This window comes from Mytilus galloprovincialis, chromosome 5 (genome assembly GCF_965363235.1).
Source record: "Mytilus galloprovincialis chromosome 5, xbMytGall1.hap1.1, whole genome shotgun sequence".
NCBI classification, from domain to species: domain Eukaryota; kingdom Metazoa; phylum Mollusca; class Bivalvia; order Mytilida; family Mytilidae; genus Mytilus; species Mytilus galloprovincialis.
The window spans coordinates 85,890,571-86,034,749 of record NC_134842.1 but is presented as its reverse complement, the minus strand read 5'-3'; the positions used below and the strand labels follow the sequence as shown (position 1 = coordinate 86,034,749).

Genomic DNA, 144,179 nt, shown 5'->3' with positions numbered 1-144,179 from the left:
ATCCCCGTGACACCCCCTCCCTTCCCCCCAAAACAAATATGATTAAATCATTTGGAATATAAGCAGTTGTAGATTCATAAATGTCCATAAATGAGGACATTGACTGCCTAAGAGGGCGCCGCTCAAATATGTTACAGCGATTCTCTAAATAATAATCAATATTTGTTTCCACAAGAAGGGGGAGGGGGCGTCCCCCACGACATCCACCTTTGAAAGAGAGATAAAAGTATTTCAATATGCATATTTTGGGGTCGTCATAGTTATACTTTCATATCCACAATTTTAAAGATGTGACAATTTTTACATGTTTTTAAATTCCGCTTTACAGGAATTAAAATAAACGGATGTGTCTCATTATTTATTTTACAAATACACATATAGTGCTTTAACCAGATCAATGACCATAATCAGACCCTTCATTGATTAGTTTATTTCAAAACACCTATATATATAGATAGACTGGTCTATTATGAGCAAACGGGTTAAACTCCGCCTAGTCAAGTTAAATAAATCAAGTAACAGCATTAGGTACCAGGAATTACACATCATTACTCTAAATAAACATTACAAATGATTGTCAAGTGTTCATTTGTTTTCGTGGAAGACTTACTTATTGTTAAAACAAATAACAGGAAACTGGAAATATTTTTCATTTGTTATAGTTTTGATATTATATTGAGATGTGAAGCTTCAGAAAAAAATGTCTTGCACGGAAACGTATGAAATGGAGAATTCATCGGATGAACTTAGAGAGGAAACAGGAAATGACAATAAAATCAGGCTTTGGGGAAAGCAATGGTTCAAAACTGTTCTTTTCACACTTGCAATGTCACTTTTGTCTGCAGTTTTTCTTTTGACTGTAATTCATTTTGCGACGGGTGGTAAGTTAAAATATACATCTTTTTAATCCTATTACATGCTTCTGCATACATTTAAGAAGCAACAATAATTATAATTTTCCGCGTTTCGAAGTATAGAGGAAAATGATTGTACTAACGGTTCTTTCAATATATGTATGGACACGTGATATTAATTGTAGTATCACGTGAATGGTCATTTTTCGCAGGTTAATTTCCCTATTAGACCATTATCTCGCCAACTTCGAACTGGTCAAGTTCAGATTTAATGTTGGTTCATTATTGTTTGATTTGATTTGATTTTTTCTTGTTTTTGTACTATATATTGATATTTTTATTTGCTATTTCACATTTTGATGATATTTTGTTTATGTAAACATAAGCTTACTTTTAGTAATGTCCAAATTCACCTCTCGAGACGATCTTCCGAGCATTAGGGTCTGGACACAGGTTTCCATATCGACTAAGGTAACTTGGTTGTTGGTTTTTCCTGGCCGGCGGGTTTGTTTATGACGGAGTCAATGTTTTCATTTCGTATTGAAAGCATTGTTTATATGTATTTAGATATTATTGTGTATAAAATATGATGTTTGTTATGATATATATTGCAATGTTTATTTTTGTATTCCTCTGTCCGAATTAATCTTGAACTTATTTGTACTGTATTTCAATCATGTAATGTTGTCATTTTAGTGGTATATTTACAAATGCCATAAAAGCGCGAGTTTTGGTTTGCCATAAAACCATGTTCAACCCACTATTTTTTCTTACGATGCCCTGTGCCAAGTCAGGTAAATGGCAGTTGTTATCTCATATTTCGTTACTATATGTGTGTTGTATTGTCGCACCTTTTTTATGTAACAGAAACGCATATACTGCTTTTGCAATTGATATAAAACCTATCATATGAGTGTTATATATTATCAATCAAATTAGTTTAGCTTAACTGAAATCATAATCATCAGCGTGTAAAAACGTTGCCGTATTCTTTGTGTCCATATGATAATTCAGTAAAACTTCAGAAACACAACCAAAGACGTACGATATGACAACGTGACTTTCAATGTGAGATTGTTACAGTATAACTTGAAGTTGAAGTCAAATTGAAAGGGCATTTAATATCTATAAGTATTGAAATTTGCTGTTATTTTTTAGGAAAGAGTTTGGACTCACGTTGAAGAACCTTCAATTGTTCTATAAACAATTGTATTCATTAAGTACACAAAGAACTAATAACTATCGATTCACCATATGAATCCCTTTGGAAAGCAGCATTTAAACTTTTCTCCGATCTCGATTCTCTTTAGGGGACAAAAAGTATTTCATTTTCCAGACATATCTGATATTTTTTATTGTTTTGTCAGAAATCGGGTCGTTGCTTCTCCAGCTTGAATTGTTTTATATTTTGTCACGACCAATCTTAAATAGCTGGTTATAAATATTTGCTTTGTCCAGTATTGAAGGCCGTCCGGTGACCTTTAGTTGCTTAGAAGTCCGATTTATTTAAAACATGACGCCATACTAATGAAATCAACAAATATGTAGGTTCTTCCATTTCGTTTAACATCTAAACTCTGATAATAGTTCATTAAAATAAAATTTGAATACGTTGTGACTTTGTTTCTATTCTATTGCATTATTAACACATTTACTGATTTCAAGTCGTTGATATTTAAATTTATATAATATTGCGTTTCTACTTTTTTGCAGTAACATATTTTTTACTGGTTTCATATAATTTTTTTTTTATTTTAGTCCAACTACAGCAGCAGTTTGATTCACAGGGTACAAAGTTGGCAGTTCTACTAACACAGATTAAATGCAATACAAAACTGCGTAAATATTAACGAGTCATCACATGTTATAAGTATGCTTCTTTTGACTTAATGACTCGTTCTACACAAATTGACTCTGACGTCTATGTTGCTTAACTTAGTTTATAATTAGTATATCTCGGACGAAGGAGGATTAAACTTTTAAAAACGAATACTCGACCTATAAGATTAGTTAGGAATAAAACATTCTTATGGAAATATTTTGACGTTGCTGTTTTAAACATAAATGGGGGAAAAGGATTTTCAGCTATCTGTATATATACCTTTTTGGACAAACATTCTAATTTCATAGACAAGTAAATGAAATTTATCAAAGTCAACAACACTTCATAAAGTTCTCTTAAAAAAAACTGGTCTTGTTAAAGTTAACGGAGACGGTTTAGTCCATGTTTATGTTCTAAAACATTTCTGGTAATAGAGTATAAAGTAATTCACTTGTATACTCTTTATCAAAGCGTGTTGTCTCTGTATTTAATGGAATTCCTGCTTGTTTATTTGGCATTGTCATCGTCGTGTGATTAGTCATTTAATCCTTTGAACAGTTCCTATCCTGTTCCGGGGTCAGTTCGAACAAAAAATGTGGTTTGCGACAATCCATAGTTGTTTTCTTTATACCGCAACTCTTTAAACTTTGCAACTTCTTCGAAATGACACAGTTTGGGTAGAAAAATTATTAACTTTGCGTTAATAGGGTATTAAACAAAAACGCAGTATTCACATCACAAACAATGCTGTAAACGGTAAGGCCAAACTGTATACGATCAATGCATATGTACGGCGACATTGCCTTAGTGGTCTTATGTTATTATGCTACTATCAAGTGTGGGGTGACGAATGTTTGATCCTCGGCTAGGCATGCGATATTTGGTCATTTAGCACAAAAGGATCGTTTAAGGGTTGGATATTTCTTCTTATGACCTTTTACTTTTTGATTTACATATTCAGTATTCTAACATCATGTTTGATTCTCTCAACGAAAGAACACCTAATTTTAGATATAAAATGACAAGCTAAATGTATCTTAACATATTTACTATGCTTTCATATTATAGTAAGCAAAGAAAATATAAGTTGTGAAGACGGATGGGAGCTTTATAAAAAGCATTGTTATAAATTTGTGGAAGAAACAGAAACACGCGAAAAGGCTCAGGTAATTTGACTGTTATCATTGATAGATGCACAGGAGATGAACAACACTTTTTAAGTAGCAAAAATTAGTTAATGCAATTGTTCGTCTTGATATAAATTTAAGGCCTTTTAACATTGGATCCGTCAAGCAGAATTTTTTTTCCGGTATTTTAACAATAGAAATATAAAAATAATCATTATATTACTATTGTTTTTATACAATTTAGTCAGGTTGAATAAATATCTTTTCATGTTGCCTGTGGATAGAATTAGTTAAACAAAAGGATGTGTCAAATAAATATATAAACATTCCAAAGAGGACATTCAAAACGTATAAGTCGAATACAAACTTGCAACAGTTACATAATGCCAAAAACGAAAACGATTTTAATACAAACAGGTTCACAAATACTAAATAGAAAACTAGAAATTGAGCAAAGTATCCCGCTCAAACCTGTGGATTGTTGCAGGTTATCCTAATTAATAGAAGATTCTTGTCCATATATTCTATCTTTCAAGTTGGTAATGATAAGAACACATTTCTATAATGTCTCCTTCTGTGATATCTATCCGATGACCATTACATTAATAATAAAACTATTATAACCCTGGATTTTGATTTTTAAATTTTTGGTGTTTTAACGCAATTTTTTCAGCATTTTTCAGCAACACAATTAGACTATTTCATGGTGCACGAGCAGGGTTCGAACTCACAACCTCAGTGTTGACTTGGTAGTGATTACAGTAAATTTATAGTTCATGTAACACATGTTTATAGGAACTTATGTTTTGTTAAAGACAACATATAAAATCGTGTGTGATTGACAACTATCAACCCTACCAAAAAATGACATGGTTGTCAGAATCAATGGGTTGCGGTTTCAGTCACATATAACACATATCGTTTGTATGAATTTTAATTGGATAACGTGATCAATTTTCATTGCATCGATGCCATAAAAACTTACGCATAAGTGCTAACACGATGCGAGAAAACTCAATTTGCGACCATCAAATCACTAAGTTTAAAGTTATCTCCTAATTCTTGTCCTAGGAACATAAATTACTGTCTTACACTTTTTGTGCTTTCGTGTGTGTTTTTGACATGTCTTTTAAGGCCAGTGATTATTATTTAAGTATACATGTTGTTTTCAACAGGAAAAATGCAGCGAGGAATGTGCTTGTCTGGTAAAAATTGAGGATGCAGATGAAAATTCATTCATCTATTCCGCTGGAGGTAACTGTTTTATTCATTATTTTTTAATCATAAATAATTAATGATTTATCGAAATTAACAAATGTTCTTGTTGTTTACTTTTTATTTAGTGTTTTGTATACTGTTATTAGTTTTTTTCGTCGTTACGACTTACAAGTTTAAATTCTCCCTTTGTGAAACAGAGTTGTAAAGACAACTTTGCTTCGTTGTTTCTGAGTCCTAATTATTTATTTCAAGTGTATTATATTGTTATTTGAACACATTGTTGAAATTAAATATCCTTTATGGTCTTTCCACATTTTTTTGCTATGTTAGTTATTTTGTGAAATGATTCTCGAATTGTCATTCACCATGCTCATTTTTACATTGTATATGTTAAATGTGTTGATACAGATTGTTTACTTAACAAAAACGAAAAGCGTCATGCTATAGTTAAGTTTTTGAGAGCAATGTTTCAGAGCGTTTAGCGTGGTTTTTACCATACCACAGTTCCATCTTTGGAACAGAACAAAAAACTCCTTGCCAAAAAAAACTTTTTTCAAAGCTCAAGATGATTAACATTATAATTTTAATTGATAACCTTTAAGATTTAGAGTAAGTTACGGTTTATTCCGGGCTCTTTCTCTTGAAGCAAATACGTAGATTTGAAGAAAAAAAAACAGGAATAATAAATTAGACGTCACAAAATATAATCATAGGAATCGACTTAGTATACTTGGCTGTTTCAGTTAAAACACCATTCTATATACAAATTTAAAAAAGTGGTGTTTTTGCCAATAACACAATTATCTATCCGGAGACCAAATGACCTAAATAATATCAGGTATTGGTCACCGTACATGCTTCAATAATGTGTGCATCCCACTTGCATGCATTGCTATCAAATGGTGGAAGACCATCTGTTTACAAACAAATGCATACCAAGAGATTACTGATGCCCTACTGTCATTTTATACGTGTGTAGCAGAATTACCTATCAATGTTAAAATACAAATGTACAAGTACCACTCACCATCCCAAGACACTGTCCTTGAGAAAATTTGATTACTATCATAATTGAAAGAGTAAATCGTAATTGTATGCCGGCTGACCATAACCTACGTTTTGCTTTCATACTTTTTCTTTTGCTGTTTTATATAGGTTTGCCAGATACACGAGTAATTGGAAAATGTAAGCATAATTTAACTGTTTTATGTCGCCTATGTCCATAATGGCCTTTTAATATAGATTTAACATGTATTTACTAGCATTATGTCCTTGAAAAAGGATTGCTACTTACAATGCGTATATTTAATAAAGGGTTCTTTGTAGAAAGTTAAAATTATCGGTTAGAAAATTTAATGGATACCCTCATGCTTTTGTTTACCGTTCCTTCATATAAATAAAGGCAACAGTAGTATACCGATGTTCAAACTCATAAATCCATGGACAAAAAACAAAATCGGGGTAACAAACTAAAACTGAGGGAAGCGCATTAAATATAAGAGGAGAACAACGACCCAACACTACAATGTAACACAAACAGAAACGCACCAAGCAACAGACAAAATCCCACGAGAATAACAAATATAACATCAAAACCAAATACATGAATTTGGGATAGACAAGTACCGTGACACGTCTTATCGCAATGTGAATTTACACTCATAAATAAGAGAAAACAAACGACGCAACGTTAAAATGTAACACATACAGAAACGAACTATAATATAACAATGGCCATATTCCTGACTTGGTACAGGACATTTTTAAAGAAAAAAATGGCGGGTTGAACCTGGTTTTGTGGCATGCCAAACCTCCCCTTTTATAACCATGTGAAATATAACATTAAGATGACAACTCAACACTACAGGACTACAATATAAATAAATTGGAGAATACAATTGACAAAGAAACACACGAACAACAGCCAACAAAAGGCAACAAGTTGAAAATTTTAATACGCCAGAAGTGCATTTTATCCACACAAGATCTACTAGTGATGCCCAGATACAAAAGTTTGAAAGCCGATTTGTCGCAGATGACTAAGATATAGTTCACTGGTTGTAAATGTAGTCCACATTATTCTGTATTCTGACATCTCCAGATTTTTTCTAAGCTTACGGAACGCGATTGTTAGCAATGGTTAACAATTATGAAATTGCCAAAGCAGGAAGTTAATAGTTATCAAAGGTACCAGGATTATAATTCAATACGCCAGACACAAGACTCATCAGTGACGCTTAGATTAAAATGGTTATAAAGCCAAACAAGTACAAATTGAAGAGCATTGAGGACCCAAAATTCCAAAACGTTGTGCAAAATACGGCTAAGATAATCTATTCCTGGGATAAGAAAATCCTTAGTTTTTCGAAAATTTCAAAGTTTTGTAATAGGAAATTAAAAAAAAAAACGACCATATAATTGATATTCATGTCAACACCGAAGTGCTGACTACTGGGCTGGTGATACCCTCCGGGACGAAACGTCCACCAGCAGTGGCATCGACCTAAGACCGTTTCGGACCTTTTGAGTTGTAGCCCCTTTTTTATATAATAAGGTTCAAATTGATCAATACTAAGTATTCATTAAGTGTTATGTGGACTATAATTATGCCTTTTACAAAGGTGTTGTCTCCTTTCAATCTTCGTGTACAAATGTTTTTTAATATTTAATATTAAATATATTAAATAAAGGTTGATCGAAAATATAGAAGTGTTGTATGTCTTCAGAAACAACATGTTTCTATTTTTGTGTTAAAGACCGTGTGCATCAATGTATACTTATATGTACGGGAATAATATTTGACGTGTGTAAATAAAGAATTTTTTCTGCTCTTTTGAAACTTTGCAAAATTATTTTAATTTGAAGTCAATCAGTAAATGATCGAATATTTCCTCATACGACAGGCGACTTCGTTACACTAAAGTAATTGAAATACGTGTATCGCAATTTTAAATATGAAAATAGTCAACTTACAATCTGCTGCCCAGCCTTCCCTTTATTTGTCATCAACGGTAACAAAGTTAGAATTTAAATTTATTTTTTCCATTCATTCATTTTATTTTTTTTATCTTTTTCTATGTCCCCAACTTTGTTAGAAAAGAAGTTTAATCGTCTTTATGATTTCTGACATGTAAGCTGATTGAAAAATAAATGTGATACGAGTAAAGCTGACATGAACGTTTTGAGTTGATGATGTACTAGTATTGCATTGCCATTGATGTTCACATGTACTTCACATCTCATTTTTATTCATAAAAATAAGTAATATATACGTTTAATATAACGATACTTTCAAAGCTAATATAATATTTGATCCTACAAATTTTTTTCCGGCCAGTGCACGAAGTCTACTGGACCAGTGGAATTCGTATTAAAAAAAATAACTGGTTGTGGACCGCTGATGGAAAGCTCGTTACCTATGACAACTTCAATTCGATAGAACCAAATAATATAAATGGCATTGAAAATTGCATCAGCATGAGCAATGATGGAACATGGAATGACTATAGGTGTAATGGAACTTTATACTACATTTGTGAAAAACAGGCTTGAAAATAAAATAAGGAAAGACTGACATTGGATTGGAACATTTCTTACTTACATTTTGCAGAAACTGTTGAAAAAATACCTCCAATAAAATATGTATTTATCATTAATTGTTTTGGCTTTTAACTAGATGTCAGTAACTGCGAGTACTCTCAAATCGTACTTTCTTGTTAATTTGACCTTCTGGTACTATTTGTAATGCTTTTTTAATGTTAACTTGTCACTTCTTCGTACTATGAACATCAAAATAATGTCCTTTCTCCTGTCATACTGTATAAACATCACACTTCCGGCACCTGTACATGAAGAACACGAAGTTTTATCGAGCACCAATTTTATAGTTTAAATGTTGATATTCATCCCACATGTACCAAGTTATAGAATATTTTAATTGATATACAAGAAATTTCTTGACGTTCCTAAACGGAAGGTTATACAGACAAAAAGAAGTATGCTTAACAACAAAATTATTTTCATTTACCTGGGTATAATTTTGATATTACAAATGGCGTAATTGTTTTCAAAATTGATGTTTTTCTGAAACTGTTTAGCATTTCACAGCGGTATAATACTCTAACTTTAATTATTCATCCCTTATTTTTATTAACTTTGTATATACATTGTATCATCAATCAAGTTTATTCGTTCAGTGTAAGTTCATTTGTGTGACTACGTCTATTGATTAAGTTAAGGTAGCACAATACAAAGATTGTATAACTCCAACTCCTAAGTTTTAAAATGCTGTAACGTTCTAAATAATGCTTGAAATTTATAAAAGTGGTCGTTTTGGTTAACTAACAGATTACTCTTTCAAATTAATGCAATGTTAGTATTATGCAACAATTATGTAACCAATTATAATGTTAACTGTGTCTAAAATATTTTTCACCAAATTTCCACTTTCAAATGAAATTAGCTTCTGCACAGGTATCCCTAGAGGGTTGATTTTATTATATGTTGTTCCTATGGCCATTATCTACATAAGGGTGTCTCAGATTTCAGATAGAATGTATAAAACAAATTTTACACCTAATTAAACATTATCTTCTTTTATTTGGTTATGGTGTTTACACTAATTACAGATTTATGAGAGAATGGAATACCATAGAGACAATCTGAGACACCCTTTTGAAGCCCATGATGTGTTGATTAAGATTTCGTTAAAATTTTCTGTATAGTTAAAGAAATGATAGAGCTAAATTCATTCAAGTGAACTTACCCAGATTTTGCCACTAATTACATAATAATTGATTACATAATGATTGCATAATAAAAAAAATTGAATTCATTTAAAAGATTAATCTTTTATCTATCTATATATACCTCTTTTATTATTTTCTATGCATTCATAAGTAAGTTACAGCATTTCAAAGGTTAGTGATTGGAAGTAAAAAAATCTTTGTATTGTGCTACCTTAAGCCATTCCAATTAGTTGTTATAGTGTGTCTTTCTATGTTGTGATGTTACACTATTGTTTCAGATAAGGGTTAAAGTTTGGTACAATTAAAACGTTTTAAACCCGCTGCAATTGTTTGCACCTGTCCTAAGTTGGGAATCTGATGTTCAGTAGTTGTCGTTTTTTGGTGTGGTTCATAAGTGTTTCTTGTTCTCGTTTTTATATATAGATTAGACCGTTGGTTTTCCCGTTTGAATGTATTTACACTAGTAATTGTTTTGGGCCCTTTATAGCTTGCTGTTCGGTGTGAACCAAGGCTCCGTGTTGAAGACCGTACCTTGACCTAGAATGGTTTACTTTTAAAAATTATGACTTGGATGTCGAGTTGTCTCATTGGCACTGTACCACATCTTCCTTTATCTATTGAAATATTTGTGTTAATTTCTCTAAATAAGTTTTGATTCAATATTGCTACAATATTCAATATTTCTACAGAATATATAACCTTACCATAGGAACACAGTGTAATCGTATGAAAAAACATAAATATTTACATTCTCTATCTACATACAAAAGTGCGTTGGTTATCTACTTAAACAATACAACAATACATTGTCAAGATTCAATACACCTGTATGCATAAAAATATTAAGTAAAAATATCCATCTAGTTCACCGTAGGACAAGAAGAAAAATCTGTTCATTCGGAACACATCTTAACTTAGTAGCTTTATGCATACGGACCAAGAGCGTTGTCTATTTACTTAAACAATGCAACAATACGTTTTCTAGCTAAACTAGATCGTTGTCTACCTAGGATTAATACCACCAAATCATAGTACGTCACATTCGGTTGCATACGAAAACAAAGGCTGAAAACACTTTTACCTTGAATTTGACAGTTGTAGGAAATTAATTTCACATTTCATTGCAGTAGAGTAAAAAATATCTGAGTCATAAACATTTGTCTTGGGTGTTTCAAAACATTATTCTTTTTATAAAGTATTCCTATGTCAGTCGTTATACTGGTCCTCGTATAATTGTTTCTTTTGTTTAAGCGTACAGCGAGCTTGAGTAACATTCTCACATGACATCGATGCGTACAAATGTATTGATACATTCCGCACAGACAAATGGAAACCCCATTTTAGATACGATTTTTCTGTCTAACATAAAAACCAGGTATTACCTCATTTTTTTACCTGGATAAATAAAGGCAACAGTAGTATGCCGCTGTTGAAAAAGTAAGTCACAACCCTTAGGCTTACTTCGACCTATGCTGTTGTCTTTATTTTGTATACACATAAGGAGGCACGTACATCAAAGTAAAACAACAAATGTACTGGAAGGTCATTCTAAATATATCAACTATTTATTGACCCTCTTCTGAATTAATGAAGACCAGAAATGATAATGATATGACTTTCTTGCCGTCGATCCAGCCATATCTACATAACAATGGTAGGTCAAAGGAATTTTTTGTTAATGCAAAAAAAAAAAAAAAAAAATAGTGCCTAGATCTTTTGCAAACAAAAAAGCATTGGGTAATGACAACTGAACATATAAGGATAAGGAAGCTAAACTATATGCAATTAAAGGAATAAAGAAAGTAAATGCATTTAGACCTATGATTTTTTAAGTGAGGTTTAAATTTAATTTTCTTTTTTAAACCGTTTTTTTTCTAAAGTGAATATTTTCGAAGGGTTAAATATTTCGCAGTGGTGTCTTGACATGGCTTTGTTTGGACTTGATTGTTTGCTTTTTGGCCTTGAATGTTTGTCCCTAATATTTTATTAACTGTGCATTTGCATTCAGATATCGCAGATTAAATTTATTCGTTTATAATGTATTATTGTACGTTTTTTTATTGAGTTAAGCCTACCAATTGATATTTTATCGTGTGTTTTTCTATGTTGTGATGTTATGCTATTGTTTCAGAAAAAGGGACAAGGTTTGGATCCATTAAAACGTTTAATCCCGCTGTAAATGTTTGCACCTGTCATAAGTCAGGAATCTGATGTACAGTAGTTGTCGTTTGTTTATTTAATTTATATGTGTTTCTCGTTTCTCGTTTTATTTTTATTTTATACAGATTAGACCGTTGGTTTTCCCGTTTGAATGGTTTTACACTAGTAATTTTGGGGCCCTTTATAGCTTGTTGTTCGGTGTGAGCCAAGGCTTCGTGTTGAAGGCCGTACATTTACTTTTTTAAAATTGTTATTTGGATGGAGAGTTGTCTCATTGGCACTCACACCACATCTTCCTATATCTATTTAAGAATTTGTGTCATATGTTCGGACTACTTGGTGTTTTTACTACCATACAAGGTAAAATATATTGCCCCATAACACCCAATTATATTGTCATATAACACTTTAAGGCTTTTTCGAGCTTATAGTATCAATTTTACCTTCTTGATTTAATTAATTTCCCCTCATTATATCCTTAAAACAAATCTGTGTAAAAATTGGAAACATTCATTAATGCGAACTGCTGGCAACATAGTCCAGTGGATATATGAACAATTGATCACTTAATGGTAAAAGCGAAGTTAAAGATTAAGGGAATTAAAAGAACTGGAAAATTTTCAATTATGGACCGAAAAGACGGACAATTCTAGGTAAACTAGTTAACAATGAGATTAGCTTCCGAGAATGAGTTCCGGTACTTTGGGTTATATAACAACATTGTTAACTAGTGACAAGTGTTTCGCACTTTTATCAATCACTTTCCAATCACATTTTGATATACTGGTCAACAAAAACGGAAATGTGTTTATCTTGTGTTCCGTCTTTCTTAAAACCTTAAGTTTCTCTGTTTTTGTTTTATAAAGATATACAGATTGTAAAAATCCAGTTAATCTAACAAAAAAAATCAAAAAAATCCAGTCTTCCCTTCATTTTTAATTAATAATGGAATGTCAAACCCAATGTTTTAATAACGTGTCTTTCATTTTTTGTTTGAGATTACAGTTAAGTTACAAACATAATCTGGTACAGAAAGTGTATGTGATATTTACAAATCACATGTTACAAAATGTATCAAGTAAGCTTGTCGTACTCACTTTTCGATAATCTGCTATTTTTGTTATTATGTATTTTGAATTACCGCAAACGGAATATTGGATCATGACAATCTGTCTATTTCAAATATACGGACAAAAATATTTAATTACATTACACGTTATATTGTCATACAAATTTAAGCATCATGACCAAATTAATACAAAATATACATGTACTATTCATAGAGAGGTATTCTTTTTACCAGTAAAAATATAGTCCGGAAAACTGACAGACAACCAGAAATTTGAACCTTTTACACAAGCTTCAAATTCTACATTATCTTAGTTGTCTTAAATATTACATATCTACCTACAGGAAAAGATTATCATAATCGGTATTTGGAAAAAACTTTCGGATTTTTGTTGTACTCAATGCTCTTTCAAATTATTAATTGATTTTACCTTTCAATATTTTTATTCTAGAGACACCGATGAGAATCGTGAGACTTTTGTAGACGACGCGGGCGTCTGACGAACACAATTATCCTGTTACATATATATTATATATTTTGATGATATTTCCGCTCAGAATAATATTAACTATTCTACACCAGGAATAGACTACCTTGGCTGTATTTGGCAAAATTTTCAAAAATGTGGGTTTTCAACATGCTCAATGCTCTTCAACTTCGTACACTCTTTTTATTAAAGTATCACTGCTGAGTCTCAAGAAGTGTAGACGAAACGCAAAATTTTAATGTCAGGAGTATATTTTTATAGGCTGGTCCTGTGTCGAGTTTATAATAATAATAATAAAGACGAAGAAGTTAGTAGTATATGTTTATGTTAAAGTGAGCCATCATGGCCAACGAGTTATGTAACAAGAGGCAATGCAGTCATAAAAAGAAAAACACTATAACCGGAACTTTTGAGGAGAGGAAAGGGGAATATGGGACGCTCAAAAACAATTTTAACAAAAACACGAAGTTCATAGTTCATAAACACTAGTACAAGTGAATTCAGTATACACATGACTGCATCGCAATGAAAATTGATAGGAATGAAATGTATCACGATTGGGATTAAAGCGTGAGATATACCATGTATATCGAGATGTTTCGATTTCATTTTGATTGGACACAAACCTTTTTTATTTTCCTTGTAAAACAAATTATTTTCTTTGTCCTGAAATTTGTAATCAAACAATTTATCTACAATTAAACTATGCCGCCAAATAAAAAAAAGATGAACATTGTCGGGCCTGACTAAAAAAAGTAACTAATCAGCAACATCTTGTTAATATCATTATTCTGGAAAGTAACACGAATCAACATTTGGATCACATCCTTCGTACAATTTCATACCAGGATTGTCTAAATCACCATTATTTTTGTGATTCTTAGTATCAGGCTGATCAGATGGAGGACCTATATTTTTTACACATGCACATCGCGCATGAGTCTCGCCTGGTCTAAAATACTGTCTTGGAACACCGACCCATTCTCTTTGAATTCCTCCACTGAAAAAAATAAAATATCGATATTAAATATCTGAACAAGACAACGGTATACGTACAATTTGCTACATTCAAAGCACACAAAAGATTATTCCTTTGTCTTTTCTTACTTTGAATTCAATTGAAAATCAATGCCATGCATGTAATAAAATGCTTCGCTGAGCGCAGCCTGCTACGTCCGCAGAGGTAGAACCATGAACAGTTCGGCCACGTTTGGACACAATATTCAAGCTTGATACTGTCTGAATTTGAATTGTGATCAAATTTTTGACATAATATAGGTTTTTGACACAAAACAAAATGGGGTCAAAGATCTTGCAAATCTATAGCGCAATACTGTACAAATGAAGATTTCTCCTTGAAACTTTTAAAACATTTAAAATTTTAAAAATTTTGAAGAAAAATAAATTAGCTCTTTAAAAAAATTGGAGCAATTACACCCAAACTTAAATACTATCGGTCAGCTTACGGCTTCAACAACGAGCAAAACCCATACCACATATATATATTCAGTTTGTTTTCGACTTATGCGTTCTAATTAATCTTTCGTATATTTTGCCTTTCTCTTTTGAATGAAGTTTAAACCCTCAAATAGTTTATTGTAAATACAAACCTGAAATTAGAACACCACAATGTCTTCCCTTGGCCTGCTTTAAACTGAGAATTACATGGCGGGAACATTACAATGTCTGCCTTTTTCTCATCCTCTGCTTTGTTGGCAAAAACCAGCTTCCTATCAAATTCTAACTTCACTTCTGAAGGGTTACCATGCTCGTCAAAATAACTTCCAAGTAGATAGCCTTGAAATAAAAGATTTAACCTAGATAATTTACGACTTCAAAATTTACCTTGAATTATAAGGTTTTACGACTAAGGAGCACAAAAAGGCCAAACCAAAGCCGAAAATCGTTAATACAGATGATATATAATGACCATGAAATAAAACAGTAATGAAATAGGCCCAAGTTTGACTGTCAAAAAAATAATTATAAGGTGAGAAGTAGTCTCAGCATCGGTCATGTAGACGTCAGCAACTATAGGTCCCCGTAGGGCCTTCAACAACGAGCAAAATCCATGTCACTTGGCAAGCTATACATAATGAATATTTCTGTGAAATTAGTAATCTAATCAGGTATAAAATTGAGAATGGAAATGGGGAATGTGTCAAAGAGACAACAACCCGACCAAATAAAAAACAACAGCAGAGGGTCACCAACAGGTCTTCAATGTAGCGAGAAATTCCCGCACCCGGAGGCGTCCTTCAGCTGGCCCCTAAACAAATATATACTAGTCCAGTGATAATGAACGCCATACTAATTTCCAAATTGTACACAAGAAACTAAAATTAAAATAATACAAGACTAACAAAGGCCAGAGGCTCCTGACTTGGGACAGGCGCAAAAATGCGGCGGGGTTAAACATGTTTGTGAGATCTCAACCCTCCCCCTATACCTCTAACCAATGTAGTAAAGTAAACGCATAACAATACGCACATTAAAATTCAGTTCAAGAGAAATCCGAGTCTGATGTCAGAAGATGTAACCAAAGAAAATAAACAAAATGACAATAATACATAAATAACAACAGACTACTAGCAGTTAACTGACATGCCAGCTCAAGACTTCAATTAAACTGACTGAAAGATTATGATTTCATCATATGAACATCAGGCACAATCCTTCCCGTTAGGGGTTTAGTATCATACCATCATAACATATATGAGAAGAACATAACCCGTGTCATGCCAACAACTGTTTTGCATTCATCCGTATGCTTGCTAACTACAAGTTTGGCATCAACATCTTTCAAAGAAGAAGGGTGTTGTAGAATTAATATAAGCAGAAATGGTAGTCCTTGTATTTTGTATGAGAAAGTCCAAAAGTTCACAATTCTTGCCATAAAGAAGAATTTGAACATGATCAGTGTAATTTTGTCTCACTGTTTTCAATGAGAAACGGATTCGTAAAATTAAACAAGCAGAAACGTGTATGTTTATACTTTCGTATGGAAAACCCCCAAATGCGTAAGATGAGAAAAATATGTGCCTTAGAAGAACCAGTGCATGTTTGGATGAATTCTATATCAAATCGGTTAAAAGAGTTGTGAATTAACAAGATGAGATAAAGACGACACGGGCGAACGACAGAAGTAATTGCTTTGTTTCGCTGCACCTGTTGATACAGATTAACGGTATTTTCCAACAAATCAATTATTTTTTTTTTTCAAAATGTCTCCAACACAATCTAATTTAAAGAAAATCGACCCTACTATATGATTTTTTATGTTGTTTCTTTCATTTCAAAACATGGCAAATAGATGGAAACCAAAATTAAAGAATGTCAATGTTAAACTCTTTCGTCTGGAGGTACAGAACCAACTTTTTACTACCAACTCTAAGTGTTCTTTATTGGAAACCCATACTGTTTCATTAAGATCGAGTGGCATAAATGGGGCAAAACTATGGCATGGAGATTCCATTGAAAAAAGTAATAATTAACATTGCCATCTGTTCTTGTACATATTGTCGTTTTCAATTCGATTCTATCTCTAATACTGTTTACGGAAAAATGCAAATAAAAGAAATTGCTTCAAGGGGATATAACTCTCAAAGGGGATGAATTCTTTGCAGCCTCATATGTTAATGCATCATGATGAGATGTACCTTTTGTCCAAATAAGGTCATGATATCTTTAAAAACAACGAAGGGGGCCATGTTGAAAATAACCAATAAAAGGCAGATAACTTCTAGAGGGGATGATGAAATCCTTAACAGGGTCATTTGGTATTACTTCATGATGAGGTCTAGCGATGGTCGATATTTGGTCTTCATAACTTCAACAGAAACAAGAGGCGGGCATGTAAAAATAATGTTGGAAGACAAAAAAGGAAAAGAAAAAAACATCAGAAAAACAATAAGGTCCTTCCTCACGTAGATGAAAGACCTTAATTATTTCAAGGTGGAGCAATATGCATGTCTAGCTTGAAATATAAACATCGATTTCAGGCGGTAAATGTCTGTTATGTAAATGTCACTAAAAAAACCGATGTATTTATCTGTGCATTTCACTTTTTATTCCATCTCAAACCTTAACCTTAGAACAGCCTGGCATGACAAGGACAATCTACAGTTAGTATAGATTGTTCCTGTTTGGAAGTAAGGTTTCAGAAAGCTTGAGCCGGGCTATTCAGAAAAAAAATCATCTGTATATTATCTTATATCATGAATATAAACCATTGTCATTAAAATATGATCTTTATTCATATCATATATACCTTTAAATGTATAGTCCTTCATGTAAAACTGTAACCAATGATTGACGCTGTGTATTTGACTTAATGTGAAGCCGCTTATATCCTCTATCAAACCTTTGTCGTTGAATTCACCTGTCACGTATCCTCGGGTTCCATCTCTACCTAAAACATATATTTTACACAAAACGTGAGAAGAATTTGAAAAATAATATTTTTCAAAACTTTTATAACTTTTAGCGTACAACGATGTGAATTAAGAAATAATTCCTTCATGTCATAATCTATTTGCTCTTTTTAACTAAGGAAGGCAAATTTTTTTTTTATCGATATCTTAAACTGAGCGTTAGCCAGGTGTAAAATATGTGATGAATAGAGATCTTCATATTAATCCAAATTCAACTTAACTAAAACAATCAATTTGAGATGAACATAATTAGTACAAATGATTGATATAAGGATCTGGAAACAAGGCCTTGCATAATTTATATAAAAGCGGCTCCTAAATTTTCTGCTACTGTCTCATCGTTTTTTTCGTTTTGGAAGAAGATTATATCATTGTGAAAAGCTCATAAAATTCTACAGATACATTGTTAATTTGGTCAACTTCACTACTTATTTTTTGATGCATTTAAAAGACTACTATTTTTTAATCAACTCTTCGGCAAAATTGTGTAACATGTGTAAATGCAATGCGTGTCAGTGCTACAGTGTATAAAAGTAAATTTCACCCTGAAATGTTACATTCTGCACAAACGCCAGGTCATTCGTTCTGCTCTGAAGTCCCCCCCTTTTTTTCCGTATGATTACTGTTACAATAGGGAACCTAGCCGGTATAGAAGCTTGGACCACTTTGGAAGTTCTTCAGTTACCTCGACTGGCTTGTATTTGAAAAAGGAATACTCGATGTTTGCATAGTAATCATGTTACATGTATATGATACAGTGTATAAACATGTATTGTGTTTGTGTTCGTGGTCTTTAGTCTGCCAAGAAGCAGAATACCATTCTATATTTTACATTTTGATTGAACCTATAGTGTTTTGCATCACAAATGTGATGCTGTAAAGAGATCTTGGTGATTGTATGCATGCCCACCCTCCCCCACCCCAGTATCGTCTTATAAAAAATGCCTGGGATTCGAAATTTTAGGGTGGTTATTCAAATTAAATGGGAGCATATACATGATATAAATGTGTTCATCAGAACCATAATAAGTCATGTAAGTATACAAAGAACGATAATTCTTTATGTAAATTTTACCTGTATGAAAACTATCTAGTTTTATATAAAATTAGTACATTTGTAAAAACGTCAGAAAATCATAATCCATGACACATACACTTTAATATATCATATTAACTTTGAAACTGCATGATTAGTCATGTAAAAGATTGAAGTAATACAAAATGTAAAAAGAAAGTAAAAAAAAATATTGTTGCTTTTAAAACAGGATATGGGTTTGAAACCTTTAAATACAATTATAACAATATCAGCAGGAAACCAAAGTGATGTAATTTAAAAAAAATATAATTATTTTTGTTTCTCTTTTGAAAATAAATCAGTGTTTTAAATATGCATACCAGCGAAGAATTCGTAGCCTCCACCTGGCCCATAATGTTTCTTTCCTTTAGTAACATCAAATACATGTCCCAGTACAGCGAGATACACAGGTGATCCATTTTCTCCTTTGTATTTACTCAATTCCTCTTTTGTATACACTTTTCCCGATTTCATCCGTTTGACATCCGAAATACTTATAACACTGTTCCTTATGGAATCGGGAATAACATCTATAATCTTCTGACGATATGGTTTGAAGATATCAACTGTAAAAATTACTGCAAACACTGCTACAAGGATTGCTACTAATGTAAACAAACGTATAACCAGACCCATCCTGGTTCAATAATTAGAACATGTACAATTGTTCTTTTACACCTGTATGGATTCTTTATGATGTTGACGGAATGCACGCACTAATGGGATTTTGGACTATAGTATTTAAAGATCTCAAGATCAGCTCTGTATGACAGATGTTTCAAGAAGAATTTTTCTCACAAGTTAAGTCTAGTCAGTGGGCGCTGCCATGTTGTAAGAAAGTAAACGTTAAATCTAATACGGAGAATAAGCTACATTCCGTGCATTTTTCAACAACATTATTCGTCTCTTCATATTCTTCTTTATATGACTTATATGAACACAGAAAAACATCAACCGGTTGATGATTACTTTCTAGTGCATGCCTGGTTTAACATTATTGTTAATAATAAAAACATATTTATCGGCTTTTAAGTCTTCTTTCTTGTAATGGTGGCCACCGAAAAAATGATAGGAGTTTATAAAGTAAACGGTTGTGTTGAACTTTATCTGCAAAGGATTTTTCGAAAAATTGACTTTCGAGATTTGGTTTTTTAAGTCTAACTGGGAATATAATTTGAAACAGCTTTTATATAGAACAATTTGAGAGATATATGCAGAAAAAATAAAAGACTTAAAGTTTTGATATAAGGGGAGGACAATTCAGACAACCATTGGATGTTCAGTAGTTGTCGTTTGTTGCTGTTGTTCATATATGGGCGTTTTTCAATAAAAACGTACTTTCTTGTCCTAGCCACTTTAAAAAAAATGTGTTTGATCTTTGCAAGTACTTTTTGTGCAGTCAGTACATTGAATTAGATATAACATTTTTAAGCAAAGAAACAGTTTATTTTTTAGAGGGATTGATAAGATATTGATTCCTGAATGGTCCAAAACAACCAAAATGGCATGTCCCTAGACCGCCTGTTCAACATTCATACTCTCAAATATCGTAAAAAAAATTAAAAATAAATATTAATTTTACATAATATAAGTTCTTTAATAATTCAAAAGTATGTTTAGAGCCAACATATTTTTAATAAACAGCTTTTAACATAGGATTTTTTATTTTAGAAGGTGTGTCCCTAACACAATGTCCACTACGTAACGAAGTCATTAAAACTTGCTTATAAACAGTTTTATAAAATCAATGTAATTTTTTGTTTGCAAGAGATATAAACATTAGGGTCTTACAAAAGAAGTGTTGCTTTTATAACGGCAATTAAACTGTTGGTAAGAAAAATTGAGCACATCAAATGGACCAGAGTGATGCCGTATTTTTTTAAATGTCCACTACGAAACGGGTCAAATCTCCTTCAGTAACTGGTTTTAAAATTATGAAAAAAATATCAGTGTACAGCTTAATAACGCTTTGATGAATACAGTCAGTCTTGTTACTATTGCAATATTGGGGTTGTGAGGAAAAAATTAAACATGTGAATACGTCCCCTACGAAACGGTCCCCTACGAAACAAGTTTGGGAGAAAAACGTTTCGTAGTGGACATTATCACTACCGTGCAGTCTTTTTTACTCTTTTTTCAATTATATTCGTGCAAAGCAAATAACAAAGGTTAGTTTCATGTAAGTTTTATTATGTTTTTATTAACATAGAATAGGGTTGATGTCAACTACGAAACTTTTTGTCCACTACGAAACGGTTTTGTCAACTACGAAACGCATCAAAATGTCCACTACGTAACATGAGTTGTACCTTCATATGTGAAGTACTGTCTAATCTTTATCGATAAAAAATGGTTCTCCAATTCAGAAAAAAATTACATTTTTCTAGTATATAAAGTAAACAAACTGGAATGTCTATAGGAAACTTTTAAAATTGCAAAAAAATGTGTGTTTAGAAGCAGTTTCGTAGGGGACAAAAGTCCCCTACGAAACAGTACACAAATTATGAAATAATATCATTTTAAAGAGTATTTAAGATTGCACTTTTTGTTTACAAACAGGTCTATAATAGAGGTATTCAAAATAACTCTTGAAAATAAATTTTAGACTAGTTGATTTTCCATTTTTTTTAGGTCTGAAAGGAACGCTTTTATTGAAAAACGCCCATATACGTGTTTCTCGTTTTTTATATAGATAAGACCGTTGGTTTTCCTGTTTGAATGGTTTTACACTAGTCATTTTTTGGGGCCCTTTATAGCTTGCTGTTCGATGTGAACCAAGACTCCCTACTCTGATCTATAATGGTTTTTCTTTCACAAATTGTAGATTGGATGGAGTATTGTCTTATTTGGCACTCGTACCACATCTTCTTATATCTAATAAAGATTATTATTTCTATTTCGACACAAACAAGCAACAGTTTTACCCAAAACTCTTGATATTTTAGTGCGTATGTTGTTTTTGTAACATAATAAAAGGAAAATATGTAATACAAATTTTAGTTGTAACGAAAAATATATATAATAACACATGATTGGTATTCAAATAAAATATAATCCCATTAACACCGAAATTAAAATTTTGAATATGATCTTCGTTTTTTTTTTTTTTTTTTTTTTTTTTTTTTGCACGGTTTGTATGTTTTGTTTTATCTATTTCGTTTTATTTCACCCGTTACTGAAAGTTGGACTGTTATTTACTACTACCGCGACTATAAAACAACATTCAATAAATACTGAGCAGTTTTATATGATCTCCGGAATAGATCCAAGGGACCAGTAGACACCCCAATATGTTTTAAATTCATTCTCAAGATTTGTGACTGTCCGGTTTTTTTTTATGAGACTTTAATTTCGATCCTCCAATTTTGTAAGTCTGACAAAGATTAAGAAAATTGTTAATATAAAATTTGTAGGTTAAAAAGGTTAAAATTCAGTTTTATAGGAAAATTAAACAGTTTGACAAATTAAATCCAAAGTTACATGATTCAATTATTATTAGTATCCTTTAACATAGAAAAGAATGTATCGAAAAGAATGTTCTTTATAAACGGAATCTTAAGAACAATTAAAAAAAACTAGCGACAATAATAACGTTGTCACTAATTGGTTACTTGGTAACTATTATCTCATGTATCATCTTGTTTTATATCAGCATGCACAACCGCACTGGCTCTGTTTTCTTTATCTGGTGGCTCCGTTTTCTTTATGTGGTAAGCTCCTTATTGACCAAACGTTCTAAGGGGAAATCCATTAACAGGCAAAGAGCTTTATATAACCACAAAACGCTAAAAGAGCAGTCTTACTGCGTCGGGTCAAATTATACAGTATCTAAAATGCGAAATAACAACTTCCATTTAACAAATTACTTTATTCATAAATGTAAAGTTTCTATCATAATGTATCATTTCAAATGAGCAATTATTAAAATTATAAAAATGTGTGTGTTTATTTGTTTAATGTAAGCATTTAAAGGCAACTGTACTACCTTAACAATGAAAAACCCATACCGTGTGGTCGGCTAGAAAGGGCCGCGGCCAACATGAAAAACCCATACCGTGTGGTCGGCTAAAAAGGGCCGCCCAACATGAAAAACCCATACCGTGTGGTCGGCTAAAAAGGGTCGCCCAAACATGAAAAATATGAAACCATTCAAATGAGAAAACTATAAATGTGTCGGTTTCTGTTTCTTTTATTGTGTTCATGGTTTTTCCCACTCTCAGAGGCGGATTTAGGGGGGCAGGGGGCCCGCCCCCCCCCTTTTTGGGAAAAAAAATTGGTTGCTTACATAGGGAATCACTGAAGCGTGACTGGAGCGGGCCCCCTCTTAGGTCAGTCATTGGGCCCCCACTTATGAAAATTTCTGGATCCGCCACTGACTCTGTCATTCGTCTATATATATATTATATAACACTGCTGGTGATCCGATGGATACATCTGTTGTAGAGTTGTCACTGGCTCAGACGTACGCGTACTTATAAATATAATTTTTCTGTGACTGTATCTTACATTAATTTGTAGGATCCTTTACTATAGATAATTTAGCTGATCTGTGAAAATAACAACTCCATGCCTTATATATCATGTACTGTAGTACGACGCTAGATTAAAACTGACGTGGAAAGGTAACACCCTGCCACCGAAAACTTCATTTTAATGAAGCCCAGGTGGTTGTGTGGTCTAGCGGGACGGCTACATTGCAGGCGATTTGATGTCACGATATCTTAGTAGCATGGGTTCGAATCCCAGCGAGGGAAGAACAAAAAATTTGCGAAAGCAAATTTACAGATCTAACATTGTTGGGTTGATGTTAAGACGAGTTGTATATAAAAAAGATAACATCAGTCCAAGATGATATCCTGTTTATTATTTTAATATAAGTTTTAATCTAGCGTAAGAAAATATATATATGATTTGTATGCGATTGTTATAAAAATAAAACCTAGTCAGTTAGCATTGCCAATGAATAAATGTTAACGCAAAGTTTTGAATAATACACAATTCTTATTAAGATCTTGAAATACTAGTAATCCCATGTCAATGTTATAGCAGAGATTTCTGATGATTTATAATTTTCAATAAACACACGTTTTTAACAGATCTAAAGCACACGTTGTATTTGTGTATGTGTCATTGTCTGGTTCTTTTTCTTTTTTGTTCATGGTTTTGTCTGTCCGTCGCCTATGATTTTGATTGCACTTGTCAGAAAAATAAAATTACTAGTCATTGATGGTCACTGAATAAAATGTAAATGCAAAGTTTTGAATAATACGCAATTCGTATTACGATCTAAATAGTAATCCCATTACAATATTATGGCTGCGATTTTTGGTGATTTATAATTTTCCATAAACAAACGTATTAAACAGATCTAAATCAAACTCAGATGAAACGAGCCAGCACAAAACGTATTTTATCTTAATACCTTTTCCTTTATTTCACACAATAGCACTTCTGTCTTTGCTATCAAAAACTTAAAAAATCTTAACCAACCTCTTGCTTTTCTTTCAATTTTTCACCCAAACACGTTTTATTTAATAAATTGTTTTAAATTGTCTTAAATCAGAGTTTATATAATTAATTGAATTTAAATCATTGAATGCTATCAGTTTTACGTTATCAGACTTAGTATCAATCCTAAAGATTTCAATTTAATCCAAATACAAGCACTTGACGAATTGTTCCCCTTATCAAAACAGTTACACAATCTATTATAGCATTCTTCTGTTGTCAGTATAGAAGTCCTTTATAACTTTCTTCATTTAGAGGGTCTAAAGGGAGTTATTCAAAACATTTTATAAAATAGGACTGAGTTATTCATTCAGTCCCAAATGGGTGGTGTGTAAGACCGTACATAGTTCGGTGTGAGCCAAGGCTCCGTGTTGAAGGCCGTACCTTGACCTATGGTTTACTTTTACAAATTGTTACTTGGATGGAGCACATCTTCCTATATCTATAGATGTGTTTTGCAAAACACATCGAGTTAAAATGTCTAAAATATTAAACGTTTGCAAGTTAATCTACTATCGAGCATTAGGCAAACAAAATTACGTGTATTCAGAGTTCAATGCATCTTCGCTAGCCAAGGGTTACGATCCACTCCCGTTCTCTTCACGTGACGAGAACGGGAGTGGATCGTAACCCTTGGCTAGCGAAGATGAGTTCAATGCAGAAAAAACCCACGAAAGAACCATTGAATACTCGCCTAAAACTGCCTGCAATGAACGATCGATTTAACGCCCCCCCCCCCCCTTCCCCCAGAAAAAAACCCAAACAACAGCATACATAAAAACAAAACAATCATGAAGGTCAATGGTGCTCTAATAAAGAATTGGTGTGAATTATCAAATTACGAGTTAATTACTGAATGTGACTTAATACTTCTATATATACATGTATATGTATGAAAGACAGGGAAAAATTGGGTACTCGTTATAATTTAATCCAAATTATATATAAATGAATACCTGTAAAGTGAAGTGCTAGTGAAGGTGAATAGTTGAAGCTGTTATAGCATTATCCTGAAATTATTTCTTATGAAAGTCAACAACGTAGTTTTAATTGACTATTTAGTATATAAATATAGAAAAAGTAAACAATGAAAACCATTCTCTAGACAAAATAGTTTCTTCGCACTTTTATCAATCCAGTTGAAATCGCATGGAGATATATATGAGTTTTGCAGCTCATCGTGCAGTCCAAATGACCCTAATTCAAACAACTATGGACCAACGTACGACCTTCAACAATGAACAAAATCCTAAGCGTTTAGTTAGGTATGAAAGTAATCGACATGAAAATATGTGAAACAACTCAAACGAGAAAACCAACGCCCTAGTGTTTTACAAAACCGTGAGTACAAGCGCAATATAACAAACAGCAACCGATGACATACACTGAATTACAAGCTTCAACAACTCTCTCTCTCTAGAAATAGAATAGCTGTATTCCAGCACGACACAATTTTTTAAGAACTAACTGTAAATATTAGTGGGAAATAGCTTGGCCCTCTGGATCGGCATGAAGCATACAAAACAAACATAAAGTAACATTAAAAGACACACAGTACCCTTTCAGGATCGAGTACTCACAGCTTGTGAAAGCAAGTTCAGAGAAAATTAAAACTAACTAATTAAATCATGTTCCTCAAATCCAAAGTATCAGTCAGTACACAGTCTGAGAAAAGCATGGCATTGTGCAGTGGCAAAATAAAAGTACAAAGAATCAACAAGATGTAGGACCATAAATTCTAGAAACTGTATAGCAAAATATACAAATAACTATGTTTTACTTCATCAAACACAATATCAAGGTCAGTACCGATAAACACAATATCAAGGTCAGTACCGACAAACACAATATCAAGGTCAGTACCGACAAACACAATATCAAGGCCAGTACCGACACACACAATATCAAGGTCAGTATACCGACTAACACAATATCAAGGTCAGTACCGACAAACACAATATCAAGGTCAGTACCGACAAACACAATATCAAAAGATCCTAGGTATACACCCTGTTTAAGCAGACGGTAGACATTATTTGATTTCTATGTTCCACAGTTAAAATATTCTAAATAAGTGAGTGCTTAAATTGTTGCCAGGTTATACCATAACCTTTACTGAACAGTTTTCAAAAGTGAACGGATTGAACTCTGATAGTCTGATTGTATCTGGATATATAAGGAAACTTTTAGAATTATCAATTTTGATTATTTTTGTTTTAAAAAAGATACAGGAGAAAGTTTCCAAACATCCGCATTATATGAGATCTATGTTTTACAAGTTTACTATTGGAAATTGTGTCAAGTTAAATATTCATTGAAACTATGATAATAAATGGTAACAGTTGAATATTAAGAATGAGTATCCAGACTGGAAATATCACTACCCGTTGTAATAAAAATCTTTAATTTCGATATTTTAACTTCTAGAGCCTTAAGTACGAATCCATATAAACAACGAGATCTATTCTAACCTTTTTGACCATGATAATTCATTTAAAAGTTAAATAGTTTAATCAATAATAAATAAAAATGTTACACAGAAGTTCGATAAGTTGACAGTATCATTGACATTATAATAATTTAATTATTGCACATTTATTTTATTTAAATGTCCTACTTCTTCGAACGAGAAAGTGAAAGATAGAATAACAAGATTCGCTATTTCTTATTTAGTATAATAATATATCTACATGTATACGTATTTAAAATGGATGATAATTGTTGGATTAAGAACAAAATCGATGATGTGTTTTATCTACGTTGCTAAGTAATAGCATTTTTATTCTTAAAAAGATATTTTTGCACATCGCTGAAATACTGCGATGGGATCGAAGTTCAGCTAAATCTACACCAAAGAAACGAATACTTAGTACTTGTTTATTAATATACAAAAGTGTCGTTGTTAATTTTTGTATTTTTAAAATGAGGACAGAGGCTTTTAAAAGTGTTGCGATAAATATTTAACAATACTGTTGTTGTGGTCATTGGAATGTTCCATATTTATATAAAACTGGTCAACGAGATAGGACTACAGGTACACCAAACTTATTAAAACACGAGAAGTGACAAGAGAACTGATAATAGAACCACGACTGACTTTTGTCAAGACAAAAATGTTATCAAATATTAAAGGAAAACATGCAATACCTTTGTTGATTTGAGTAAACAATTGGGCATTGTTTATCGTTAAGTATCCTTATACGTAGCCAATTTTGGTAATCATAGATTAAATTTAACACGCGAGATGAGATGTAGTGCGTTCAGATTGACATTACTGGTATCCTGCTCAGCATGGATTCCAGGTTATGATGTAAAAGCCAACATGACTTGACGTGGAATCAGTGTAAATAAAAAGAGATATAAAAGATTATCTACTTTGCCCGTGGAATACACAAATTTATTTTAAATTGACTGGCTCTGGAATTTTTGCGATTTGGTTTATCCTTTATAGTGTCAATGGAATGTAATAGAGAAGTAGAGAGAAGTTAGATTATCTTATGTTAACCATTTAAAACAAGTTGTTTGCAATTGAAGTTACCGTAGCAGACGTTTTTACAAATATTGCAATTGAAACAAAAGTCTCGGTTATCTTGTGAATACTTGTGAAAATATTTTGCTAGAGGGAAATACCGCTGATTTATAAAGGTTTATGCCTTTATTTAGAACCATCACGAAAAAATCATTGTGGCACTGATTTCACATTTTAGTGGATATTAGCAATGAACTTATCGCTTAAAAACTTATATTATGTTTTGTGTCTCATATCCATTACACGTGGATTTAAAATAGGATTTCTTATTCCCAAAAATTCGACAAATATCAGTCTTCCAAGCTTTAAAACTTCAGGAAAAGCTTTCTTGTTAGCTGTATCTCAAACCAGTGCGAGCTATGAATGGCGAGACAGTCGATGTAATGATGCCGAGGCACTGAATCAGTTCATCAATCTCAATACAAGTCATGTGGACATTATTGTGGGACCCGTATGTCAAGACGGTAAGTACATATTAGTAGTGAATTCAGGGGGGGGGGGCAGGGTCCGAGGGTTGAACCCCCCCCTTTTTTTTTTTAGAACAATGCATTTTGATGAGACATATATCATATATATCATATAGTTGAAATCCCCCTTATCCTGGGTTGGTAACCCCTTTTTAAAAATGACTGGATCCGTCCCTGCATATTACAGGAATATCGTTTGTGGGGGTGTTGGGGATGGGGAGTGGCAATATTCTAAGGTGGAGGAGACAGGCTTATGCAAGTAAACAACTGTAGTAATCATTGGGGCTTTGATATATTACATTTTTCTAATGTTTATAATTATGCAATGCAAATATCGGTTTCATAAGGAACCATGTAATGTAATTCATTTTTTACAAATAAATCCAATTGCGATCATTCACAACGGATGATGAGACAAAATATATGTTATGATCTTGTACATATTTTGATGTCGAAAGCCCAAACAACTTTTACACCATTTAACTGAGAGAGAAAAAAAATCCAAGTGCACAGTACTAGTTGGAACACTTGTCTCTATAATACATTTTGTTTTAACAGTTATGGTAGCTAAATTCAGTTAATGATTGACCAACTTTTTGACAAAATAATTGGTTAATCGGTTGTTATTTTCAATTACAGTGACAAATATTTCAAACATAATCAGGACGATTACAATTGAACAATAAGATAAACAGGGATCGAATTAACTAAAAGTGAGTTAAATGAGAAAGAAATGTAAAAATGTAAAAAAATGAATTGCCACTGGAAAGAGACGATATTTTGGATGCGGTAATAATTTTGCATTTCTTAAGCATAGTTTATTTTATAACAAACTTTAAAACTCCGATCAGATTACATAGTTGATATATTTTCGTCATATATATTTTTTTTTTGTATTTTAGCGATCACTTTTGTGGAAAAAATGGCTACTCTGTGGAACATCCCATTTTTAACATGGACCCCAACAGATGAAGCTCTTCATACAACATCCAAGACATCGTTAATCAGTACTTTTGGTACTTATCAGGACCTAACCAAAGTACTGGTCACTGTTCTAAAGTACCATCGGTGGAACAATATAGGTCAGTTAATAAAATAAGCAAAACAACTTAGAAATCAAAGAAAACACTTTAGGATTGACTACAGTGCTTGTCACTTAAAATTTCACCTTAGTACATCCTTAAATTGTTCTAAACAGATTATAAATCATTAATTTACTTCCTTAATTACAGACAATCATGGTCAAATGTATTTGAACGGGCGTTGGTTCTGGCGTAGAAATTCATTGTGTTTTCACCGACAAAGCGCATTTTTTTATAATGTTATTTAATATTGGCTTATTTAATTGTTGTCTTCTATTCTTAAAGGAATCGTCATTACATTAACGTAGGGCGCGCAGCGCCAATGGACTAAAAAATGAACGGCGATGTTAACGATACTTATAAAGAAGGATATTGTCCATAATTTGTGCTTAATATTTTCTGACAGATAAGTTTAGAGTTCAAATTCGGAAGTTGTTGGTCGTTAAAACTTTCTAAAATTTCCATTTACTTTCTGTTTCTAAAACGTGTAAAAAAAACAACAACTTAGTGAAGGAGTCTATATATAATCTAAGCAATTCAGTTGAATTATTACTTTAATCCGTAAATAAACTCATCACATATACCAGGACTAAATTTAGTAAACGCCATACGCGCGTTTCGTCTACAAAAGACTCATCAGTGACGCTCGAATCCAAAAAGTTAAAAAGGCCAAATAAAGTACGAAGTTGAAGAGCATTGAGAACCAAAATTCCTAAAAGTTGTGCCAAATACAGCTAAGGTAAATCTATGCCTGAGTTAGAAAAGCCTTAGTATTTCAAAAGATTCAAAATTTATAAACAGTAAAGGACTAGGGGCTATAAGGGCCATTTTTGGCCCCACCCCCAAATTTCATTTAATTTGTCATGTTGTAAGTCTATACCATAGACCTTCTGAAAATAATCGAATTTTGGGTCTAGTTCGTTTATTCTGTTGCCTAGCAACCACTAAAATGGCGGGGTTAAATTCATCAAATATGATTATTATACAGCTTTAATATATCTTTATTTGAAATTGAACCTGTTTGGCATGTAGTGAACTTTACACTTGTACACTATTTTTAAAATATAACATAATTAATTGCACATTTTTGCCAAATTCACTGTTGTTTCTCCCTAGCAACATATCTGTGCCCATGACAACCGCGATTTGTTTTCTATTTACAAGATTTAATTTTAAATATATTGAAACAGAAAGGCAATTTAAGATGTAAATTGTAAAAAGAAACGAACTCCAGGGTAAATATTAAGGGGGAAAGCAATATTGAAACAGGAACAAACAAAACAAAACGCCGGGTATTGCTGATATATACAGATTGTGCATCTGATGCTGGGTTGGGTCTCACTTATCAGCGACAAGAAGAATGATATAAAGGCAAGACACATTTAGCGCTAAGAAATCTTAATATTGATTATCTTAAATAAATAGATACAGACACATTCCAAAGTCAGTGTATTTCCATGGCAGTAGTTATGTTTCCGGAAGGGATTGGGGTTGAAGGGGGGCACTTCTATTTACACCTTTTTAAGCTTGAATAAGTGAAAAGTTAAGAAAACTATCAGATATATATGATATAACTTTTTTTCCTACGCAATTTAGGAAAAGGTATATATTTTTAAAATGTAAAACTGGGTAAGGTGACAAAACAGCTGCAGCCCCTATCAATTAAGTATTGAAGTAATTCCCCCCCCCCTTCTAGACTTATGTAAAGGATCGTTAAGGTTGACTTTTCGAAATTCATCTTATTTCTATTATCTTTTTCAGTTGTCCAGACTTATAACCGTATCATTCTATATAATTACAAAACTAGAACATGCTACTATATCAAATAAATCTGTATTCTTAGATTTTTTCTATATTCATTATATATATATATATATATATATATATATATATATATATATATATATATATATATATATATATATATATCATTTGTTTTTTTGTAGTTTTTGTCAATGTGGCTAGTTTACTTTTCGCCTTTACTAATCTTAGTGTCGTATGACTTGGTCTTTGATCATCATGACAATATTCATTATATATTCGTCAAAATTATTGAAAACAAGAATGTGTCTTTAGTACATGGATGCCCAAATTGCAAGACTAACAATGGCCAGGAAATCCTAGGTTAGGACAGGCCCAAAAAATCGGCAGATTTAAACATGTTATTTTTGCTATCTCAAACCCCCTCTCCGTTTACCTCTAGGCAAAGTAGAAAAAAATCAAACACACAATACACACATTAAAATTTACTTCAAAAAAAGTCTGAGTCTGATGTCAGATTCAACTACCTTGACCAAACACTTAAACCTGAAGCGAGACACAAGGACAATCGGATGAACAGACTGACATACGCACGGACGAACAGACTGACATACGCACGGACGAACAGACTGACATACGCACGGACGAACAGACGCATAGACCAGAAAACATAATGCCCACAAATGGGGCTTAACAACAAAGCCGGGTCACATTTTAAAATGTACACTTCATTTTTACGCATGATTATAAAACTATTCAAAACATAACCTTTAAAAAGGCAACAGACATGTAGTATGCTTACAGACTTCAGGCTCTTGTTTCTATGCATGGAAAGGTCAATTATTCATATATATAATCCCCAAGGGTGACTGGGGTATAGAAATATGGTCACTTGGTCTTCTCCCAACCGGCAGTAACACACTTGCCGAAGTGGGGCGTCCGCTTGGCTGTGCGGGATGTTTCAAGTTCACAGTCACGTCCGGTCAGAAGGGGGACGTTAAATTCGATGCCTCGTGTAAAGAGAGGGCCACGCTCTTTGCGCGTTTAGAACCCTTGCAACAACTCTCTGAGGGTCCGTAGGTGGCCTGTTGCAAGGCAAAATTTCTGTCCCTATCCAATATGCCCTCTTTTTCCGGTGGCAGTCCAAATTTCTCCGACCTTCATCCCAGGTGACCTCTATTGTATCAACCTACCTATTGCATTTATTGTGAACTTGTTCTCGTACTGAATATGCATGAAATATTTGCCACTGGACGTTAAGCAACCAACAATCAATCAATCAATCCATATATATTTTATATATACATTTGCAAATTTACAGATCTTACATTGTTGGGTTGATGTTTAGACGAGTTGTAAATACATAATGTACATAGCCATGTATCACCATCACTGCTGGTGATGCAATGGATAAATCTGTTGTAGAGTTGTCACAGGCTCGGGCGTACTTATATAATTATATATTTCTACATGTTTATACGGATATATGGATAGTCTACCTTATGCTGTTTCCATTTTTTACCATCAAATTTTTAAGATCTCTATGCACATTCCCCACAAAGACACATCCAATTGGAATATAGGTAGGATCATTTTCGAAATAAATCTCGTGTTTCTCGCCAATTATGGAAATTTAAGTAAAATACACCCCCTCCCTTTTTTTCGTTACATAAATCATGGATCTGACCCTAATACCAGAGAGAGAAGATTGCCCCATTCAAACAACAAATTTGAATTTATAATTAGCAAAAACATCAGAAATGTACAGATTTTGTTATGTTGAAGGTCTATCTAAAATTTCATAATATAAAAAAATGTCCTCAAAGTTAACGTTGTTATTGACTGCCTTACACATGAAGGTCATTGCTGTCGGATTTTTTTAAAGAAACTTAACTAGATATACTTAAGAAAATATATAATTAGGAATACACTTTACATTCATAAACAAAAAAAATAAGTTTCTATAGGCATAAGAATGTATAAACTAAACTTTGTCAGATGAACTGGTCCAATTTGGACGGCAAATTTTAGCTTTTTATTGCTCCGCTTGGCTATAAAAAATATAAAATAAACTATCGCACCAACCTTGCACCAAAAAGATTTTTTATGCGAAGTTTGATATGTATGAACTTGTAAAAATGTTAAAATTTCTAATTGGTGCAAGCATGGTGCGGTGGTCAAAATTTAGAAAAACCATAAAATTTTCGGTATTTTTGCTTATTTTCCCAATAATGACGTCATTTACACCTACCATTGTGACGTCATTGAACCTTTTTTAGTTAAGTAAAAACATTTTTTTTAAATCCTTTACTCATATTCTAATAATTTATGGAGAAAAATCTGCTCTGTTAGAATTTTTATTATCTTGTAAATATGGGGCCATTTTAGGCCATTAAAGCCCCTACTCCAAATTTATAAATATAACCATATCAATGACTATTCATGTCAGCACAAAAAGTGCTGACTGCTGGGCTTGTGATACCCTCGGGGAAATAAATCTAATGATTTTATCATTTATTGACAATATTTTCAATATTCCTTTTTTTATTATCTGTCCTTGCCAAGGAGATGTATAATTACAATGACACTAATCATGTCATTCAATCATAGTTTATTGTTACTCTTTAAAATTGCTAGTTGTTGGTTTTGTAAAGTTTCTCAATTTTATTGTCACATAATCTTAATTCTTTGTTATATCATTATATTTCTTAATATAGTTTACTTTAAAATAAGTCTTTAACCCGTGGAATCAATCTTTTGATCCGACACCATCCGTTTTTTGAGAGTGACTATTAAAATCTATACTGAAACTCCTTGTTTTTAATCGCCCTACCAGTCTTATCTGTACGTTAGTTCCGCCAGTGGGTTCGTTTTATACAGGTAGGTAACCAGTCATCGGTGGGGTTTTAATTCAACTAAGGAAAAAAAAAAGATTTTCCAAAATAAATCTTGTAAGAACTATGTAAGCAAATACTATAGCAAAAACCAATGTCAGCTGCTGGTCTCATCCGACATCTATAGTTTAAAGCCAATAACAACTAATAAAAAATACCATGCATTTAATATAAAAAAGATGTGATATGATTGCATGCCAATGAGAGACCAAATGACACAGATATTTAAAACAACAATAGGTCACTGTATTGTCTTCAACAACGAGCAAAGGCCATACCGGTACCGCATAAATATTAAGACTATTTTTGGGGCAGCAGTCCTTTTGCGTCAATTACTGTTATTCAAAGGTATTATTTGCGCCAATTTGTTTTCTTCAAATGTATATCAATTGCGCCAATATTCGGAACTCATTTGCGCCAATTTACCTTTACACATATTCTGCATAGTACAACATGTTACTGATTAATCAGTATATTTCTTATTTTTGGCTTTAAAGTATCAATGTGCGGGGCTATTTCAAGAGGAGAATATCTTGAAATGCTCATGTACAGAGAGAAAAGAAAACTTGGTATTGTTTTACACTATCAGTTGGGGCCTTTACAGCTGACTTTGAGGTATGGGCTTAGCTAATAATAATAGCTAGATAATAAAACATTTTCCGTGTAAACTACCGCTCCCAAGCCCGGCAAAAGTAGGAGTGAAGCCATTTTCTTTCAAATGATGCAATCGTTCGTTTTATTTTTGGCGCAAATGATACTATGTAATTTTAAAACAGGTGGCGCAAACGTCGCTTTGAAGAAAAAGTTGTGGAGCAAAGGACATATATTTTGGCGCAAACGGATGTCTTCAACTTTTTTTTTTAAATAATTGGCGCAATTGTATACTTTAATTTTGGCGCTTAAGACTGTCAATATTTTTAAAAGTAGAGGCGTAAATATAACATTGAGGCAAATGAGTTGTAGCGATAAATGACGTATTTTCTGTGGCGCAAACGGATTCTTCCAGAAATATAAGACTCACTGATGTAGTCATAAAACGTGGATTTTTAAATATATACATTATTGAAAAATGGGATATCAGCTCTTGGAATGGACCTCTGAAACACCTGTGATTATCATAAGTGAATATCGTGTTTCGGTGTTGTATTTTTTTTTTACATTTTCAGTATGTTAAAATTTGATAATATATTTTAAAGTTTGTGTTTGATAAAAATAGGACTATTCTAAATTTTATTTCTAACCTTAGGTTCAAAATTTTAAAAGTTGGAGGTCTTCCAAAAAACTACACTGCTTATCCCCAACATTTATCAATTTCAGTCATTTAAAAATTAAACACTGTCAATCAAACATGGCTATGACTTTGAAACTGATCAGTATGAAATTGATTAGGTGATAAAATGTAAATATACAGTATGTCACAATTGTTTTGATATTGATAATGAAAATCAAACATTTCTTGTCTTTTTCAAGTATCTTTGTGAATCCGCTGATAGTAAGACGTAAGGGTAACCAGAGAAGAATAAATTAGTTACCAAGTTTATGGAGTACGGATAGTTAGATTATAATATAACTTTCTTGACGCATTAAATCTGTGTGTATTTCTTTGGTAGAAGACATTTCTTTTGAAAGTTCTTTAATAGTTTTGTTTTAATAAATGTATATCAGCTATAGGAGAAGTGAGAGGGGGCACCAATGTGATAGCAAGCCAGTGACACAAATGAGCAAATGAATTTTAGGTGACAATATGCATGAAGTCTCAAAAATAGACAAATGTCAAGCTCCGTCTTTATGTTCTATGCAATGTGGCTAGCTCTTTGCTTAGTCTTAAAAAAAAGTTATGAATAAATTAAAAAGAAATTTTTAACATAAAATTCATCAACATAAAATTATAAACAAAAACAAAACAATAAGCATTGAGATATCAGACTGTTAATGGATTTTTTTTAATGTTTAATTAATTGTTAAAATCTTGTAATAAGCGGCGAAAGTTGTACCCTTTTCCGCAGTTGAACTCAAGCCTGTTAACCTTATAGGTGTCTATATAATATTTTTAACAGCAGTCAGTGTTAATCCATCAACTATTCTTTTCATATTTTTCTGTATACAGCCCAACAATTTTTAAAATAGATTTTTACTTTTTGTAGGAATCATAAGTAGCTCCGATGAGATTAGACAAACTTTCTCCAGAGTGATGAATTCAACCTTTCCAAGGTCCAGTATTAACATTAGACGTGAAAAAGTTATTTCAAGTTTCACAAGAGGAGAAATTGAGAGTGCCATCTACGACTTAAAAAGCCACATAAGAGGTATAACCAGAGACATGCATATAATAAATTTATAGTCTGACTCTCAGACTCCAAGACCACGGGGGGGGGGGGGGGGGGGGGGGGTAACTTCGATATTTTCTTGGTAGGGGTGTGCCATTTTTGCCTCAAAAAACGTACCCATTTTAATATAACATTCACTGAAATTCAGTACCTATAGTTATATAAATATTTAAGAAAGAATGAACTATACTTATATACAATATTTAAAATATGAGCCATGCTTATATAAGCACTAACTCACCGGGGTTCATTTGGGAACTTATTTGAAAGCACTTTGTTTTGAAAGGTGAACTTTCAAATGAATTGATTTAATTTAATATAATAATTGACCATTAATAATGTATGATTCTCAATAGCATATTTATATATGATATGTAGATCATACCCCGAATCAATATATAGTTATCAAACGTAAATGCATTTTAATATAGGATGTCATTAAAAAGGAGGGTCATTTTTGTATAAAATCTCGCAAAATTATGACCCATACTTTTGGCACATCCCCGTATACCCAATAATAGGAAGTTGACCCCCCGTGTCCAAGACACACCCACCGGCATGGATAAAATTCCGGATTTGTTTCACCGTTCTGATTTTGCATTTATAAAAGATATTTCCGGTTTGTATGTTTCGTGTTAGAATATTAAAGTATGCTGATTTGATAAAATCAATACAATATTATGTATGCAGTGGCATAGGAGAGGACTTAAAAGTAGTTGGTGGTCACTTCTGACAGTGAGTGACAAGCAACACACAAAAATGCGTATAGATCTACATCTTATTTATTTATACTAGTAGTTGATTTCCAGTACAGGAAGCCTAAAGTTCTCTTCACTCCGGGCAGGGACTTTCTATACTATAAAAAATATAGTATAGAAATTCCCTGCTCCGGGTCTTCACTAGAGGAACACTGGGAACATAATACTTCAATGGTGTCTTGCAGTCAGTATAGGATCTAGAGTTAGTCATTTGTCGTCTTTCATTTTTATTTTCCATTAGTTTTAAATAAACAAAATAAAATTTTGTCTGAGAAAGGAGGTGGGGGCCAAAACTTGCCCCCTGGCTACTACACTGCCCCTTTTACACTTTTAATATTTTAACTTTATTAAAGCAAAATAAGAGGGCCAAAGGCATGACAATTTACATGTTATAACAGCAATATATAATGATGACATTAAAATTTAAATAAAAAATAAAAATAAACTAAAACATTAAGCATTGATTAAATCAGAAATTATCAAAGGTATGATGGCAACTTTAAATTAACTGCATGTGATGAAAAATACTTGATTAAAGTATGACAAATCAGTGGCGTAGCCAGGGTTAAACTGATTTGGATGCAAAACGGTTGTGAGCGGAGTGAGGGGAAACATTTTTGGGACCATTCTATACAGAAAATTATTTTTCAGAAGATTTTCCCTGTATACATTTGTACTTCACTAGAATCAGTCACTGGCTAGATTTTTGTTTAATTTCAAAATACCCACCGATATATATTTCAAAAACAATTCTATTTTGTCTCGAAACTACCATCATTTAATTCAGAAATATTTGATGAGAGTTTCACAACGAATCTTATATTTGACATCTCAAAAATGGACCCATTACAGCGGCACTTGTGTATATGGAACTTCGAAATATAGGAACTAAAGTGAACCCACTTTCCCTGACTTTGATCTAACCCATGGGTTGTTTGATTACTTGTCTTAACGCATTACAGGGGACATGAAAATACAAATATTGGGCATCTGTCCTGTCTTGTTAACGCTGTAATGTGTGTACAATTCTTGCAAGATTTTTGTGAAACTTATATCAGCAATGACTTTGACACTAACGAAAATAAGTCCTGATCAAATATTTTTAACCAAATATGCCCTGTGGAAACATAAATAATAATAGAAGTCCTATTCCGTTTGCTAGATGAAGCTTTTTCTCTTGAGCATGTTGAGATATTAAAAAAAAATGTAAAGAAAAAAGTGCTTTTTTAGTTATTGCCATTGCATCTTGGATAGATAAAATATGTGCAATGCAGGGACATTGGAACTCTGTTATTTTATTGAAAATAAACTTAGATATTTGAACATTTATAGAAAGGGGTATTTATAAGCCAAGGAATTATAACACTCCATTACAGTAAATACTAGTAGAGTTTTTATCACGTCGTCTTTTATGTCACAGGAAACGATATCAGGATATGATGGTTTATTAGTAAGGTTACTATGTCATCGCTTTGCTTGGCTTAATTTTAGACCAAACAAGTCTGCAGGTCTGCGTATCAACATCCTCTGTGCCTGCCGCAGCCTACTGCACACTACATTGTAGACTTTTACGAAAAGTCGAAAGCACTTTTCTGCAATGTATCCATCTTGTTTACATAAACTAAACCATCCTAAAACCATGCATAATGCTTCGGAATTGATTGGACGCCATTCTCATATCCTCACCCTTTGGGGGAGATACCTCCGTGTGTATCTGCTGTGAACATATGCAATCATATAATTAATTATTTATTTTATTTTTTTTTGGTCAAAATGATGTAGATGCTTGAGCGTCTGAACATACATGCAAGCTACACCACTGCAAATTTATGTTATGTAAAATATAATTCTGTTTCTTATTATTATTTTTCAGTTTTTGTTCTATCCTTTCCTGAAAAGTACATAGATGATTTTATGAAAGTGGCCTTTGATAAAGGACTGACCAGTAGTGGACAGTACATATTTATCCATCTGACCTTTGGAGCAGGACTAAACCATACCAGCACCCAGGATGATATATTTAGCTCGTTGTTAGAAGTTGGCCCTGTGTCAACAACATATTCAAAGTTTGAGAATGACTGTAAAAATTTCCTGAAACCAGCAAATCTGTCTGTACCTCTGAATAACCAGGTAAAAGATTATTCCTGTTAATGTTTATTATTTATGATAGTGGAGGGGCATTATGTTTTCTTGCCTGTGCGTCAATTTTTCTGTCTGTTGATTCGTATGTCTGTCTGTTTTGCTTCAGCTTCAAGTTTTTGACCAAGGTAGTTTTGGATAAAATTGAAGTCCAATCAACTTGAAATTAAGTACACATGTTCCATATGATATGATCTTTCTAATTTTATAGCAAAATTAAAGTTTTAACCCCAAAGTCACAGTCCACTAAACATAGAAAATGAGTGTGCTACCAGGGCATCCGTGTACCAAGGACACATTCTTATTATTTAATAAATTAACGCCCTAAAAAAAATACAGAAAATAAATTACCTAAAATTAGAAATCCACTAAATTATTTGCTATACCTGTTTTATAATATTTTTTTTTATTTACTGGTATCTATATATATAGTTTTTAGATATACCTAACAATTTAAGGAACAAATGTTTTAACATGATATAGTCTTAAGATAACCTTTAGAAAAAAAGTTGTGCTGTCACAATAGTTTTTTAAGTGCTAAACAAATATTACAATTATGTGGTCCTACTAATTCAATAAGGTGTTGTTTTTTTTGTTTTTTTTTTCAATTTCATATAATACCTGTTTCCTCTTGCAAACTTTAAATGACTTGATGTCTTTTCTTTGTTGTATTTTACAGATAGATGATTTTTCTGCGTATCTATATGATGCCATTGATATGTTTAGCCATCACAATCCAGTCACCATTAGTAAAAACTATTCAGGTACCTATAACTTGTATGAACATTATGCTTTTTGTTGTACTGCATTTTGAGTTTGAACTTTCTAGCATAGTAGGTACAGGGGCGGATCCAGCCATTTTAAAAAAGGGGGAGGGGGTGTTCCTAACCCAGGACAAATGGGGGGGGGGGATGTTCCAACTACATGTCCCAATTCAAATGCATTTAAAGTCCAAATAAATAAAAGGGGGGGGGGGGTTCCAACCCCTGGATCCGCCACTGAGATATAACTTTCAATCTTATTGAAAGGCATAAACATGTGAGATTTAGGGTCTGGCTTAAGGCAGGGGTGTCATTCAATTCTGTATTGTTTAATCATTTAAGCCATTTTTGTGTATTCTATATCTGTTTGCATCATTTTCTGCATTATTGGGCAATAGGCTTAAAATGTTGTATGCCTGTCACATGTTTCTTCTACAAAAGACACACCAACCAGTGACACTTGAATCAAAATAAAAAAAAGTTCAATAAAAAATTGAAGAGCAAATGAAGAGCCAAAATTCCAATGGTTTTGCCAAATACAGTGAAACCTGGCTAAACTGAATCCTGCATAAACCAAACATGTTCTTAAGCACAGTCTTATCAAATTGTATGCATTGTGATCCTGATAAAACTGCACATCGGCCAAAACTGAAAAAAATCTTAAGTCCTGTAGAGGTTCAGTTTAAAAAGGTTTCACTGTACAACTATTGTAGGTAATCTATTCCTCAGATAGAAGAACTCCTGATTGTCTCTCTCTTAGATTAAATGCAGACAAGACAAGCAGATAGACCATTGGCAACCTTCATTGTCAAATATTTTACTCATCCATACTGAGTACCATAGTATTTTCATCTTTATTTCAGGTTATTCTGGCTTCATAGAGAGAATTGTTGATAACAAAGCCATTAGAAAGTATCATGTGACACATTTTCAACATGGTAGTCATCAGATTGTGGCCAATATAACTAACCTGACAGATTATCGTGAGACTATTGCCGTAGTCTGGACTGGTGGACAGAGACCCTCAGATACACCACATTGTGGATTTTCTGGAGGTCACTGCACGAAGGAAAGTATGTATTGCATACATATATGTTACAGAAAATATGACCCTATTCAAATGAGAAAAACTAATGGTCTAATTTATAACAAAACAAATTACCAAAGAACAATTATGACATACATGAACCAACAACAACCACATGTTTTGCTTTCAAAGTTTACTATCATTTGAAAGAATTTACACTTTCATTAATTTGCTTGTTCATTGATTGGTTCATTCCTTTGTTCCTCCTTTATTTGTTAGTTCATTCACCATTTGACGCACTGTCAGAAAAAGACTTAAGCCTACAGTGACTATTCAGCACATATCAATGCATGCAACCCCACCACATTTTCTAGTACAAATGTTATGTATACTGTTTACTCATGCTAATTGGAGTTTTCACACAATTCAACACACATGTTAAACATGCATACATGTAGCTATGAGATATATAACTTTTCCCCTGTTTTCAAGTAAGCACATTTAATTTTGTAGGCCTTATAATAAGTATAAGAAGATGTTGTAAAAGTGCCAATGAAACAACTCTCCATCCAAGTCACAATTTATAAAAGTAAACCATTATAGGTCAAAGTATGGTCTTCAACATGGAGCCTAAATGGCTCGATCACACCAAAGAGCAAGCTATAAAGAGCCCCAAAATTGACAAGTGTAAAACCATTCCAGTAGGAAAACAAATGGTCTCATCTATATATAGAAAAACGAGAAACAATAATTATGAACCACATCAACAAAAGACAACCGCTGAACATCAGGTATAACTCACATCAAATTTACAGTTCTTTTTATTCCAAGGAAACTTCAAGTTAGTTGGCTTGCAACATATTATCAGTTACGGAACCAGAAATTTTCATAAGTTGGGGCCCACTGAGAGGGGATCCAGCTCCCGTCACGCTCTAGTGATTCTATATACAACTAACCAAAAATTTTCCCAAAAAAAGGGGGGGGGGGTCAGGTCCCCTTCGACCTCCCTCTAAATCCACCTCTGATTATTGTCACAATATCTTTGCCCTATTTAGAATAACCTATTAACCCAGTGGCCTATTTATTTCAGAAGATGACAAGTCAGCAGTAATAGCTGGTTCCTGTGTTGGTGTAATATTAGTCCTTACGATATGTATCACAGTTATCATATTATATAGGTATAGTCAAACATTTCTGATACTAATAATAATCATTGAGATATTCCATGTTTTTAACTGTAAGCATATATAATAGCATTTAGTTAAATTGACACTTTTTGTGAATCATGTACCGGTACTACATGGATGATCATTTTGATTATTGGGATACTTGTGAATTATTTAAATCAGAAACATATTTAATACAATATGTCTCAGAATCTGGTTTAACGAAGTGACTGTAAGCTTGTGTGCAGACTCTGATAAAAATCCAAAATCAAATATTTTTTATAATGCAATTTTTCCTCAATCTACAAAATTGGAGTCGAAAGTAACTACAATTTAAAAAAACTTGCAGTTGAAGGAAAAAAGGAGTTAATGAAAGATCATGTTTTTGAATATTTGTAGAAAACTTCGCTTTGAGAAAGAACTGATGGGAATGTTATGGAAAGTAAATCAAAATGAAATCAAACTTAGAAAGAAAAATGGAACAGCGACTGTAGTCCCTGCACAGGTCAAAGGTCAAATTCATCCAAAGAAAAAACTTGTTAGAATGGTAATTATAGTTTAAAGCTTCTTGACAAATGATAGTTACTTTTGGAATAATTGCTTCATTTAAATGAAATCGGAGATGACTTTTTTTTTAAATGACTTTTCTTGTCTCACAATTCTCAGAATATTTAAACTTTTTTATAATGTTGAAAAATCTCACTCCTAAATGAAACCACAGTTTGTACAATAAGATTTGAACTACATCTTTCTCATACCTGCCAACATTTCAAAATGCTCATGTTTTTTTTTTATATGCAAGATGGTGTTGGCAGTCCCCAAAAATGTCGAAAGGGGGGCTTCAAATTCATTTTAACATTGTTCATTTGCTTCTTCAAACTTTTACAATCCTATACCCCTGGTAAAATTGATTGTTTTGTTTTAAATTGTGGACAAAATTGCTCTTTCAAAATTTCCATAAGGGAGACTATATGGGGAAATCCTCCTAAAACAGTTGGCAGGTATGCTTCCTTTTACAAACATTTCTGGAATTGCTGACTAAAATATTCATTACAGAAAATAAAAAAAATGTATATTAAAGACCAAAGAACAAGTATTTAGTGTGGAGTTATATTTATACACTCAAAAGAAGCATCATGAACTCACAACATTTTTGTGCACATAAGATTATTGCAAACCTTTTATTATGTTTAATAGGAAACCAGAAATACTTTGGGCTTTGGATCGTCTGTGAGTTTAGACAGAAATTTACTGTATACACCTATTGGTAACTACAAGGTGAGTCAAGTTGAATGCATAAATTCAGAATTTGTTTATGATTGTGAAAATTGCAATTGGATAGGTTTCCCCAAAATAAACATTGCTTATTAAGTTTTGATAGCAGTATCTGTAGGCACCATTGAGATAGAGCTTCAGAATTAAAATAAAAAGGAGGAGGAGGTAACAAGGAGATATTAGGAAAGAAATTTGTAGAATGATCTATGCTTTAAGCATATTCATTTGTATTTCTATTAAGAGAGTGGGCTGTGACTGTGCCCCTAAATCAATCTCTGCTATTTCCTGAAAGCAATAAATATATATATATATATTCTCAACCTGTTGTCCATTGTTCAACATTCATGGTAGTAATTGCATGCTAAAGTTTCTGAATTATCAGTAATCAAGTAAAGATTGAAAAAATCTAAAGGAATATAATTTGTGATCATTGAAGGTTGTATGGTAATCTTTCATTGAAACTTGTATGGTAATTTTTCATTGAAGGTTGTATGGTAATCTGTCATTGAAGGTTGTATGGTAATCATCCATTGAAGGTTGTATGGTAATCATTCATTGAAGGTTGTATGGTAATCTTTCATTGAAGCTTGTATGGTAATTTTTCATTGAAGGTTGTATGGTAATCTGTCATTGAAGCTTGTATGGTAATTTTTCATTGAAGGTTGTATGGTAATCTGTCATTGAAGGTTGTATGGTAATCTGTCTTTGAAGGATGTATGGTAATCTGTCATTGAAGGTTGTATGGTAATCATTCATTGAAGGTTGTATGGTAATCTGTCATTGAAGGTTGTATGGTAATCTGTCATTGAAGGTTGTATGGTAATCTGTCATTGAAGGTTGTATGGTAATCATTCATTGAAGGTTGTATGGTAATCATTCATTGAAGGTTGTATGGTAATCTTTCATTGAAGGTTGTATGGTAATCTTTCATTGAAGGTTGTATGGTAATCTTTCATTGAAGGTTGTATGGTAAACTTTCATTGAAGGTTGTATGGTAAACTTTCATTGAAGGTTGTATGGTAATCTTTCATTGAAGGTTGTATGGTAAACTTTCATTGAAGGTTGTATGGTAATCTTTCATTGAAGGTTGTATGGTAATCTGTCATTGAAGGTTGTATGGTAAACTTTCATTGAAGGTTGTATGGTAATCTGTCATGTTAATTATAGTAAATTTGTGTTATTTGTTAGTTGTCCTACAGATTTGTTGGTAGATGTATGTAGATATTAATTTTCATACATACTCGTTCTTTGGACTCTGGTGGATATAATTGTAGTTTTCTAATATATCCTACAGCTCCTTACTTAAATAAGAGTTATAATACTTGCTTTTTTTTGGTGTTTTTTTAAATGATGACTGTGCATGTCATTAGAAAAATAATCATTTTAATGTATCTATCGCTGTGCAAAGGAGCTTTAAGGAAATTCTGTTCTCTAAATTTCATTTTGGGTGGCATCACTTTCACTATCGTAGAGTGATAAACTTAAATGAAAAAAAGAGATTAGTTTGCTGTTTCAACACTCTTTTTTAAAATTCACCTCAACCTTATGTCATGAAACCTATAAACAATACACCAAACTAGTTCAATTTTGATTATAACGGTGGCACTTTCATATTTCTGGAGTTATATGTTTGTGGTAACAGGGCATTGTTTCCTCTAAATACACTTTCTTGTTAAAAAAAGTTGATTACCTGAATTGTATTACCAAAAATTTCATGACAAGTAGATATAAATTACATTAAAATAAATATAAACTGAACTTTTTATTCCCCATACAGGGAACAGTTGTTGCAGTAAAGAGTATACAGAGAAGATCTATAAGACTGACTAGAGAAGTTCTCAGAGATTTAAAAACTGTAAGTTTACATACATACAATTCTGAACCTTAAACTTTCCTTTCTTTTTGATAATTACTGTAAGATGTGTAAAAAAGATTTTTCAAAGACAAATCTAGGAAGTACAAAACACTACATTTATACATCATATCACAAATATTTCCTCTCTTCCTTTAGAAGTGTAGATGCATGGAATGTTTTTACATTTAATTTCTGGAAATGTTTTTTAATACTTTCTAGATATGTGTGCTTTAATATTTTTTATACAGTAAAGATTCAGCTATTTTCATGAAGACAAACATCAACCAAATTTTATGTTTTCATTATTGAAATTTTATTTTTCAGTTAAGAGAATTACAACATGACAATTTGAACCCTTTCGTAGGAGCAAGTTTAGAGCCCAACAATAGTTATATACTTACAAGATACTGTGCTAAAGGAAGTCTACAGGTACAAATTATTCTTTATGGAATACACATAACACACATAATTTTATGCAGTTAATACTCGGTTTTGATCCACTTAAAATTCATGACAATATTAGCATATATAATTATGTAACTATGGATGGTAGGTTTTTGATTTTATCTGAATTCATGCAATTCTTCAAAAGCAAACAGCAGTCTGGTATAAGTGAAGAATTTTGGAATCATATAATAGAGTTTATGGGTTACCATTTCTTCCATAATGTGTCCAATGAATCCTCATAGAAAGAGGATATTACCTTATTTAAGGTTGAAGAGGGGCGTAAAGGGGGTATCTGCATGGAAGAACATGAAATAAAATTGCCTTTTCACGATGAACGAATAATAAAAAAAATCTTGCACTTTGATCTTTTTAACCGACTTCACGAAACACAGTGAATAACGAACCTTTATACGGCTGCACGTAAAATAAAAGATGCAAATCACGTTGCACGAAAATAACCCTTTACCACCCTCTACAATTGTTCAGTATGAGATAGGTTTAAAACCAGAGTCAAGTTCAATATCATTGATAAGTTGATGTCCAACAATAAGACATTTATAAGTATAGAAAAGATTAAAAATGTATTATCACTGTTAGAATATAATTTATTTTTTTGTTTTACAGGATATTTTGGAAAATGATGACATAAAGTTGGATTGGATGTTCAAGATGTCATTTGCAATAGATTTAGCTAAGGTTTGTGTCTTAAATTGAGATATTCCATTATCTCCACTTTTTTGAAAATCTTTGGTTTGTCAGTATTGATTGCATATGGAAAGGAATGCACTTCTGTTAAAATTTTATGAGTGTTATTATTTAAGAAAGATACCTAAAACCATTTATCAAAATTAAACAATTTATATTTTATTCATGGCTTGCTAAAATAAAAAAATCTTCTCTCCCCTATACATACATTTCTAGAACAGACCTTTAATTTTTACACATCAATCAGATACATGACTACACTATCAAAAAACTTAGTTGTTTAAAAATGCATTACAACTTCAAAAGTGCAAAATTGTAACTTTCAAGAAGCAAAAAGTGGTGCTATGTACTCTAAAATTTAAGGCATATATGATATATATATACTTTGTATATATATCAATTGATAAAAGATTTCTTTAGATTTATAATTATTTAAAATTTGCAAACCTTTATTGAAATATTTCAATTTAGTTTTTGAATTTAATTTAATTTGTATCATTGTTTACTCACAGGGAATGGAATTTTTACACAAAAGTCATTTACGTTCTCATGGCAACTTGAAATCCAGTAACTGCGTTATTGATAGTAGATGGGTGCTGAAAATAACTGATTATGGTGCAATAACCTCTCAGCCTGAGGAACCAAGTGCAGAGTTAGGGGAACATGAATTCTATAACAGTAAGATTTAACAGAAATCATAGAAACAATTTGGTTTCATTTTATGTTTTTGATTATTAAAAGAAAAAAAGGATTATTTCAGGACTTTATTGACTTTGATATCATATAAATTCCAAAATTGTTGTAATGTTTAAATTATTGTTCAATTTTATAGGCGGATCCAGGCCCCCCCCCCCCCTTTTGTGAGAAAAATTTGGTTGATTATATAGGGAATTACTAAAGTGTGAATGGAGGGGCCTGACTGGAGCGGGCCCCCCTTAAGTCAGTCGGTGCCCCCCCTTATGAAAAGTTCTGGATCTGCCACTGAATTTTCAATGCAATGGGTATTACAAGAGTTAAAAATCACAGTTTAAATACTGATAGAATTTTTTGTATGCAGGATTTTCTGACATATTGCAATAAAAAATCTCACATTTTCTTCAAAATAGCAAATTAAAGTAAATGCCATCAAAAATAGTCTTCTAAAAAAATTGTTTATTTGTTTTATCATTTTTAAAATAGCAGATATTGAAATTAGAAGGATAAAGTTTTACAATTGCAACAAACTTGCTGTAATGCATAGTAATGATTATTGAAATTGAAAAAAAAAATTAGTATTAAAAATAAAAAAAAAAAACAACTTGTAATTACTGTATTTTTTGTTTACTTTCCTAGGAATGTTATGGACAGCACCAGAACTGTTAAGGCAACACAAACAAGACACTAAAGGGACACAGAAAGGAGATGTATACAGCTTTGGAATTATTATTCAAGAAATATTGCTAAGGTGTACCCCATATTATTTCAATAATGTCAGCTCATCTAAAGGTAAGGGAGATAATTAACTCACATGTTTGAAAAAGTAATGAATTATCTCCCATGACAAGGGATTGTTATCTGATACATTTGAATGGATATCATGATAATCATTTCCTTCTGAAAAAGTTTGCTTAATGTAGTTGTCATCAGTTAAAACTTAAAACACAAAAATATATAACTGGATGAATAAGTTAAATTGAGAATGGAAATGGGGAATGTGTCAAAGAGACAACAACCCGCCCAAATAAAAAACAACAGCAGAGGGTCACCAACAGGTCTTCAATGTAGCGAGAAATTCCCGCACCCGGAGGCGTCCTTCAGCTGGCCCCTAAACAAATATATACTAGTCCAGTGATAATGAACGCCATACTAATTTCCAAATTGTACACAAGAAACTAAAATTAAAATAATACAAGACTAACAAAGGCCAGAGGCTCCTGACTTGGGACAGGCGCAAAAATGCGGCGGGGTTAAACATGTTTGTGAGATCTCAACCCTCCCCCTATACCTCTAACCAATGTAGTAAAGTAAACGCATAACAATACGCACATTAAAATTCAGTTCAAGAGAAATCCGAGTCTGATGTCAGAAGATGTAACCAAAGAAAATAAACAAAATGACAATAATACATAAATAACAACCGACTACTAGCAGTTAACTGACATGTGTATATATAGATATTCTACTTTCATAAAATTACTTTGTCACTACAGGAATTTAAATAATTTTGGAAACTATAGATTAACTCTCAGCTCTCAGTATTTTTGATAAAGGGATTGGAAAAAGTTTGTTGTGTCAAGTTTTTCCACTGTTTATATACAAATGTAATTTGATTTCTTAAATGTATGTTGTATATAGAATATACCTTATTGCTTTTTGTACACACTTAAATTACTCCTCCAGGACAACACAATTCAAGTTTCCAGTAAAATATCTGACGCCACAATACAAAAGCGATTGTTGTAAGACGTCAATACTTCAACCCGTGCCAGTTCTTGGGTCAACCAGCACAGAATTTCAAAAAGCAATAAGGTGTATAAGCTGAAATCACGTTTTAAATGATTTTACAGAGATAATAAATCGTGTGAGGAAAGGTGAGGATCCTCCATATCGTCCCCTGATACCAGATAATAGTAACATCCCAGACAAAGCCTACAATCTGATGACAAGTTGTTGGAATGAGAATCCTGACTTCAGACCAGACTTCAGTAATATCAGAAAGAAACTCATAGATCTCAATGGTGGCAAGTAAGATGATTTGAATTTGATTTTTTGTGTTTTAACGCCACTTTTAAGCAATGATTTTGGGTTATTTTTTGGTGGCCAATTTGTATAGGTTGAGGAAGCCAGAGTGCCCTGAGAAAACTACCAACCTATGATAGGAAAACTGACAATTCTATCGTTAAAAAGCTTGTATAGTCAGCAGTTTTATTCACCAAAATTAAACCTGCCAGACAGGGATGCGAACTATAGAATACAATAAGCAAGAAATAAGAGAAAAAAATCTATTTTGCAAGGTGGTTTGTTAACTTTCCACCATATTTATTATTGCTATTGTAGAGGGCAGTCTTATCATTTTTCAATCTAATAATTTTACCCAATCCATATTAATAAGTTATTTTTATTCAATATCAAATAATACTGATAAATTTAAAAATTAAACCCTTCATTTCAAATGCATTGCTTTAAATAAACTGGTATCTGCTTAAATGAAACGGTACAAAAATAGAAAGACAACCATAAACCAGCTTCGATGTGTAAACTACTAAATGTAATCAGTTATTATTCGTTCCATTTTGAAGTTTCATACTGACAAATCTGTTTTGTATTAGCTTAAGACCATTCAAACATTAAATTATATGATAGTGAAAATCTTGCATTTTAGTGGATATTTGAATTTGTTGTTTTTGTAATCTCTGCATACAAAACCTTTTAAAAGTTTATAATACATTGAACATTTGAATTTGTGGTACACTTGTATCCATGAAACCATGAAAATTGGTATCCAACGAATAATACTGAATCCACACTATATTCATTTCTCTTTTTATATTTAAGGGGGTTCGCGGGTCTAAATCATTTATATAGGATTTCTCTATATTTTTCTATAAATGAACTTTATCTTATAGTTAATAGAAAAATAAAATAAAAAAGTGGGGTCACCGTTCATTTGCGCGCACAATTTGCCTTCGAAAGAAGCATACATTTTTGTAAAGTTGCTTTTTTTCTGTTGAAGTAATAGGAGAAATAAAGGTAAATATCGAAATAAAAAAAGAAATTTATTACAGAAATTGCTCAAATTTTACAATAATTTACTTTAAGTACAGCTTATATGGAAATTATATTAAAAAAGATAGGTCACCGATGAGTTGAAAAAGATATTTCAATTTTAAAGCCAAAAAATGGCATTTTTCCACCAAAGGGAGATAATTTGGAACTTTTTCAATGATGTATACATTTTAAAAGTCATCTGGGGCCAACACAAATTGATTGTTTTGAAAGATTTTTGTACCATGTGATAGAGGAACAATTACAAAAGGAAATAAATAAAATTTGTAATGAAAAACAAATGTTTGATTTTTATCTGAAATTTTTATACCCTCGAGCCTCCTTAATGCATACCTTTAATACAATTGTCCTCAATCCTACAAAATTGATACCTATGAATGAAAACAAATTAGTCAACAGAAATATTTTTCTCCTAGGAAAACTAATATCATGGACAATATGATACACATGTTAGAAGCCTATAGTAACAACTTGGAGGCATTGGTGTCAGAAAGAACAGAAGAACTGGCCAGAGAGAAACAGAAAACGGATGTATTATTGTATCAAATGTTACCGCCGTGAGTTGAACTAAATATAGAAATTACCAATTTACACAATTTACAATTCTAAACCAGTTGTTTGTTTATTAAATATGAGAAGAAAAAAATCATGTTAGAACTTGTTATACAAGAGATCAATTTTAAATGCCATTACTATTTTTTTACATTCAGAAGACATTCACCTACCGTATGACTTCATATATGATGTAAAAAAGAGAAAAGTTCAGCCATCAAAAACATCACTCAGACCGAAAGAAAATCAGTTATCCTCAAAACACCTACATAACATAAATATTGAACGACACAAATCACTTCAAAAACCAGGGGTGAATTCATATGCTTCACTATAGGCACCTGCCATATTACTCCTCACTTGAAACATAGTGATATTGTCACCGGGTATGTGTCAATTGCTTCCTTCACTATAGGCACCTGCCATATTACTCCTTACTTGAAACATAGTGATATTGTCACCGGGTACGTGTCAATTGCTTCCTTCACTATAGGCACCTGCCATATTACTCCTTGCTTGAAACATAGTGATATTGTCACCTGGTACGTGTCGATTGGTTCGTGTTGCAATCCAGGAAAACAGGAGTCTGATTGTATAACTGATAAGTTCCTGGTTCGATTTCTGTCTGGGATGAAAATTTCAGGGACTGAATTTTCGGCGCTCCCTTGACACCATTTGCGAGTATGGTCTTGAGGTAATGATGATAGTCCGTCGGAAGGGGACGATAAATGGCTGACCCATGTTAAGAGAGAGCCATATCTCTTGCACGTTAAAGACACCCTTGTAGATTTCGAAAAAGAGCAGGCTAATGCCGCTACAAGGCAGCACTCGCACCCGCAAAGTGGAAAGGGATTAATATAAGTTGCAAAACTTGTTTCCCAATCCACTATAATTAAATATGTTTAAACTAACTGATAAATTGTATACCATATTGTGGATAATAGCGTTTTAAGAATTATATTCTATTTATAACTTGAGTTATGTCAGCTAATTCATCCTTTAATGTCAATTTCTTATAGGTCTGTTGCTGAGCAGCTGAAGAGAGGGGAGTCTGTTTTACCAGAAACGTATGAAGAAGTGTCTATATTCTTCTCTGACATAGTGGGGTTCACCACCATCTCAAGTACTAGTGAACCATTAGAGGTATGTATTAATTGGGACTATCTGAAAAATTGTTCTCAAGGAGGATATAAGATTTAACTATTTTTCCGCACAATACATGTCAATATGATGTTTTACAATTGAAACAATGCAAAATCAAAGAGATATTTAGAGAAGCAGAAGTTACTTAATGGGATATTCGAATTAATGAGTCAAATAATAAACTTATGAATTTGGATATATACTGATGGGAGTAGTGGTAGATAAGGTTCAATATTTTGTGAGACCTACAATGAAACGATGCAAAACCTGAGATTAAAACACAGAAATTGCCTCACTTTTAAGTTTATTTATATTCTGTCAGTGGAAGGATTCAAGTCCTGTTTTTATTACATTTCTCAAAAAAACTTTTCAAATACTTTATATTAGTAATTGCAATGCTTTAGATATAGGGTTGTTTTATTTTATCTACTCCATGCAACTGATTTGTGCAGCTTATTAACATATAAAAACTCTGACATTATCAATCAGGGGCGGATGCAGGAATTTTCGAAAGGGGGGGGTGCTAACCCAGGGCACCCAGGGCAAAGGGGGGGTGCAAAACATATGTCCCGATACAAATGCATTGATCGGCAAAAATAAAGGGGGGGTGCGCACCCCCGGAACCCCCCCCCTGGATCCGCCACTGTCAATTGTAATACATCTATATCTTTTGTAGGTAGTTGACCTTTTGAATGACCTGTATACAACCTTTGATGAGATTATAGCCAAACATGATGTCTACAAGGTATTGTATACACCCTTACTATCGTGGATTCTTTTATTTTTATTAGATTGAAATTTTGTAGAATAAGTTGCAATTTCAAGGGTTTTTAATATATCATGGTCTTTTCAATTGCTTCTGTCAAAGTAACTAAAGAAAGAGGTGCTGTTGGGTAACATATCAATGAGACAGCAGACCAACAACACACTAAAACAGAAAGGCACATAGAGGTCGTCATATGGTGTTATTTAACATTTGATGATTGTTATACTACTGTCAAGCTGTAAATCACTTTGTCAAAGTCAAAATGTCAATGAATTTAATAGAGACCTGAGCAAAGACCTGCAATCAACACCCAAGTTTTCCATAGAACAAACATATTAATAAACCATATATTTATTGTTAATTTCAGAAATTGTGGTGATGTTTTAATTTATTCCGACTAGATAGGTTTTGCAAAATTCTAAACGTTTCATTTTCAATTTTAACAGCATTATTTTGTATGCAGTATTTTCTGAAATCGCATATATTAATTTCACATTTTTCACATTTTTCAACAATTGCTATAATAAGTGCAATTAAACCACTGACAATGTTACTAATTTCAGACCAACAATTATGGGGTTCAGTTAAACCTGTTCTTAAGTACTGAAACCTCTCTTTATCTATCTTAACAAAGCGTATTTATTTAACAACAGGTGGAGACTATTGGAGATGCATACATGGTAGCCAGTGGCCTACCTAGAAGAAATGGGAAAAGACATTCAGGAGAAATAGCCAACATGGCATTAGATCTCCTCAGTGGAATTACAAACTTTAGTATTCGCCACATTCCAAATGATAAGTTACAATTACGTATTGGTCTCCACATGGGACCGTGTGCTGCAGGAGTTGTGGGCCTTACTATGCCTCGTTACTGCTTGTTTGGTGACACTGTCAACATGGCTTCGAGAATGGAATCTACAGGGAAAGCATTACATATTCATACAAGTGCTGCCATGAATACAGCTTTAGAGGAACTGAAATGGGGTTTTATGATGATGGAGAGAGGTATCATTGAAGTTAAGGTTGGTTTCTAGCTTCTTTCTCTGTAGATATTAGGGCTATTTCATTAATAATGTATGTGGGAAGGTAGGAAGGGAAGTTTAATTATTGAATGTGGATTATGTATCTTTTTTTAGTATGTGTCTTTACTCTTTAACCATTATGCAAAATTATCTAAAAAACTGGTTCTTTGTTGGAGGGATATTTTTGAAAGTACGTTCCTACCCTCCCACATACATTTCAATGGAATAGCCCTTAGGAAAACAAAATGTGTTAGAGTTGCATTGGATTCTATGAATTTGAATGAGCACGATTATAGAAATATTTGAATGTAAAAACTTAGAATGTGTAATCTGCCTAATGTTTTAAATATTAACATACATGCATATGAAAAAAAATTGAATCAGAATGTACAAAATAAAAATTTGTCATCTGTGTAATGTTTTAAATAATCTACATGCTTGCCTACAAAAGCCATAAACATTTAAAAGAAGTGCTGTAAAACTGTCTGGACATTGTTAGCCATGGCTGCTATTACATGTACACTAGCTACCACGCTAATCGGCAAGTTGTTAACTCTTTCCTGCATAATGACGCCTTTTGACACCACCCCCTTTACTCCATAATGACCCCTTTTGACACCACCCCCTTTACTCCATAATGATGCCTTTTGACGCCTGTGTAGTACTTTAGTTGAAACACTGACTAAGAAATGTTTGCATCAGACTTAATAAAATTTGTATCTAATATAAAAAGGAAATTCATGAGAATAACTGACTGGAATTTCATTGATGAACTATTTGTTTTCGCAATGCATTAATACATTAAACCTGATGATTTTTATTTATTGAAAATATCCTTTGCGAATCAAGTATGAAAAAAAAAATCAATGGAGGAATGGGTTAAGGGTATAAGTTTTCATAAACAAATACGCTACAAACAGAAAACTTGCACAAAGTGAATTTTATTTGGGCAGAGACACTATAATTGTTTGATTAATTAGTGGTTTTTAGCCCAACTACTCACTCCCTTTGCTTTATCATGGTAATAAGGTAATTAAATGAGGAACCACAAGTTTCCAGAGAGAAAAAAAAAAACACTAACATTTTGCTAACACTGAGAAGAAAATGCATTTTATAACTTGTATTATTTTCTATCTCCAGGGTAAAGGTTTACAGAAAACTTATTGGTTGATAGGAAAGACTGGGTATAACAAACCTGTACCAAAGACCATTAGAAGGTGAGTACATAGCAGGGGGTCTGGAAGGCATTAACCATATAGAGGGGGTCTACCAAATAATAACTTTCAACTAAATTTATAGAGAAAATTGACCCAAACATTAAAGAATAAGGAGCTTTGAAATATAACAAATAGAGAAGAATGGGCAAAAGAGATATAAAGAATTGGGGGGAAATTAAAAAAAGATTGATATTCAGAAATGAAGACTTCCTTATAGAGACTCTTGTTGAACATTTGTTTTGAAATTATAGTTTAAACACTGAAAATAATATAAGAATGTATAGTCGCCGTCACATAAAATTGGCACCATGTTTTTTGTCAAAATTTCCTTAAATAGTGACCGCGTTTACTAAAGATCATGTTTTTCAATTAGCAGAATCAAATATCATTCCAAAAATCAACTACTGTCCAACCTTTTATTGTGTTTGCACTGTATAATCCTAACCTTCACATAATCCAAGATTGATTTGTATGGTGGAATCCGACATTGTTATTACCGGAAGTGTTGCCGTGGAGTTCCACGTGCTCTCCATTTTCTTGTGTCTCTCGGAGCTTTTCGTCATCTTTACGTAAAAAGCGCGGGAAATTGTATCATCAATAACAATGATATTACCAGAGAGTAACGAATGTTATGGAATAAGGGACCCTCATAGAAACCAAGATGGCGGTTATACAATGTAAATAATCTTGAAAAATGTGAAGGTCAGGATTATACAGTACAAACACAATAAAAGGTAGGACAGTAGTGGATATTTGGACAGGATTTTACTTCCGCTAAAAGAAAAACACCATCTTGAGTAAACGCGGCTGATATTTAAAAAAATTTTAACAAAAAACATGGTGCCAATTTTACGTGACGGCGACTATAGAAGATATATGTTTTGTGGAGCATTTTGTATAATTTCATGAGTTGTTCTACAGACCAGTTCATTTGTGACTTGTATTTTCAGATTGCAAGCAAAGTACAAGAAAGCACTAGCTGAAGGTCGTCCTGCCTCCCCTACAGAATCACATATCTCAGCAGGGGACCAGAGTGATAGCATGTACGGCAGTGCTTTCCGTAAAACATCTCTAGCCGTACGCTTCATCAGGGCCCTTTCTACTGAAAGTATTCCAGGTGAATCAAGGTCAATGTCAGAGTTAACTGTGAGAGACCTTAATTTGTCATGTGACAGTATGGAGGATCCAACTAGTCCTGACCGTTTAAGTCCAGTTCTGTGGAAACCATTAAAAAGAGTGAAGAAAGACAATGAAAAGTCCTCTAAATCAGAGAAAATAGAAAATGGTGCTAAAAATGGAAGTGATGGTGATTCACCTAAAGACAGAACAAGAAAATATGCATTTGTTATACCAAAAATAGAAATAACATGATAGTCATTAAATTGTATAAATGAATTTTAAATCCGTCCAAAAAATTATAATAGCAGAAATTGATTTATTATAATTGGTAAATAATTGTTATTCAAATTATCTGTCAATGTCAATCTAAATTTTATATGATTTTTATACTAACATGATTGTTTTTGTTACAAATTGAAGACAATTTTATATTAGATATTCTTATAAAACAGTTGTATTGTGATTATTAGCCTTTGTAGGATGACTGTTGACAGCTATGTTTATTTCAATCAAAATACCAAACAGTTAAAATCAGATAGACATTCATAACTCATACATCAACAAGTGAAACTGTGAGCTACTGCTCACTGATGATACCCCCGCCGCAAGTGGATAATATTAATAGTGTAAAAATATGCAAGTGTTCGGTAAACAGGAAGTGATGAATCTGAAAACGCATCACACGGTATAGCTGACTTATATAAATCCTGAAACCAAATTTCAGAAATCCTTGTATTGTAGTTCCTGAGAAAAATGTGACGAAAATTTTCAACTTGGCTATCATGTGTAAAATCAGACAAGTGTTCGGTAAACAGGAAGTTGTCAAGTGATGAATCTGAAAACGCATCACACGGTATGGCTGACATATATAAATGTTGATACCAAAGTACAGAAAGGGTGGATGTGTAGTTCCTGAGAAAAATGTGACGAAAGTTTCATGGGACGGACTGACTGACGGACGGACTGACGGACAGACAGAGGTAAAACAGTATACCCCCCTTTTTTTAAAGCGGGGGTATAATCATAAACTGACAATACCATGGCTAAAAAAGAATGTGTCCGTAGTACACGGATGCCCCACTCGCACTATCATTTTCTATGTTCAATGGACCGTGAAATTGGGGTCAAAACTTTAATTTGGAATTAAAATTAGAAAGATCATATAATAGGGAACATATGTACTAAGTTTCAAGTTGATTAGACTTCAACTTCATCAAAAACTACCTCGACCAAAAACTTTAACCTGAAGCGGGACAGACGGACGAACGGACGCACAGACCAGAAAACATAATGCCCATAAATGGGGCATAATAAATGGGGCATAAAAAAGAAAAAGACAAACAAAAGTACACAAAACATAAAATAGAAAACCTACGACTAAGCAACACAAACCCCATCAAAAACGGGATTATCTTGGATGTCCCTAAAGGGTAAGCAGATCCTTCTCAGCACCCATTGTATTGCTTATCTTAGTACATGTACAAACATTTAGGAAAAGGGGGCAGGATTGAAGCTAGGACATACAGAACATATCTGTGAAACGGATAGTCCATAACAATAAGAATATTTTGCTTTAGGTTGAGAGATCCCCCCTTTGGAAATTCCTTGCTACTGGCCTGGAATGTCCTAAATTCCTATTATAATAATGTTAGGTAAATACATTAACTGTACCTAAATTTCTGTACAAGTTGCTACCCTTCTGGGAATAAGTGCTAGTTCCCTGCAAGGAAGAGGAATGGTAACTTTCAACAAAATCAATATAATGCTTTACTATTTCAATTTCCTACATTTTTCATACTTCTCCAGGAAGGGGATTTAATAACGTCGTGTTTTGCAAATCCTTTCTGGACTACTGATCAAAACAACACTGGTCTCATAAAGCCACTGTACCATGAAAATTAAGGCAATGGCAAACAATTTATTGATGGTTTATGTTGTCTTACTTTTCCATGTAATATTGCAAATTCAATTCATTGACAATCTTATACAAAACAAAACTCTAGTTTTTACTTTCAATCTTTACTTTGTACTAATATTTCATAGAACAATTTACTACACAACCACTTAAACAATAAAGTGAATAATACCAAACTTCTATATCTTTGCACATTTACCTTATATATACAAAATTATGAAAAATATTAGTTGTATATCCACCCCCTCATTCTACACAAATCCAATCTCAAATTTATTTCAAATTTTATTTCAAATTTTAATTAAAATCAACGTTAGAAATATTTGGAGATTTCTTATAATTTTTTCTTTTCTTTTTTTTCTCTATTAGATTTCAAAATTAATAGCCATCAAATATAAGCAATATAAGTTTTGTTCTCTTGCTAATAAATGACATTTGAAAAGATTTCATTTTTAAGGTGTAAATCATGAAAAAACTTGATGTCAGTCACATGACAAAATTATGTCTCTCAGCTGATCGACAAAAAAAAAAAACAACTAAAAAGTTATTTCTAACTGACCTGATTTTCTATATACATATAATGTTAAACTGAATACTGTATTTTAACAATAACTGACTGTTCAGGAGACTTTCCAAAGACATTGGTATACTATTTCAAAAAATAAAAGTTAAACAGATAAACTTGTAACAAGTCTTTATCATTTACATAATAATTACCATACATGTTAAGTAAAAGCATCTCCTCTTTGACTAAAAAAAAAGAAGGCAGTGATTGAACCAGTCTCTGTTCAAAGTGTTGATGTCTTTCACATAATGGCATTTTGCATATTTCATAAATTCTTTCTTTCAAAATTTACTTTCATTTAAAGACTAAAAGTATATACAAAAATTGTAAAAGAATTTCAGATTTAAATTTATATACAAAAAACAAACAAACATCCAGTGTTATAATAAGACAACTTTAAATTGTTTGAACGATTTTTTTGTATCCATCAACTTTTTTAGACATTCAATTTTGTTGAAATTTTATTAAAAAAAAAAAATCTAAATTAACTCTACTTTAATTCAAATAAATCTTCATGAGCATATTTGTATAAACTTGTGGAAAAATTTCATAATATGATGTAATTTCCGAGCATAGTATTTTGACTCCTCTAAAGTTTGAACTTTTACTGAACTGATACAGTTTAATATAGAAATGCCCATTCCACACATATTGTTATTGGTGTAATCTATATATCTTTTTATCTTGGAACTATTTAGATATTCTTAGATAAAAATTTTAGAACATTTAATTGGTCAATATAATATAATGCTCAACTGAAGATTCGATGTTTTTCTCTCACTTTTTCAGGAACAAAAACAAACATTAAGCATTATAAACTGAACAGTAATGAAGGTCATTCATAACACATTCATAAAATTAGATTCATTATCATCTCACATACCTTTCAAAAGTATGTTCTACATGCAAGACCCTCATAAATAGTCAAGGTTGTTAAAAACTCCCTGTGTCATAATGAGTGCAGCATAAAAATATTTACAAAATCTGTACATAAATGCCATAAATCTGAATATATCTGTACAAAAATCTGAGGTCACACTTCAATCTATAAAAATCTTTTAAAAAATGTTAACACATAAAAATTTGGACACTGTATATATAGCTAGAAAGGTTTGAGGAAAAGAGAATTTTTGTCAACCAACTGCATAAGAGCTGTATAGCCAGTCAAGGTCGTTAAAAACTTCCATCATCATTTTTGTAAACAAGAATAAATTTATCTTATAATAACAATTATCAAATTTGACCAGAGTTATCTCCCATTGTATGATGTAGTTTTCCCCATCAGAACACTGTTTTAACATTAATTTCAGGTTTATTTCATCAACAAAATTTGTCATACATGTATTTGTATTATTTGAATAGCATATTTCCCTATAAACCAAGAACTTAAGAGAATACTTTCCCAGAGACAATTTGACAATTTTAAGAAAAGAAAATAAACTCTTTGATTGACATAATTTTTTTTTCTTCACCAATCTTTAGGATTAGACAAATTTCATATAAGCACACAGTTTAGTGTATTAAGGCAGTGTTTAAAATTAATGCCATTCCCATTTCAATAAATGTTAAACTTGTTTATTAAGGTGGTACCAAACAACTTCACTAAAATTAATTTGGCTAGTTCAATTTTCATCAAATTTTAACAAAATGTTTACCATGACCATATGACAAAAATATAAAAATTTGAAAAAAATTTAACCACACATTTTATCAGAAAATTTTCGTTGGACATATGGCATTTTCAATTACAACAATTATGATCATTGAGAAGCTTAAATTTCCTGAACAATAGAACCTATTTGAAACGTTCACCTGATTTTTACAGAGTTATCTCCCTGTAGTGTTATGTACCACCTTAAATATGTTTTTCAGCACTGAATTTAATCTAACATTTGTTTTATATGATATTAAAATTACTGGGTTTCAAAAAAAAAAATGAATTGTAATATGAAAATAATATCTGGACTAAATTGTGACAAATAAGAAAAATCAACTATAATTGGCCTTATTACACAATTAATATGTAGTGCATTTCTTTTAAACAATAAATGCTAATAAAAAAAAGCGTCTTTACAGTGTGTGTTGTATTACTTTTGAGACTAATTATAACATAATTATAGAAAATTTCAAAAGAGTATGAAAAATATTTGCAAGTAATACAATGTCCACAAGAGGGACTAAATTTGTTCACAAATAAAATCAAAGGACAATAATTGTGTCGTTGGACCAATTGTTATCACAAACTTTCATAAAAAGTAATCTATATCTACTACATGTATTTACATACTAGACAACTCTACTTCAAACAAAATAAGCTGCCTTTGACAAACAAACAAAACATAGCAATAATCAGGTTGTGGTAAAAATATAGATAATACCATGTATAAAAGCCTAAACAGGATTCTACATGTACCACTACAGATATAGATAGATTCCATCACTGCAACAAGTTTGTTATAATATTTCTCCACTCAGTTTAATTTTAATATTTAAAGCGTAAGGCTTGTCTGACTTTAAATAATGCAAATTTAATTGTTGAGTAGAGAAATGTTGTAATATACGAGTAATAGTAGTGGAATATGTTTCTCATATGATTGTTATGCTTCCTATTCAAACAATTGCAGAAAGTGGTGTTCTTTGAGAACAGATGTTTCACTAGTGTGGAGAAATATGTTTCTCACACTGCTCAGGAAAGGTGAAATTAACATAAACATTAGAAAAAATCCCTTCTAATATGTTAAAATTCATTAAACAACAATTTTACTATTTCATATTTAAACTTTGAAATCATTAACAAGTACATGTAATATATATTTAAACCAAGTAATAAGGATACAGGATAAAAAAAAGAAATCCTGTAAAGATAGCAGTCAAAAGAAGTTTCTTGTACCAAAAATACAACTACTATTAAAAAAAAGCTATGTGTTGAATAAACATTCAATCTTCACAAAGGAGAAGATAAAATCAACTATTGTAACAGTGCAAGTAAAATATAAGTACATGTACGTCCTGAAAAATATCATACAATTTCACCCTCCCCAAAATGTGCTGAAGAAAACTCAAAGATGGGCCATTAAAAGGCAGAACGTTCACTATACTGTTCCATTTTGATTGAGCTTTCTGAGTGAGTAACTGAAAAATTCTCAGATAACTTGAACAGAATAAATCTCAGTTTAAAAAAGAAAAGATCTCAAAGCAAACAAATTAAAATATACTAAATATGAAATGCAATTTATATAGGAGTTTTCCATTAAATTATTCGAGTTCAATTCATGGAAGTTGTCTCCCCTGAAATATCTTTAAAGAAACATAACATTTATAAGTACAGTCAACTGAGTGGCAGTATTTTGTTCCACCATAATATCAAACCGATCAAAAATGAGTGGACATAATTTACACAACTGTATCTTGGCTTCATAGTGAATGACTTCAATCAGCACTAACTGAAGATTTCATTGGTTGTTCATGGAGTGGGTGTTTCTGGAGGTGTGATTGTCTCTGTGGATATTGTTCTTTTTGGGCAAGGTACCTCTGCTTCCTCTAGACCACGTTTTTTCTGACCAGGCTGAAAAAAACATAGAATATCTAGAATAGAAGTCATAGTTGCAATTAAAAGTAAATTAATAAAGGCAGAATTATTTTGGCTAATTTTTCTTTTGTGTTGTAGTCACAATACTGTTTTTTTCTCACGCCAAATTTGTACTTATGGAGATCAGCATCAACATGGACATATATGTGTGGTCAGCCTTCTACTCCAGAGCAATGGACATCTCCATCAGTTTCTGGTAGAATTGTGTTGCTTATACTTTTTTGCTGTGGTTTTGTTGGTTTCCCTTTGATTTTTGACAGTGTTAAGCACTTTTAACTATGGATGAAATTAGCTAAATGTGGTATAACCGGAAAATTGTTACATTTAATAAAATCAATGTATTCTAACTTGAAATCGTGTGTTAAACATGAGGGAAATTTTTCTGAGTTCTTTCACTGTGACTTTGGTCTAATGCAAGGTGAATCCTTGTCATCTTTTTTATATGCCATGTATGTCAATGATATTGAAATAGAATTAATAAAACAGGGTTGTTAATCATATGACATGAGAATGCTCAATCTTTACTTTATAATGTATGCTGACAATACTGTTATTTTCAGCAAAAATATAAACGATCTTCAAAAAATGATAGATACTGAACAAATATGTTCTGAAGGGTATAATTTACGTATAAATATGTTAAAAACTAAGATTGTTGTAGTTAGAAACAGAGGTTTTATCAAACCAGATGAAAAATGGTTCATTAATGGAGAGAATATTGAGTTATGTGATGAATTTATATATCTAGGTATGCTGTTAAATTATAATGGTATTTTTACGAATACTCAGAAAATGTTGTCAAATCAAGGTAAAAAAGCTGTTTTTAGTTTATTCAGTAAACTTCAAAAAGACTTTTTTAATACAGAAACACTACTGTCTTTATTTGATACATATGTGTCAAGCATAGTGAATTATAGTAGCGAAGATTGGGGATATCATAAAGCAATTGACATTGAAACTCTTCACTTATATTTTTTAAAGAGAATTTTGAAAGTTAAGAAGAGTACTACAAATTACATGGTGTATTTTGAATTAGGTAGAGTCCCTATGTTTGTACATAGATACTGTAAAATGATGAAATATTGGTGTAAATTGATAAAAACCGATAATTGTATTCTGAACAAGAATGTATCCATAGTACACGGATGCCCCACTCGCACAATCATTTCTTTGTTCAGGACGCACGGACGAACGAACAAATGGACTATCGTAGGTGGGGCATAAAAATTGTTATGCAGAAATGCTGGAGGCTAGCAATGTAAAAAGTAAAAGTAAATTGAATAGGTCATGTAAAATACGAGATTTATTATGTAACTATGGCTTAAATCATGTCTGGTTGACACAAAATGTTTTAAATGTAGATCTTTTTATAGCTGATTTCAAACAGGGTGTTACTGATAGGTTGATATCTGAAGCAATGTCATTTTTTAAGGAGTCTTCTAAATGTCTGTTTTACAAATACATATATGACAGTCATGGTTTGCAGTTTTATCTTAGTAGACCTGTTAATTTTAGATATAAACCATTAATAATTATATATAAGCAAGTATCGTATACATGCACATAATTTGAACATTAAAACTGGAAGGTTTTTAAATATAAACAGAAACGATAGAATATGTAATGTGTGCAACTGTGATTCTGTTGAAGATGAATATCATTTTATTTTGGAATGTATTGGATACAAAGATGTTTGTATGAAGTATATCAAACCTTATTATTGGAGAAATCCATCAGTATTTAAACTTATACAATTGTTATCTGTTCGTAATATAAAAGAACTTAATAATTTGGGAAAGTATTTTGTATTGCCGAAAAAATTTGTAATCGTTGAATGTGTATTGCATACTTTAATTAAGATTGTTAAATAATGCTAATTAATATCATGCTCCTACATTTGTTTATAATTGTATTAATATTCTATTAATGAATTACCTTATTGTAATATTTGTTGCTTACTATATTTAATGTAATATTTATTGATACCTATAAGCTGTATTGCTTTTGAAAGGACCAACAGATCAGAAAAAACATAATGCCCCTCTACAATCTTAGGTTGGGCATTAAAATACCATTATACATACAGTGCCTATAGGAGGAATCATCCCATCTGAATCAGGATACATCAAATCTCTGGCTTTACTCAACATGTCTTCATCCTGTTAAAAAAAATGTTACAAGTTATTAAATAATTGTAATACACAATATCCAAAGAAATCGTGTTAAATTCAGAACTATGTAAAACACAATTTGAATTAGATATGTTCATATAGAAATAATTTAGAAACTTAACACAGAATGAAAATAAAAAGAAACCACATATGAACTATAGAGAAATATTATTTTTACTTCTTAAAGGACATTTAAATTCAAATGTAACATTACAGGTTTTAGGTTTTTACAGAAAATGAACACTAAATAGAAGTTAAAAAAAAAAAAAAAATCATCAGAATTATCTCCCCTTACAATTCAAAGCTTTGATTTATCTCCCCTTATACTTCAAGGCTTTTAATTGTTTGAATCAATAAGTTATAACCATAGGATAAAATCTCATGAATTTTCTCATTAAAAATGTAAAGTCCAACAATTAAATAGCTTTCCAGCATCAAACTTTATTAAATTGGGTCAAAATCTTCACTATTTTAAAAATTGCAATTATTTGTGATCGAATGTTGGGATACATCCATGCCATTCAGGGATAATACACTTGTCTGATAGTTGTTCAGAAATAAATATGATAAATTGTAACAGTAAATTAAATGAATTAGTTCAAGAAATTAAATTTTGGCTATCTTCTGGAGTTCTTACTTTTTTTTCTAATCTCTTATTTGATATGCATTTGGTTTTAGAGTCATGGCAATTAATTCCTGAATATTAATTGTCTTTATGAAAGAATCAATTGCAAGGTTTAAGCATTTAAAACAACTTTGAGTTTTCTCAACTGACCTTGAACCATGGGTGGTTTATTGCATCACCCAAGACAATTCTTTTCTTCACATCTACAGTCATAAGTTTCTTAATAAGATCAATTGCTGAAAGGAGAAAAAAAATCATAAATCAATTTTTTTTGCCATTACATAAGATTTCTACACTAAATAAATTGGATACTTACTTTCTTTTAATCATTAAAAAACTTGTAAAATTTCTATTTACTCAATAAATTTATGATAAGTTATCGATCTTAGAAAAACAACAACTTTAAAAGGCAGTTGCATGTTATCCTATATTTATAGTGTCCATTCATCTGTTAAACATTTTGTGTCCAAGTTTCATAAACTTCCAAGATTATTAAGTTTCTATTATCATGGAGAACTGTTGAATGCTTTTCTATAATTAAATTTTAGGATAAGTTTCTGATGTAAGCAGCATTACAAATTAAGATTTAAATTACCATCCTCTGATATATTGCTCCAGTACTGTTTAGGGAATGTAAAATGTCCACCGAGAATCTGTTTGGGTAGATCCATATCCTTTCTTTCATCAGAAAATGGAGGGTACCCTGATATACTATCAAATAAAAAGAGATTTGTTATCAAGTTTTGAAATACTTCAACTTTTACTAAATATTTATTCATCTCATCTTCTATTACCTCTTTACAAAGTTTGCATATTCTATTTTCTAGTTTTATATTAAAGTAACGATCAATTCTATTTCAAATTTGTGAGCTCAAATTCTAAATCTTGTTAAAACATATCTTTAAAGAAATGTTAATTTCGGTACATTTCAACAACACAGCAACTTCAAAAACTTTAAACAAACACATAAAGACATATGCGGAGACCAAAAAAAATTAATGCCCTGCTTCAATTATAGTAGGAAATGTAGGAGTGGTGTTAAACTAAGAATTAGCCATACCATATAAATAATATAACTCCTAAGCTCCAACAGTCTATAGCCTTTGTGTACTGTCCACTTCCAGCTGTGATAAGAATTTCTGGAGCTAGATATGTTGGTGTTCCACAAAAGGTCTTCATAATGGACCCTGCATCAACAAACTTTGATAAACCAAAATCTGTAACCTGTAATATATTACAATCTAAAATTACTACTGATGAGAAAATTAATTGTAAGATTCACTTCCATATTTTTGTATTTCTACCAGCAGGGTTGGTGTTCTTCGTCTCATATCTAAAGTATTTTCAATTTAAATAAAAAACATAATATTCTTTTTTCAGTAAACTGCTCAGCACAAGTCAGAATAAAAATTAAAGTCTGCTTATCGTGATAACATAATTTGTTTTAACATTTTAGATATTACTATTTCATTTTTTAACAAAATCTAGTGAAAAAGTATTTTTTGAGTTTAGAGTTGAGACCTGTAGTAAAATATTATAAATTTGACAATGGAACTACTACAGGACAGTTGAAATTTATAAAAAGATGTTTGTCTCTTCAAAATATGAATTTTGATTGTTCCATTTATATATCCTGTTGTATTTTTTGACTGAATTTGCAAAACAATTTGCCACTGAATGTTGGGCAAACAACAAGCAATGATTGGTTTAACCAGTTCAGTAATACCTGTATTAGTTTCAGTCTCACTACCCTGTGTTATACATACCTTGATCAATGTTTCATTGGCATCTGTGGCAAGTAATATGTTCTCTGGCTACAACAAGATCAAAATATTACTATAACTTTATCACTCCTGTGTGCACAGAGAACAGCTTTTAAACATTTTTTAAAAGCCATCAACTACTAGATATCTTCATAGACATGATAGAGTTTAGATAATTTTGAGATTTCATCTTAAAATTTAAATTTCTTGTTTTTTGAAACTTTTTATCTTTTTTGAAATGCAAACTTGTTTGTGTATATAAAAATACACATAAAAATTACCCCCAGAGTGTTTGAGTACACAGTTTACACTGTATGTCTTTCGCCATTTTCAGAATAGTTACTAATATAATTGTGTATTTCAACTTTTCATGGTCGTAGCTCTTGAGCACCCACAGCATAGCAATGGATTGTTAATTATCTAACCTCCTATACATTTCTAGGAATATGATTGGTTAAAAGCATCCTTGTGGAGACCATGTATATTCAATATTAGGTTAGTAGGGAGGCGGGGCTTAATTCAATACACGGTTAGTAGTGGATTTACAACTTAGAATTGTTTGATTATTTAACAGTATTGCAAGTTCTGTTTAATATTATTATATCAAGGTTGTCGATAATAAATAGTTATTGTTTGAATTATTTTTTTAATGCAGACAAATTGAAGAAAGGTTCTTGAACACTTTAATATAGAAATAAGCAGATTTGTTATGATAGCATTTGAGACAATTCTAAGTCTAAATTCAACAAATAAAGATAGTTGGGAAGATAAATTCGTTACATAGTGTGCTAGTGACCTAATATGATATATACGGGGTCAGTAAATGGTGAGAGCAACCAATAATGTACAAAAATATAAAAAAAAATACATAAAATATATGATGTATTTGACACCAGAAAAACGCATATAAACAAACAACAAACTACTCATTCAAGATAGTAAACTTAATTTGCGACCATAAATTCACAAATTGATAACGTCAGAGCTATTTGTATGTTGTAAAGAAGTTGTCCTTTGTTTTTTTAAGATTTAATTTTCAGTCTCATTGAAATATTTAACCAAAATGTTTCATTCATAAAAGGAAAGTAAATAAAAAGCATATGGGTAAAAGACTTGGTGTAGGGAGAAAATAAGGAAAATTAAAAGTTTTTCTTTTTGGGGGGGGGGGTCCTTTAGTTTCTACATTTTGTCTTGTGTTCTATTGTTTGTCTGCACGTCTTCTTTTTTTTTTAGCGATGGCGCTGTAAGTTTATTTTTGATCAATGAGTTTGAATGTTCCTCTGGTATCTTTCGCCCCTCTTTTAAACAAGTTCTCCGTCTTTATCTATATATTTCCTTTTGGTTTTAACCAATAATTACCTTTAAATCTCTATGGGTAATTCCTTGATCATGTAGATACTGAAAAAATAAGAAAAATGTAAACTAGAAATAATTTGAACATTCAATTATTTCATAAGAAATATTTTATTCTGTGTTACAAATACTTGTTTGTTTGTTTTAAAATCAAATTTTTTTTTAAGAACTAATGAACAAGTTGAATGCAAAAATTAAATGTATTATAAAATGCTTTCAAGAAGAAAGTTTTATAAAAAACAAAAATTACACAAAATACTGAACTCATTCATTTGTGTTAACTTATTTATCTTTCAAATATTCTGCATTCTCCAATAATACATATAAAGAGGTTGATAAGCATGATAAGAGTAAAAGAAATCAAATATTTATTTTTGTATTAGATTGTAGCTAAAAATGTAATATGTTATTAAAAGTATTCGTTTTTGATAGTTTAAACAAGATTGAAATTACAGTAAATTCAGTTAAATAGCTAAGTGGAACAAAATCCAGACTTTTAGATGAACACATGCAGAAAACAGCCTTGGATAGATAATTCGTAATTGTTATCTGGAAAAAAATGTCTTTTTAGGAGTTGCTTGTGCTCCATACAACCATAATGTTCCTTCACAGAATTTTTTAGCTTAAATCAAGGCAATAACCTTAAATTGCTTAGATTGATCTGCTGTCTTATGCTGTGTTCACACCTAATTCGAATTCCATTAGCATTAACTAATTTGAATTAGTTTTATTCGCATACCAAACGTTTTCCATCCAAATGTAAATTCTAATTCAAATTGCAATGCACGTTAAATTTGCTATACTGTCGGAATGACATTAACTTTTAATTTGTATCAACAAAAACTGATTTCTATTGCGAATTGGTTGATTGGAATAAGCAAAGTCAAATCAATTCATTTAAAAAGGAAGAGTGTGTGAACGCGATTAGCCCTATTGATTCACTTTCTATTCGAATTCAATTTGAATTAAATATACGTGTGAACTAGACATTATGCAAACAACTCACCTTTACAGCATGAATAATCTGATAAAATAATAATTTAGCCGTAGGTTCATCGTACTGCCCTATACTAACAACTTTATCAAATAATTCACCGCCTTCTACTCTGTAAAGGAAAACAAAATAAGAATATAGACTATAAAATTACCTCTAATTAATATTCAGTTTACTAAATATAAAGACATTCAGAAGGTCAAGGTCATAGGGTAATAGGACGTTCTAGATTTTGACCTTTGCTTTAAATTCATATTAATACATCATAAAGCTATAGGAACTAACATTTTAAACTGATTTTTCATATTTCAATATCAAAATAGATCTTTACTAGTGGAAAGACCTTCAACTGAACAATTGATTTTTTATTTTTAATTCATTACTTTTTAAGGTCTTTCCTCTCCGCGAGGAAAGACCTTATTGTTTTTCTCCTGTTTTTTTTTTTTTTTTTTTTTTTGTTTTTTTTTTTTTCATCCAGCATTTCTTTGACATGGCCTCCCCTCGTTTCTATTGGAGTTATCAAGACCAAATATGGACCATCGGTAGAACTCATCATGAAGTATTACCAGATGAGGCTGTGTAGGATTTCATCATCCCCTTTAGAAGTTATCTCCCTTTTATTGGTTTTTTTCGACATGGCCCCCCCTCGTTGTTTTTAAAGATATCATGACCTTATTTGGACAACAGTTAGATCTCATCATGATGTGTTACCATATGAGGCTGCTAAGGATTTCATTAGTCCCTATGAGAGTTACGTCCCCTTGAAGCAATTTCTTTCTTTTACATTTTTCTCAAAAAGTATTCAAGATAGAATTGATTTGAAAACAGCAACATGTACAAGACCAGATGGCAATGATAATGAACATATACAATCATTTTGTTGTTAACCCTTATAAGGAGTTATTTCCCTTGAAAAAATATACCCAATTTTTGAAAAATTGTATCTCGAGAACCGGAAGTCGTAAAGACTTGGGACCTACACCAATAATCTTAAGTTCATGTGACCTTTAATTTGCACCCAAGGTCAAAGGTCACCAAGTGCAAAAAAAAATTACGCTGCAATTTCAAGCTTGCATATTAAGAAAACGATAAGAGTTTGCTGCATACTTACAGCGTATAAAATGTTCCTCTCTATGAGCTCTACATTTTATACACTGAGCTCAAATGTGTCCGACTGTCTGTTTAAAAGTTACGACGGGATGATTCTTAAAAGTATAGTATTGTGTGTATATCTTTTTAAAGGTAACAGATATCAACCTACTATAAACTGCAAAGATGATCAGTAATTCAAGACCTTCAATTTGAGGTCAATGTCAGGTCATGATGAAATTTCACCTTGACCTTCACATTATACTATGACCTTGACCTTGTGATATTTGAAAGGTCAAGTGGTCCTGAGTTGAATGGTGATAGTCCCATATCTCTACGACTTCCGGTTCTGAAGTTTGGTATTGCATCATATATTTGATGATTAATTGTGACCTTGGTGAACTTTGAAATTGTCCAAATTCTTTTTCTATGATGTTGTCCTTTAACTGTAGATCATTTACCATTTAACAGATTTGAGATATCTATTGTCATTTTAGAGATAATCCAGTTTGAAATTTTGCGAGCAGCGGCATGTATTTCTGAATCAACAACAGCTTACCACTTAAAATGTTTAGAAATTGAAGAGGTTAATATAGTTATATGTTTGACCAAATACCAAAAAAATTCCATGGAAAAAAACGCCAAAAATTCAATTTGAAATTTTCAAGTTTTGCATTGACTTTGTAAGTTTCATAACTTCTATTTATATAGTTGATATTGCATCATTTTTTGCACTTTGTCAAATGGGGTCATCTGATATATCAAATTGAAGGTCTAAATGTACTCTACTTAAAAATGAAAATTTTAAACCCCCTTTTCATCCCAGGGGGACGGGTGGGGTCATTTAGTGCAAACATTCAAATTTCTCAGATGGTAAGGTTGTCGCATATCAAATGAAAGAACATAAAGCGTACATTTCAAATTTCAAATTGACGTCTCCCAAAAATGGGTTGGATGGGGTCATTGAGTGCAAAAAATAAATGTTCTTTTAAGGTAGGGTTGTTGTATATCAAATGAAAGGTCATGATGTGTACATTTGAAATATCAAATTCCCAACCTCCAAAAATTGGTTGGATGGGGTTATTAAGTGCAAAAATCTAACTTTTTAGAACATGGCGTTGTCGCATATCAAATGAAAGCTCATTTACCCTGTGTTACATATATCATACTGCCGATCTCAAAAATGTAGGCAGATGAGGTCATTAAGTGTAAAAAGCGAAAAGTTTCAGAAGGTATGCTTGTCTTATATCAAACGAAAGGTCGTACAAAGAACATTACGAAAACATCACTTTTACAGGAAAGACCTTTCAATTGTTTTACAAACAATTGAGATACTAGTGTTTACTTCTTTTTATACTTATAAAATGATGCAATAACATCAAGTATACATTTGTATAAAACATTCATACTGCATTTAAACTTAGAAATAATAATTTGTTTTAAAGAGTCAATGTATAATAGTGTTGAAAAAAGGTTTATTGCACTAATATGGCTACAATTGTCCTAAAAGTAAAACACCTACTTAAAGTATACAAACCAGGTGCTCCGCAGGGCGCAGCTTTATACGACCGCAGAGGTTGAACCCTGAACACTTGGGGCAAGTATGGACAAAACATTCAAGCGTGATACAGCTCTGAATTTGGATTGTGATCAAATTTTTGACATTATATGGGTTTTTTACACAAAACAAATGTCAAGATTTTACAAATCAATTAAAGATTTCTTCTTCAAACTTATTTAAATCTAAAATTAAATAGAATTAATTGCATAACAGTGTGGTCGACAGTAAAACGTTTGTAGGTTGTAACTTGTTTGTCAACGGCTATGATTTTATGCTCACCCAGTCTGTCAGAGGCCTTCCAGTGGGGATTAAAATATTCACTTGTTACACATTCCGATACATAAAATGAAACTTTCTTTTTACAAAGCTTGAAAGGAATTTGTTTTAAATATTTATTATAATCATCACATACAACTGTGTCATTTATAAGAATAATAATGTTCAGAGATGATATTATTTAATAATAATAAAAAAATAGGTTTATCCATTGTAAAAAAATATTCAGTTGATGGGGTTAATTCACAAAATATCTCATTGATTAAGAGCACAACTACTTCTACGGTGTGATCATTTAAGAATGGCCTACTATTTATTCAATGCGTATACATGTGGGTTTTGTTTGTGAAGAGTTCTGGATAATTAAAAAATCATTTGATTTCTTTGTTTAATACCATAAAACGATTCATTCTTTCAGATATTTGTCACTTTGCCTTATCTTCAAGTCCAACACAATTTCTCACGTTTCTTACAAAACTTATATTCTTGTGATGTATTCTTTTGTTGAAAAAAAAATGTATAGATATAGATAGATATAGGAAGATGTGGTATGAGTGCCAATGAGACAACTCTCCTCCCAAGTAATATTCATAAAAGTAAACCATTATAGGTCAAGGTACGACCTGCAACACGGAGCCTTGGCTCACACCGAACAGCAAGTTATAGAGGGCCCCAAAAACTACTAGTGTAAAACCATTCAAACGGGAAAACCAACGAGAAACGAATAACACATATGAACTACATAAACAGACGACATCATGCATTGTAACTTTTAAAGCCAATTAAGTAAAAAAAATAATCTGAAAGAACGTGCGATATCATATTAGGAAAATTGATGGTCAAACCATAACAAAAAATCAAGTAAAGAATTTTAAGTATTCAACCTTTATAGCTTGCTGTTCGTTGTGAGCCAAGACTCCGTGTTGAAGGCCATTTTCAAATTACAAATGTTATTCCTGATTAGTATTTTTAATTATTTTATTTAGGCGTTTAGAACCTTTGGTGACCTCACAGTTTAAATTTCTATGATAAGTACGTCGTGAGCAGTGGGCATTACAGACGAACGTTCACCTAATTTTCCCCAGTCAATGAATGGCCATAGCTACACTGTTATGAATTTCATTCTAGTTGACACAGCATAGGTTTCTGACACAGAATGAATGTGGTCTAATGAACTTAAATTATTGTTTTTGCCTTTGAGCAATTCACTATGCTGTTGAATATTAATCCTCTCAAAAAAATGTTTAAAGAAATTTTCTTTTTATTTATGAAATCTGAAATGAGAAAAAATTACCCCCCCCCCTTTTTTTTCACATCCCCCTTTCCCTTTTTCTAAAACTGATATCAATTCAAATTTCTAATGGAGTTTGCAACAATAACTACTCTTTTAAATACATCATAAAATATTAAAATGTAAAATAAAGTGCTTGTTATCACTGAATGGTAAAGATTGGTTGGTAGTAAAAGTGAATATACATTGTATATTGTATAAAACAATGATTTAAGTTGACTCAACTACTATTCTGAACAAAGAAAGATAACTCCAATTGAAAATTTCTTGCTAATGCACAATATTGTGCAATTAGATATTTCTTGCTATTGCGCAATACTGTGCAATTGAAAATATTTGCTACTGCACAATACTGTGCAATTGAAGATTTCTTGCTATTGCACAATACTGTGCAATTGAAGATTTCTTGCTATTGCTGAATAATGTGCAATTGAAAATTTCTGGCTATTGCACAATACTTAATATAATAATTTTGGATCCTGATTTGAACCAACTTGAAAACTGGGTCCATAATAAAAAATCTAAGTACATGTTTAGATTCAGCATATCAAACCAGATGCTCCGCAGGGCGCAGCTTTATACGACCGCAGAGGTTGAACCCTGAACGGGTGGGGCAAGTATGGACACAACATTCAAGCTGGATTCAGCTCTAAATTTGGATTGTGATTAAATAGTTGACACAGCATAGGTTTTGGACACAGAATGAATGTGGTCTAATGAACTTAAAATATCTTTTTTTGTCTTTTTGTTTTTTCACATCCCCCTTTCCCTTTTTTCAAAACTGATCTCAATTCAAATTTCTAATGGAGTTTGCAACAATAACTACTCATTTAAATACATTATAAAATATTAAAATGTAACAAAAAGGGCTTGTTATCACTGAATGGTAAAGATTGTTTTAATTTATCAGTTGGTAGTAAAAGTGAATATACATTGTGTATTGTATAAAACAATGATTTAAGTTGATTCAACTACTATTCTGGACAAAGAAAAATAACTCCAATCAAGTGAAAATTTCTTGCTATTGCACAATATTGTGCAATTAGATATTTCTTGCTATTGTGCAATACTGTGCAATTGAAAATATTTGCTATTTCACAATACTGTGCAATTGAAGATTTCTTGCTATTGCGCAATACTGTGCAATTGAAAATTTCTTGCTATTGCACAATACTGTGCAATTGAAGATTTCTTGCTATTGCTGAATACTGTGCAATTGAAAATTTCTTGCTATTGCACAATACTTAATATGATAATTTTGGATCCTGATTTGAACCAACTTGAAAACTGGGCCCATAATCAAAAATCTAAGTACATGATTAAATTCAGCATATCAAAAAAGCCAAAGAATTCAATTTTTATTAAAATCAAACATAGTTTAATTTGGACCCTTTGGTATTTAATGTAGACCAATTTGAAAACGGGACTAAACATTAAGAATCTACATACACAGTTAGATTTGGCATATCAAAGAACCCCAATTATTCAATTTTTGATGAAATCAAACAAAGTTTAATTTTGGACCCCGATTTGGACCAACTTGAAAACTGGGCCAATAATCAAAAATCTAAGTACATTTTAGATTCAGCATATCAAAGAACCCCAAGAATTCAATTTTTGTTAAAATCAAACTAAGTTTAATTTTGGACCCTTTGGACCTTAATGTAGACCAATTGGAAAACGGGACCAAAAATTAAGAATCTACATACACAGTTAGATCCGGCATATCAAAGAACCCCAATTATTCAATTTTTGATGAAATCAAACAAAGTTCAATTTTGGACCCTTTGGGCCCCTTATTCCTAAAAACCTGTTGGGACCAAAACTCCCAAAATCAAACCCAACCTTCCTTTTAAGGTCATAAACCTTGTGTTTAAATTTCAAAGATTTCTATTTACTTATACTAAAGTTATGGTGCCAAAACCAAGAATAATGCTTACTTAGGCCCCTTTTTGGCCCCTAATTCCTAAACTGTTCAGACCTCAACTCCCAAAATCAATCCCAACCTTCCTTTTGTGGTCATAAACCTTGTGTTTAAATTTCATTGATTTCTATTTACTTATACTAAAGTTATTGTGCGAAAACCAAGAATAATGCTTATTTGGGCCCTTTTTTGGCCCTTAATTCTCAAACTGTTTGAACTAAAACTCCCAAAATCAATCCGAACCTTCCTTTTGTGGTCATAAACCTTGTTTCAAATTTCATAGATTTCTATTTACTTAAACTAAAGTTATAGAGCAAAAACCAAGAAAATGCTTATTTGGGCCCTTTTTGGCCCCTAATTCCTAAAATTTTGGGACCAAAACTCCCAAAATCAATCACAACTTTCCTTTTGTGGTTATAAACCTTGTGTTAAAATTTCATAGATTTCTATTCACTTTTACTAAAGTTAGAGTGCGAAAACTAAAAGTATTCGGACGACGCAGGACGACGACGACGACACCAACGTGATAGCAATATACGACGAAAATTAAAATTTTTGCGGTCGTATAAAAAGCCCAAGAATTCATTTTTTGTTAAAATCAAACTTAGTTTAATTTTGGACCCTTTGGACTTTAATGTAGACCAATTTGAAAACGGGACCAAAAATTAAGAATCTACATACACAGTTAGATTTGGCATATCAAAGAACCCCAATTATTCAATTTTTGATGAAATCAAACAAAGTTAAATTTTGGACCCCGATTTGGACCAACTTGAAAACTGGACCAATAATCAAAAATCTAAGTACATTTTTATATTCAGCATATCAAAGAACCCCAAGGATTCAATTTTTGTTAAAATCAAACTAAGTTTAATTTTGGACCCTTTGGACCTTAATGTAGACCAATTGGAAAACGGGACCAAAACTTAAGAATCTACATACACAGTTAGATTCAGCATATCAAAGAACCCCAATTATTCAATTTTTGATGAAATCAAACAAAGTTCAATGTTGGACCCTTTGGGCCCCTTATTCCTAAACTGTTGGGACCAAAACTCCCAAAATCAAACCCAACCTTCCTTTTATGGTCATAAACCTTGTGTTTAAATTTCATAGATTTCTATTTACTTATACTAAAGTTAAGGTGCGAAAACCAAGAATAATGCTTATTTGGGCCCCTTTTTGGCCCCTAATTCCTAAACTGTTGGGACCAAAACTCCCAAAATCAATTCCAACCTTCTTTTTGTGGTCATAAACCTTGTGTCAAAATTTCATAGATTTCTATTTACTTAAACTTAAGTTAAGGTAGATGGGGTGTCTAAATTATAATCCATAGAATCTTTTAATAATTTGCCAAAATGTAGTTCATATCCTGCTTGTTTAAAAACATTAATAAAAAGAATGGGTCACCGGACTTATTTTCACGCTACAGGTTGTTCAAAATTGTCAAGATTTTGTATAGATTATGCATGGAAAACCCATTTTTCCGCCATAAAACGCAAACCACACCATAGAATTTTGAGATAAAATATGAGAAGATAGCTTCAATATTATGCTTTCAGATAAGAAAAAGAAAAAATGGGGTCACCGGACTCGTTTTCTTGCTACATGTAAAAATGGGTAAATTCCTAACACATTCTATTGTAAAAGTAACACTATCTGGATTATCTGCCCTTGCATTTGAGTTGCCTCCCCTTATTTGACAAAGTTGGAAAAAAATGAATCAAACAAAAGAATTCTTATTTTTGTAAAATACAATCATAAATATGATCAAACATGGCATTTTTTAAATTATAATAAAAATTCTTACACATGAATTACCTACTACTATAAAAATTTGCACATTTCATCAAAGATCTAGACCTTGTTTTCTAGTATTTCAAAATCCAAGATGGAGGAAGACACCCTATCTACCTTAAGAGTGCGAAAACTAAATGTATTCGGACGACGACGACGAAGCAGACGACGACGCCAACATCATACCAATATACGACCAAAAAATTGGTCATAAAAGCAATAAAGCAACTAATCAACCTTTTATCCCTTGAGCAGAGTTCTTAAGACAATACTGGTGTCTCATATTGATATGGATGTGATCTTGAAAAAGCCATATGATATTCTCTATACATCCTTATTTTAAGAAAATTTCCTTTGATCTAACCGACTGCTTATTTCCAATCTCAGCACAGTAGAGTAATATGAATATTATCTTTAGAAACTAAGGGCATGTGTGCCATTGTCAATGAAATTAACAACATCTTCATAGGTTAAATAGCGATAAACAGATTATCATTGGTCATCTTAACTCAATTGCTTTCCTCACTTTTGCAATACCAGCTCAAGCAAGAAAATCAATCTCATTGAGATGATCAACAAGAATCTATAAATATCTATACAAGATTGGAGTGATTATGAATAATACATATACATAAAGATATTCAGAAATCTAAAATATACCTACAATTCTAAAACTATATATAAAACATCTGGCAGGTCTATAACGTCTTCTATACCAATTATACATGGCTGAAAAATGGCAAATAAAAAATAAGGTTTTTCCCTACACAGGTTTACAAAAGGTTTTGAAAAGTAAAATCACAAAAATACTGAACTTCAAGGAAAATTCAAAAAAGGAAAGTCCCCAATCAAATGGCAAAATCAAAAGTTCAAACACATCAAACAAATGGATAACAACTGTCATATTCCTGACTTGATACAGGCATTTTCTTATGTAGAAAATGGTGGATTGAACCTGGTTTTATAGCTAGCTAAACCTCTCACTTGTATGACAGTCGCATCAAATTTTGAAAAATTTGTTTACTGTGGATTCATTCTTTTCATTGGATACCAATTTTTATGGATTTTGTTGTTACAGTTGATCTAAGAAATTTTAAAAATGTTCAACGATTAACAAGTTTCATATAGTCATATATATATATATATATATATATATATATATATAATAAAAACTATAACACAAATTCCCATACGTTTCGGCCATTACGGCCTTCTTCATTGGAATAAATTACAACATTGAAACAACAATTACATCGCTTGGATACATTACGTTATAATAACTTTTATGACGTTCATTTGCCGCGTTTTTCGCTTTTTTAATATAAATATATTTATTATCGTTCATACATTGTGTTGAGTCCTTCAGGTTCTAAAGTTTTTAATTTTTTCATCCAAAAGGCTTCTTTAGTTTTTCTGTAAATTTCTGTCCCAAATACTCTCTCTATGGCGGTAACTCTCAAATTTGTCATTGAATGATTGTTCTGAATGAAATGGTTGGCTACTGGATCTTCTGTTTTTTTTGTGCGTATTTTTGAAAAGTTCAATAGCATTCGTTGATATAGTGTATCACCCGTTTGTCCTACATATATAACTTTTTCACATTTTGTACAATTAATCGCATATATCACGCCTACGGTTTTACAATTTATTTGTCCCTGAATGGTATATTCTTTGCCGGTGTTGTCACAAAATACCTTGGTTTCATTTATATGTGAGCATAATGCACAATTTTTACCACATGGTCCACATCCATTAGTTTGTTTATAAAATAGTAAATTATGCTTTTTGTGCACTAAGATGTCTTTTATGTTGTTATCGCGTTTAAATGCCACGATAGGCGGATCGGGGAATATTGTCTTTAGTCTTTCAGATTGATGGAGAATTTTAAGATTTTTTCTAAGAATTGAATGTATATTTGGAAGCGCTTTAGAAAAAGTAATTACTAAAGGTACCCTGTTGTTTTCTTTCTTCTGTTTGTACTGTAAGAGATCTTCTCGGTTTAAATTGTCGACTTTTTTCAATTGAACTTCAGTGGACGAGTTATTGTATCCACGTTTTCTTAGGTGCGTTTTTATTTCTTCTCTTCTTGTTTTGTAATCTTCCTCTGTTGAGCAAATTCTTTTGACACGAATACCAAGACCATATGGTATAGCATTTTTTACAGAGTTTGGATGGCTTGACGACACATGTAAGTACTGGTGTTTATCTGTTGATTTTGTATAAAGATCTGTTTTAAGTTGTCTGTTTTCTATGTGTACAAACACATCAAGGAATTCAATTTTTTCAGTTGAGTAACGCATTTCTGTTTTAATTCTCGGATGTAAACTGTTTGACATTTCGTGAAATTTTTTTAATTCATCTAAACCATGTTCCCATATTCCCCAGATGTCATCAACATATCTCCAATATGAAAATGGTTGTAAATTGCTGTTTTGAAATAAATTTTCTTCCCATTGTCCGAGGTAGGTGCAAGCATAATTCATGCCTAGATGGGAACCAATAGCTGTTCCTTCGGTTTGTAAAAAGTGCTTTCCGTTAAAGCTAAAATTATTGTTTTCAATGACTAAATCCATCATTTTAAGAACATCTTCCGTTGGGATTGATGTGTTAGTTCGATTTTCTAGTGCTGATTTGCATGCTTCTCGCGCTTCTTTTCTTGGTACGCTTGGATATAATTTATTTACATCTAAACAAAACATTATTGCGTTGTCTGGTAAAGGCTGTTGTATTGCATTTAATTTGTTTAAAAAATCTGTTGTGTCTTTGATATAGGTGGGTAAGTTTCGAACATTCTCCGAAAGCTCGTTTTCGACTATTTCAGCGATTTTTTCTGTGGGATGGTTCCGCCCATTAATAATTGTTCTAACTGGGTGATTTCTTTTGTGTAATTTCGGATTGGCTTGTACCTTTCCGGGACATGTTCCTTTCGGTAAGAGATATTTTTTCATGTCTTTGTCTATTATTTCTCTTTTACATAAATTTTCTATGAGTTTTTTTACTTTATTTTCATTTTTCTGTGTTAGATCCTTATCTATTGCTTTGTACGTATCGTTGTTATCTAATTCTTTTTCTACTTCCAATTTATAATCTTCTGTGTTCATTATTACAACTCCGGATGATTTGTCGCTTGGTCGTATCACGATGCTTGTATCATACAAAAGTTCCCGCATTGCTTTTTCTTCTTCAATAGTTATATTCATTTTGAATTTTCGACTTAATCTACTTAAAATTTCATCTTTTACGGTTTGTATATACTCATCTAACCATCTTTCTTTTCCTGGGGAGGGTGTGAACGTACTTGATTTTTTGAATTTAGTATACTCGTTTTCGTAATTTTCTTTTTCCTCGTTTTTTTCGAAAAAATGTTCGCGAAGACGCATTCTTCTTTCCCATATCTTTAGATCAGCTATAAGTTTCCCCATGTCTACTTTTCTTCTAGTTGGAACAAACTTGAAACCTTTTGACAATAATGTTTTCTGTGCGCTCGTTAACTCTTTTGAAGATTTATTAATAACCTCACATTTTGGGTCGCGGTTTTGTTTATTAAAAGTATCTATTGACTCTCCTGATTTGTCTGTTGATTTTGAATTTGTTTCTTTTGCTAAATTAGGTTTGATAACTGGATTACATGAACATGGTATTAACGAGCGCACAGAAAACATTATTGTCAAAAGGTTTCAAGTTTGTTCCAACTAGAAGAAAAGTAGACATGGGGAAACTTATAGCTGATCTAAAGATATGGGAAAGAAGAATGCGTCTTCGCGAACATTTTTTCGAAAAAAACGAGGAAAAAGAAAATTACGAAAACGAGTATACTAAATTCAAAAAATCAAGTACGTTCACACCCTCCCCAGGAAAAGAAAGATGGTTAGATGAGTATATACAAACCGTAAAAGATGAAATTTTAAGTAGATTAAGTCGAAAATTCAAAATGAATATAACTATTGAAGAAGAAAAAGCAATGCGGGAACTTTTGTATGATACAAGCATCGTGATACGACCAAGCGACAAATCATCCGGAGTTGTAATAATGAACACAGAAGATTATAAATTGGAAGTAGAAAAAGAATTAGATAACAACGATACGTACAAAGCAATAGATAAGGATCTAACACAGAAAAATGAAAATAAAGTAAAAAAACTCATAGAAAATTTATGTAAAAGAGAAATAATAGACAAAGACATGAAAAAATATCTCTTACCGAAAGGAACATGTCCCGGAAAGGTACAAGCCAATCCGAAATTACACAAAAGAAATCACCCAGTTAGAACAATTATTAATGGGCGGAACCATCCCACAGAAAAAATCGCTGAAATAGTCGAAAACGAGCTTTCGGAGAATGTTCGAAACTTACCCACCTATATCAAAGACACAACAGATTTTTTAAACAAATTAAATGCAATACAACAGCCTTTACCAGACAACGCAATAATGTTTTGTTTAGATGTAAATAAATTATATCCAAGCGTACCAAGAAAAGAAGCGTGAGAAGCATGCAAATCAGCACTAGAAAATCGAACTAACACATCAATCCCAACGGAAGATGTTCTTAAAATGATGGATTTAGTCATTGAAAACAATAATTTTAGCTTTAACGGAAAGCACTTTTTACAAACCGAAGGAACAGCTATTGGTTCCCATCTAGGCATGAATTATGCTTGCACCTACCTCGGACAATGGGAAGAAAATTTATTTCAAAACAGCAATTTACAACCATTTTCATATTGGAGATATGTTGATGACATCTGGGGAATATGGGAACATGGTTTAGATGAATTAAAAAAATTTCACGAAATGTCAAACAGTTTACATCCGAGAATTAAAACAGAAATGCGTTACTCAACTGAAAAAATTGAATTCCTTGATGTGTTTGTACACATAGAAAACAGACAACTTAAAACAGATCTTTATACAAAATCAACAGATAAACACCAGTACTTACATGTGTCGTCAAGCCATCCAAACTCTGTAAAAAATGCTATACCATATGGTCTTGGTATTCGTGTCAAAAGAATTTGCTCAACAGAGGAAGATTACAAAACAAGAAGAGAAGAAATAAAAACGCACCTAAGAAAACGTGGATACAATAACTCGTCCACTGAAGTTCAATTGAAAAAAGTCGACAATTTAAACCGAGAAGATCTCTTACAGTACAAACAGAAGAAAGAAAACAACAGGGTACCTTTAGTAATTACTTTTTCTAAAGCGCTTCCAAATATACATTCAATTCTTAGAAAAAATCTTAAAATTCTCCATCAATCTGAAAGACTAAAGACAATATTCCCCGATCCGCCTATCGTGGCATTTAAACGCGATAACAACATAAAAGACATCTTAGTGCACAAAAAGCATAATTTACTATTTTATAAACAAACTAATGGATGTGGACCATGTGGTAAAAATTGTGCATTATGCTCACATATAAATGAAACCAAGGTATTTTGTGACAACACCGGCAAAGAATATACCATTCAGGGACAAATAAATTGTAAAACCGTAGGCGTGATATATGCGATTAATTGTACAAAATGTGAAAAAGTTATATATGTAGGACAAACGGGTGATACACTATATCAACGAATGCTATTGAACTTTTCAAAAATACGCACAAAAAAAACAGAAGATCCAGTAGCCAACCATTTCATTCAGAACAATCATTCAATGACAAATTTGAGAGTTACCGCCATAGAGAGAGTATTTGGGACAGAAATTTACAGAAAAACTAAAGAAGCCTTTTGGATGAAAAAATTAAAAACTTTAGAACCTGAAGGACTCAACACAATGTATGAACGATAATAAATATATTTATATTAAAAAAGCGAAAAACGCGGCAAATGAACGTCATAAAAGTTATTATAACGTAATGTATCCAAGCGATGTAATTGTTGTTTCAATGTTGTAATTTATTCCAATGAAGAAGGCCGTAATGGCCGAAACGTATGGGAATTTGTGTTATAGTTTTTATTATACAATCATTCAGAGACTTTACATATATATATATATATATATGCAGACTTTTGAAAAATCATGAAATCAAATATAGCCATTTAGTGCTGATGTGAGAATCTAATCTACGAAGATAATAACAACATGAGAGCAATTTCTTACAATAGAAATTCATCTACATTTAAACATGATTTTTACAAGGTTTAGACTCTTAGTGAAAAAAACCTTGAGTCTTTGGATCCATGTAGCATTGATGATTGCCAAACATCTTTTATATAAAATTCTAAGATTTTTTATTCGCTAGCATACATTGATTGTTGATTGCTGACCAGTATTAAATGATTTTAATATTGTTAGTACTTACATGTCGTAATGCTTTCAGTATTTTTACTTCCGTCATAACTTGATTACTTAGATTCTACAATATAATATATATACCTATTAACATTGTGTCATAATTGTTACATAGTTGTACCAATAGTATCTTATTTCATGGGATTTTAAAATATTGAAATTTGGACTGATTAATACAGAAAAAATACATGTCCATAGAATTCCTTTTTTCAGCAAGATTACACATTTTGCTCTGAAATAATGTATTTCAGTTAAATTGCCAATAAGCAAAATAATTTATTTAAGGTGGTACCCGACACCTTGGCTAAAATTAATTTGGCCTGTTTAATTTTCATAAAATTTTGACAAAACGTTAACTTTGACCATTTGACAAAAATATAAAAATTTCAAAAAAATTGAACTAACCACTTTATCAGACAAATTACACTAATTATATAGCGTTTTGACTAACCCTAATTTTGATCATTGAGAAGCTTAATATTTCCTTAACAATACAACATGATTAAAACGTTCAGCTGATATTTACAGAGTGATCTCCCTGTAGTGTTAGCTACCACCTTAAATGTTGGTATATAGTCCAGTCAATCTAGCATAAATTTGACCCTAACCTGAAAGTAATTGCAACAGAAGATTTTTTAGTTTTAATCTTTAGCATTATACCCCAAATATACACAGAAAAAAGTCCCATTAAATCTTACTTGAGGAAGACTAAAAAAAATCACCATTTAAAATTGCTATGGAGATTTGCATTGTAAAGGGAGATAACTCTTGCAAAAAAGGTAGAAATATCAATAAAAATTGATAAAAAATTATAACTTTACCGCTTCTATTCATCAGAATGTATTGATTCTTGATTTTTTAGCGGTCTTTAGAGTATAACAAACAACTCTAAAGGTGTTTTAATATACTTTATCAAGCTATAATATAGATTTCGTCATTCATTAAAATAAAATTGAGAAAGGAAATGGTGAATATGTCAAAGCGACAACCACCCGACCATAGAGCAAACAACAGCCGAAGGCAACCAATGGGTCTTCAATGTAGCGAGAATTCCCGCACCCGTAGGTGTCCTTCAGCTGGCCCCTAAAATATGCATAATAGTACAGTGATAATGGACGTCATACTAAACTCCGAATTATATACAAGAAACTAAAATTTAAAATCATACAAGACTAACAAAGGCCAGAGGCTCCTGACTTGGGACAGGCGCAAAATTGCGGCGGGGTTAAACATGTTTATGAGATCTCAACCCTCCCCCTATACCTCTAGCCAATGTAGAAAAGTAAAACAATAACAATACGCACATTAAAATTCAGTTCAAGAGAAGTCCGAGTCTGATGTCAAAAGATGTAACAAAAGAAAATAAATAAAATGACAATAATACATAAATAACAACAGACTACTAGCAGTTAACTGACATGCCAGCTCCAGACCTCAATTAAACTGATTGAAAGATTATGTCTTCATCATATGAATATCAGGTATAATCCCTCCCGTTAGGGGTTTAGTATCATACTATCATAAAATATATGAGAAGAACATAACCCGTGTCATGCCAACAACTGTTTTTTTAGAAATAAATGTGTTTAGTTCCGATGCAAAGACCCTATCAGTGAATCAATGTTAAAGCCAAAATATGCAATCTTTAATGACCTGACAACAGTATCGTAACTATATCCCCTTTTAATAAGTCTATTTAAAGGTTTTGTTAGTTTCTGAGGAGAATACTGACATTTTTGTGCTTTATAAAGAATATTTCCATAAAATTTTGGATGTGAAATACCTGAACGTATAAGATGTCTGCATGTTGAGTTATATTTACGAATTATTTCCTTATACCGGTGATAAAATTTAGTAAATGTTTTGACCAGTTTGTGATATCGAAAACCCTGGTGTAATAATTTTTCAGTAATACATAAATTTCTCTCGCTAAAATCTAATACATTGTTACATACACGAGCGAATCGTACAAGTTGAGATATATAAACACCATAAGATGGTGACAAGGGAACGTCACCATCTAAAAATGGATAATTAACAATAGGAAATGAAAAATCATCTCTTTTATCATAAATTTTTGTATTAAGCTTCCCGTTTATGATATAGATATCAAGATCGAGGAAAGGGCAGTGGTCATTGTTATCATTAGCTTTATTTAAAGTAAGTTGACAATTTATTGAATTTTTCAACACGTCAAGGTAAAGAATCTCAAATTTAATAAAAATAATTAAGCATGTATTCTTCTTTTTGTGGTTTAAAGTTTCTTTAGAAAAGTAAGATGCTGAAAAAATAAAATATACAGATATAAACAATACCAGATTTTCACATTATTTTTTCAAAATGGTCATCACAAAGCTTCAAATTTGCAATTTCTTAAATGAAAAATGCTCAAAAAAATAAAACTACCCATAACACTTTGGTTTTGTACATTTCATGAGCAGATGATTATATAATTTAGTCAAATACAAACTTATAACCCCATCAAAGTATCATACTTTACATAAATTTCAAGAAAATCAACCAAAAACTGACCAAAAAAATACTATTTTTTGCGGAGTTATCTCCCCTTCCAATGTTAATTTCCATAGGAAATTAAAAATGCTGATTTTGAGTTTTCCTCAAGTTAGATTTTATGGGACTTTTTTCTGTGTATATTTAGGGCATAATGCTATAGATTAAAACTAAAACATTTTCTGTTGCAATTAGTTTGAGGTGAAATCTTAGTTTGACTGGACTAATACTAATTGTAATCATGATAATATTGAAGGCTGTTACAAGATATATAGATTATCAGGTTTTCTACATTTTGATATCCTAAATACGAGCCACAAAGTGAACTTTTTTTTGGCATGTGAGCACAGGGTCATGAGCTAAAAATTTTCACTTTGTGTTGAGCAGCTGATATCTTAAGATATCTATATCAAGAAAAACCCAATTATCTGTTTATCGTTCTATATCTGGTCTTTGTCCACTCCTTCATACAGTTTTACACTTGACGAAAGCAAAGCTTGATAACTTCTCCTCTGACATTGTGACATCTCTGATAATGCCTAGTCTTGTTTCGAATCCATAATACAAGAATTACTGAGCGCCTGAGTAGGGTGATATAGGTGTCGAGAAGGATGATAAAATCCATTTTAGGTGTCCCCACAGTAAAGTAATAATTAACTCAAGTGAACCAGGATTATTCAGTTATGATTTACTACATGATGAAGAGAGTTTTTAAAGACCTTGTTTACTCATGAGGGTCTTGTACAGTCAGTAAACGAAACTTACAACTTGATGTTTGCCACCAATGGAAAACTTTTTCTTAGATATAATTTTTACTGCAAACTTTTCACATGTTCCTTTTTTAAATGCTAACTTGACCTCTCCACATGCACCCCTGTAATAAAAATAATTCAAGAATAAATCACAGAAACTGCTTTAAATTGATTGCTTAAGGCCAACTAAAATTAATTAGATTTTCATCCAAATTTTTGAAAACAATGGGCGGGTGGGAGGATTTTATTTTTTAAATTTTATTTCATATGAGACCTTCTTGTCACGTGTTATATGCAATTGTAATAATAAGCTTGTATCATGTAAATACATGTACATGCATAAGGTATAGTGTATAAGACAATAACAATTAAAACCAAGGAGTAAACAAAGACTCATAAAACCAAAAGACATTTAAATTAGCAGTTACAAATAATAAATAAGAAACAACTGCACTAAAAACTGGAAATGAAACCAGGTGCTCCGGAAGGGTAAGCATTTTCTGCAAAGTATACGGCACCGGTCGTGTTATTTCTTTTTAGTAATGATGGAAGGTTATTATGACTGAAGAAGAATATCAGATATCATGATGGTGACAATAAAATTTCTCCAGTGATGACCTTAATTTGATTGATTCATAGCCCTATAAGACCTGTCTTAGCAACTTTTGAGAAAGCAGCATTCCTCTTTCAACAAAATCAACGTACTTTGAGCTAGAGTATCAATTGAGACACATATACTCCATATGCTGGTGCCACTTTTACAAATTCGTAAATACATATCTCTGATTGGCAACCACTGTTCTACATGTAATTGCCGCTTTAGAAACCTATTTTATAGTAAACAGCAGAAACGTGGAGAAATGCTCTCTTCAGTTGGACGACTTACACCAAATTTATTTAGATTGATTGATTGTTGGTTGCTTAACGTCCAGTGGCAAATATTTCATGCATATTCAGGACGAGAACAAGTTCACAATAAATACAATAGGTAGGTTGTTGTAATAGAGACCATCTAGGATGATGGTCGGGGAAATTTGGACTGCCACTGAAAAATGATGGTATATTGGATAGGGACAGAAATTTTGCCTTGCAACAGGCCACCTACGGACCCCTCAAAAAGTTGTTGCAAGGGTTCTTAATGTGCAAAGAGCGTGGCACTCTCTTTACATGAGGCATCGGATTTAACGTCCCCTTTCTGACCGGACGTGACTACGAACTTTATACATCCCGCACAGCCAAACGGACGCCCCACTTCATCAAGCGTTTTACTGCCGGTGGGGAGAAGACCAAGTGACCATATTTCTAAACCCCAGTAACCCTTGGGGTGTAAATTTATTTAGCGTTCTGAGCAATTTTTTGTTGTTCTAATAAAATGAGGCAAATGCAGTGGTATGCAACACAAGTATGATAAGTACAGAATAAAATGAAAACTCAAACTGTTAAAATAATAGGGTTGGTCCTTAATATGCAAATATAATTACAATGTGGAAAATAATGTTGTTAGACGATAGAGTCGTGGGTATTGGGACAGAGGATGTTTGCTGTTTGTCTACAAAAAAACGAAAGGCATGGCTAGATCTAAATCTAAGGGCTTGCTATAAATTATTAAATTAGCCTGAAATGCGTATGTTTGTCGACTTTCTGAACTCAATATATACGGCCACCAAGCTAGCAAGTTCAATCATGCTTGTGTCAATTTCTTTAGTCCAGTCACGTTTTTTGTATCAATGTGTTCCATGATTTTAAAGCTTTTGGGTTTCATTCACAGTCCAAATTTCTTGACACAAAGTCATTGTACAAATAAGAAAAATCCAAGGTGTTTTACTCACAAACAATTTCTTGAACACAGCGCATTACCCGTAACCCGAATGTTTCACGACCTTCTCGTAATCAATCTATATTCTCGGTAAATTATGTTGTTATCATAGATCAGCAAAATATATCGACTTAATCATTTAGTAAGAAACACGAAAACCGAAATTTGAAACAGAAAGTTTTAAATGAAACGGAATTATCGACGGTTACCGGTAACGGAAATGAACAAAATCCGGAAATCGTATTTTTTTTCAAAAATAAAAAAAATCGGGGCGGGAAGATTTCAGAGGGGCAGGCGGGGATGAAAATCTATCAATTAATTTTAATTGGCCTAATAAACAGATGCATGAATTCAATATTCTGTATCTACAACTAATTATTATTTTAAAAACTATTTAATTGTACTGAATTTACACTATACAGTTCACTATTTTATTTCTATTAATATTTTATTATTTACAGAAGTTGAAATTGAGCAGATGTTTGATAGTCTCTGTTTATTATTTTTTTTTAATTTCAAACAATTTATAGCTGTATAAACACCTGTTCATCATTACTGTTTTTCAATTAATGTATGTTGACCTCCAGATGTCTTGTTTTTTTTATCAGATGGTACAAACTGGAGAATCTTAAGCAAATGATAAGTGTTTATTGTTTCTTGTTTTTTTTTATATACAGATTAATATAGACTGTTGGTTACCTCTTTACATGGTTTTATCCTAGTCATTTGGGGGCCCTTTATAGCCTGTTGTTTAGTGTTAGGTGTGAGCCAAGTCTCTGTGTTGAAGACCGTACTTTAACTAATAATGGTTTACTTTTACAAATTATGACTTGGTTGTAGAGTTGTCCAATTGGCAATCATGCCATATCTTCTTATATCTATACCAGATGCTCCGCAGGGCGTAGCTTTATACGACCGCAGAGGTTGAACCCTGAACGGTTGGGGCAAGTATGGACACAACTTTAAAGCTGGATTCAGCTCTAAATTTGGATTGTGATTAAATAGTTGACACAGCATAGGTTTCATACACAGAATGAATGTGTTCTAATGAACTTAAAATTTTTGTTTTCTCTTAGAGCAATTCACTATGCTGTTGAATATTAATCCTCTCAAAAAAATGTTTGAAGAAATTTTCTTTTTTATTTATGAAATTTCAAATGAGAAAAATTGAACCCAATTTTTTTAATCACATCCCCCTTTCCCTTATTCCAAAACTAATCTCAATTAAAATTTCTAATGGAGTTTGCAACAATAACTACTCATTTAAATACATCATAAAATATTAGGATGTAAAAAAAACTGCTTGTTATCACTGAATGGTAAAGATTATTTTAATTTATCAGTTGGTAGTAAAAAGTGAATATACATTGTATATTGTATATAACAAAGATTTAAGTTGATTCTGGACAAAGAAAGATAACTCCAATTAAAAAAAAATCTTGCTATTGCACAATATTTTGCAATTAGATATTTCTTGCTTACTATTCTGGACAAAGAAAGATAACTCTAATTTAAAAAAAATTGCTATTTCACAATATTGTGCAATTAGATATTTCTTGCCATTGCGCAATACTGTGCAATTGAAAAGACTTGCTATTGCACAATACTTAATATAATAATTTTAGATCCTGATTTGGACCAACTTGAAAACTGGGCCCATAATAAAAAATCTAAGTACATTTTTGGATTCAGCATATCAAAGAACCCCAAGATTTCAACTTTTGTTAAAATCAGACTAAGTTTAATTTTGGACCCTTTGGACTTTAGTGTAGACCAATTTGAAAACAGGACCAAAAATGATGAATCTACATACACAGTTAGATTTGGTATATCAAAGAACCCCATTTATTCAATTTTTGATGGAATCAAACAAAGTTTAATTTTGGACCCCGATTTGGACCAACTTGAAAACTGGGCCAATAATCAAGAATCTAAGTACATTTTTAGATTCAGCATATCAAAGAACCTAACTGATTCATTTTTTGTCAAAATCAAACTAAGTTTAATTTTGGACCCTTTGGACCTTAATGTAGACCAATTTGAAAACGGGACCAAAAGTTAAGAATCTACATACACAGTCATGACAGTTAGATTCGGCATAACAAAGAACCCTAATTATTGAATTTTGATGAAATCAAACAAAGTTTAATTTTAGACCCTTTGGGCCCCTTATTCTGTTGGGACAAAAACTCCCAAAATCAATACCAACCTTCCTTTTATGGTCATAAACCTTGTGTTTAAATTTCATAGATTTCTATTTACTTATACTAACGTTATGGTGCGAAAACCAAGAAAATGCTTATTTGGGTCTCTTTTTGGCCCCTAATTCCTAAACTGTTGAGACCTAAACTCCCAAAATCAATACCAACCTTTCTTTTGTAGTCATTAACATTGTGTTTAAATTTCATTGATTTCTATTTACTTAAACTAAAGTTATTGTGCGAAAACCAAGAATAATGCTTATTTGGGCCCTTTTTTGGCCCCTAATTCCTAAACTGTTGAAACCAAAACTCCCAAAATCAATCCCAACCGTACTTTTGTGGTCATAAACCTTGTGTCAAAATTTCATAGATTTCTATTAACTTAAACAAAAGTTAGAGTGCGAAAACTAAAAGTATTCGGACGACGACGACGACGCCAACGTGATAGCAATATACGACGAAAATTTTTTCAAATTTTGCGGTCGTATAAAAATGCTCCCCTTCCAGTGTCACATCTTGATCTACCTAGCAATTTGCTCAATCTGTGATATTGATTGAAGGCATTTATATGGTCTTTGAGAATATTAACTAACCTTAAGCTTGTGCTTAATCTTGTGAATGAGTCGTCTTGATTTATAATTTTCTTTATATAACTAACCTACTGAATTGATCCATTAACCTTTAAATACATACCTGCCTAGTGTTTTTGTTAATGTATATTTTTCTTTAATTAGATCTGGAAGTCCGGCTTCTTCATCTACACTCAGATCAAGATACATGAATGCTAAAACAGAACAAATACAAAACTTTAACAATTATTTTTACAATTAAATGTACAAAAGCAGAATTTATATTCATTCAGACCATTTTCTCATGTTACTGTTACCTTTCATTGTATCTTTAATAAAAATATGTATATTAAATACATTCCCAAATATAACAAAATTTCAAAACAAATACATGTTGCATACTGAAGTCTATAAAATCAATTGTAACTAGTTTAAGCATGTTAAGTATTTCCATCAAATACTGTATAGCGAGTTATTTTCGCGTGGTGTAAATTTTTCACTTATTTTTGCGGATAGAACAAATTCCTTCAAATAAATTTCTGCCAATTTTAGTGTGCACATGCAAATGTATTGATAAAATTTCAGAATCTGCGAAAATAATAACCGCCAAAATATTTTGTTTACCTTATTCAATGAAAATCGGGAAATATTACACCCATGACAATCAAATGAAAATAACCTGCTATTCGGTATAACAGAAATACTGTGTATTCAATACAAAGGGGATGTGACAAAAAATAGTATTGGAAAGTTATGAGTTGAATCACAATTTTCTTAGCTTTCCTTTTCAACATAATCATGCTATTATGTGTTTATTATACTCAATATCTGTAAAAGAGGTGAAGGAAAAGAAATTGACCAAGGGGAAACCCTAGATACATATATATACCTTTATTATTTTTCAATGCCAAAGCTATTTCATCATTATTGGATAAAACCTGCTTGTTCCCTTTACCTGAAATTAAAAAGAAAACATTAACGTTTGTGAAATTCCTTAATTCTTATCAATATATGTAGTAATACACTCTGAATATGATAAGTTACATGTAGCATATATATAGAACAAGAGTGCACACGCTGAAATGTCTCGCCTTCTATACTAATCATTGATATTATGTTGATAGTCCTAAGTATAAAGCTAAGCTTTAATACAACTGTCACATAAACTTAACATTAACCAAGATAACTAAACAAAGACCAATGAACTTTGAAAATGAGGTCAAGGTCAGATGAACCATGCCAGGCAGATATGTACAGCTAACAATGCTTCTATACAACATATATAGTTGACCTATTACTTATAGTTTAAGAAAAACAGACCAAAACACAAAAACTTAACACTGTGCAATGAACCGTGAAAATGAGGTCACGGTCAAATAAAACCTGCGGGACTGACATAAAGATCATAAAATATTTCCATACACCAAATATAAATGACCTATGGCATATAGTGTTAGATAAAAAGACCAAAACTCAAAAACTTAACTTTGACCACTGAACCATGAAAATGAGGTCAAGGTCACATGACATCTGCCCGCTAGATAGGTACACCTTACAATCATTCCATACAACAATATAGTAGACCTATTGCATATAGTATGAGAAAAACAGACCAAAACACAAAAATTTAACTATAACCACTGAACCATGAAAATGAGGTCAAGGTCAGATGACACCTGCCAGCTGGACATGTACACCTTACAGTCCTTCCATACACCGAATATACTAGCCCTATTGCTTGTAGTATCTGAGATATGGACTTGACCACCAAAACTTAACCTTGTTCACTGATCCATGAAATGAGGTCGAGGTCAAGTGAAAACTGTCTGACAGACATGAGGACCTTTCAAGGTACGCACATATCAAATATAGTTATCCTATTACTTATAATAAGAGAGAATTCAACATTACAAAAAATCTGAACTTTTTTTTCAAGTGGTCACTGAACCATGAAAATGAGGTCAAGGACATTGGACATGTGACTGACGGAAACTTCGTAACATGAGGCATCTATATACAAAGTATGAAGCATCCAGGTCTTCCAACTTCTAAAATATAAAGCTTTTAAGAAGTTAGCTAACACCGCCGCCGCCGCCGCCGTAGCCGCGGCCGGATCACTATCCCTATGTCGAGCTTTCTGCAACAAAAGTTGCAGGCTCGACAAAAACAGTATATTACATACAGTCAGGGTATAACATGTTTAGTTTTACTTGAAAATGTTATATTAAATTTATTTGTATAAGTCATACTTTTTTAATAATTTGTAAGATTCTAATTTTCTTTTCATGCCTTGAATAATTTACTTTAAATTTTCTCCCAAAATCTATTTGTAAAAGTGATCTGTCTTAACAGTCCCTTAAACAGAATGTTAAATTGAGGTCCAATTGAGAAAATAAATAATCTGGTTTGGTGCTTTTTTTAATAAGAGTTCACAACCTTTGATCTCAAGAACTAAATGATATTCATCATAAATTATTAAAATAAAGTAAAACTTTGAAGGAAATGCCAAGTTATTTCAAATATTTGCTTTGCATATTTGTTTGAAAAATTATGTTGCAGAACTTGAAAAATAAATGCACTATAAATAACAAAACAAACCATTCTACTTTTGGGTTAACACCCAGAAACATAGAATATATTTGTTTTGGTCTAACAATTTATGAGGTCATTGGGTGTTTTAAATGTCTTACCAACTTTTTCCCCATTCACAAAAGTCCCATTACTACTTGAATCTTCCAAGAATACATGAACACCAGTACTAGTTTTTTTCTACAATATAAATAAAACAACAACTTAGACACAGTGCAAAAATCATGAAAATGAGGGTGATTTGTATCACAAAAGATGGATAATACAATTCTTCATTAGTAAATTCAATATTCATTAACTATCTTTGAATCCTTGCCTTTCTCACTCATTCAATGGTATATATAAATTTGTCAATATCTTTTTTTTTTTTGTTGTTGATATATTTGTTGTTTTTATAGTTACAAGATATAACACAATGATGACTTCTGAATCCCTATTTTAGTCATTTTTACCAATTATGTCAGTTTGTTTTGCTCACACTTCGTTTTTAATATAAAGTAATTTGATGGGACTGGCATATAAGTGAAAGGTTTATCTAGCAATAAAGCAGGTTCAATTCACCATTTTCTACATAAGAAAATGCCTGAACTAAGTCAGGAATATGACAGTTGTTATCAATTTGTTTGATGTGTTTGAGCTTTTGATTTTGCCATTTACTAATGGACTTTCCATTTAAAATGTTCCTCTGAATTTGGTATTTTTTGTTATATCTTTTTTTAGGTAATCATAATATTCCAACCTGATGAACATGATCAATATGTTACAGACTTCCTGATTATCCAACATAGGAATGTCATGATTACATGTATTCATCTGGCTGACCAGTTTAAAATGTACTATACTGTAGGCCTGGAAACACTGGTGTTTTTTTTTTTATCTGTATCAGTTCAAAATCTACTGTACTATAGACTCGGAAACACTGTTTTTTTTTTTTATCTGTATCAGTTTAAAATGTACAATACTATGGGCCTAGAAACAGTGGTGTTTTTCATCTGTATCAGTTTAAAATGTACTATACTATACTCATGTGTTTCTTATCCCACTTAGTCATGTAACTTGTAAGTTTAAAATGTACTTATTAAAATTGAGAATGGAAATGGGGAATGTGATCAAGAGACAACATCTCGACCATAGAAAAAACAACAGCAGAAGGTCACCAACAGGTCTTCAATGTAGCGAGAAATTCCCACACCCAGAGGCGTCCTTGAAACACTGATGTTTCTTACCTGAATCAGTTTAAAATGTGGTATAGACTTTGGTCATTATGGAAGGCCATACATTGACCTATCAGTGTACAATTTTTGTGTCCTTTGGTCTCTTGTAAAGAGTTGTCTCATTGGGAATCATACCCCATCTTCTTTTTTATATTTACTTTCATTATCACTATTATTGAAATGTTGGTGATTCCTACACATAAATCATTTTAAAGTGTTCGGCTGCAGGTATATCTTACCCGAATCAGTTTGAAATGTACTTTACTATAGGCCTGGAAACACTGGTGTTTTTTAGCATTTGCCGTGTTAAAAGGAATATCACAGTTCTCTCCACGTCCAAAGCAGTATTCCTCTTTTGTTAAATCTGAAAAAAAAGAACTTTATACATTTTCTTTCTATTTGAACTAATACAAGAGCTGTCAAAATGACAGTAAACCGGATTCTTTAACATTTATTTGTGTTCTGGCATTTATCAATATTACAAGGACCAAAACTCCTAATAGGTAAAATTTATGATTATCAATATCAAACTTGACTTCCATGTTGTCAACAATAACAACATATAAACTAGATAGAAAATGACCCTCTAGCAGGACAAACTGTGTGCCCTTAATGCATAAAGTAAGAAAAAATTACTAAGTCCACCTACCTAGGATTTTGAAAATATCTAAAAAAATGAATGAATTGTATGGTTTTTTAAACTTTCAAGAACCGTAACTCCTGAACGGTAAAAGTCAAAATCAACATTACTGAACTTGACCTCCATTTTGTTGTCAATAACAACATATTAAAATTTTAAAAGGTTTGGTTGACTGGTTCATGAGAAATGCACGGACACGACATTTTTTAAACTTTCAAGAACCGTAACTCCTGAACGGTAAAAGTCAAAATCGTCATTATTTAACTTGACCTCCATTTTGTTGTCAGTAACAACATATTAAAATGATTTGTTGAACGCTTCATGAGTAAATGCACGGACAACATTTGGTTGCCGCCCACCGTACATCCCCAAATCAATAACCGACACTTTTGACACAAAAATCTGGTTAAAAATTGGAAAATGTGGAACAAACAAGGCTAACAAGCATGACCAAGAGATTACTACTTACTAAACCAATAAAATTAATTAAAACAGGCTTAACAAAACAACTTTTTTCTAGTCCAGTGGTCAGTATAAAAAGTAAATGTATGACAAGTTTAATTTGGTACAAATATAGATGCAATACCTGATTATCTACACAATACTATTTGATAATGGCTTTTAAGAGATTACCAACGTGTAGTCTGTAGTCTTAGATGCATTTATGCAACTTACTGAACACTACATATAATATGGCGGCAAAGTCCCCAATTACAGTAGAAAAATCAATAAAAAAAATAATAATAATTTCAATTTATTAACCCTTGCCATACGGGGCCCGTAATATTAAGGCCATACCCAGACCACCGTTATTTGGCACCAATGGCACTCCAAACATTTGGAGGTCATCGTAAGGCCAACTAAAATTAATTAGTAGATTTTCATCCAAATTTTTTAAAAAAATGGGGCGGGTGGGAGGATTTTATTTTTTAATTTTTATTTCTTATGAAACCCTCTTGTGACGTGTTCTTCAAATATGCAAGTGTAATAATAAGCTTATATTATGTATATACATATATAAGGAATCGTACATAATATTTCAAATCTTAACATGAATAAAAATCTCTAATTGGCAACCACTGTTCTACATGTAATTGCTGCTTTAGAAACCTAAACAGCAAAAACATAAAAGAAGAATGCTCTCTTCAGTTGGACTACCTTCAACAAATTTAGTGTCTTTTTAAGCGACCATTTTTTGTCTACATAAAATGAAACAAATATGCAACTAAAGAATTATGAGTTCAGAATAAAATGAAACCGTTTTGAAAACGAAAGAGTTGGTGCTTTTATGATTCTTATAGATGCAAATATAATTAATATGTAAAACATGAACTTAACCAAAAAGGAGAAGATGTCTAATGGCTCTATTGAGGGTATTGGGACAGAAGGTGTGTGTGCTGTTTGTCAACAAAACAAGCCATGGGTAAATCTAAGTGTATATTTGCCGACTTTTTGAACTCAATTATACTGTCATTTTATTTATACAGTTATGGTTTTGTACGAATGTGTTCCACGATTCGTGCTCTTTGGGTATAATTCACAGTCCTAAATTCCTGCCACAAAGTCATTTTATCAATAAAAAAATCAATGGTTTTCTAAATCACAAAAATTTGTGTCATGCCGCGATTTGCCATATTGGACACAGCGTATTACTTGTAACCCGATTATTTCATGCCCTTCTTGAAATCAATCTCTATTCTCGGTAGACGATTTTCTCATCATAGAGCTGCACAATATATTTTTTAAATACTCGAAGTAATACGAAATTTGAAATAGGAAGTTTGGAAGGAAACAAAATTTTTGGCGGTTACTGGAAACGGAGATGAACAAATCCGGAAATCGTCAATTTTTCAAAATAAAAAAAATCGGGGCGGGACGATTTCAGAGGGGCGGGCGGGGATGAAAATCTATCAATTAATTTTAATTGGCCTAATGCCATTTAATTAGAAATGAATGCATGTTTCCTCAATCTTACACTATTGATTGTCATGGTTCTGACTTTTAATGTTCATTTTGAGCTCAAATACAAACTTCAAAAATTGAAATAGGACAAAATTGGGTTTTTGGAGGGGTGGGCTTTCCTTCGAGGTCTGAAACACGGAGTTATGAGGACTGAAACATTGACAAACAGGGTAAACCTGAAGGCATAAATGTATAACTACTGATCGTGTTTGTTGTCAAAATACGCCAAGAATCGGAAATTTTATGAATATTAGTGCAAGTGACACTTTTGACAGATGTACCCAAATCAGCCCCCCTCTTTCATGGGAAAAATTTGGTTGATTATATAGGGAATCACTGAAGCATGACTAAAGCAGGCCCCCTCCCTTTTCTTGGGAAAAATTTGGTTGATTATATATAGGACATCACTGAAGCATGACTGGAGCAAGCCCCCCCCCCCTTTAGGTCAGTCAGCAGGCCCCCCTTATGAAAAGTTCTGGATCTGCCACTGATGATAATCTGGGAACAGTATACCTAACGGGAAATGAATTTGATACGCTTTTCAGTGTAAAATTGAAAAAATCTCGGACTCCCCGAGACCTCCCGAGATTTATGGATTTTGGTAGCGTCTGACTGATCAACTATTGGAACTGCTCAATAAATAAACCACATAACTCTATAATCGTAAATAAAAACAAGTTTTATCATTTAGAAGATATATTTTGTCATATAAATTTACTAAAATAAGTTTGATTTATTTGATGTGAAGTGTTTTATAATATTTTGTAGTCCGAGATTACTCTGACGTCCAACGGCTGTTTTGCCAGACAAGCTGGGGCCGTGGGACGTCAGAGCTCGTCCCATATCAAAAAGTGGATATTTGCCCACCCAAAATAGATGCGCTGCTTCGTCGCTTCTGGTGCCGACTGACGGCCTTGAAATTATATAAATCGGGCATCAATCTGTTCATTTTTTCATTATCTCTTCATTTATGTAAGTTTCACCTACCTGCCAACCTTTATTTTCTCATAATTAGACTGTTTTCACAGTGACCCATCGATTTCGGCAGGTAGGTGAAACTTACATAAATGGAGAGATAAATGAAAAATGAACAGATTGATGCCCGATTTATATAATTCCAAGGCCGCCAGTCGGCACCAGAAGCGACGAAGCAGCGCATCTATTTTGGTTGGGCAAATATCCACTTTTTGATATGGGAAGAGCTCTGACGTCCGACGGCCCCAGGTTGTCTGGCAAAACAGCCGTTGGACATCAGAGTAATCTCGGACTAAATATTTTGGGAAATTGTAAATTATCACGGCAATGACCGCCATTTTTTTATTACCTTGTTTGCATTCTGCACAGTTCTCTGATGAACTCATACCTGTCAACTGACCCGTATTCTGCGGGTGTGACCCGAGATTTTCACAATTCTGAGGGATCACCCGGAACACCCGCCGGGTCATTGAAATAACCTGGGAATTCCAAAAATGACCCGATTTCACCCCTATTTCTTAGCCTTGAGATTGATTTCATAAGTAATATTCCTTTGAAATACCGGCAAATTCATAATTCTTCCAAGAACAGGAAGTTCATCTAGCTATGTAAACTGTCAAATTAAGTGACCCATTAAGTGCATGGCTTCACTTGACAGCTTTGGTGTCAAACACACTGTTAATTAACACCAATTACCTTAGCTTTAGGTCGTAAATAAATTGCACCAAGGGTTTACAAACTGAACTAGAGTTACTTCCCCTTATTTGTCACCATTCAAAATTATTCCTTATATTTACGTTTTATGGGTGAAAAAGATTAAATCATAAAAATATATAATTCAAATACATTATTTTTATACCTTTATACAATTTTTTTTAAAAAGTTGAAAATTATTTTTTACATTTATACTTCTTTTAACTGTATTATTATATTTTATCATAGTCTAATTTCCTTATTCAATGAAAAATATTATGGTTAAAGGCTACATAGTCAAAAGTCTCAAACATTTAAGAATTACATTAAATTCTAGTGTTTGATGGAATCCGGGTCCGTCCGCCCTGATTCTGGTTCGCCCTAGTTTCTGTTCGCCCTAATACCTGTTCGCCTTGAGTCCGTTCGCCCTGTTTTTATTTTTTAGTATAGTGTTGCGTTGTGTGTATATAATTGAATGTGTTGAAGTCAGTCTTAAATTTGGCCGAAAATTTACGATGTATCATGTTGTTTATAGCTAGCTAGCTGCTACTAGGACTAGGTTATAAGTTTCTGTACATTTCAGGACTACAAGATATTGTGGCTTCAAGGTATTGCCTTGAGGACTAAGTTTGTATCTGTATGTTATTACGTTACTAGGAAATTTAAGTTTCTGTGAATTTCAGCACTACATTGTATTTTTAAATGTAAAACAACTGAAGACTAAATTATTTGTATGTAATTGAATATGTTGAAGTTTACATTCACCGAATATTTATTTATGATGTATATTCTGTGGTACTGCTATCATAGAAAATAAGTTTCTCGGAATTTCAGCACTACCGTGATTGTATTTTAAAATGTGAAACAACTGAAGACTAAGTTGTTGTCTTGCTGCTACGAGGATAAGTTTCTGTGTATTCAAAGACTACAAAGTATTTGACATAAAACAACTAAAGACTAAGTCTATATTTAACTTTATTGATATATGTTAACAATATAAAAATATTCAGTAACAGTTATAACAATTAAGATCAATTCCGAACTGTACTTCGCACACCTTTATTTCCTAAACGAATATTTAAAAGCACTAATTTGAATTACTATTAGTGAAACAAATACCAAAAACACAGTCACACTGCTGTACATTGATCACTTGTCATCAGTGTTTTTACCCATCCAAGCTTACTATTTTATTTGAGAAAAATGTTATTTTCATTATTAATCCATCAAAGACAATTCATATAACAATCAGTGATATCAAAGATTTCAAATGATACCTTATCAGCAATCAAAATTTTGGCAAATATTCTGTATTGAACTTTTAATAGATATACATATGATAATTTTCAATATATATATATATATATATATATATCGTTCATTAATGTAATATATACATATCATTAATGAATATAGGGCGAACGAACCCAGGGCGAACGGACTATCAGGGCGAACAAACTCAGTGCGAACGAACCTAGGGCGAACATGTAATCAGGGCGAACGATCCCGATACCTGTTTGATGAATGTAGTGTTTTTTCTCAAAAAGTAAAGCACATAAGACTGAGTTACACAAATTTATAAAAATCTTTAAAAGTGCAATGAAATAATATTTAATAAGATTTAAATGACTTAACAAAGTGAACATGCATTGATGTTTTGGTATCTTTGATATACATTATAAGAAAATGTACCATAAACAGTGTTCTCCCCAGAAATTTTGGATAGCATCACATTTCGCGTAATTAAAAATAACTGTATTTTTTTTAATTTCGTTTGTCGCGTCGCGTTGATGCTCTATTTCTTTAATATGTTTTAGTTTATATTGTTCAATTCATAACTGAGAATACAATTAAACTATAACCACAAAAACAGTTGTTTCAGTTTATGTTTTCTTTATTCATTTATAGTTACAGAATTATTTTTTTCCTCTTGTGCCAAATAAAAATAAATATGTGGTTTCAGTTACCCAACAATAAGTCAAATGAATGAATGGTTCATTATAGATCAACCTGTATATATACAAAACTAAATATCTTGTACACAAAATTAACTATTTTTTAGAGTATATAAGTAAAGATAAAGTAGCAAAAGTAGCAAAAAAAAATCAATTTAAAAACTTTTTTTTATCATGTTTATGAAATTCATTGTTTCATGGCACTTAATGAATTAGTTCCAGTTGTTTCTTATTTTTACATTAAAATGATATGTATTTTTAACAAAGTTATCTAACAAATAGTCTGTTAAAGCGTAGTTTTCTCTCTTGGTATATTTTTTCTGTCTATTGTCCATCTGTTATCATTATCGTGAAATGCGGATTTTTGTCATATCTGTTCCGGTTCCGATCCGTAATTTACACAAAAATGTGCAATGGCGGCCGTAGAAAAATTTACGAAAATGAGTCTGAGAATAAACATTGTTTGACAAGAGATTGTGAATGAATAAGACGCTTTTAATGCATTAAATGGATTAAACATAAACTTAAGCCAATTATGATAACTTTTTAAAGAAGTATTAAACTTATTTTAGCTCTAAACCAAATTTCTCGCTCTCGTAATACCGGAAGAGAAAGAAAGTAATTTTTGGAGAGTTGCACAAATAAACGACCTTTTTTTAAAAAAAAAAAAATCGTTTCAATCTTTGAAGTTTCGTAATACAAACCGTAGATTTCAAATTGTTTTGTGATTGCATTTTTCCATGTCGAAATTGGTTATTGCAGACACGTGGTATTAGTCGTGTCTCAAGTGTCAGCTTGGGATATTCGCATCCAAACAGTTATCACCCTGAGGGCAATTAACACCTAGCTATTAAATCTCTTAATTGCCTTTAGTGTCCGACTTAAAGGGATTACAATTAAAGGTAATTTTTATGATCATAATCGATAATTGATGAAAGTTCAAAATTGAGGACAAGTAAAATAGCATCTTCAAAATAATTATAGCGTCGCGGGAATTATTATAGCATCACGGTGAAAAAATATAGCGTCGCGGTACCGTGACGCTAAAACGGCCTGGGGAGAACACTGATAAATACTGAAATTCAGCTCGAAAAAGTTTGTACGCGTTATGACCTGAGATTTGATTCTTCAATGCAGGTCATGACCTGCATTTTCATCTTCACAGGTTGACAGGTATGTGATCTGCTTGCGATTTTAACAAATTTGAAGTGACAGAATACTAGTTTGATTCACTAAGATCACTATAAAACTAGTTTGAATGACATTTTATTGATATTATCAGAATTTTTTAGGATAATAGTGAATCCGTTTTAAACACATGTCGGTTTCCATATTGTTACTTTTGTATCTTTATTTACGATGGCACGACAATAAAATAGACTACAATCAGGTAGTGTCAAGTCCCGTCAATATATATGTTCCTGTGATAATCTCAGGATTAGTTTTTAAAATCAACCATTACAAAATTATGCATAAGCCTAATGGTGGCAGTTATTATTTGTAAAACAACCAACCATTTCAGATAATTGGAATCATTTTGAGAGATGAAAATAAAATTATTGTTACTCATTTGGTATGATGAACCATGCATATATACCAGAGGCAGAGTCAATAAAAACACACAAAAACATGTACGATTTTCTATGCATGTTTTTTACCGACTGCAATAAAACTTGATCCAAGTGGAAACATTCTCCCCCACACTTCTGCATTGTCTTCATTTTCTTCGCTGTCAACTCCATCAATGAAATCCGAAGGGACTGTTTGCATATTATCATGAATATCCATGTCTTAATTTTTTCTGTTTACAGTTGCACAAGCGGACCGGCAACACACATGCGCATCATCTAAATCATTAGAGTGATTTAAATTAAAATATATAATATAAGAGTCGTATATCGAGTCAATTGAATTTCCGGATTGTGTTAATTTTTAAAAGAAATTTAGAATTAGGTAATTTAAAAAAAAAGTCTAAGAACATGCCCCACCTAAGATGAGTCGCTGATTCATAAAAAAAATGTTTAGAAGAAGGAGACATTCAAGCAGCAGCTATATAGTTTATTTCTACACACATTTATCATTTGAACTCAGTTGGAAAACAGATATATAATATCATTCCACATATGTTACATATGAATTTTGTGGATATTCGAAAATCAAATTTCGAAAATAATACTTAAAATGAATAAACAAATTAAAGCACAAATTTTTACGATTTTGTTCAAACTTGAAGTCCTTGTAAAGCATTTTTATTCGTTCAGAAAAAAAAATCCTAGATTCAAGATTCAAGATTGAAAGTTTTATTTAGAGCCGATATTCAATAAACTACATAACACAAGCTCTAGTGAGCTTTTCAAATCGACTTAATAACAAAATGCAATACACACACACACACAATACAATACACACATACAAAAGTCATGAAAACAACACAATTTTAAACATACAATGCATAGTAAGATACCATAATGACATATATAAGTTAAAAGCATATATATATATATATATATATATAGTACACTTAAAACATAGCACAAGTTAATAATAAGATTGCACAAATCAAATAGTCCCACAGAAAATACAAGTAAAATAAAACAGGCATTAACACTATATATGCATGCACTGCACTGGCATGAGCTGTTACTTGGATCCCATGTTTGTACCAATTTTTTGAATTGGTCGAAAGATGTTTCCACTCGACAATGGTTCGGTAGCTCATTCCAGATTTGTGCAGCATTATAGCGAAACGATCTTAAGCCATATTTAGTAGTACTTAAAACGGTATGCACATTAACCGCGCGTAACGTAATACTACGAGGTCCCAATCTACCGAAGAGAATATGATGTTCAGAGGGGAATATGATACTCAGAGGGGAATATGAAGTTTTGTTCGACGTCACGTGTGATAGTTTCAACCAATCAAATGTTGATTTCACCATCAAAATCAACATGCAATGGAATAATATACATTTATTTCCCGTGCCTGAGGGGGATATGAAGATTTGTTCACCCAAGAATAAGCCCGAGGGAAATATGATTTTTCGAGGGTGAACAAATCTTCATATCTCCAGAGGCCAAGGGAAATGAATGTTTTATTCCACTGCCTAAGCTTTGTATACTATCTGAACTTCAAATATTAGTTTGCATACCGGAATTATTACTAAACACAACATACATATTGATAAACAGTACGGATAAACATTAATTGTTTAATTAGTCTTTTTTGTTTTAATGTCTGAAATACGATAATGATATTTGCTAAAAGTATTTAGAAAATAAGAAGTTCAAGACGTTATGTACATAAACCGCGCTTAACGTCGCACGATTTAGTCCCGACATTTCAGAGGGGAATATGATACTCAGAAGTGAATATGAAGTTTTGTTCGTCGTCACGTGTGAAAGTTTCCACCAATCAAATTTTGACTTCGCTGTCAAAATCAACATGCAGTGGAATAATATAACTTCACTATTCGAGTTAGTCACTGGTCAATATTATACTCAGGAAGGGCGGAAGACGAGAGTCGCCGCTGCAGGTACTTGTAAATTTATTTATTCTCTTAGCCATGTTTAAAATGTTTCAATTAAAGTAAAGTTATTTTAGTATTTCAAATATATCAATTCAGTATGGCTTGAAAGCCGTATTTTGGTATGTAAGTAAAGGTCAGAATAAAGCTCCGTTGCATGCAAATATTTCAGTTAAATAAATTGTTCATATTTATTGGAACACAATTGTAAACTTAGTTTACAATTTGTATACTTGAACTGTATATTACATGTATATATATTCGTCGTATAGACGTATTTTCTCTGTGATCTTAAAAGTGATTGTTAGTGTATTTACTGATTTTATAGACTCAAATTTTAGTTAACAAGTAACTATATACAGTGCTTAGTGGAAATACGATCTACTGGGAATTTTGATTTGCAAAATAACTGGATATATTACACAATGGATGAATTTTCTAATTATCGTTTGTGTACAAATGGCGCCGGTCAGTATGTCAACAACTTGATGACGAGTAATGGACATGTGCCTGTAAGTACTTTTAATTATAACATTGCTTCACCTAGCGAAAGAAAACGCCAATCAGATCAAATGGCTGAACACTTCATCGAATCAAGAAAAGTAGATGTGATTTGAGCTACTCGAGTGCACCCTCGGCGATTGATAGCGAAAATTCCCAAAATAGACTTGAATCTTTAATTCTTCAATTGTCGGCAAATTTTACATCTATGAGTAAAAGCTTAGAAAAAAGAATTGATGACCTCAAAACTAACATGGAGGAAAAAATATCAGTAAAAGTGTCCGAAAGAATTATGCCGTTGGAAACGAGGAACTTCCAAAATGCGATGAGGACCGTTTTGAAAGAAATGGGAAAAGACAAAGACTATAAATTTGTAGGACGTCGACTCTTAGCCAAGCGCACATAGGATGCAGTGCGGCTTGCGGTATGGAACTGCAGGGGATGGTCTACAAAATCGAACGAAAATTCAATTTTCCGGGAAAAAGTTTTAAACTACATTAACTGTGATATAATTGGAATTTGTGAAACATTTTTACGTGGAAATGAACGGCTGTACGTTGATGGTTTTAGATTTTATGGAAATAATAGGAAAGCATTGCATAAACGTGCCACTCGCAACTCAGCAGGAGTAGGGGCATTTGTGAAAAACAATATAGCGGATATGTTTTTGATATACATGTTTTAGATGAGGAGGAAGAGGGAGTATTATGGTTGCAAGACTATGCTTTTGTGTTGCAATATGTTATTTGCCACCAGCAGATTCATGTAGACCTGTGGATTCGGACGTATTTTTATGCCCCACCTACGATAGTAGAGGGGCATTATGTTTTCTGGTCTGTGCGTCCGTCCGTCCGTCCTTCCGTCCGTTCGTTCAGGTTAAAGTTTTTGGTCAAGGTAGTTTTTGATGAAGTTGAAGTCCAATCAACTTCAAACTTAGTACACATGTTCCCTATGATATGATTTTTCTAATTTAATTGCCAAATTAGAGTTTTGACCCAAATTTCACGGTCTACTGAACATAGAAAATGATAATGCGAGTGGGGCATCCGTGTACTATGGACACATTCTTGTTTCGAAATCTATTACATCAGGTATATTCTTATCAACACAAAGGGAAAATATTTTTTTGTGGCGATTTTAACTCTCGTGTAGGATCAAACTCCGATTATATTGAAGGTGTTGATATAGTTAAACCAAGGAATTATATTTGATCATACAGAAAATCATCATGGAGATGTGTTTATTATTTTAATTAATAATATTTCATACATTCCTGATAGTATTCCGGATCACTCAGTATTATATTGTGATGTAAATTTATCTATTAATTTAAAAAAGGAATATGGATATGAATAAAAGTGAGAATAATGCCAGATATAAGCATAATGTTTCATCTGTGCCAAATGATTTCTTGCTAAATGAGAATATATTTCATAAAGTACTGGAAGCTATTCAGAAAATATAAAATTATATTGAAGTAGCAAGTGATGTTCAAAATGCCTACGACGAATTCCAATCTTTAATTAAATGTGAAATGGACAACAAGTTACCTGTTTATAATAGTTCAAGTGGGGATAAACGAAAGAAGTCACGTTTTATACCTTATTGGAATGATAGTCTAGCTCGTCAATGGAGTAAAGCAACTGGAAAGAAGTGGTTACGTTACACTGGACCAAAATCTTTAAAGCAAAAATATAAAAAAGAATACTGTTCCGAAAGAAAAACTTTTGACCGTCTAAACCGAAAATTTAAAAGGAAATATCAAGCCAATGAACGACATATACTTGAGAATAAATTGTGTGAAACCATGCAATCAGCGTGATTTCTGGAAATCTATTGGTAAATTGGGTATTGCCAACTAGCGTAAACCGTGTATTCCAATGGCAATTGTTGATGAGAACGGTTCAGTCAATACAAACAGAAGCGATGTTATGAATGTTATGAAGTGGAAGACCGATTTTCATTCATTATTTAAGCGAAAAACCGGTGTCGAAACGGAACTTGATTCTGCGAACTTTAATATTGAAATTGATGTATCTACGCTTAATGCATCTATTTCCAGAGCTGAGGTTCTCGATGCAGTCATACGTGCCAAATCACGGAAAGCTACAGGAATTGACGACATCCCGGCAGAAGTATTAAAGAATAACACAGCTATTGACTTTGACACCAAATCATTATGGGCTGCTTCAATCTCGGCAAAGTTCCAATTCAGTGGAAAAGTGGTATTATAAACCCGATTTTTAAACACGGATCCGATGACAATAGAAACCCGCTCAAATACAGGGGAATAACTTTGATTTCGGTGCCTTGTAAAATTTATTGTAACATTTTTAATTATCGTTTAAGTAAATGGCTTGAAGATAACAAAATTTTATGTGACGAACAAAATGGATTTCGACGTGGCAGAAGCTGTGAGGAGCATATACATTCGCTTTACTCAATCATAAATGATCGTAAAATATCAAGAAAATCCACGTTTACATGCTTCGTTGACATGAAAAAAGCCTTTGCTACGGTCGAGCATAGCTTTTTATGGTATAAACTGCAACTTGCAGGAGTTAGGGGAAAGTTTGTATTCGCAATTCAGTCACTGTATGATGATGTTAATTGTACCGTTCGTGTTAATAATGACATTACCCAGTGGTTCAACATTGAAGCCGGAGTAAAACAGGGATGTATCCTTTCACCGACATTGTTTTCTCTTTATATAAATGACTTAGCGGACCACATTAATGCGTTAAACTGTTGAGTGAAGGTTGATGATTTTCATTTGACGCACCCGATGAAAATAGTTTACAACGAATGCTAGATGTCGTATCGGACTGGTGCGCTACATGGAAACTTTCAATTAACATTAACAAAACTAAAATCGTACATTTCCGAAATCAATCAATTGCAAGGTCAGATCGAATTTTCAATTGTTCAGGCAATAACCTTGATTACTGTGAATCCTTCAAATACTTAGGTCTCTGGATGGACGAGTACTTGACATTTAAAAAACATGTAACGGAGTTATCAAAAGCGGCTAGTCGTGCCCTCGGAGCGTTAATGACAAAGGCGTCTATGTTAGGTGGAATGACATATAAGGTTTACACTAAACAGTATAGTACATCAATAGTAGCGCCAGTTCTTCTCTATGGTAGTGGTATTTTGGGCACTAAAGCGTTTAGTGTCATATCGACAATTCAGAACCGGGCCTGTAAATTCTTTTTGTCCGTCGGAAAACGGAAGTCTAATTTAGCGTCATGCGGCGATATGGGCTGGACGTCGTGCTTTACAAAACTTTTATGAGATTATTTACAAGTTTAAATAGTATATTTTTGTATTTTTTGGTTTTAAGGATCAGTGTTTCATAATACATTTTTTTGGCTGGATATTGATTGTTGTTTGTGTGTATATGAATATTGCGTGAATGCCTTGTTTCAATCAATATGTGACACTATAATAAACAATTTTATTCGATTCTTATTCTTATTCTTTCAGATTTATATAATAAAGTATATTAAAATTGGACGACTCAATTAATGCAGAAATGGCCAACACGTTACCGCGAATAGTCTTTGGGGTTTAGGGAGACTTATTCTTCACCCCAAGTCGACGTTATATTGGTGTTCCATTTTTCCAGCGACATACAATTATATGTGTCTGATGCTTAGATATTTCTACATTCAACGCCAATAGTCGAGTCCACATGAATTCGTGTACATTTGTATATCTATAGTAAAAAAGAAGACGATCATTTCACACCGTCTCTGGCGGTATTTTCAAGTCGGACCCTTAAACCGACCATTCGGTATGGGTTATTTATCTTATTGCTGACTGACGCCATACGATTGCCTATTGCATAAATGTATAGATGTAGTTTTGAGAATAGAAAATATAGTTATTAATTATTAGTATCCGAGCAAGTAAAACACGGATCTATCACTATACATCCACTCCATTTGATCTTTGGTGGATATTTGTCTCATTATTTTTATATGACGTTTTTGTAGGGTATGTTTTTGGGCATCCGTTTTAAGCAACAGTTAGTTACCGCTGTAAGAAACCACAAAAATTAAAACAACACGTTATAAATTTCATGCATCTTACCTTTTTGGGATTTACTTTCACAGGAAACACATAAAACTGAGATTCTAATATGACGTTCTTCTTTAGCTTTGGGTACAAAGCCATGTTCTAATTCGAATAGAACATGGGCTGCACGTGATTGACGTCACAATTGAAATTGCAACGTCAGATGAATTTTGAACAACACCAGAGATCAAAATGGACATTTTTGTTGGTGTTGTTTGCTAGGGAATTAAAAAAAATAATTCTAAAAGTAAGTTTAAATGTTTCTGATCTTTTTTTATTGACAAACTGTTGATTTTTCTATAACGTTTTTGTTCATCAAATCAAAATGGCGACATTTCGAGCGTCTACTATAGGTCCGCTTCGAAGTACAAAAGTTCAAAATATTCCTATTAGAATCGAAATAATTCTATTATGCCATGCTCTATGCTCATTTTAACATGGGTAGGCATTATATTTGTAAACATTTAATACCTCGCTAACGCTCGATATTAAGATATTAACAAATATAATGCCTACCCATGTTAAAATGAGCATAGAGCATGGCATGAAAGAATTATTTCTTAAATATTGTATGTACGATATCAGCTGCGTCGACAGGTTCAATGTCTTATTTTATAAATGCAAGCTTAGTCAACACACGTAGCGTCTTCAAATTACAAAAAAACATTTACGACGTCGATATTTCCCCACCAGAAAACGTAAGCGTAACAAAGACACTGGACACTTAGTTTATCACATAACTTTAAACATTCACGTTCAACATATTTCTTTTTTTTTCGAATAAAAAAGTGCAGCAAATGCCTGGTGACCCTCTGTTGTTGTTGTTTTTTATTTGGTCGGGTTGTTGTCTCTTTGACACATTCCCCATTTCCATTCTCAATTTTACATTCTGAAAATATAAATGAATGTCTGCTAAGAGCAATGTAATGGAAATAATTAGCGACTATGTCGTGTACCCTTTTCAGAAAATAGCGTTAAAATGACATTTCTTTAGATTGTAACATAATAGCTGGACATCTAAAGCTAGAGATAAAGGATACTACAGATACAGTTAAGTCGGCCTCATATCTTAACTTACATCTAGAAATTTACAATGAGGGTCGGTTGAAAACAAAACTTTACGACAAAAGAGATGATTTCAGCTTTCCAATTGTGAACTTTCCATTTCTAAGTAGCAACATTCCAGCAGCACCTGCATACGGGGTATATATCTCCCAATTGATACGATATTCCCGTGCTTGCATTTCCTATCATGATTTTCTTGATAGAGGGTTGCTGCTCACAAGGAAGCTATTAAATCAAGAGTTCCAAATGGTGAAGTTGAAATCATCCCTTCGTAAATTTTACGGACGCCATCACGAGTTGGTTGACCGTTATGGAATAACCGTTTCACAAATGATATCGGATATGTTCCTTACGTCGTAACTACAATCCCCTTCCCTTTCATGAATGTGACCTACCGAATTAGACCATTTACCGGATTTGTTATCACATAAGCAACACGACGGATGCCGCATGTGGAGCAGGATCTGCTTACCCTTCCGGAGCACCTGAGATCACCCCTAGTTTTTTGGTGGGGTTCGTGTTGTTTATTCTTTAGTTTTCTATGTTGTGTCGTGTGTGCTGTTGTTTGTTTGTCTTTTTCATTTTTTAGCCATGGCGTTGTCAGTTTGTTGTAGATTTATGAGTTTGACTGTCCCTTTGGTATCTTTCGTCCCTCTTTTAAAGAAATCAGGTGTCCAGTCTGGACTATCGGATCATTCATATGTTGCAGATTATATTAAACCACTGGTTATGCACATTTGAAATAACGAGTTATTTTGAAAATAAAAAGATAGCAATTACATATTTTTCTTATCGATTCTTCCATTTTGATTATTAGTCCTTCCAAATTACTAACTTCTTACACATAACGAAGATCATTTCAAGCATATCTACCATGGTCGTTTTTGATTTTTTTGCGGTAAATTTCATATGATGTCCGAGTCCAAATCTGAACAATTCTATTATGCGAAAATACGGGAAAATATGTTGAATTTGTATAAGTTTTAGGTCAAAAACTCCGTTTTCTATATGTCCGTTTCATGCTTTATAGATTAAATTGTAGATTAAATTGTAATTTACCTTACTAGTAATGTGGATTCTAATGGCATGCATTCATCATTTTATCATAAAAAAAAAAATCTTCATAAAAAAATATTATAAACACAGTTGAATAAAACTATTTAAACAGCGCATTTTACAGTTGCCGTTAACTTTGTCCACGCCGTCATTAAACATAACTAATTAAATCGTTTTATCCATAGCCATAAAAACTTTGATAAATTTAAAAAACAGAAGATCGCGTATGATTGCCGATGACAAAGAAGTAAGAGTGTACTTTTGTTGCCCCTAAAATTAAATATCTAATTCTTTAGCGTATTTTTAATATATCCGATAAAATCTAAATTGAGAGGCAACAGTACTCAATGTATTATATACAATACAAGAAAAACTAAGAGAATAACATATGTACTTCCAAATGGTAAAGATAATGCGAATCAGCACTCAGTTTGAATTTCACAATTTGAAATTAAGAATAATTCGTTAAAAGGGGGACGAAAGATACCAGAGGGAGAGACAAACTCATAGATGGAAAATAAACTGACAACGCCAAGACTAAAAATGAAAAGACAAACAGACAAATATTAGTACAGAAGACGCAACATAGAAAACTAAAGACTAAGCAACACGAACCCCACCAAAAACTTGGGGTGATCTCAGGTGCTCCGGAAGGGTAAGCAGATCCTGCTCCACATGTGACACCCGTCGTGTTGCTTATTTTATTACAAATCGTTAAAATTTACAGCTATGACTTGTCAGGTATCGAATATGTAAGATCGGTCTAGCAATTCGTCATGAAGACCAAAAAAATGCAAGGAGACGTCGATTTAAGTCAACTTTTTAACCCTGCAAAGTCGCCTTTAACATGTTTAATATAATACAAGAAACTCAACACATCAAATAAAACCAGTATAATGTGACAATGCATGCGCAGCTGAATAACACGACCGTATATTAACATGGATATTTTTTAATTGGTAACGATGACGCTGATCTAGTCGAATGATATACATATTACGATTGCTGTATGGTTGTTCGTACGTCAACAATCAGATTTCCAAACAATCGCCCAAACAATAACGCATACGTAATTGTCAACGGAAACATGAAGACCCTTGTTGAATCAATAAAATGAGAAAGAAGATCGAGCTACCAACGGGAAGAGGAAGCCCTTTAATAAATGAGAGAAATGTATGATATGCAATTAGGGAACAAGGCACCTGCGAAATAACATGAACTCCAAAATTGGATAGAATGATAGATGCAAATCGGAAAAAAACATTTGAATATCTCGTTTAAATAATATTATGTTAAAGACCACTCTGTTTCAAACAAAACGTTCTCTGAAACTGACATTTTCAAGTTGCTTGAATTTGGGATTGATAACATGTTTTTACGAGCAAAGCCCATACCGCATAGTCAGATATAAAAGCCCCCAAAATTGCAATGCAAAACAATTCAAACGAGAAAAATAAGTCTGCTCAATATCTTGACTCGTATCTCGAAATTAACAATGCACAAGTTCGTATTTCTAAATATTTAGTTTCTTTTTAGTGGATATCGTTCATTGAAATACACTTCAATATATGTTTTCTATAAGGATGCCAAAACATGTTCATTATACTAGTAGTATGATTCTTGCATAATGAATGTATTGGTATCTGCATTAACCATAACTAAACTCCGGGTGGGGGATTTTCTCGCTGCATTGAAGACTCATTGGTGGCCTTCGGTTGTTATCTGCTCTTTGGCCGGGTTGTTGTCTCTTTGATACATTTCCCATTTTCATTCTCAGTTTTAAAGAGACGAGAAAGATACTGAAGACACATTCACATTAATTAGTGGAAAAATAAAAGTGACCATGCAAGCAATGACAAAAAAGTAGGCGAATCAAATGAAAGTATACTGTACATAAAGAAGTAGTAACATTAGTTTGAGACATCAAACCCGTAAGTTATATTTCAATGATTACACAATTTTGACACAATTTTGTTTTCTCCGGGGAGATAAATTACCCGACGTTTGATTGCATTTTGTTCAAACTGACATCTTGGAACCATATCATGTCACATATTAAAAAAAACTGCATAATTTTGTTTTGAATCGATAAGGGCTTTTCGTTTTTATTAATTATGACGTTAACTTTGTACTTTTAAATTTACAATGACGCTAACAGATTCCAATACTGTCACGGGGCACCAGTTGTTCGTTTTGTACAAAAAAATATATCTTCACATAACGTGGCATTTTTCATTATTGATCAGACAAATGTTGAAGAAATAAATAAACGCGTTATATCTAAAAGGCAAAACAGGAAAACTTTACAACTTAACGCTCGATCGTCCGTTCAAATGACAACCAGCTGTCTCAATTTATTGCAACCATCACCGTTAACCATTATGAGTGTATAAGTTTTTATCATTTATAACAATGATCCTTATAATCCTGTAGGGTCAAGTTGCTTTCATTAGGAAACAAATGCCTTGATACCCTGTAAATGATTTTAACACTAACAATTAACACCAAAACAAGTCTGAAACAACAATTTGTATCATATTATTTGGTTCAACACAAATCATTTTATACATGTTAATTGAAAATAATTTGACTGTCCAGTAGTCGTGACAAACTGATAATCCTTTATATTTCACTCACTGATAATCTGTTATATGATACGAGAACCGTATTTGAAGGTATTGTTTCATTCATTTCATACTCATCTGCTAAAATTTCAATTCCTTCAACAGACCTGCCTACACTATCTAAATTGTACTCGCCTGATGACATTGTTAACTTTTCAACTTTTTCAATCATTTCATTCGCCATTATTTCCAAGTCATGTCTGTAATAGCTGTGACGGATTATAAATATCGCCGGGATCCAAGTGAGAGAAACTTTCGCTACCATCGAACAGAAAAGATAGATGTTGTGGGAATATGAATGGTAGTCAACTCCAGCTAAATCCATAATAACACATATCACATAAGGTAACCAAGTCAATATAAAGGCACCTGCAATAAATAAAATTTAATCTGTTGTTACCTAAATCGCTTGATATATATTATGTGAAGGATTTTAAACTCCAGATGTATAGACATGACAAATTAAACTAACAAGTATACAGAACTGAAAGGAAAATTCAAAACGGAAAGTTATTTTCAAAAGCTCAACACATCAAACGGACATATATTATCTGAGTTGTCCCATAAGAGGAAATTAGTTAGCTACGCAGGTACATGTACAGTCTTACGGATATTTTTTTTCAAAACAGAACAATAAAAATAATTTGATTCTTATAAATAACATGCATTTTCTTGATTTAGGTCCTAAGTTCAATAAACGAACCAGGATTACTGAGTTTCTTGGTTATTCTAATTTGCAATGTATTGATAACTTCATTTCTATCTTAACATAATGTTGTTTCATGTGTGACGTATTTTTAATTAATGTTAACAAAATGTTGCATTATTAATCAAGTGTGTTTTTATATAACTCATTTTTAAATTTATTTTCCTTATACAATCATATGTTGCATTTAAGGTAGTACCTAACACTACAGGGAGATAACTCTGTAAAGTCAGCTAAACGTTTTAATTACGTTGCGTTGTAAAAGGAATATTAAGCTTCTCAATGATCAAAATTGATGGTTGTCAAACTGCTATATAACCAGTCAAATTTTTCTGATAAAACGGTTGGTTCAAATTTTTTGAAATTTTTATATTATTGTAAAAGGGTCAAAGTAAAGTCTTTGTCAAAAATTTAAGAAAATTAAACGAGCCAAATTAATTTTAGTTGAAGTGTTGGGTACCACCTTAAGGAAGTTCGCTGCTGAGTTTCAAAATAAATAGAAGAACAGTTTGCTTTTCTTTTTTTATTGTCACATCGATTTAAAAAAAATCGAAAAAGAATCAAAGCTACCAGGCTTATAATTTATTAAGCCAGACGCGCGTTTCGTCTTCATAACACATCAGTGACGCTCAGATCAAAATAGTTATAAAGCACGTACAAAGTTAAAGAGCATTGAGGACCCAAAATTCCAAAAAGTTGTGCCAAATACGGTTAAGGTTATCTATTCCTGGAATAAGAAAATCCTTAGTTTAAACCAATGGATAACAACTGCCATATTCCTGACTGGGTACAGGAATTTTCGTATGTAGAAGATAGTGGATTCATTATTTTACAAACTTTGCTAAATTTGCCCGTTTATAAATTATCAAGAAACTAAGGTTTCAACTTCCTCAGGGAAAATTGGCTTTAAATGAATTTGGCTATTTATTTTAGGTATTTTTGACATATAGCTCTTCAACGGTTTCGGTACTTATACCTCTTCGGATTTCAAACGTTTGGCTTCAGTGGCGGATCCAGGGGGAGGGTTCCGGGGGTTGGAACACCCATTTTTTTTGGACGATCAATGCATTTGAATGGGGACATATAGTTGGAACCCCCCTTTTTAAAATGGCTGGATCCGCCCCTGGGCTTTGAGCGTTCCTGATGGAGGTAAATCTATGAAATTTTGTTTTTTACCTGTTATAATGATGAAAGTCTTTAACATGAAAAGTTGACGATGTTTAATTCTGGTTGAAGTAAAAGTTAAATTACCTGTTATAATGATGAAAGTCTTTAACATGAAAAGTTGACGATGTTTATTTCTGGTTGAAGTAAAAGTTAAATTACCTGTTATAATGATGAAAGTCTTTTACATGAAAAGTTGACGATGTTTATTTCTGGTTAAAGTAAAAGTTAAATTACCTGTTATAATGATGAAAGTGATTAATATGAAAAGTTGACGATGTTTATTTCTGGTTAAAGTAAAAGTTAAATTACCTGTTATAATGATGAAAGTGTTTAATATGAACAGTTGACGATGTCTATTTCTGGTTAAAGTAAAAGTTAAATTACCTGTTATAATGATGAAAGTCTTTAACATGAACAGTTGACGATGTCTATTTCTGGTTGAAGTAAAAGTTAAATTACCTGTTATAATGATGAAAGTCTTTAACATGAAAAGTTGACGATGTCTATTTCTGGTTAAAGTAAAAGTTAAATTACCTGTTATAATGATGAAAGTGTTTAACGTGAAAAGTTGACGATGTTTATTTCTGGTTGAAGTAAAAGTTAAATTACCTGTTATAATGATGAAAGTGTTTAACATGAAAAGTTGACGATGTTTATTTCTGGTTGAAGTAAAAGTTAAATTACCTGTTATGATGATGAAAGTCTTTAACATGAACAGTTGACGATGTCTTTTTCTGGTTGAAGTAAAAGTTAAATTACCTGTTATAATGATGAAAGTCTTTAACATTAAAAGTTGAGAATGTCTATTGCTGGATGAAGTAAAAGTTAAATTACCTGTTATAATGATGAAAGTCTTTAACATGAAAAGTTGACGATGTCTATTTCTGGTTGAAGTAAAAGTTAAATTACCTGTTATAATGATGAAAGTCTTTAACATTAACAGTTGACGATGTTTATTTCTGGTTGAAGTAAAAGTTAAATTACCTGTTATAATGATGAACGTCTTTAACATTAAAAGTTGACGATGTCTATTTCTGGTTGAAGTAAAAGTTAAATTACCTGTTATAATGATGAAAGTCTTTAACATTAAAAGTTGAGAATGTCTATTGCTGGATGAAGTAAAAGTTAAATTACCTGTTATAATGATGAAAGTCTTTAACATTAAAAGTTGAGAATGTCTATTGCTGGATGAAGTAAAAGTTAAATTACCTGTTATAATGATGAAAGTCTTTAACATGAAAAGTTGACGATGTTTATTTCTGGTTGAAGTAAAAGTTAAATTACCTGTTATAATGATGAAAGTGTTTAATATGAACAGTTGACGATGTCTATTTCTGGTTGAAGTAAAAGTTAAATTACCTGTTATAATGATGAAAGTCTTTAACATGAAAAGTTGACGATGTCTATTTCTGGTTGATGTAAAAGTTAAATTACCTGTTATAATGATGAAAGTCTTTAACATGAAAAGTTGACGATGTCTATTTCTGGTTGAAGTAAAAGTTAAATTACCTGTTATAATGATGAAAGTCTTTAATTACCTGTTATAATGATGAAAGTCTTTAACATGAACAGTTGACGATGTTTATTTCTGGTTGAAGTAAAAGTTAAATTACCTGTTATGATGATGAAAGTCTTTAACATGAAAAGTTGATGATGTATATTTCTGGATGAAGTAAAAGTTAAATTACCTGTTATAATGATGAAAGTCTTTAACATGAACAGTTGACGATGTCTAATTCTGGTTGAAGTAAAAGTTAAATTACCTGTTATAATGATGAAAGTCTTTTACATGAAAAGTTGACGATGTTTATTTTCTGGATGAAGTAAAAGTTAAATTACCTGTTATAATGATGAAAGTCTTTAACATGAACAGTTGACGATGTCTATTTCTGGTTGAAGTAAAAGTTAAATTACCTGTTATAATGATGAAAGTCTTTAACATGAAAAGTTGACGATGTTTATTTCTGGTTGAAGTAAAAGTTAAATTACCTGTTATAATGATGAAAGTCTTTAACATGAAAAGTTGACGATGTTTATTTCTGGTTGAAGTAAAAGTAAAATTACCTGTTATAATGGTGAAAGTGTTTAACATGAAAAGTTGACGATGTTTATTTCTGGTTGAAGTAGTTAAATTACCTGTTATAATGATGAAAGTGTTTAACATGAAAAGTTGACGATGTTTATTTCTGGTTGAAGTAAAAGTTAAATTACCTGTTATAATGGTGAAAGTGTTTAACATGAAAAGTTGACGATGTTTATTTCTGGTTGAAGTAGTTAAATTACCTGTTATAATGATGAAAGTCTTTAACATGAAAAGTTGACGATGTTTATTTTTGGTTGAAGTAAAAGTTAAATTACCTGTTATAATGATGAAAGTCTTTAACATGAACAGTTGACGATGTCTATTTCTGGTTGAAGTAAAAGTTAAATTACCTGTTATGATGATGAAAGTCTTTAACATGAAAAGTTGACGATGTTTATTTCTGGTTGAAGTAGTTAAATTACCTGTTATAATGATGAAAGTCTTTAACATGAAAAGTTGACGATGTTTATTTCTGGTTGAAGTAAAAGTTAAATTACCTGTTATAATGATGAAAGTCTTTAACATGAAAAGTTGACGATGTCTATTTCTGGTTGAAGTAAAAGTTAAATTACCTGTTATAATGATGAAAGTCTTTAACATTAAAAGTTGACGATGTTTATTTCTGGTTGAAGTAAAAGTTAAATTACCTGTTATAATGATGAACGTCTTTAACATTAAAAGTTGACGATGTCTATTTCTGGTTAAAGTAAAAGTTAAATTACCTGTTATAATGATGAAAGTGTTTAACGTGAAAAGTTGACGATGTTTATTTCTGGTTGAAGTAAAAGTTAAATTACCTGTTATAATGATGAAAGTGTTTAACATGAAAAGTTGACGATGTTTATTTCTGGTTGAAGTAAAAGTTAGATTACCTGTTATGATGATAAAAGTCTTTAACATGAACAGTTGACGATGTCTATTTCTGGTTGAAGTAAAAGTTAAATTACCTGTTATAATGATGAAAGTCTTTAACATTAAAAGTTGAGAATGTCTATTGCTGGATGAAGTAAAAGTTAAATTACCTGTTATAATGATGAAAGTCTTTAACATGAAAAGTTGACGATGTCTATTTCTGGTTGAAGTAAAAGTTAAATTACCTGTTATAATGATGAAAGTCTTTAACATTAAAAGTTGACGATGTTTATTTCTGGTTGAAGTAAAAGTTAAATTACCTGTTATAATGATGAACGTCTTTAACATTAAAAGTTGACGATGTCTATTTCTGGTTGAAGTAAAAGTTAAATAACCTGTTATAATGATGAAAGTCTTTAACATTAAAAGTTGAGAATGTCTATTGTTGGATGAAGTAAAAGTTAAATTACCTGTTATAATGATGAAAGTCTTTAACATTAAAAGTTGAGAATGTCTATTGCTGGATGAAGTAAAAGTTAAATTACCTGTTATAATGATGAAAGCCTTTAACATGAAAAGTTGACGATGTTTATTTCTGGTTGAAGTAAAAGTTAAATTACCTGTTATAATGATGAAAGTCTTTAACATGAACATTTGACGATGTCTATTTCTGGATGAAGTTAAAGATCTGGAAGATGAATCTTTGGTCTGAAATGAAAGATTAATGTATCACTGAACTAGTATGCATATTTATTTAGGGGTCAGCTGAAGGACGCCTCCGGGTGCGGGAGTTTCTCGCTACATTGAAGACCCATTGGTGGCTTTCGGCGGCTGTTTTCTGCTCTATGGTCGGGTTGTTGTCGTTTTGACACATTCCCCATTTTATTCTCAATTTTAATCATCATAACTGTGGATATAAAAATTCAATCCTAATATATATGATGACTTTATTTACAACCACTGGATTGATGCCACTGCTGGTGGAGTTTTAAATCACCAAGGGTATCACCAAACCAATAGTCAGCACTACTGTGTTAAAATGAACTATCATTAATATGGTGAGAATTATAAATTAACTGGTGTCAAAACTTTGAATTTTGAAATCTTCTGTGTTGACATGCATTATCATTGATATGGTGAGAATAATAAATTAACTGTTTTCAAAAATTTTGGATACTTACTTTAAAGGCTTTTCTACCTCAGGAATATATGATCTTAGCTGTATTTGGCAAAACGTTTAGGAATTTTTCGTACTTTATTTTGGCATTTTAAGCATTTTTCACTCGAGCGTCACCGATGAGTCTTTTGTAGACGAAACACGTGCCTGGCGCAAATTTATTGTCAAACTACTATATATATATACAATAATTTTTTTCCGATATAGGTTGTGGTTCAATTTCTATATATTTGTCCAATAAGGCTGATTTTTTTATAAGAATTAAACGAGCCACATTAATTTTAGTTAAGGTATTTAATACCACCTAAATACCATATAAAGGAACAAACAACACCATTAAAACACTTACCTTGAAATAAATAACTGTGTATGAAGCAGCAATCAAGATGGTTGGAAACACAAAGAATAATATCAGAAGACTTATATAATAACCTATATCACTTTGGTTTAAGGGTATCCATCTCATATGGCATAGTGAAGGTCTTCGGTAAGGTTCATACGCAGCTATTCCAAATAGAGGGAAAGCTACAAAATACAAAGTTACGTTATTTGCGGATTATACAATTAAATACTGACATCCGCTTATTCACAATCTTTAACACAATGGGTAATTTCACCATTGTTCACTGTAGATTTCAAAAAGGAAAACGTTACAAATCGAGGTAATGTTTATTAACAAGGTTAAATTATACAATGTCATACAAACATTCGCTGTTTTATAATTCAAACGACTATGTGTACATTTAATGATCGTACCCAATTTGAAAATAATATCCTGTTATTGATCCCTAGCAAGTTGTTTTGGGACGTGTGTAAACTTTCCTACATGTGAAAGGCTCAGTTAGCTACTAAACCAGGCTAAAGCGCCTCTCATAAGTCAGGAGCCTATGGCCTTTGTTAGTCTTGTATAATTTTTAATTTTAGTTTCTTGTGTACAATTTGGAGTTTAGTATGGCGTTCATTATCACTCAACTAGCATATATATTTGTTAAGCGGCAAGCTGAAGGACGCATCCGGGTGCAGGAATTTTTCGCTGCATTGAAGACCTGTTGGTGACCTTCTGCTGTTGTCTTCTCTATGGTCGGGTTGTTGTCTCTCTGACACATTTCCCATGTCCATTCTCAATTTTAAATCAATCATTATCTATATAAGAAAATGTCTGTAGAAAGTCCGGAATATGACATTTGTTTCCTTTCGTTTGATGTGTTTCAGCGTTTAATTTGACATATGATAATTGACATTCCGTTATGTTTTTTCCTAGGAGTTCGTATTTTTGTTATTCTACTTTCAAGGAATTACATTAACGACTGATTGACTGTATCGTCTTGTATATTGTCTACGTATGAGTCTCCTTTAATAGTCCATTTGCCAATTACCGATTTGATTTTGTTATTACACACTTTAAAAAAACAAACTTCCTTTTGTCAATCGTAAACTGGTTCCATACCGGACAAAATTGGCTTTTGCCCTGCAAAGCATGATGTATTGGAAAATGTATCGGCGGTTCAACTTATATTTCACGAAAAAATATTTGTTTTAAAACCTTATAGATTACTCACTTTACACATAGGTAAATATGCTCTTTCTGCTAGCTCTCAATTGTAAATAAAAATTAATGTCCTCATAAGGGAGACAACTAAAAAAGGGATCTCTAATAACAGGGTCAATTACGGAAATTGGAAAATAGCATTTTGGGACCCCCACAATGAATTATGGCATATACAGGAAGACATTTGGAGTCCGTATCAGTACAGATTAATGTGAGAATTTGCCTTTACAGTTCCCCTTGCTTAAAGTCGTATTTTCTTTCTTAACGTCGACATTTCTTCGTGCAGTGAAATTTATGTTGTTGTTGTTTATAGAGTCATATATTTTACAGAAGAGGTGGACTTTTACGATCCTGTTATGTGCCTTTTAATTTTGTGTTTTTTTTTTAAATTTGCAAATACATGTAAACTTGTTAATGTACTGTCGTATACCATTTGTTTGTTTATGACACCACAGTAGTGGAATTGTTCGATTTTTTTTTTACATCTTTCCATTGTTTACATTTCGCCTGTGTTTTGTCTCTGTCATTCTTTGTCTTTTTGTTGTCATTTTGTCTTTATAGAATAACTAATCACAAATATATAAAAAGCAATGGGTACTCGACTTCACATTGCTTTGGAAACAGTTTTAATCCATCTACAAAACAAATTTAGTTTTCATTTTTCCAGATTTTTTTTCTAAACAAACAACATTTTGAAAAAGACTGATTTTGTTCAAATAAACACTACACTTACCTGAAGCAGTTCCACAAAGCAAGAAACAGCCTCCTAAAACTAAAATAAAAGACCTTTTGTCTAATCCAACATCGATTGGACGAGTTGACACAATCACTCTGTATAATTGGACTACCATTGTGGTTAAAAGAGTAATGAATAACAATCCAATTAAGGTAAAGGTATATCCATAAAACCTGCACATGTGTTTGTCAAAGATAATACCCCTGTCAAATGCTGTTGCGGCATGTAAAGGCATTAAAAATGCCGATACAATAAAGCCAACAATTGCCAAAACTGGAATGAACACAGTGGATGCATTCAGACGTTGTATTTTTGTAAGAACTATTTTCAGCACTGTAATGCTGACAGCTAGACCAACAATTGAAAATAAACAGATGATGACTCCAATAGCTTTCTGTGTTGACTCAGATAGATAATCATCCTTAGGGATATTAGTCTTGGTATGGTTTACCGTTGCCCAAAACGTGCTTGTATTCACTGAAAAACTGAAAATTGAGAATAATTGTAAGTGGTTGAATATATTGTGTGCTCAGATACCAATCAAATGAAACATATAAATTGGTGAATTATTAACGTGCTAAGTCGGAATAGTTATCTAATGTACCATCCCGCATTAACAATATATTCATACTCACAAAACTAATAACTAACACTGAATGATCGAGATAGCTTTAGGTGTCAGACCACCAATTACTCCCTCCAATTTAGAACGTTGAACAGATAGGGATTTTTAATTGGTGGTCTGACACCTTTAAGAGAAATGCAGTGAAACCCAAAATTCAGAAAACAATTGATTTTTTGGTCTTAACTGATCATTTGAAATAATAGTACCCACATTTTAATCTTTTTTGGAACAAAAAGTCACATTTTGCAAATTTAGAGCCTTAAACCTGAATGTGTGCTATTTTTAGCTTTTCCCACCCTGACAATATGCTTTCATATAAACAATGCATGTTATAAATGGTTATAAATGCACAGCAAGTTGTTTCTGTGGTGTTAAACATTTAAACATAGGTTGATTGCTACCCCCAAAAAAATTGTCGTCATGAAGATTTGATGAAATTATTTGATTTTTACCCTTTATATCATTGCGGCATACCATGTATATGGCAGTTAACATAGCCTGATATAAACACTGCATACACTCACAAAAATCTCATTTATTATCCCAAATGAAAGTTTTATACTTTAAATTTTACTGACTGATAGTAAGTGTCAAATGTTCGAACTCCTTGGTTTTTTCCATACAATACAATGTAAACTATTTCGCCCTATAACAGCTATTTATCTTTTAACATAGGCTTACATGCAAAACAGCTGATCTTTGAAAACAAAACAATAAAAAATGCTGAATAAATAAATAAATTTGTTCATATCATGTATGTACGAATGTAAAATTCTGATTTAATCGAAAAAAAAGTTGGTCATGCCACGAAGAATGAAAAAGTTACGTGAACCTGAAGTCAAAACATTTTTTTCTACTTTCTGTTTGCGGTTTTTACTAGGCTACACCACTTCCAGTAAACATAATATCCTTCCACTTTCCTGAATTGATATCCCCCAAAAGATGCAAGATTTTTTAAAAGTCTATATATATATATGTTTCAATTCAGCATTAACCTATAATCAAACAGAAAAAATTGAGTTCAGAAAAAAATGCACTATTTTGTTTCCCTCCATGTTTTGACATACACCGGAAACTGGAGTTGTAATGCAAGACTGGTACCTAAAGTATCAATTTTGAATTCTTGATTTATCTAATTTTATCATAGATCACCTAAGTACATTCTTAAATAAAGGCAACAGTAGTATACCGCTGTTCAAAACTCGTAAATCGATGGATAAAAAACAAAATCGGGGTAACAATTTAAAACTGAGGGAAATGCATTAAATATAAGAGGAGAACAACGAAACAACATTAAAATGTAACACACACAGAAACGGACTTAGCATTAGACAAAATCCGATGAAAATAACAAATATAACATCATAACCAAATACATGAATCTGGGATAGAAAAGTACCGTGACACGTCTATAGTAATGTGAATTCACATTCAAATATAAACAAACGACACAACGTTAAAATGTAACACACACAGAAACAAATTATAATATAACAATAGCCAAATTCCTAACTTGGCACAGGACATTTTTTAAAAAAGAAAAAAAATGGTGGGTTGAACCTGGTTTTGTGGAATGCCAAACCTCCCGCTTTAATGGCAATGATAAGTATAACATTGAAATGACAACATAGCAACTGTATTTTTAATAGTTTAAACATAAAATACACAGAGGAAACCAGAGGAAAACAATACGTATAATACCATTGGTCATAACCTTGGATAAGGAAAACTTAACAATTATTATAATTTATTAAAAACAACAAAACGAATTTTATTGCAATAAATTTATTAAAAACAACAAAAACGAATTTTATCGCAATGAATTTATTTAAATAAAGAAAAGAAAAGAACATACTTATATTACCTGTTATTTATTTGCATCTTATAATTTTTCTGTAGGATTGTGTGATGTCCTAGAATTTATACCCATTGTTGACACCCATTTCGGTCATTTATTAACACATTTGTGTTTACCAACATTGTTTCTTAATCGATTCACGGGTATTTACTTATAAGGCGAACATATATCCAAGAATAGAATTAGTTTGTTTTTAAATTTTCTAAAGTACTCTGTTGATCTGTCAATGTTTGTTATGACGATTTACTTATATGGTAAGCATAAATCTAACTAGATTTAAAAGGTAATATATGCGACTTTAGTCACTTAATGCCTAACTATTTTACTCAAAAAATATTTACAATATCACCGCCGTAATTACATGGTCTGGATTTTAACAGCATTCGGTTAAAGAGTCTTAGTCCATTTATATGCACAGGTGCTACCTATGACCCTTTCCATTGCTAAAATGATCAACTGTTTCAAATTGAAAATGATGCCCTTTTACACCTTTTATAAATTATGTTTTATGACTTTTCTTCTTCGTCTTAATTACTTTATGGATCCTTGGTCCTTTAAAATGTTTCTTTCCTACTGCACAAGCGTACAAAGAAACACACTATCAAAGTTCTTGTATTTTGTTTTTGTTTTGATACTGCTCAATCAGGCAATCAAGACTTAAACATAGAATGTACATAGAAAACTAATGTGAAACTTTTTAAATTATAGACCAAACTAAAGAAATCAATATTTATAGTTCGTATGTATTACATATTAACATACATGAAGGACAAAATGTCGATTTGAAAAGATAGAATTTAAGAATTTTTTTTTGTTAATATATAGGAATCAAATGAATTATACGACCATTGAGGCAGCACAATAGACTAAAACTCGTAGAATAAACTCACAAAACTAATAACTAACACTGAATGATCGAGATAGCTTAACTATGTACAGAATCAAAATAAAGCTTGGTTTCAACTAGTTATGGCTGAGAATGGATCACCCTTCAACTATCTAGACCAAAGCTGCAAAAGTAAAACACACAAAATAAAGCAAACACAGACAAGAAAACAAAACAATGAACATAACTGAAATAGGCAAAAATAATACAAAACTATATATAGAAAGTACAGTAACTGAGATGAGAAGATATGAAACCTGTAATTGGGAATAATCTTTACCTGATAGATAAAACGAAGTAGTGTTGAAAACCAAAAAAAAAAAAAAAAAACCAACAAAAGAAAAACAAGAACAAAAAAAAAACAAACACAAAACAAAAACAAAAAAAGAAAAAGCAAGGAACGTAAGGGAAAATAATAACAAAGATACGAATAATTGAGGAAATATTTAAAAGATGACATCAATTTTCATTGAACTAGTACACAGTTTAGGGGCTAGCTAAATCCTGTCTCCGGATGCAAGAATATTCTCGCTGTGTTAAAGACCCATTTGTGTCCTTCAGTTGTTTTCTACTCTTTGGTCGGGATGTTGTCTTTCTGACAATTCCCTATTATCATTTTCAGTTATTTTCATAAAATATTTGACAGGATGCATTGCAGTCACAGCGGTTTTTGCAAGTAAAAATATAGAGGAAACGTGTGGAAATTTTTATGATAAACAATTGTTGTCATAACCTGCAGCTGGGATGACAAAAACCTGACAATTGAGTTTTAATAAACAAAAATTAATTTTATGTCATAAATTGATATAAATAAAGAAAAGAAAAGAAGATAATTATATTACCTGTTATTTATTTGCATCTTATAATTTTTTCTGTAGGACTGTGTGATGTCCTAGAATTTATACCCAGTGTTGACAGCCATTTGCGGTCACTTATTAACACCCATTTGCGGTCATTTATTTACACTTTTGTGTTTACCAATATTGTTTCATAATCGATTCACGGGTATTTACTTATAAGGTGAAAATATATCCAAGAATAGAATGCGACAGCGTTTGTTGTTAAATTTTCTAAAGTTCTCTGTTAATCTGTCAATATTTGTTATGACGATTTACTTATATGGTCAGCATGAAGCTGACTTGTTTTATAAGGTAATAAAGGCGAATTTAGTCACTTAATGCCTGACTGTTTTCCTCTCAAAAATCTTTACAATATCACCGCCATAATTACATGGTCTGGATATAACATCATTCCGTTAAAGTACATCTTAGTCCATATATACCTATGACCCTTTCATTGTAAAAAATGATCAGCTAATTCAGATTAAAAATTATGCCCTTTTACACAAGAAAATATGTTATATGACTATTCTTCTTCGTCTTGCAAGTTCGAATGATTTGCGCTGAGGTCATAATAATTAAATTTAGATAAAGTTTCTATACTCAAACAATTAGGAGCTTGACATATGCTGTATAAAAGGCAAAAGATACCAGAGAGACAGCCAAACTCATGATTCGAAAATAAAATGCCAACTCTATGGCTTATAAAGAAAAAACAAACAATAGAACACAAAAAATAACACAAAAAACTTGAGACTGGAAATAACGAACCCCAACAAAAACTGGTGATATTTGGTGCCCCAACTTTTCTTGCCCATTTTACTTTGTGTAATCTTACTTTGCTTGTTTGAGTATTATTATGGTGCTGTTTTGTTTTCTAGATCTCTTGTTATTTTGTTTATAATGGGATTAGAGGTTAAGCCTGTCTTCTTAGTATTAAATTTAAGAATTGCAAATTGTCTTAAGAATTAAATATAGCGTTATTTGAATGACCTTTAGAAACATGACGAAATGTGAGTTCAAATAAATTTGATATATTCCGACAATGTGCATATTGTTCTTACCGTGAAATTTACACTGAACACAAAAAACCTTAGTTGTTAATATCAGTCTCTAATTTCAAAGTTATCGACATAGTTTAAACACTGATCGGACCGGAACTGTTTCACGAAAAGACATATTCACATAACCGCTTGTGAAACGTAGAAGCGGGGTAACATGATACGTTATTTGTACAAGTATTACTTCATTTATTTCCCTTGACTGGGCGGGGTTTAACCGGTTCGCTTATTTAAGACCAGTCCATCTATAGACAGGTGTTTTTGTATAAACTCATCAATGAAGTGTTCAGTTATTCGTCCCATATTATACAATCAGTTCATTGTATATCAGTTTGGTGACACTGATAGATGATTAGAAAAAAAAAAACAATTATAATTATAACGGCCATTATCCTTATCACACACACACATCTACCATTAGACTATTCTAATGCAAATTAAAATGAAACTCCACCCGATCAGTTGAAGTAACATTGGTAATACCAATAAAGCAAATATTTTTATATTATTTGTAAAATAGTTGACTGATTGCAGGATAAATTATCTACAGTCATCATTAGTCCGTATTTAGTCTATAGATGTATGAATATACTGTTAAAGAATTTGAGGTAAAAATAAGGGCTTAATCACAGTGCCTATATTGTTGAATGTTTTGCTTAGTTCCCGTAATTTCCCTCTTCTATTCGTAAAATTTGGCGTTGACAACTTGTTGACCTAATTCTATACATAGCCTTGGGTCGATTGTAATCACTAGCCAGTCGAAACTGTGGTTATTAGTTAGAACACAACCCGTACAGGTGCACTCGACTCTAATCATTCTTAATTGACTTGGATAGTCATTTTCCTATTGAAGGTCGGTGGTTTTTCTCCGGAGACTCCGGTTTCCTCCATCAATAAAAACTGTCCGCCTCGAAGTTGTCAAAATGCGGTGCTTTAGTATGGGGTTAAAACACACAAAACCAAATCAAATGTATGCATAGCAGTTATTAAGTGGAACTTAATTTTTCTTTATTCTCGATTAATTAAGGAAACTTAAGTATGTAATTTAACATAAACAAGAAGAATACGATTTCTCATAATTCTATTTATTTAACCTGAACGGAACATACACATTTCAGCAACATTAAATATCCTATTACCTAAAAGTAATGTAAGGATTGTTTAAATTGTTTAAAAAAACAAAAAGAAAATAACTGTCTGTAAATTCCAGTAATATCTATCATATTTTTTATTTGCTAATTGTTTTCTGCATTTATCAGTCAGTTGGGTTTCTTAATTAAATGTGTAAAGATGTCTTTCACGACAAAGCCTTTATTTTTGCTTACTACACAATATAAGTTTTGATAATTGTTGACGACGGTACGAAGCTAATGTTTCGAAAACCCTTAATTTCGTATTTGGTGGATATGTGTTTCATTCGTATAATTTGTATATTGAATTTCTACTATAAGGATTCGCACCTATTAATGATTTATTTAATGGACTCCAAGGAAATTATTTATTTCAAAAAGATAATGTCGAATGCAGGGTCAAGCAAAACTCAGTTCCAGTTTAAAAATAACATAGTTCCTTGAACCACATTTTACACAATCTATAAGTCATTAATTAAGTTCTGCAAGGTTATAAATATAATACTTACATAAATATTCAAATTCCCGATGTTAAACACCATCCTCATGATATAAATAATAAACACAAGTTTCATAACCAATTCAGTATTAATAGTCCAATGTTATCTATGGCATTACTATATATGGTATGACGAAAACCCAAGTACGTTAGATTTCATTGACGTAGAACTCTACATCTTCTTATATGAACATACTGCTTGACAAACACACACGTGTTTCTAATATTGTCAAGGTCAAAACATATTATCTACTCTAATGGATAATTCAGAAAAGGTTACTACTTCACAACAAACAGTTTCAGTATTTTTTAAACCAAACACGAGATTCTTAAGGTGATACCTAATACCTTGATTAAAATTAATTTGGCTCGAATAATTTTCATAAAGTCATGACAAAATATTAACTTTGTCCATTTAACAAAACTATGCAAAAAGGAAAAATTTAAAAAAAAAAACAGTTTATCAGAAAATTGTATTGGATATATATATATCAATATAAAAGGAACACTAATTTTGATAATGGAGAAGCCTAAAATTTCTTTGACAATAGAACTTAATTAAATTTGATATATGCCTTTTTGTGCCTCTTCGTTACATTTGTTGTTTTTAAAGTGATTAAGATGATAACACAATGTTGACTGCTGTACCCCTATTTTTGACATTTTTTACTATTGTGTCTGTTTGTTTTGTTCACTCATCGGTGACAATATAATGGAATGTGATACGACTGTCATACAAGTGAGAGGTTTAGCTAGCTATAAAACCAGGTTCAATCCACCATTTTCTACATTTGAAAATGCCTGTACCAAGTCAGGAATATGACCGTTCTTGTCCATTCGTTTTTGATGCGTTTTGTTATTTGATTTTGCCATGTGATTATGGACTTTCCGAATTGATTTTCCTCTGAGTTCAGTATTTTTGTGATTTTACTTTTTAAAACGTTGAGCTGGTTTTACAGAGTTTCATCACTACAGTATTATAAACCGCGTTAATCATATTAATATGCTATCGTCTGCTTTTCTGGACACGAATCCATACCATATGTAACTTCAATTGACAATTCGAATCGAGATTAACCTTACATCATACTTTTATCGTGTGTATGGGCATATAATCAAGATTTCAATTCTTAACCATGGCTTAAGGTACGTACGGGATAATCATATTTTGATACATTATTACACATACATATATATCTTTATTTAATTTAAATCAAATGATGTTATGATTGTTAATGAACTACATTTTTTTGCGAACGTAAAAAAAAATATTGTTTTTACGATATAAGAGTAAAATATATTCTACAAATGAGTATAACGCTACAAAGGGATTAAATGGATACGAATTATGTTTAATGCGTTCGAAACTTATTATCGCAGTATGTTGAAGGATTGATTACTACCACACCATGTATGCCATTAGTCATACACGCTGCGTATTAATCGTTTGTCGTTTACCTATATCAGTTGATACGTTACAACATTGCAAGTTTATTTTATGAACGTAAGTCACAAGAGTATGCCCCCGACACAAAAATACTCGAACATAGATGATTTGTCACTATTATTGTTATATATGGTCACAATCAGAAAGTGCATTTGCTTTCGTTGACCGATAGTATTTGTCTGTGTCTTAAATTACTGGTGACATTTTTGTGCAGTCAAAGATTTCATGTCTACCTGTGCGAATTTCAAACGCACAATTTTACACCAGTACTTAAAACCCTCCATCTTTTATGGGTGCATTTTACATAGATAAATAAAATCGTATAATATAAGCAAAATGAGGATGTATATTTGATCTATGCCTTTTTGTGCTTCTTCGTTACATTTGTTGTTTTTATAGTGATTAAGATGATAACACAATGTTGACTGCTGTACCCCTATTTTTTGACATTTTTACCTATTATGGCTGTTTGTTTTGTTCACGCATCGGTGACAATATAATGGAATTTGATGCGACTGTCATACAAGTGAGAGATTCAGCTAGCTATAAAACCAGGTTCAGTCCACCATTTTCTACATTTGAAAATGCCTGTACCAAGTCAGGAATATGACCGTTCTTGTCCATTCGTTTTTGATGCGTTTTGTTATTTGATTTTGCCATGTGATTATGGACTTTCCGAATTGATTTTCCTCTGAGTTCAGTATTTTTGTGATTTTACTTTTTATCTTTTGATACCATAATGGTGGTTTGTTCTGGGGATCTTCCAAAGGTGACTTATTTACGATTTTGACCTCTTGACCGATTGGCCATGTGCATGTTTGGTAATATTTACATTACAGGAAAGGCTTACTCTGACTCTTGTTGTATTCCTGGCCATGAAGTCATAAATCTTTGAGTCAGTTTTTTGTACTCATACTCCAAAATCAACCAATTTAAATGCTGGATTTCATGTTTCGTGCATGATATAGCTAACTTGGTACGAGGAACTGAACATTGATTATTTGAATAATGTTTTAATGTATCAAGAGGAAATAACAGAAAGTAGAATAACAAATATACAAAACTCTAACGAAAACTCATATAGGAAAGTCCCTTGTCAAATGGCAAAATCAAAAGCTCAAACACACCAAAATGAATAATAATGCCAATACGGAAGCACATACTACTTAGTTGATAATTAATCATTAACAATTTTTTTCAAAGAAAAGGTGTCACATAAGTGTGTCACCCTCGCATTGTTAATCAGCAGAGCTGACAGTTTAACAGGTAGTATAATATCTGAAAGCAATAATTGGAGTCATATTGTATGGAATGTTTTTTTCAAAGTCTAAACTCTTACGTTGAAATATGAAGCATTATATTTTAGGACATAAATTAGGAGCTTAACGAGCTTAACTGATGATATAATAGGAAAACAGGTGCGTCGACATATTTCGTGTCTCCTGTTATATATGCGAGATTGTAGAAATATTCTAAATATTGAAAAATCATCTTAAATGTCCATACACATATTTAAACAAGTTGTTATGGGTGATCGTTTTCCCCCATCTTTTTTTCATTCACTTTTGGTCATTATCGTAGTTATCAAATTACCTTTAGTCATAAAAATACACTAAGTTCACTTGTGATGACCTTGACCTTGTATATATGATAAATGAAGGCAACAGTAGAATACATGTACCACTGTTCAAAATTCATAAATCGATTGACAAAAAAATACCAAATCCGGGTTACAAACTAAAACTGATGGAAACACATCAAATATAAAAGGAGACCAACGAAACAACAGAAACACAACACTAAAATGCAAAACACACAGAAACGAAATATGATATATTATGCTATAGATATTCTAAAATTTGAACCATCACATGTCAAACTTATTGCATGAAATCCAAGCAGATCTAAATCAGATATGTCGAAATGGTACACGTAATTCAAATCAACACTCTGATTTTTTTTTCGGTTGTTAAGGGCTAACCCTTTTTGGAGTTTTAATATATATAGGAAGATGTGGTATGAATGCCAATGAGACAACTCTCCATCCAACTCACACTTTATAAAAGTATACCATTATAGGCCAAGGTACGGTCTTTAACACGGAGCATTGACTCACACCGAAAAGCAAGCTATAAAGGGCCCCAAAACATTACTAGTGTAAATTCATTCAAACTTGAAAACCAACGGTCTAATCTATTTAAAAATTCCTGTTTCAGAATGTCGCAACAAGGAATGGGACAAAATCGGATGAGTTACAGATACGATACTACTTATAACAAGATCTAAGACTACGAACACATGTTGTCTGTGATACATATATTAAATCATCAGTCTTTCCAATTGTTCTAGATTATCGTAAAACTTTAGTTAGTCTGGAATTAATTCGTTAGTCTTCATTCCATCTGAAAGAGCATCACCTTAGGATGTACTTAGGTGAGGTTTTGGAATTTGTGTCAAATGTTCGGACTCCTTGGTGTTTTTCCATACAATACAATGTAAAATATTTTGCCCCATAACACCCATTTATTTTTTCATATAAGACTTAATAGCTCATGAAAGATCAACAACCAAAATTTTAGAAGATTCTTAATTTTCGTTCTTTTGTTTTGAGACCTTATAATATCAATGCAAATATAAAGTAAAAGTCCGAGTAAGCCTTTTCCCGCCATATTTTAAATCTCAAATATCTCGAAAAGGAGGTCCATGACCTATAAATATTTTGCTTATTTTTATCCTTAATTGATGCTCTACCAGCTTAAGGTATCAACTTTAACTTCTTGATTTATAAATTTTCACCTAGCCTCACTTAAGTACATCCTTAAGAGACATTTATTGTCGAAATGCGCATCTGGTGCAGAAAAATTGGTACCGTTAATGTTTTTTTAATGCATGAGGACAACACTGTTAAATTACAGTCAATACAATGTGAAAATACATGTGCATAACGTTTCAGTTGAACTATATGACATAAATCACTCATAAGAATTATTCAATCATAATACATATGTCAGGCCAACTTGATGATAACCTTTGCTGAACCATTAACATTAGAAAGATATTGTGCCCAACTGGAAGAAGAAGACCTTATTAGATTGATGAAAATTGTTATATACAAATACCAAATACAAAACACAAGATGTGTTATATACAAATAAAAAATACAAAACCCAAGACGTGTGATATACAAATACAAAACCCAAGATGTGTTATATACAAATAAAAAGCCCTGAAGAAATGAACCTCACACGGAGTTTTTTTTTTAACAAATTGTGATTTGAATAGAGAGTTGTCTCATACAACATTTTCTTATATCTATATACCAATATCGCTCATAGGAATAAACTTATGAGTTTAAGATATAAATTTTGTTCATTGTAAAAGATCATACAATATTTAGCTTTTTCTTTATTAACATTGATACATGCATAGCCAATACAAACTCCACATATTTCAAAGGTTTCGTTGCTGTTTTTCATCTCAAATTAACAGTGAGGCATTAAACACGGAATAACAAAACAATCTCATCTTACTGCAAGTTTAAGACGGTAATAAGTTTGTGGGTCACATTCGTGAAACGATAACGGAATTACAGGAACGACAAAAAGAACATATCCGCTATCATCTGTGAAACGGAAATTCCATAACGATCAACCAACTAGTAATGGAGTCCGTAAAATTTACGAATGGATGATTTCAACTTTACTGTTTGGTATTCTTTGATTTATAGCTTCCTTGTGAGCAGCAACCCTCTATCAAGGAAATAATGATTGGAAATAAGCCCCCTGGAATATCGTATCAATTGGGATATAAATACTCCGTATGCAGGCGCTGCAGGAGTCTTGATACATAGAAATGGAAGGTTCACAATTGGGAATCTGCAATCATCTCTCTTTTGTCGTAAACTTTTTTTTCAACCGACTTTTATTGTCAGCTATTAGATGTAAACAAGCTTTGCTGTCCCAATGCAAAACATATGACAAAGATTAAAAAAAAACACAGTTAAACCACTTTCCGTCAGCACAACATGAAATCATTTACATTACGAAAGTCTGACAAGGAAAATAAAACAATATAACAATTGAAATTAAATATAATAACAATGAACAATAAATAAATGAATACGGCGTTTGTAAGCCTAATACAAAACAACAAAAAACGCACAAAATAGACTCTACCTAAAGAAGTAGTTTTCTTAGTTTTTTTGAAAATTGTACCCGTAAAAATTGAAATCACAAAATTACTGAACTCCGCGGAAAATGAACAAACGGAAAGTCCCTTAACAAATGCAAAATCAAAAGCTCAAACACATAAAACGAATAGAAAAAACCCTGTTATATTACTGACTTGGTACAGGCATTATTGAATAATTTAATTTTGGATGTAACGCGTCTTCTGATTGGCTGACGTTATTTTGTTATCAGACAATAGACATAATTTAGTCATGTGACCGTGACGTCATCAACGTTTTTTCGTGGTTTTCTACGGTTTAAAATGGCATTAAGCATTAAATTATAAGAAATGACTGTAATATTTTTTTTCTGTCTATTCGAAATAACATAAAAAATGTGGTGCACACTGTTAAATAACCCGCTACGCGCGTTATTCAGTGTGCACCAAATTTTTTATGTTATTTATTCATAGACAGAACAAATATTACAGTCATTCCTTAAATAAATAAATAGTCTAAGAGTATATTACCTTGTGTTCATGTACATCTTCATGGAAAGGATGTTGTGAAACATACCATGTCACGTCTGGAGACCTACTTCCTTCTAAATCATTAGCACATTTTTGTTACTCCCGATGTTAAAAATGTCATGTAGCAATTATCTGTTGATTTGTACCAAACCATATACCTTCATATAACTCTGTTGAAAATAAACGCATCATCCATGAAAAGCGAGAAAAGCGAATACAAAATCTAAACCACTTGTCCGTTCATAACAATTACAGTGCCTATTTGGTGCTGACTTTACCGCAATACATTGATGGATTGGCATTTTAAATTCCAGTGGAAATATGTCATGTCATAAGAACGGGAACGTGCTAACTTTATATTAATTAATATAACTTGCTAGACAATCATGGTGAGACAGGTGTTACATAATAGTTCATCAGGAAATAATCAATAGGAAGACATGTTACCTTACAGAATCAACGTCGACCAGTCTTTGTTCATATAACACTCTTGAAATTACACAGGTTATCCCTATAAGGAAAAAGGGCAATTAACAAAAATTAAAATTTGTCCGCTGGAGAAACTACAGCATGTACAGTGCATATTTGGTCCAATTAAAACATGTTCTAATACCAGTACGAGAACGTGTCAATCTTTTGTTCGTGTTATCAGAGGAACACGGTGAGGCAGGTGTACCATAAAAAATCTTAATGTTATACTCCATAGGAAGACATTGTACCCTACATATGTCTTAGTTAAAAATAAACATGTTATCCCTAAAAGGAAACAAAAGAAAATTTCCAAAACTAGACCTAAGTCTGTTGAAGAAACCACAGTATATTTTTGATGCATATTTTATCGCAAAACGTTGACTGACTTGCATTTACAGTACAATGGAAACAGTACGAAAATATGCTAATTGTATTTTAGTATAAACTTGCTCTACATTAAGGCAACAGTAATATACCGCTGTACAATAGACGAGCACGAAAAGCCAGGTGTAACGTCATAGTTCATTAGGTAATAGTCTATGGGAAGACTTGTCATCCTACACGGACATAATCAGAGTGGACCATTCTATGTTCTTATTCACAAATTCTGCGTTCCTACCGAACAAGCAGCATATTCTTATGTTCAAGTACCATCCGGTCAATAAGAATATAATTGAAGGCAAACAAAAGGTACTTCTGGATTCACTTTCATTATGAATGCTCTAACTCAAATATTTGAGAACCAGATTTATATAATAACGAATATCAAAGGCTATATAAATTCGAAATATCTAAACAACATAGTAAAAACTCGTCAATAATCATTTTGTTTCCCCGAAATTAAACCATAGTTTCTCTTTAAATTCAACAGAGAAGTTTAAAAAATTAAGTGATAAATCGTGTCAGTATCAGAGCTCTAGAAACCTACTGAACTTGCAATATAATTGAGAATTAACAGTTCGCCAAGATGTATCGGCTCATTGCTAGCAAACGAAAATCACATTTAAAGAATGAAGGAGGAAGTCATCTGTTCCACGGTTTTAAGTTCACCATAATTTAATAAGCCATCATCCCAGGCCTTCAACATGTGTTTTATATAATACAGTCACAACATTGTACTCTCTTCCATGTTGTGGCAGTAAAACGTACCACAACAAATATACCGAACTCCAAGGAAACTTTTAAACAGAAAGTTTCTAAGCAAATTGCAGATCAAACACCCAAAACGAATAGATAACAGTTGTTATATTCATGACTTGGTACGTAATCTAATGTTACTACCAATCATAATTTAATATGTAACTAGCAATATAAGGGTAGCCACAAGAAGTTCTTATTCATCTGGAATTCCTCCGAAATTAACCCTAATCAATTCAAGGTATACGTCAATGCCGTAGCAATAAACGAAAAATATACCCAATACACACATTACATAAAAGACTACACATAATATGCTATATCAACACACGTGTTTTTTATATTGCTTCAAACTCTTACTTTTTCAGGACAAAATATGGGATATAATAATGAGATATATAAAAGTAACACCAAATCTTTACATAAGAATAATAATTAGATGTGGACGGCATATAACTACATGAAAGTAGTAGACGTATTTTTTTGGTCAATATCCCAAATCTTTTTTGTTTGTTATCAAACCCTCGATCAGTTGTATCAAAAAATAAATAATACCACTGTGCGAAAGTAGCAGGATGTGTGGGTCTCTTGATGTGAGAATCCGAAAGACTCCTAAGCAATAAAATGTTGAAGTTTTTTGCTGAACTCTTTTTTACTCTTGGAATATATATTGAATTTACTGACATACAAAATGCGTGATAAATACCGCGATATGCGGTAAAGAAAAAATTGTGGCTTCGATTTTTTACCTGAGGTACTAATTGATAATCGTCATCACAATACTATTGATATACGGCACTTTCTTTAAAATGTTTTGACTTCCTTCCTTTCAATCAGACAACTCTTTCTTGCTTCACATTTATATAACAATATATCACATCGGCGCTCAATTTCATATGATTTTGCCACGATAAAGGTGATTTTGCGCTGATGGGGCAATAAAACAAACACTATTTTGCTACACATAGGTCGAAAATTTAAATTGGAAAAGGTTTTGCATAACAATAATAAGCTTACAAATGATAGTTATGACCATTGGAAGATTAATTTTAATTGAGAAAGGGACAGTACATATCAAGAAGTATAAACCTATACAGAATATGCAATGTCAAATACACAAAGAATACAAAGTTTTATAAGCAGAAAATTTAGCGCAGCTTAGAATTCTGAATATTGTTTAACTAATAATTTCGTACAAACTTGAAATTCATTCCTATTTTTAATACAAATGGATTTCAATCCTGTTTTGTACGAAATCGGTTTTCTTTGCATTAATGTAGTGTTTAATAAGAACAATATTGCGTTTTAGTGATCTATTGCTGTCACTAAGTGACTGTCTTTGATATAAATATAAACAAAAATGTCTCTGAACGTATTGGACAAATTTTACAAAATTGTTTTTTTCAACCGCAAATTTTGACATTTTGTACCGATTAATGATTAATGAGATCATTTGACAACAACCTGGGTATCAGTAGGATCCATATATAACTGAGATAGCTGTATATTTTTATGGAAATTCAAATTAATTTGAAAAAGAAATACATCCATTTAAAGCTAACTAAATTCTAGCTTTTTTAACCTATCAATTAAATCCTTAAATTTGACAGTAATAATCAAAACTACCAACCAACCTGGTATTCTTTAGGATCAATGTATAAAATGATAGCTGTATAGTTTTATGAAAATCCAAGTTGATTTGAAAAAGTTATAAAAAAGGTTAATTTTTTTAAAGGCTTCCTGATTTAATCAAAACAGAAAATCTTGCTTTTCTACCAATTAATTAAATCCTATAATTCTACAGCAATTAACCGAACTACCAAATTACCTGTAATTTTGTAAGATCAATATATAATTGAGTAAGATGAGCTGATTCAGAATAGTCAAGACTTAATTTGAAGGCAAGTACTGATTTTAGACAGGTCGAGACTGAGTCAAGACTGGTCGAAACTTTGTCAAGATCATTTCATACTACACCAATATTATCAAGAACTGAATGAGTAATAATTGTGTGTAACATGGATACTTGATGGAATATTGTACATTAAGTATTTTGTTATAGCAGCAAAGAGTGCAATAAAAAAATGATAAATGTTAAAAAAAAACCAACTTAATGAGACCTATTTAGAAAAGTCGAGACGAAAGACAAGTACATTTAAGTACAGTGATGTACTATCGAGATAATGCCGAGTCCATCGTGATACTATTGAGACTATCGAGTAAAACATGTGATTGACCTTACTTGTCAGGCACAAAATATGGTCTTCGCAGACTCTGAGCAGTTTTTAGAGTACATATGACAAATTTGAATCAGTCAGATGAACACATTCTTATTAAAAAAAAATAATCGGAATTTTCAACATATGCAGATCACCAATTTTGTCGTAGCTATCACGGACCTGAGATGTCTATTGGTACCATATTTTTTAATGTTTAGCTTTTCGTATAACATTTGTATAGAGATATACAGAATATTCACAAACAAAAACTTACCTAAAACCGAAATTCTACAAATAAGTCCATACGACCGAACAGAAAGAAGACTCCTAATTTGAAAAATTACCATTGATTAAAGATGTTTACCCTTTTTATCTGATGTCTTTGGAAATCGTTCATAGTAGAAGGGGTAAAATTATATCAAGTTAAAATAGACACAACGAAAGATTTTCAATACACTATATAGCATGAAAAAATTAATGTCATTGAGTATAAAATAAGGAGATGGGATGTACTTGCCATTGAGACAGTTTTCTAACTATTACTTTTTCTCTTTTTGGATTGTTGACTATAATCTATTAAACTATGATAGAAGTTCTTGTTCTTTCTTCAGCAACAATTATCACCAAGACAAATTATACAAAGAAGTCAATATAGTTATGTAAATAGGGGTTACTGCTCTTGCATTGGCGATTTTTTAAAGACGTTTGTTTCTTGTCATAAACTACATCAGATAATATCTAAAAATAACATCTGTTTATATATAATAATGGTAAACAAAATAAGATCTACAAAATAATAAAAGTAAAAGACGTTGTGAGTTGACTTACCATAGGCGTTACTGTTTTTAAATGATAAGTTTTAAAACCAGTTATGACGTTCCTACCTGTTAGCTACTTATTAATTAGACTGAAATTTGAATAGAAAATTAACAACAAACATCTGTAGATAATTAAATATTATCAAACTATATTTGTAATTGGTATTCTACAGGAAATGTTTTCCCTAAATTGAATACATTTCTCTATTTTTTTTTATTATTATTTTTGAAAATATGTACATATTTAATATTTTCATATACTATTATATACTGTGGAATCATTAATTTTCGTTGGATACCAATTTTCGTGGATTTCGTTGGTACAGCGGAACCACGAATTTAAATACTAACTAATTGCCAATTTTCTGAAAGAATGTAAGCAGACTTTGTCAAAACCACGAAATTGAATATCCACGAATATGAAAGCTTTACTCAATCCACGAAAATTGGTACCCACGAAAAATAAATGAATCCATAGTAATAGGTGAATATTTGTCTCTCTCAACTTCCTACTTTGGCACAAACTCCGAAACAGCGGTTACGTCCTCTTTACTACGCTACGTTGACTTTATGATAGTTTAGCGAAGCAACGTCACCACTGTTGCGGAGTTTGACTTTGGCAAACATTCTTGTAAAATTGAATCGTTTTTAATGGATTTTTTTTTAAATTCAATTGTCACACTATCTATATTCATTCTATTTTGTATAGGAATACATGCATGGTAGCTGACTGTGAATTATGTGATAAAAAAACTCGGACACTTTACATCGAATTAGACAAAAAGAAAAGCAGCCTCAACGTGGTTGTATCTAAATGTTTCGAAATTAAGTTTTTGTCCAGAGAAAACTTACACATAAATGTGAATACATTTTTATAAAACTTTTAATTTAAAACATTCAAATCAGAGGTAACAATCGGTACTTGGCTCTCTCCGTCAACTATAAATTTGACACAATACTTGTAATATTTCAGAGACAAAAGATAAAAATGTGAACGTTTACAAACGACAAGTCCGTGCCTACGATTCAATATGATGACATGGCGTTTCATGCCAGAAGGATAGAGAAAGTCCATTGCAAATAATTTTTAAGCATTCGTCTTTTTCAATAAGTTAACATTTTAGACTTAAAAAGACCGGCACATTGAAAACAAAATTGGAATTATAATTTGCATCTAGTAGTTTGATTTTACACTAATCATTAATCCTTTTTTTTTTATTACAATGGCATTGCATTCAATAACACAAAACAAAATAGAAATGTCGGGGACTACTTTTTTTCTAAATCATACTCTCCTGATAACATAGTTAGGTTTTCAATTTTTTCAATCATTGTATTTGCTGAATACACAAATCATGATATCAGCAGATAAACTATATCAATTTTGTTACTAAATATCTATCTCATATGGCACAGTGAAATTCTTCTGAGAGGTTTATACGCAGCAATTTCAGATTGCGACAAAGCTAAAAAAAAAAAGAAGCCTACATTATACAGTGACATGTATATACTGCATTTTGCTGTTTAAGAATCAAATTTCTAAATGGTATATTCACAGTATGTCAATTTTCGAAAGAAAAGGTTTTGGTGAACTTGATATTCAGAGAACAAATTATTCTAAAATGTCAAATTGATAATAAGTTATAATGCCTATCTGACAGAGATACAATTCAGGTTTTGTTTTCTATTCAATTAGCTTTTGTAAGGGAATTGTTGTACATGAATTGCATATCAAGGAGTGAAGGAAAAGACTTATTGATTATTGCGTATTTACTGTCCATTGAATGTGAACTAGATATTTGTTTTTAAACTCCTATACCCATTATTTATTGTTTTTTTTTATTCTTTTGAATTTCATTTTTGTTGATATGATTATATTTGTTACCAACTGTAACAACAACAATTGAAATTGTACGATCGCGTCCTTTTCTGTTCTTTTACAATTTGTCAAAAACTTTCTGTATGATATCCTTTAATTTCGGTAATGACATTACAAAAATAGAGGTGCCACACTTGTATCTATTTTGTCTTTTCACTGTTTTTCTTTTTTCCCCTTTGTTTTGTAGGTCTTTCTATGACGTATTATTTGTGACTACACTTTCATATTGACATATCGTTCTTTTTTTATCTCCTATTTAAAGCCACAGTTGTTGTCGTTTTCTAAGTAAAAATATTATAAGTTATATGGTTCGCTACTGACCCCATACGGATCCATAGAGGGTTAGTAAAATTCATAGGGTGAGGCCGGAGGTCGAATCCCCTATGGATTTTATTCACTCTCTATGGTCCGTAGGGGGTCAGTAGTTAACCGTATAACGAATTTATCGCACGCTGGACTATTTCTGCTGCGTTATGTTGAAAAATGAACAATGAAACACAACAACATCAAAAGATGACGTCACCATTAACGCGTCATGAACCCCCTATGAAATCTACTAACCCCATATGATCTCATAGGGGGTCACCACGTGACGGCGTTAAACCAATCACAACGTGATATTTTACCCGCGGTGCGATAATATGTGTTATCATTCTCTAAGAGAAAATATAGTTTCTCAACAAAAAACTAATTTATTCATCTAAAAAGATATGTTTAATCGAAACAATTCAACAAAATAAGATGCATCTTACAAATCTTAAAAGAAACAACCTTTTGTCTTATCTAACCTTGGTTGCATTAGCAGATACATTCACAATTGGACTATCGTTGCAATTAAAAGAGTTATCTATAACAGTCTTATCTGCTTGAAATTGGAAAATTATCACATCTTTTCAAATTTTTAAATAAGACAGTGCTTGCCCTTTTAAGGATTTGTTGGTTAGACATATACATATAAGTCAGTTTAGCTTTATTTATTTTTTGCAGTCTTTGTGTGAAAATCACATAAATAAAAAGAAAAATAATCCAGACCACAAACACAAAATGAAAAACTCGCTTTGACTCCACAAGGCGTCATCAGATGCACTGACATCACATGCTTTATTTCTATGACAGTGTAACTGAGTGAGTGTTACGCTGACATTAGAGTCCCCTTTTTCTTATCCCAGGCATAGATTACCTAAGCCGTATTTGGCACAACTTTTTGGAATTTTGAATCTCCAATGCTCTTAAACTTTGTACTAGTTTGGCTTTATAAATATTTCGACATGAGCGTCACTGATGTCTTATGTAGACGAAACGCGCGTTTGGCGTACTAAATTATCATTCTGGTACATTTGATAACTAATCACACAACGAAAGTAAAACAAAATAGTCCAACCTGTTCGTTACATTATTTATGCAATAAATATCTAAATACAATACCACAGTTTGTCACATGTAGCTGTTTAATATTTTGTTTCCACTGGGAAACATTTAGCCAGTCAGGAGAATGATATATTCAACTCACCTTATATCCAATTCCGTGATTGTCCGATTGTCAATTTCTGAAAATAGCAGAATAAATATTAATAAGGGTAAAATAGAGTGGATTTTGTGTTCCTTCAGCTCAAATTTCAAAATAGATAAATCAAGAAATATATATATATTTATTAAAGTTATGTACACCGGTATGTAAACATTACCACGTGTATTTGTTTATAAATTTACACGTGTTTGAAAGTATATAATAGGTTAAATGTTTTTCATTGGTCGAGTTAGAACTGACCATAATATTTGAATAAGGTCATTTCAAATATTTCGTGCTATACTTTTTGGGGTTTTGTAAATTAAAGATATTGTCATTCGAGGTTTGCTTTTGGTGCAGTAAAGTTTACCACCCTCCCACCCGACTTAATGTTTTTTATTTGTGTTATTTTTTTATTAATGTGAATAATAATGTGTGTAAGAACAGAATCTTTATTTGATTCATAATATGTATTTGCGTACATAATGAAAATTGTTTTTATTTTTGTAGATTGGTTTTTGTGTTTGTTACCTGCAGCGGCATAGGCAGACAGTAACACTGATGAACATTTATTACATTGCATTTGTATTTAATAAAATTAAAGCTTTGCTGCACA

At 32.1% G+C, this 144,179-nt stretch overlaps 3 protein-coding genes and 3 long non-coding RNA genes across 10 annotated transcripts; 2 read left to right on the top strand and 4 right to left on the bottom strand.

Annotated features, from left to right (window-relative positions):
- Positions 1-373: 373 nt before the first annotated feature.
- LOC143076603 (uncharacterized) lies at positions 374-8,677 on the top strand. The gene is made up of 6 exons (XR_012978719.1): positions 374-881; positions 2,613-2,693; positions 3,745-3,842; positions 4,979-5,057; positions 6,177-6,206; positions 8,359-8,677. It is a non-coding gene; the product is annotated as an uncharacterized LOC143076603 (long non-coding RNA).
- A 5,580-nt stretch (positions 8,678-14,257) lies between these two features.
- Positions 14,258-19,842, bottom strand: LOC143076602 (neuferricin-like). The gene is made up of 4 exons (XM_076252424.1): positions 19,314-19,842; positions 17,756-17,896; positions 15,096-15,282; positions 14,258-14,485 (listed from the first exon to the last, which is right to left on the bottom strand). The coding sequence occupies exons 1-4, from the start codon at positions 19,627-19,629 to the stop codon at positions 14,272-14,274; spliced, it is 858 nt and encodes a 285-aa protein (XP_076108539.1). The 5' UTR covers positions 19,630-19,842; the 3' UTR covers positions 14,258-14,271.
- Positions 19,843-27,221: 7,379 nt separating this feature from the next.
- LOC143076601 (atrial natriuretic peptide receptor 1-like) lies at positions 27,222-56,633 on the top strand. 5 transcript variants are annotated; one of them, XM_076252419.1, is made up of 21 exons: positions 27,222-28,494; positions 29,400-29,579; positions 36,379-36,540; positions 39,193-39,449; positions 40,138-40,222; positions 41,083-41,292; positions 42,337-42,424; positions 42,812-42,959; positions 43,610-43,690; positions 45,465-45,542; positions 45,867-45,971; positions 46,614-46,685; positions 47,207-47,372; positions 48,027-48,179; positions 49,241-49,418; positions 50,876-51,016; positions 52,031-52,154; positions 52,831-52,899; positions 53,574-53,942; positions 55,083-55,159; positions 56,110-56,633. In XM_076252419.1, exons 1-21 carry the CDS (start codon positions 28,221-28,223, stop codon positions 56,528-56,530), a joined length of 3,438 nt encoding a protein of 1,145 aa, XP_076108534.1. In that variant the 5' UTR covers positions 27,222-28,220; the 3' UTR covers positions 56,531-56,633. The 5 variants fall into 5 exon arrangements, with proteins under 5 accessions (XP_076108534.1, XP_076108536.1, XP_076108537.1 ...); XM_076252421.1 differs by lacking the exons at positions 27,222-28,494; positions 29,400-29,579; positions 36,379-36,540 and adding an exon at positions 37,111-37,180 and having other exon boundaries at positions 56,110-56,632; XM_076252422.1 differs by lacking the exons at positions 27,222-28,494; positions 29,400-29,579; positions 36,379-36,540 and adding an exon at positions 37,188-37,273 and having other exon boundaries at positions 56,110-56,632.
- A 1,648-nt stretch (positions 56,634-58,281) lies between these two features.
- Positions 58,282-103,214, bottom strand: LOC143076600 (serine/threonine-protein kinase Chk2-like). The gene is made up of 16 exons (XM_076252418.1): positions 103,028-103,214; positions 95,384-95,508; positions 94,032-94,110; positions 92,231-92,296; positions 91,466-91,556; positions 86,769-86,877; positions 83,503-83,556; positions 77,856-77,920; positions 69,266-69,365; positions 68,266-68,304; positions 66,910-66,957; positions 66,204-66,367; positions 65,739-65,854; positions 65,294-65,379; positions 64,432-64,506; positions 58,282-62,323 (listed from the first exon to the last, which is right to left on the bottom strand). The coding sequence occupies exons 1-16, from the start codon at positions 103,155-103,157 to the stop codon at positions 62,222-62,224; spliced, it is 1,449 nt and encodes a 482-aa protein (XP_076108533.1). The 5' UTR covers positions 103,158-103,214; the 3' UTR covers positions 58,282-62,221.
- A 10,890-nt stretch (positions 103,215-114,104) lies between these two features.
- Positions 114,105-116,155, bottom strand: LOC143074804 (uncharacterized). Its single transcript, XR_012978097.1, has 2 exons — positions 116,102-116,155; positions 114,105-114,588 (listed from the first exon to the last, which is right to left on the bottom strand). It is a non-coding gene; the product is annotated as an uncharacterized LOC143074804 (long non-coding RNA).
- Positions 116,156-119,651: 3,496 nt separating this feature from the next.
- LOC143074803 (uncharacterized) lies at positions 119,652-135,799 on the bottom strand. The gene is made up of 4 exons (XR_012978096.1): positions 135,533-135,799; positions 122,487-122,974; positions 120,554-120,729; positions 119,652-119,735 (listed from the first exon to the last, which is right to left on the bottom strand). It is a non-coding gene; the product is annotated as an uncharacterized LOC143074803 (long non-coding RNA).
- Positions 135,800-144,179: the final 8,380 nt, after the last annotated feature.

What these genes read in the sequence shown, in the direction of transcription:
- LOC143076600 (XM_076252418.1), bottom strand. Translation starts at nt 103,157, where the DNA reads ATGGATATTCATGATAATATGCAAACAGTCCCTTCGGATTTCATTGAT. An exon ending in GAGCAATATATCAGAGGATG is followed by an intron (nt 65,380 to 65,738) that starts GTAATTTAAATC and finishes TTCTCCTTTCAG; the next exon opens with CAATTGATCTTATTAAGAAA. An exon ending in TGATTCCTCCTATAGGCACT is followed by an intron (nt 62,324 to 64,431) that starts GTATGTATAATG and finishes TGTTTTTTTCAG; the next exon opens with CCTGGTCAGAAAAAACGTGG.
- LOC143076601 (XM_076252419.1), top strand. Translation starts at nt 28,221, where the DNA reads ATGAACTTATCGCTTAAAAACTTATATTATGTTTTGTGTCTCATATCC. An exon ending in GTGCTAAAGGAAGTCTACAG is followed by an intron (nt 45,972 to 46,613) that starts GTACAAATTATT and finishes TTTGTTTTACAG; the next exon opens with GATATTTTGGAAAATGATGA. An exon ending in TAATGTCAGCTCATCTAAAG is followed by an intron (nt 48,180 to 49,240) that starts GTAAGGGAGATA and finishes ATGATTTTACAG; the next exon opens with AGATAATAAATCGTGTGAGG.
- LOC143076602 (XM_076252424.1), bottom strand. Translation starts at nt 19,629, where the DNA reads ATGGGTCTGGTTATACGTTTGTTTACATTAGTAGCAATCCTTGTAGCA. An exon ending in GAAGGACTATACATTTAAAG is followed by an intron (nt 15,283 to 17,755) that starts GTATATATGATA and finishes TTTTATTTCAAG; the next exon opens with GCTATCTACTTGGAAGTTAT. An exon ending in TTGTGGTGTTCTAATTTCAG is followed by an intron (nt 14,486 to 15,095) that starts GTTTGTATTTAC and finishes TATTTTTTTCAG; the next exon opens with TGGAGGAATTCAAAGAGAAT.